This window comes from Gymnogyps californianus, chromosome 2, assembly GCF_018139145.2.
Source record: "Gymnogyps californianus isolate 813 chromosome 2, ASM1813914v2, whole genome shotgun sequence".
NCBI classification, from domain to species: domain Eukaryota; kingdom Metazoa; phylum Chordata; class Aves; order Accipitriformes; family Cathartidae; genus Gymnogyps; species Gymnogyps californianus.
Genome location: NC_059472.1, coordinates 101,963,155 through 102,080,229, shown reverse-complemented (window position 1 = coordinate 102,080,229; position 117,075 = coordinate 101,963,155). Strand labels below are relative to the sequence as shown.

The 117,075-nt window shown below is 41.0% G+C and overlaps 3 protein-coding genes across 3 annotated transcripts; 1 reads left to right on the top strand and 2 right to left on the bottom strand.

Annotated features, from left to right (window-relative positions):
- Window positions 1–1,089: 1,089 nt before the first annotated feature.
- On the bottom strand, window positions 1,090–15,631 carry MRS2 (magnesium transporter MRS2). Its single transcript, XM_050890899.1, has 12 exons — window positions 15,574–15,631; window positions 14,194–14,247; window positions 13,700–13,773; window positions 12,155–12,191; window positions 11,423–11,535; window positions 10,787–10,960; window positions 9,979–10,109; window positions 9,166–9,282; window positions 6,243–6,395; window positions 5,004–5,121; window positions 4,080–4,193; window positions 1,090–2,957 (listed from the first exon to the last, which is right to left on the bottom strand). The coding sequence occupies exons 1-12, from the start codon at window positions 15,629–15,631 to the stop codon at window positions 2,847–2,849; spliced, it is 1,254 nt and encodes a 417-aa protein (XP_050746856.1). The 3' UTR covers window positions 1,090–2,846.
- Window positions 15,632–22,645: 7,014 nt separating this feature from the next.
- DCDC2 (doublecortin domain containing 2) lies at window positions 22,646–92,903 on the top strand. Its single transcript, XM_050892381.1, has 12 exons — window positions 22,646–22,938; window positions 27,721–27,772; window positions 28,517–28,519; window positions 40,908–40,922; window positions 46,415–46,491; window positions 46,613–46,744; window positions 51,955–52,101; window positions 53,187–53,241; window positions 55,759–55,960; window positions 78,820–78,920; window positions 91,165–91,506; window positions 92,796–92,903. The coding sequence occupies exons 1-12, from the start codon at window positions 22,646–22,648 to the stop codon at window positions 92,901–92,903; spliced, it is 1,527 nt and encodes a 508-aa protein (XP_050748338.1).
- Window positions 92,904–107,679: 14,776 nt separating this feature from the next.
- Window positions 107,680–115,883, bottom strand: NRSN1 (neurensin 1). The gene is made up of 3 exons (XM_050892050.1): window positions 115,728–115,883; window positions 110,279–110,476; window positions 107,680–109,244 (listed from the first exon to the last, which is right to left on the bottom strand). Exons 2-3 carry the CDS (start codon window positions 110,465–110,467, stop codon window positions 108,846–108,848), a joined length of 588 nt encoding a protein of 195 aa, XP_050748007.1. The 5' UTR covers window positions 110,468–110,476; window positions 115,728–115,883; the 3' UTR covers window positions 107,680–108,845.
- Between the last annotated feature and the right edge of the window lie 1,192 nt (window positions 115,884–117,075).

The following is a 117,075-nucleotide window of genomic DNA, read 5'->3' as shown; positions in this document are numbered from 1 at the left end:
CCAGGAAAGAATAGTACATAATTCACAATTCCTTGTACACTGTGATACAGACAGGGATTCTAAGATATCAAAGTTGCTGTCAAAATAAGAAGCATGGAGGAGGGGCAGCTCTAAGCCAGAAAGGTGGGTGCCAATCAAAAGGACTGCCTCTGTCTCCAGCACGTCTTGAGGCTTGCATTCAGGGTGTAGAACAGGGAGAAAAGCGCAAGTAAGACTGATTAAGTTTTAGGAAATGCTTTTGCTTTCGCACTCGTCGCTGAGACTACTCTGACACCCTTTCTTTGTGTTTTCATGTAAAATTCCATGAACATGGTAACTTAGAATTGTTAACAGCTTTTATTGTTAACAGTATTGTCTTCAACTAATTAACACTAACTTTGTATGGTACAGGTTTAACAGTGTGCGTCAACTATCTATTAAACGACTTGAGCAGCAAGATGTGATGCTATTATTACCAACTCTAGCCCACAGACACATATGTATATGTATTTTTCTCTCTCTCTTGCCTCCTTCACAGACATAAAGCATTATTTTTATTTTACATAACACAAGTCAGTGGAATAGCAAAGAATTCTAAAGGTCATACTCCAAGATGACACACCTCAACTTACCTTCTTAGGAACTATCTCTCAGGGAGGCAGTTTAAAAAAAAAAAAAAAGAGGCAAGGTGAACATTAGCTTGATGTATAACGTGTTCTGACATCTATTTTGGGGACTTTACTTGCCCAAATAGCAGAACACTTAAAAAAAAGTTTAACATCTGAACTTTATGAAAGAAGTAACTGGATGGAACTGGGAGCACAGTACTTACCTTACAAATCTGTGAACTGTGGTGTGAGACAAAACAAGCAGTGTATTTATAAGGGTAGAATAAAGAGTTCTCCTTTTTAAATGAAAACTGGTGAAACCAGTATGTTCTGTAGCAATTCCGTTCAGAACATACACCCTCCACTGGCTTTATTTTTTTCTACATACGATCTGAGAGTAATTTGATTGCACATTAATGCATTTTGATTACTTGAATTGTAAGAAAACCATTAAACATTTGAGTATGTCTGTAGAGAGAAAGACAGTCTTGTAAAAGATGTGTCTTTGTCTCAGTGCTTTTATTGTGCTTTAAGCCAGTTATGTACAGGAAAAGGAGTCAATACATTCACAGAAGCCTCTCTGCACAAAAGACCTAGCTTGGAAAGTTTACGTGAAAGCTTCCCAAAGAGCTGCACCAACACATTTCAGTCCTGGCCTAATGCAACTACAACTTGGTTGAAAACATCAGCATCCATATCTCTTCACACACTGGGCTTTCCTGGGGTTTATCAGCCAAGGTACGCGAGCCATTGTTTTTTCCACTGGATTGCTCAGTTTAGAGTTTTTTTACATCTCTACCTCCTAAGCAAAAAGGCTGCAAAAAAATTCAGCTAAAAACCAAAAACATTACAAACCCCACTAATTTTCTCACCTTCTCATGCCTTTTACATCTGTAGTTGAAGTCACATACATAGCAAGAACAACTGTTTGAAAATAATTACGTACAACTGATTTTAACCAAACTAGGATCACAGGCCTGCATAATTTTATGTACCTTTTTATTTCCATTTTTGACTTGTTAGTCCTGAGTAAAAATGTTCACAGCTACAGTTACTGTCTTTTCAACCCCTGCCAGTAGAGTGATTTATCTGGTGGCACCTAAGGAGCTACTCACTGTATGTTACAGAGAGGTTAAAAAACCCCAAACAAGAAACAGACAGTTTGTGACCTGATTTAGAAGGATTTCATGCTCCCTCTACAGACTGAGAGAAACCAGTGGAGAACTACGCCCTCACAGTTCAGAACTAAGTCCTAAGAAAAAACACAAATTGCAGGCATAAGAATTTTACTCCTTCCTTCAGTCCATCACAGGACACCAGGCCTCCACACCCTTTACTAACCTGACTACTTGCTGTGGTGCAGGCTAGTCCAGGCTTTGTCTTGTCTTCTTGGAGAGAAAAGAGAGAAAGCAGAGCCCAGCTTAAGAGAAACTAACAACCGGTCTGTTGATTTCTACCAGCATTTGAACCAGTCCTTATGACAACATGAGGAGCTGTTAAACTGCAGCTGTATCAACGCACATTGAAATAGTGGCAGATGGCAAGCACAAGTGTGCATTATCAGTAGGCCTGCCTTTCCTGTTACTACAACTGCATACATTTTGGGCCTAAATTAATTGTTAAGGAATACCCAAGATAAGTAGCTACATTTCAAAGCCTGTTATTGCTCACTTAAAATAAGGGAAACTATTATTTCTGGTTACTGCCAATTTAGAGGTGATGCTTCACAAGAGAAGCAGGTATGCTTTTTGCTTTGGAAAATCTGTTCTCTGCAATTAATAGGGCCTTAAAAAAAATCCATTAAAAAGGCCACTTTTGGGGTGGATTTTGCTTTGACATTTGAAGTCAGATTCCTAAATCTGCAGCTCAGAACCAGAATTATCGATGAATGCTGACTGCTGTCATCCTTTAAGCTGAAAATACTGTTCTCTTTAAGAAAGGCCATTACGTGAAGTATTTGACAGAAACACTTGAAATGAGAATGCCCAAAAAATAAGAACATGTAAGTGATACAGAAAACTCATGGAACATACGTGGGGTGGAGGTGAGACTACTGTGGAAAGCATGCCGCTGTTTTCCCTTGTGTTTCTCTCCTTTTGTGTGTGAGCATTAAAATCTCACCATAGGTTTTTGGCACAAAATATATATTAAATTAGCAAGTTTAGAAATTCCTGCAGTTTTCAGTAAGGAAGAACAAATGCAAGGAAAGGGTCCAAAGTCCACCCTGTAACAATAAAAGTCTCTTCATTCCTGCTGTTCCTATTGGTTTGTTAATGTGCTTCTGCTCAGCCCAAATGTTTCTGCTTTAAGGTTGTTCTTTATTTCCACTCTTCCAGCTGCTGGTTGGGATTTTTTCAAAACTGCAGGAACCTAGGCAAGAAACAAAATACCCTGTGATTACATGAGAAGCTGCTCTATATGCAGCAAAAGGAAATAAAGCTTCACAGGGGCCTAAACCCTGATTTTTCTCCTCTTATTTTCAGGACACTGTCTCTGGCTTCTCCCTCCCTAATCCCTTTCAGTACATTTCTCCAAGCCAGAGTCAGTATGAGCTGGAGTTGGTTTTGAGCAACACTTGAGGATAATCCAGTTAGTTGTAGCCATAGTCAACAATCCACAATGAACTATTCCCATCTGCCTCTTAGTGGCAAGGGAGGGGAGGGAAGAAGGCAATTTTATCTGGGTCTCCCTTTCTTTTGTCACTTGTAGCAACTTTTAACTTTTGAATTCACTGATAACTTCCCTGTTATAACTATTAGAGTGCAGAATAGAGGTAGACAATACAGTCCCACAAGCTTTGGCAGGAAAGGGTAGCCAACAGGGAAAATGACCCATACAAAATCTTGCTAGTCTGAAGATGGTCTCCTTGGAAATCTTCATACAGCTTGGTACAATAGGGCTCTACGATGCCATCACCATCACTGGCAAAGATAGATGATGTGCATGTGAGGCTCTATGACAAACTTTGGATTGGGAGTCAGGACATCACAACCATGGCAGCATTCTCCAGAGAGATGTTACAGCTAGTACCTGTCCTCATCGTCCTTTTATCTTTACCTTCTCTTACAAGACAGGGACTACAGATCCAGAGTTACTATGTGGATGGGAGGAGGAGCATCCATTATGTCCCTCACTATGAACAGACTGCTGCAGCAGCTGACAAGGCAAATGAGGGTGGCTTCTACCATTAGCCTTGGCTTCCCTTGGGCTGCCAGGTGAAAGTAAATACACCATGTCTCAAGGAACAGCCTGCAGCTTCACTTCTGGCAACAGTGAGCGGTATCTTACTGCTCAAGTCTATCTTTGCCAGAGCTGGGGCTTCCCACCTCATTCAATCCAGCCAGGGAGAACCTTCTCCTTTGTCAAGGAGCAGACACTGAGCTGAATTCTACCATGCTCTGTGGCCCACCCTCTACAACAGCTTATTTCCTGCTTTAGAAATGGACTGTACATGCAGAGTCTGAAGTGGAAACGCTAGCCAGCCATACGTACGTGAGGAGGTAGTGGAAGTTCTAGGTGCCGCCCAAGGAAGGAAAGCAAGCGTCGCCATATCAGACCGCTTCCCAGAAACATAATCCCCGTCACCAGCCAAAATATTCTGGGGTCCTACCGAAAGAACATTCCCATTAGTCATGCAACTCTCTCTTCAGAAAAGGGATTATTCAAAGATAATCTCTCTCTCCCCCACCAGTGTTCTCCTGCTTTATGGAAGGAAGCAGTAAACTCTCTACCATCAACAGTCAAGCCCTACCTTGGGAAAAGGGCTGTTTCATAGCAAAGCATTTTATTTAGGAATAACCCTAGCGTATTCTGTTACTGTCTCATGCAGTTTTCCTTCCTTCATTGGGAAGTCTGGAAATTCAACCGTTCTATTTAATGGATTTGGAAAGGAAGAAGTCTTTGCTTTGGGTTTTTTTGTTTGTTTGTTTTAAAGATAGCATGTGCAATTGTAAATTTGTACCCTCCAGTCTGTACACCCCCCCCAATCTAGGTATAAACATGTAATTGACAGTATTTCCTCTGGTGTACTGGAAATGCCCTGGCTGCTTGCCAGATACCCTTGTATCTGGAAGACAAAGCTGGTCTTTTCAGAAGACTAGATGATCATTAAAGAAATCTTAATACTGCTTTATAGTCAGTCCTTACACAACCATAGATTTGTCTTCCTGTTTCTTTTCCATGGACATGATATAGAAAAAAGGCTGCAATACTGTGCAGTTAGCCATACAGTAATTGGCTTACAAAAAAGTGACTGCATGAACACATCAATCACTGGACTAAATTATGTTCACAGACTAATATATATCTGGAGCTTTACCTATGGAAAGAATGAAGTTGTACTGAATATAAAATGCACTATAAGAGTAGGGCCCATGTTTTATGTCACTGATAAAAGCAGCACCACTTGTTCCTTACCTCTTCAAGAGATGACTCCAAGTTCATACCAAAGGCAACTCCTATGAGTCCAAAGAGAGAGAGAGAGAAAGTCCCCATAGTCAGCTGCAAGTTCAGTCTCATCATCACATTACGGTGGCTAAAGAAGGGAGAAACATCTGTAAGGGGAACCCAAAAATTGATTTGCTGCCTAAATTCTCGAATTCCATACAGCATGCGCTAAAACCAAATAGCAAGAGAGAGGAAGTCATGCTGGAATTAGGCAACCCAGTGACAACACTCATGAAACAACAGTATGAAGAGGCTATTGTTCTGAAATTGCTGCATCAGGATACCTCTAAGGCAGCAGGTTCTGCTTAATCATCAGCAGACTTTCCAGCATTGCTCACTTCTTAGAGGTGTATATACACAGAGTAACAGTAAATTTCCACGGAAATTTGTGCTCTCGCACCACTAACTGGCTGGAATTTATATGTCCATATTCACAAGAAACAAAAATTTACTGTTACCTTGCAAATGAATATACTTACAAAGAAGTAGAGTTGGTAAATGCTGCAGACTATGAACTTGAGCCTGTTTTGGAGAATTCCACATTCAAGTCTTCCCCAAAAGGATTTTTGTGGTTTCCTGATGCAGCATCCACCAATGCCTTCTACAGATAACTCCCCAGTAAAGAGGAGAAAGAATATTAAACACTGACCAAAAAGACAGAGTGGCATGTGCTTGCAAATGCAAGCTACAATTATTTTTCAGTAAGAAAGCTGGCTAGTAGTGAAAACTGTAGCATACAGAGAGAAAATACTCACTCCAAAGTTACTCATTCTTGTATCACTCCATAGTGAGAATGCAATTTGTGCTGAACACCTGAGTAGCCTAGCCAGACTCTTAAATAATTCAGTTTTGCTGAACTAAGAGTAAACTTTGAGTAGAATTTCGTTTTGTCCCTAAATTTGCAGACATTTCCTTTAGTGAATAGCTCCCCAGAAGGATCTAGGAGAAGCTTGGTTTCTCCTGCTAGGGAAAACTGATGCCTAGGTAGAGAGGTTTTTACACATACTAATTAGGGTGTCTTGTTGCTTTGCTTTATCCAGTTCACTGATAAGAAAAGTGCAGTGCAGCTTCTTGTGCTGTGACTGCAAGTCCATTTAAACTCTCATGAAGATGGATTTCCCCAGCTTTCCTTATAGGCAGATTTGAGAAAGACTAGGCAGCATTAAATTCTGCTCAGCTTTTGGCAGTCCAACAGCTAGGGTAGCTAACCTGTCCAGGTTGATAAAGATTATGCTTTCTGAGTCGTCAATCAGTACTCTGAGTTCACGAGCTTCATTTGCAAGATCTTCTGCTTGTCTGTAATAGTTCTCCAGTAGCAGCTCCATTTCCTCTGCATGGTCAATCCCAGATGTACTCTCCTCACTGTGAGCAACAATTTATATTTTTCTGGTTAGCTACATGTTGTACAGAAGTGTATTTTTGATGTGTTAAGACAAGGCACATAAGAGTTGTGGGGAACAGTCAACAAGAACGCTGTTAGACACTAGATCTCAAAATCCAATCTCTTCAGTGAGCAACTTCCATCAATACCAACAGCTTAAAATAAAAGGCATATTTTTATATCTATCAGCTGATGAGCATAGGCAGTCAATTATTTTGAGCAGAGCAGTTAGCATTTCATGTGCTCAATGCACGCACAACACCACAAATCCTACTTTTTCAGATATTAAACAGTTATAAAGTTATATAAATATTATTTATAAAGTTTATATTACTATAAATCTTTATATTATTATTATGTTATTATAAAGTGCTGACAATTTTGAAAGGAGAGGCTTTTTTTTTTGGTGCCCTCAAGTGGTGGAAGCTGGTAACAGTGCAGTCAAAAACTCCAAGAATAAAACATAACCAAAAGTCAACACACAATTACACGGTGAGGGAAATGTTTTAGGTGTATATTAAAATAGTTTAGTTGTAAGGTGTTTCAGCTATACACAGTAATTACTGCAAAACGTTTTGGGAGCATGAAGCAGCCGAAGAGCGAGCATCAAATGGAAGATGCTGCTCTCCTCAGTGAAGTCTGTCTGAGAGACTTTCGTCTTACTTCACGGTCCGACTGCTGGCACAGCAGCCTTCTCTGGAACAGGTATGTACGCTTCTGGCAGTGTACTGGATTGTTCACCTTGTAGATGAAAGCTGAGGCACCTGAGATCCACAAGAGCTTGCAAACTAGCAGCAAAGACAGGAAGATTCTTCGTATTTTCTTATTTTGACCTCATTTCTCTAGAGAGACTAAACTTTTTAAAGAATCTCCTTCTGGCATTGCTGACTGTTAAAGGAACCTCTCTGAAATGGTCTTCCAAGAAAATAAGTGATAGGTCTTAAGAATCAAACCATGTAAGCTCTCCGAGGACCTTTAGCAGAGCCCCTAGTTTCTCTTTTATGGGGCAGAAACTTTTGAGTTAGCTAGGCTGATTTTAAAGCCCTTTGGACCTTGAGGGTTTTATTGCATGCAGATGAGAGGAGTTGCAGACTTGAAAGCCTTAAAGCACTATCTATGTGCTGTATTACGGATTCAGCTCAAGGTTTTATCTGATGAGTATCTTTACATCGGCTCCCCTGTGGATATACAAAGGGAAACAACAGGCATACAGACTTGAAACTAACTGCCACCTGATTTGCTTTCATTAACTAGCCGCCATCTGTCTCATGAGTCTTCGACAGTCTGCCATCCCTTCACACAAAGATGCGATGTCTGCCTCATCTTGTCATTCTAGGCTCAGCTCACCATTCCTGCTGCATATCATCTATGATGGTACCTATATGCCTAACTGGGTTCCTCCACACCTTCTCAGGCTTCTTGAGTTTGTCAAATACCACACATCACCTGCATCAATCCTGGAGCCAAAAGAGCTGTCCACACACTGCCAGCCTGCCTGCAAACGTGCTGTACTGGCTAGTGTTTCCTGGCATGCCTCGTGCACAGACTGCCTCACTGCATCCTGCAGCATGGCTCCAGCACTCTTGACATGACCTCCCACCACCTCTCCTACCCTTGTGCAATGGTGTCTGAAAGAAGGGATGACTTCAGGTTTCTCCTGACATGAGAACGTAAGGTGACCCTGGTATCTTTCCTAGTCGTTCCCTACACATTGTCTACCATGAGGCAAGAAGAGATTTGCCAGCAGCTTGTATTAAGTCCAAAGGAAGGCTGTGAGCAAAACCGCAACGAAGACCAGCTGCTGGCTCAGGAGCAGCTTGGAGTTCAGAGCCCTCCCAATACTGCTCCAGCAGATGCATTAGAAATGCAAACCACATCCCACTTCTGGAATAGTGAGTTTCTGCTGCACATTTAGGCTAAGCTCTGCAGGGCAAGAAACTATCTCCTGATTTCAAACCCATGCTACTGTGTGAACAGTATTAGTATCCACATGCAATGTGGTTAGGCAAAAGTATTATTCAGCAACTTCGCAAAGGACCCTGAAAGGTAGTTTCTGTTATCTGCTTAAACAAAAAACATGTCTGTATGCCCAAGATTTAAATACAATTCAGCCCAAAACATATTGGCATCTGATATACGTTATCTTTTTGCTTTTTAGTTTTTGTTAAAACAAACGGTGCTGCTGCTGCTGTGTGCTGTCTTTCACCAGAATTTGAGAGTGCAATTTCTGCATGTACATTTTTCCTGAAATGCTGCTCTTCAGGTGCACAACAAGTTTGCTCCAGGGCCTCTTTCCTTCAGGTTCTGCTGCTGAGCAAAAAGCTAGAAGCAAGGTGTTCAAAACACTTCTAACAAAGGAAGTGTGATGTCTTACCTATTCAAGACAAGCTTTAAAACCTGCCTCTTCATTTTTTTCAGTGAAACTGAGGAAAATTCTCCCAGAAAGTGTTAATTTGTATTGAAAAATAACATTTGCTTTTTCTCCTCCTGCCATCCTGCTCCCACCCCATTACATACTAGATGAGCTGGCCTGTTATGCCAAGAACTATTTGAAACTGCATACTATGACTACGCTAGCGGAGTCCCCTCCAAAATGACAAATACAATGATTTCTGAAGTGGCAAGCATTAATTTAAAAAAATAATGTCTTTTTCCCTCTGCTTTTTGGCAGGGAACACCCAGTTTAGTGTTCAAGTTCTCCTTAAACAAAACACACTGTTAAAAAAGTATGTGGTTTCAAAACATACATACAATACTTGTGGATCAGTCCATTTAGATAGACAGAGCTCTTCTATTAATTCTTCTTCATCTAAGATCTCCAGAATTGTTTCTTTGAAAACTTTAAGATCTGTTTCCAGTTCTGACAAGCTGAAGAAAGAACAGGCAAAAGGTCAAGTAATCCCCACTGGCACCAGTGCACAAAGGTAATCTCTAAATAAGTTTGCCAGCCAGCACCCTCGCCAGACAGAGTGGTGAGGGAAGACTTCCTTGCAGGGGTCTAAGAGCTCCTTCAAAAAATTCTCTACAGGCCACACACTTAGCAGTGGCAGTCATCTGTCTGGGGACCAGCAAGCTACAGACACACACTAAAAGGGACTCGGATGTATTTTCTGGATACATTTGTAAGTCAGAAAAAACAAGCACTGCGTGAGCATGTAGCAAGCGCGTATTTGCACTGTCGTATCAGAGGGGCTAATACATGAAGGTACCAGTGTATTAGTACTAGCAACCTTAAAGCACAGATCCAAAGGCTAATCTTGTTTTACATTATGGGGAACATTTTCATGATGTTATTTTGTTCTCTTAGGTATTATTTTGTTCTGCCAGAGTCTATTTAAGAAGCTCGACTGTACTTCTGACAACTCGGAATAGATCTCCCTTTTTCTGTTTTTCCCCATATCACTAGGTATTTCATATACCGATTTTTACATTTACAAACAAGATGCACAACCCAGCATTACAGTAATCTACGAAATTAATATTAGATACCATTTTTCTAACATTTCATCACACATAATTTTCTATGGTCATCTTCTAGTCTCTTCACGGCTTACTCTTATTTACCTCTTGCCATTTTGCAGGAGAATGTGTAGTTTACTCCTATCCACAGACAAAAGCTTGGGGTCCACTAGAGCTTCCAGTGTCTCAAGGATCTGAGGCTGCAAAGTGTTAAGTCTCCCCTGCAGTTTGCTGATCTAGATAACAACATGATCCTTCATAAGAATTAAAGCAATCCCTTTAGAATGACTTGGGCAACTGACTCCTGTCTCTGAACACAGAATTCACAGTAATAGGCAGTTAACACAATCTGCTTTCCAACGCCCGGGAAATACTTGCTATAGGGATACCACTTACGAGATAAAGCCAGCGCAAAATACAGTATTTTATAAAAGCGATTTGCACTGAACTGAAACACAGTGACAACCACACCAATAAGGCTGATAAAGCTAAAACACTAGTTGTCTAGAAATGTCATATTAGCATTAGCCAGCATAGGTTTTTAAGGATAGCTAGAAATCATTATCTGACTCCTGCCCAAGAGGCCAAAAACCTCAGCGCTTTTGTGTGACTTCCATTTCAGCTACAGCACCTCTCTAGAAAGGTACTCTGACTTGTTTTATAATTGTCCAAATGATGGTGAAGCCATCGCATCCAATTAGCACTTTCTTGGGAAGGGAATGGAAACACACAACACACAAAACCATAAAAACTAAAGCAACAAAAGCCAAAACCAAAAAAGAGCTCCTACAGTAAGTGCAGAATACATATACAAATGTGTATGTATAAATATTAACAAAAGAATAAAATCATACTGTCCTTTCTACGAAGCAACAACTTCCAAAACAATTTAAATAAAAATGAGATAGCTCACCCGGTACTGCAGGATTGCTTCTATGGCTCGGAATTCAAAGGGCAGGGAATATGTAACTAGTTGACCTTCCCCAGCCAGCTGAGATGCTAGTTCATTGAAGAGCCAGTGTTCCAGATTTAAATTACGATAATCTAGTATCAGAAGAAACTCTGGTGTTATGACAGCCTTCAAGAACTGAAAAAGACAGTACATGTAGGAGTCTGAAAAAGAACTCTCTGAAGATTTCTCATAACTCTGCAGTGCATTTGATAATTTAGGCTTTGATAAAGCCACTCTTCAAATGTCTTTTCAGGCAGGAAAGTAACAGAATCTCATGCTAACTGCAAACTAGGGGATTCCCCATGGTTCAGACACGGCACTGTGCTAGTGGTGGTATGATTGAGAAGAGCCTCCTCGTAAGCCTTTACTTCTATGACAATGTTAGTAATGTTTCTCCTGTGCTTAACTATGAAAATGGTCATTAATATGTACTGTTGGTAAACCCATACCTCTGATTGCTAGGTAGAGCTCCAAAGACACATTTACTGCTGGATTGCACGTCATAGAAGCCTGGTATTAAAAGAACTGTGCAAGAAAATGCAAGTGCAAGGATAACACACGGTTCAAGTTTACACTCAGCTACAGGGAAACCATTACCTCCATTCTCATGATGATCCTGTTGTTCCTAGTTGCAATGCTCATTAGGTGTTGGAATCTTAGATCTCGAGCTTGAAGACCCAATTCCTGGTACAATTCTGTTTTCTTCTTTTCTATCATAAAAATATTTTTAGATGAAGACATTTAGGGGACAAGCATATATGTTCTGAAATTACATTTTAGAGTGTTACTAAGTCCCGCAAAAGAAAAAAAAGCTGTGCTATCTTTACAACAGTTTTCCTCCCATTCATTCCTCAACGTAATTTATTTTTTACGAAGTTCAGAAGACTGTATCTTGAGTGGAAAGAGAAAAATTCTAGATATAAGTGAAAAAGTTGGCCATGACAATTAATTTCATGTCAGAAACCAAGTGACTCGTTTGAGAAAGCACATGTAATCCTACAGGATGGGAAATACAAGGCAGGGAAAGTAGCATGCTGGTCAAAAAGGGAAAAGACAAAGTAAAAATGACCTTCCTGTGAGAGATGGTATACATTATTTTCAAAATATTACTTAAAAATATAAAAAAATTGTAACAATAAAGATGCTATGAAGACCAATAGAAGGGAGCAAAACAGAGGAAACGTTGTAACATCCTGAAAAAACACAGTGAAGTATCCCAAATATAATTTTTTACCCCATGTAGATTCCCAATTGGGCTTTTCTGTATTGGACAAGGAAAAAGGACAAACAAAAACCAAACAAACAAACCAACCTACAATGAAAACTCACCAAAATAGGTAGTATTTCCCTCTTTGTCAAGCTTCATCTAAAGGAGTAGAAAAAAGAAAATATTTTTTTCACAGAACTACTATAAAACAAGAAATCAATTTCTAAAATTGTTTGCACTTGCCTAGAAGTCAAATGGAAAACATGTTATGAAGAAAAAGCAACTTTTTATGCCCTCTCTCACAGTTCATCCCAATTAAGAAAAATATTGCACCAAACTGCTATATTTCACTGTGTTTGTATACACACCAAACAAAACCAGCATCATCTGCATGACCATGTTCTTACGTAAACCTTGGGAAGGAGGTGATTTACAGAGGATCAGACTTAGAAGAGAATAGAATAGGACTATTTCAGTTGGAAGGGACCTACAGTCATCGTCTACTCCTGCCTGACCACTTCAGGGCTGACCAAAAGTTAAAGCACGTTAATAAGGGCATTGTCCAAATGCCTCCTCAACACTGACGGGCATGGGGCATTGACCACCTCTATAGGAAGCCTGTTCCAGGGTTTGAGCACCCTCTCGGTAAAGAAATGTTTCCTCATGTCCAGTCTAAACCTCCCCTGGAGCAGCTTTGAACTATTCCCACGCGTCCTGGCACAGGATACCAGGGAGAAGAGACCAGCAGGGCATCTTACATTTCAGATTACAAATTCTGCTATTTCCTCTGAGGCAATCTGAAAAATTTACAAATAAAATTTAAAAAGTAAGAGTACCACAAATTGGGTAGTTAGGCCTTGTGCCCATGTCAAATATTGCATTAACATGCTATTCAGCGAGTAAACTGCATCTAAATCCTTCTTGTCTTAGCACTTGTCATTCAGATTATTCATTTAACACTTGTATCTCCTAGTAAAATTATTTTATTGGAAAAACTGCAATGTCTAGTTTCACCAGAAAGTTTGCTATTTTGCTCATAAACCATGTAGCTTAATTCCATATTACTGGCTTTAAAAATAACTTTCTGTGAATTAAACATACCTAAGCATACAGTAAAGCTGCAACAGGCCACAAGGACCTAGCTGCATGCACCTCGCTGCAGACTGACTGCTTTTCATTCTCAACAAGGAGGCCTTACCTTCTCTCACATGCACTAATAACGTCAATCAAGCAGTTTGCAAATGGCTTTCAGACTCATTTTAAAAAACAGAGAGCGAGCTTGTTTTTCCCCAAATCCTACCGTTTGCTTAGAACTGCAGCTACCAAAACACAGCAATAATATTTCTAAAGGCATTAGCAAGCCTTGACAAGCTTAACAAGAAACCACCTGACTGCAGCACTTCTAAGAGCTGGCCTGCCTTCACAAGCAGAGAGAGGCAAGAGAACTTCCAGCAGATGCAGGATCTTGGAAAAACATCTTGATGAACGCTGTATACCATAACTGGTCCTCAAGCCAGAATATCTTAAACCAACAACTTAGAACCAGGGATGTTCTCTGAGAAATTAATCCATCTGCTTTTATGATGCTTTAAGAAAAAAAAAAAAGGAAGAGCACCATCATCTTGCACAAGCTGCCCTTGTTGGTGGAAACGCCTGCATGTACTTACCACTGCAAAAACAGGAGACACGCTAGCTAAGGTGGCTTGGGAGGCCTCTGTTGTGGCATGTTGATAAAATTTACCTGAAGAAAGACAAGACATTTCTACTTCCAGCACACTGCACTTTGCCTTTAATTATGCGGTGCCCCGCTATAAGCCATCTGCATAATGCACTGGCAGAGAAACTAAGCAGCATCGGTCATGAGAAGGCCCCTACGAACTTGACACCCGCCCAGCAGAGCCCGGGCAGGAGGCCAACACCGCACCGAGCGCAGCTACTGCCGGTTTGCTTTCCCAGTCCCGGGCCGGCGTGTCACCCTCCTTCCCTCCCTCTCTCCCCGCCCGCGGGCCCGCACAGCGAGGCCTGCCGAGGCGCACCAGGGGACCACCGTCGCCGCGCGGGACCAGGGCCCAGCGAGGCCTGGCCGCAGGGGCCGGCCGGCGGCAAGCTCGGCCCGGCCCGACCCGCCCCAGCCCAGCCCTGCCTCAGCCCCGCCGCTTACCGGCCCAGCGCAGCCCTTGGGCGCAGGGCGGCACCGGCACCCCGCGGGCCGGCCCTGGCCCGGCGGCAGCCCCAGGGCGGCCCGCTGACGGGAGGCGCCGGCCGCCGCGCCCGCCCAGCCGCGGGGCGCGCAGCAGCAGCCCCGCACGGCCCCGCGGGGGCGGCCCAGGGCCCGGGGGAGCAGCCCGGCGCGCAGCATAGGCGCGCACGCCCCGCGCAGCCCGCCCCGGCCCGGCCCGGCTCCCAGCGCGCAGCCGCGGCGAAGGAGGAGCCCGGGCGGCTGAGGAGTTACCGCTGCGCAGCCTGGGAGGAGCGCGGCCGACGGCGGCTCCGCGGTGGGGGCCGGGCCGGGCTAGCCAGCCGGCGCGGTTTAGGGCCGCAGCTGCCCGCCGGGCTGGAGCTCGCCCCTGGCGGGCGCTGGGTGCCGGCGGAGCCGGTAACGGAGCGGCGGCCGCAGCCTGCAGCACCCAACGTGTCCCCGCCAGCCGCCGTCACCGCGGCGTGTGCGGGTGTGGAGCCGCGGAGGTGTCCCCGCGAGGCGCGGGCAGCCCCGGGCCCTGACCTGCAGAAGTGTTCCGTAACGCACGTAAACCTCGTGGTGGCTGGCGTTTGCCCTACCACGTTCGGCCACTTGATGAAGAACTTACTTTTAAAATGGGGGGGGGGGGAGTCCAAGTGTAGAACAATTCTGCCCCCAGTAAAGGCCTTGCGATTTAATTTCCTTGCCCTATTTGTCTATCTAAAATAGAGAGACAAGCTGGTTGGTTGAGATTTAAAAGTTTAATTAGTAACATACCAGCTTCCACTATTGTATATTATTTTTAAACGGCAGCTTTCATCCGCAAAAGGATAATGCACGATAGCAGGAGTATCCTTCCTTTGGTTGGTTCTGCTGAAGCATGTACATCGGCATGAAGGCAAAGCCTGTGTTCAAAGCCCTGCAGCAGGACGTATTATCAAAATGTACTTACAGCACTCATGACTACTTAGTGGGGAAATAAAAAAGGAAGTGATTATGCTGCTAATGAAATGATTGGTACAGTGTGGCTGCCCCAACAGGAGTGCACAAATCTAAACACTGTCCTGAACGTGGATCTGAGTTTTGAAGACAAGGGGGTCAGGGCCAAATTCGGCTCTCGGCTGTGCTGTAAGTTAAAGGCAAGTCACCTGAGGACAGACACTGTCCCCTCCTTTCCTACACCACATCACCTGTGCATTTGTGTGTGTGTTTGTATGTACATACATTAACACGCACAGAGGAGTGTTTGTTCTAAGTGGATCGACACGTTCAGAATCAGAAGGACGGTTTACGTACACTTTGCGCATAAGATAAATGACTTCACAAGAAAGTAATTAAATAAAAAAGTTCCTTAGTAATTACCTACAGCATGTATGTGTAGACTGAAGCCATCAGAGGTTTTCAGTTTCAGGGTAAGCATGCCTGAATGCAAATGTTGGCCCCCTTTATACTTGATAAAAAGCTGAAATCTACTTGCATGGAGTATTTTAGCTCTAGTTTTGGTTAATCACAGCAGGTGGCAGTATGTACAAGACTAATTTAATACTCTTCGATGTCAGAGATACTTAAAATTTGGAAATACCAGACAGCACAGAAAATACCACAGGAGAGCAGGAAACAAACACGCACGGTTGCTGGCAACTAATGGCAGCTTATGTTGACTCTGCATGCTTGGAATGCAAAAGCTTGGGAAGCATCTGAAGAATATCTGCCAGAAATTTACATTTAATGAATTTGCAGTAAGTCTCACACAGCTGACATTTCACACTCTTCAATAAAAAAGGGAAAAGATACTGGGTTGATCTATTTGTTTTCCTTTGTCCATCTGTTATTCTGGCTGCTTACACAACAGAAGTGTTGGAAATATGACATAACTTCACACCGAATATATATTGATACGAACTTTGTTATGTACGATATAATAGGCCAGTATACCAGTAAGTGCCGGTATTGTATCTCATTATAGCTGCATTATCAGTCATTGTTGTAATTGTCTGGAAGGGCAGACATTAACCAAATATCCCTCTGTCTTTAGAGGTGAAGGCAGCACATTGGTGTGAACTGGCAGCCAGGGATAAGTTATGAAGCACAGACAGAATGGCTAATTTTATACTGCTGCTGACAAAAGAGAACAGGATCTAGAACTGCCTTCTATTTATTGCAGCTCTAAATACCGACGAGCTGCTTGTTGCTTCTGCTGTACACATGTGTCAGGTATCCTGTCTGTCCTGCAGTGCCAGTCTTTGGGAGCAGTTTGCTGTATTTCATCCAAAAAATAGTGGGTCAAGCTCATCTGCTGTTTGTTGAAGAAGCTCATTGACACAAACGGGCATGACGGCTGTTCTCCATTCAGCCAAAATGAGAGGACAGCTCCTGCACAGGCTTGCTTAGCCATGAAATTGTCATCCAAAACACAAGCTATTTGTGAGGTTGAATTACATGAGCTGAATTACATGAGCAACTAGTTCCACTGCCAGCTGAACGTCAGTGCAGACATGAGGGACTGGTCCGATTGCAGCTGGGGTATGTGGAAGAGAAAGAGCAGAAACACCAAAGAAAAACACACAGAAAGAGAAGGAAATCGTGGGTATCATCAGAGGAGTCCTAAATCTCTACTGAAGAAAAGCTCAGAGAACTTTTTGGTAGAATTATGGTAGAAAGGCATATAGATGTCTGTCTACAGAGAAATTATCTCCCAGTGTATGATTTGTATATTTAATCAATCCTGTTTATATACAAAGATGTGCCCGAACCTGTTACCTGTTTCTTCTCCTAAAAGCAATGCTCACAGGAGCCCCATTTTATTCACGTTGAGGAAAAAAACCCAAGAAACCACAAACAAAAAACCAGATTAACCAAAAAAACGTAAGTTTGCTTCCAGACAGTAGATGAGTGTCTAGTGGATGATGAGTGCAGCTGAGTAAGAACAGAGAGAGAGAAAAGGATAGACCCCATGGAAAACTTTAAAAATATAACAATTCATATTTAGAATAATTTCTCTTATGTGAATGAATCAGGAATACTCAATTGATAATCTCAGGTGCCTTGATTAAAGGTACCTACAGTAACACACTGAGAAATCTTTGCCTAGAGAGGATGACTTCACTTTCATTACTCTATACAAAGACCACATGGAAGATATTTTTCAACTTTTTCCCTACTTAAGCTAACCCCCTGCAATTTGTTTCTCCATGGAGAACCATTTCCTCACGTGCCTCTAAGGGTCTGCCAAAGCCTTTTCCCTATGTAACCCTTTATCATCTCAGCTGTTTCAAGAATACTCTTAGAAAAGACCTGTGTCATCAAAAGCTGTAGCTTAAATTGTGGTTGTCTAATGCTTTTTTTAAAGCAAAAATAATTGATCCTGGTATTCTAGGGAGTTTTTGATCTAGCAATTGTATAAGTAAGTGAAATTGCTATGACATGGGTTTTAAAATTTACAACTGCATCAGTGCATCAGTATTTTGTTTCTTCTGGTTAGTGTGTGTGTGTGTGAGCTGAACCACCCGGTATTTAGGTACTTTAAACTGTCAGTGCAGACAGTCCAATTACCCCGGAATTACAACTGGGAATAAAGTGGCTGCTATTGCTCAGTCTGATTTTTAGATAAGCTACACAAAGGTGTAGTTATTAAGTGTGATTCTCAGCACTGTGTGCAATAGAACAAGCTGAATTTCATTCTCTGTGTTTAGAAACTTTATCCGTTTCCATCCTGTCCATTCTGTCGGTCTTTTCTTCAGCACTAGGACATGTTCCTGTCTTCGTGACCTCATGTTTTGCTGTCACTGAGCCTTGTTGTCAGGGACCTGCAACAAGCTGCAAAATCTTTCGTGGTCCTGAAATGGCAGAGGCCTCACAGCATTTTGCTGCAGAAAAAGTGACCCTATTTGATGCTATGTCGCTATGCCATGGCTCTGTTCTCATCACATCCCCCCGTGTGTGCTCATTACGTGACCTCCGGTCCATCATGTGATCCTGACACATGACCTGACTGACATGGTCTCATGCATCAACCTCAAGTAAGATGAGAGGTCTGACATTACTCCATCACAGATTATGTGTCTCTGCAGTTATCTTAATCATGTCAGCAGGTTCAGCAGCTTGTCTCGTTACTGTGAGAATGTGATAGGAGATTGCTTAGAAACAAACAATAGTGGGGATATGAGCTCAGGCCCTGGAAAGGCTGGAAGGAGCAGATTCTCACGGATGAAGGCCCTGCTATCATGGGCTGAAGTGTTTGAGCTTTTCTTAGCTTTTGGGCAGTGGTTGTACTTAGGCAAGATGGAAAACATGCTGACTTTATGCTGCATTGGAAACACTCTGGTTTTGTTTTGTTTTGTTCCATTACTGAAGAAAATAAAATGTTTTGTTCTGAAAAGGCTGGTGTGAAATAGTGGGCTCTGTAGCCCACGGTGGGCTGGAGAGCCATGGTTGCTTTTCAGGGGCTGAATTTGAAGGTGTTGCCTTAAGAGTAAGAAAATGGTGAGATTCCACTGCAGCACAAGTAAAGGGATAGAGGGCACTAGCAGCTGAATTTGAAAGATTAAGTCTTTAGAGGCACAGCTATTAGCTATATAAAGGTTAAACTATGGGCAAAATTCTGCATTGCAATTCTTCAAAGGATTCGTAATGTGCTTCCAGTTTTGGACAAAGATTTTGCCCACCCGTTCTAGGCTGCTTTAAGGCTAGCAGTGCTCTGGTACCATTTAAGGGATATTTTATTGCAATCCACAAAAGTGATTGTAACTAGCATGGCCATAGGTAAAGACCAATAGCATTTTGGAGTAGCACAAGCGTCGAAACGGGTGCACAAGTCAAATATTCAGTGGCTTATTCCTATGCCAAAGATGTTGTGTGATTGCAAATTAGGCCTAAGACCACCAGAAGTTGTAGAATCTGGCACAAAATAGCAGATAGTTGACATATCACTACTTGACTGCAGAATGGTGTGAAGGTCATCAGCATTTTTGGTTTTTACACATAAGCATATTTTTAATACAAATTTTCATTTCAGGTTGCAACAGATCAATGTTAAACAGTATTAATTCGAGGATGGTAAATGCTTGGTTCTGCCCTTTATTAGTTAGAAGAAAACCAGCAGCAAGTAGAGAAATTTAACTGTTAACCAATAACAGTAGCATATTTGACTTCCCTCACCCTGAAATTGCTCTTTTTGTAATGGTTAACTGCCCTGTTGTAACTCACAGCAGGGGGGGTAATTTTCCCATCAAAGGAGGTAAGATAAAAGGAAAGAAAAATTCCTTCCATCACATGTGTTGAAATCCATTTGGAAGAATAATCATTACTGTACACTAAACAATTCCAGGTAGGAAGGTCTAGACCAGTTTGTCTTGCGACAATCAGTGGGGAAAAGGGGCTGTCAAAGGAATGCAGTTTGAATTTAAGGCATTTTCTGTTTATTTTCTCTCAGGTTTTATGGCTTCTTGTACCCAAGGTGTGGCAAAAATCCAGTGGAATCAAAGTCTCTGTATTTATTATGCAGCTTCCTGGAAAGAGCAAAGCAGATAGCAATAAAAAGTGTAGCCAAAAGTCATGTCCCAAGCATGCCTAAAGTGTTTTCAAGTAGAGAAAACTTATCTGTAGTCAGAATTTGTTTGGACACATCAGAGACTCATCTGTTCATTGAATAAGCCCATAAGATGCACGCTTGATTGATTTTTTACAATTTTTAATAGTGTGAGATTAAAAAAAAATCTACTATTCTGATAATGCAATATCCAAAGTTACTTCCCAAACACAGGACAGTCTGGAGATGTTTGGCTGAGAATTAGCACGGAAAATGCAGCTTCAAGTGGGTCATTTGTTTACAAAGTTTTTTAAATAGTTGAAGATGAAAATGGTATCAGGATGATTTCATGATCTGATATATTTATCTGTGAAATCTAAGGCAGTCTTTTGATGATAATAGAGGTTGGATCTGGTCCTTAATATGTATATTAATATATTTTTTACATATGCTATATCATATCTACTATGTGGAATTATAGCAATTGACTTAGGAAAGAATGCAACATTAACCCAATTTGACTTTACGTTATGTTCTTTGAACCACAAATGGGTTATTTTACATTTTTTGTCTATTGTTTTTCTGTTTTATTCTGTTGATGTATTTTTGTTAAAAATAAATTGTGCCCAAGGATATTCTTCTGATTTATCAGGCTACTGTTCATGGTGTATTTTGAATTTGAGCTTGGTTTAGTGGGGCAAGTCACCTCTGAGTCTGATTAACTGAAATTATCCAGACAGAATTGCAGGTTTGGGCCAGCTCAGCAGAAGTTATATTAGCTCTTGTGATAGATCCCGGATTCTTAAAAGAACAAATTATAACAGACTCACTCAATCAAAGAATGATAGGAGTACTGAAAAGCTTTTAAATATTTCAGGAATGCAAATAACTAAATAAACATCCAAATACTGGGGGAGTGCAGTTTAGTTTTGTGTTACTAGCAAATTTTGCCCGTTCAGATGGTAGGATGGGGGAAAAGCACCCAGCGTCCATAACATTTATGTATCATCTCAAAAAGACATTCATGTTAGTAGGCACATTAAAAAAAAAAAAATCATTGCCCGTACATATATGCAGTTAATTTGTGTAGTCCAAGAGCCTAATTTCAACCTCACTGATAATTTTTTTTCCCTGCAACATCACGGCCCAGCTTTATTTCTGAATTGCAGCAAATGTAGACAGCAAATGGCAACAGGCAACCTGGAGCAAAGATCCAGTTTTCAGGTGGGATTTTTAATAACTGACAAGAAGGAAAGTAAGAATGGAATAAATAATGGTAGGTATGATTTTTCAGTGGTTCGTTTGCTTTGTACATGGACCATCCTGCACACACTAGTGGTGATCGTTAGATGTTAACAATGAACCAAAGGCAAAATCAGGCACCAAATAACTAAATCTCCAAGGGAGAAAGCATATATCAGAATCACTACAGGAATACGGAAAAGAAGCCAGGGCAGAGAGCCTGAAGCAGTCACTCATGTTGTAGAAACTGCTTTTTGGTGACGGCTGTGGCTTGCCCTTGCCTCCACGCTGGGCCAGCTGCCTCGCATTTTCATGACCTTGACCTGGAAGGTCTAGGAAAAGTCTGTTTGATTCTTGAGAGGGGAAAAACTGACCCCTTTAGTAAGACATCCCAAGAAGAGCTGGCCAGATGTGAATGAAATACGTGTGTTTCAGCCACCCTTCGCCTCGGCCCGCGCCGGCGGGGCCAAACGCGGCACAGCGGCGGGGCAGGCGCCAGGCCGCAGCCTGCCACCGCCTCAAACTCCCGGCCCTTTACGGCGAGGCCAGAGCCCGTCAGGGGACACCGTCCCGTACTCACCGACACCCGTGTGAAGGGCGGCACCTCCGCGGCGGCGCGGGGGACCGTTACCGGCGGGTAACGGCCGCTCGCCGGCAGCCCGCCTCGTGCGGAGCCGCCGTGTCACCGCAGCTCCGCCTCGCCCTGCCCGCCCCGTCCCGGCCGCCGCCTTCTCCCCGCCCCGCCGCCGGTGCTCGCTGTGGGAGCACTGAGCCGGCTCCACGTCTCGCCGCCGCCGCCGCTCCCTCCTCAGGGCAGCTCAGCCGGCCGGCCCTTCTTGTGGCGGGGAGCCCCGGCGCGCTGCAGGGGAGAGGCGGCGGTAGGCAGCGCCTCGGCCGCCGGGGAGGAGGAGGCAGAGCGGGGACTTCCCTCCCTCGCTCAGGTGCGGGGCCCTTGGTCCGGTTCCCTCTGCCCCCGTTGCCCCCGCGTCTCCCTGCCTCTGGGCACGACGCCTCCTCCTCCTCCTTCCCCCAGCCATCGCCTGGTGAATAATTCAGCCGCGTTTTGTGCTGGCCCCTGCACTGTCCTGCCCCCGGCGTGGCCGGTGGCTCTGGGTCTGGCAGGCTCCTGGCAGGCTCTCGCCTGGCTGGGCAGGGGGGAGGGCGAGCACACGCGGGATAAAGTTTCCCGAGGAAACCAGGGTGGTAGCGGGAAGCCGCTTTCCGTGATGGCATAGCCGGAGGATAAAGACCCTGGGAGGCTATGGGTCCCCTGCAGTCCATTTTCCTGCTGTGTCGGATCTACTTCCATGCGATAGTTTTTTTTGCCTCGGTTAGCGTGATCCGCGTTAACCTCCCCAGGCGCCAGGGAGCAGCAAGAGCTGGTTGCCTAGCAGGAGCTGCTCTTGAAAGGCTGAGCAGAGCCGTGCCGCAAGCCCCGGGGAGGCCGTAATCCCTCCCCGCGGCGCCGGGCTCCCTCCTCTGCCTCCCCGGAGGTGGGCCCTGGTGCCCAGGCCCCGGCGTGGGTGTGGGCGCTTCACCCCTGGCAGGGAGTTGTCAAGGCAGAGGTGAGAGGGGTGCTCAAGCGGGAACCCTCTCCTGAGTAAACAGGTGCAGGCAGCGCATCCGGGTGGCTTGGGCTGCACAGGAGGTCCGAAGCCACCGAGCATGACTAGTCCCGGCACGAAGGGGTCGTGGCTCTCGCAGCCGATGGTGAAGAGTGTGCTGGTGTATCGCAACGGGGACCCTTTCTTCCCAGGGCGCCGTATTGTCGTCAATGAGAAGAAAGTTTCCAACTTTGAGGTATTCCTGAAAGAGGTGACAGGCAGGGTGAAGGCACCCTTTGGAGCTGTGCGTAACATCTATACCCCCCGGGGTGGGCATCGTGTCCGGCAGCTGGAGGAGCTTCAGAGTGGAGAGCAGTATGTGGCTGGTGGCAGGGAAGCCTTCAAGAAACTCAAGTGAGTGGCTAAAAAGTAATGTTAGATTTATATGGAACCTGCATATCAGCATTTGGGGTTTGGCACTGTGGCAATACTTCAGAGGACCCCCCCACCTCACCCCTTTTATTAGGCACTGCAGAAAGAGGACTTAAAGGCTGTGACCCAAGGCAAAAAGAAAGGTACCTGTAACAGATAAAACTGCAAAAGAGCTTTAGAGGCGAGCCACAGAAAGGCTGCTGTTACCATCAGTCGCATAGTGCCATCTCCTTGACATGATGGTAGAAAAGGAGAAACAGCCCTTTAACCCGAAGGACATGCAGCAATGGCATGTTGTTGTGATGTCTGTGCTTAACTGAGGGGTGAGTGTCAGTATTCACGCTCAGTGGTAACAGGGAGAAAGCTGTAGAAAGGTGGAGTGTTGACAGTCCTGCCGTGAAGTTGATGAGCCTGGGAATTTAATTCCCAACACTTCCTTTCTTGCTTATTTTTAAAAAGTCTAAAATATTCTACCCAGCTATCCACCTCTCCATCACTTCTGTTGATTTTGGGTAGGTATGTAGTCTTTTTACGACCAGAATAGCTGAGTCCCTCCTGTTATTTAAAAGATGACTGTTTGCTTTCTTTTCCCTGCCTGGACACCAAGAATTAAGCTGGCAGTTCCTCTGTTTTCTAGTGAGTGACCGGGAGAATATCGTGGAGGAGATCTGGGCTTTTAGGTGTGTTTCCCGAGTGGCTCTGCATGTAATCAGTAATCGTTCTTAATTCTGGCAGTGAATTTCATGGTCTCAATTGCCTAATTGTATGTTTTGTTCAGTCTTTGTGGACATTTGTCCTACAGGTGAATTAAAAAAAAAAATCTCAAAATTAACAATCCCTTTGTGGAGGTGGTTGGGAATTTATATGCTAAACTACCAGCTTTACAGGACCTCGCTCATCTTGGTTTTGTAGAGTTGAGGACACTACATTTTTCAGGAGAGCTCATTATGTTTCAGGACAAAACTCTCTGTGTAATGAGCAGGATCTCTACCAGCACTCTTACTGTTTTTGTCACTGGCTGCTTCTGAAGATTTATTGAAGCTTCTTGCGCTTCAGTGGCAAAGCTAGAGAGAAAGATGTATGACAGGCTAAATATAAGCCCCTTTCCCTCTGTACTCTCTTCCACGTCAAATGCAGTGCTCAACTCTCAAGAAAGATCTACCATATCTTTTTGGTATTAAATCCTGTGATTCTGTGGATGGCTTAAAGTTGTTAGTTGTCAGCACATCATGTTTCACCTCCCTAAATGTGTTTTATGTACAACAGGCAGGCTAAAAGTAGGCGTTTGGCATTAGCATGCACTGTGTAGAGAATTGGGTACTCTGGATTTATTTTGAGTGGGAAAAAGCATTTCTTTTTGTCATTTTGTATTTTATGGTCAGAGTTTTATGGTGAGAGCTTTTCAGACTTATGGTTGCAACATGCAACACGATACCGAAGTATTTAAGGTGAACGAAGAGAATACTTTAAGAAAAGCTAACCTAAAGGACTTGGTAAAAGCAGGCTGTTTTATATATCCCTTGATAGTATGCCATAGTCCTGTGCCATAGGGAGGATAAACGGGATGACTTGAGTTCTTTTCCATTTCTGCGTTCAGAGTTGGAGTTCTTCACTACTAGTATTTATTTATATAGTGCTGTAAATGATGGCAGTGCTTTTACAAGCATTATTTAAGACAGGCTGAGGGGCTTAATGTTGATCTTGTTCTTAGCTGGATTGTAGACAGAATGATAGTTAGGGAGACATCTTAGCCAGAGAAGTCAGAAGAGAGGAGGGGTTAATTGAAAGGGACGGTTTTCTGAAAGGAATTGAAGGAATTAAAGAAAAGAGCATACGTTTGTGTATGTGTCACAGACAAAGATAAAGCAGTTGCAGCTGTGGGACACCAAAGCATCTGCCCTAAAGAATCTGAGTCTGGTCTGATAACAGCAAGAAGTTTGTACCTTTTTTACAATTTTTTTTGCAGTGATGCTTGTTGGACGCATTTATTGCTGTGATAGACTATGCAGGGCTGAACTTTGAGATGGAGGCTTGTGGCACTGATGTGTGGGAGCATAATGGAAAGGAGAGAGTATCCAAGGAGGAGCAGAAGCTGAAAGTGTCATTGCTCCACTTCAGGCAGTGCATTTGTTTCTTCTCAGATGCCTTATACTGAGAACTGAATGTTTTTCTTTCCTGTCTGCAGTGAATTCTAGACTGAACTGCGCTCACCTTTAGCACATGAACCTCTGTCATTCCAAGCCCTGAATCTTAACATCTTGAGATAGATACCTCTGAGGGTATACAGTTGATATAAACTGCTGATATGTTTCATTTTTTAAAAAAATAAATAATCAGCATTTAAAAATTCTGCCTTCAGAAAAATATGTAGAAATTTTCTTTAAAGGAAGAATTATTAGCCAATGTTGGGAATTTTCATAATATATAACAAGTTTCCCAGCTTATTTTGTCATTTACAGGTGTGCTAAGTGAATACATGCTTTTTTGGTATATATGTGGTGAGGTGTGTTGGTATATTGTAGTTGTTGCAGCGGTGAGTGAGAATGCACATTCAGGCCTGCACCCCTGTGGGGTTCTTCCCTGACTCCCAGCTTCCTGAAAGAAAACTGCCTATGCTGGAGCTGGTTTCTATTTTTAGCTTTTTTCCAGCATGCTACTCTACCCTCCTCCTTCCTTTGCCCATTTACTTGTAACTGTGCTCATTAATTAATGGACACTCTCCAGCAGTGTCTCTTTAAACAACACTGTAGTTTCATCTCTGGCTTGGATAGCCATTGAGTGGAAGTATTTCTGCTTTCTTAGCAAGCGGGAATACTTTTGTAAAGTTTTTGGTCTGGGATTTTTTTGAGCGCCATTATCCCAAGAAAAGCCTTTGGCCCTATTTAGACCTTTTCAGATTTGTAGATCCCTGAAATTTGACAGCTGAATGCCCAGACCTCTGCACAGTGAATTTAAGCCTTTGGCTATATATTTGCTTTTCTTTGTCACTTTTCTCAGTTCTCCTCGAAGTAATTCACAGATGTCCAGAAAACAAGAACCACAGTCAGCAGCTGTTGTTATAGGCTGTTGGAACTATTTTGTCTGAGGCATTTATTTCTTTTCAGTCTTGTAGGCTTTAAGACTTCTTTTTTTTTTGGTCTCAAGAGAACTCGTTCCTTTTTATATGGAGAAGCTTGCAACAGTTGTTTTTGTTTGTTTTTAAACATAAGGCTTAGACACTTTGTTTTCAAACATTGTCCTACATTGCTACATTTACCTTTTCCAAAGCATTGGCCTGCACTTTCAAGCATTGCCTGGAAGCCTTGCTGTGTCTTACTGTCCCTGCACACTGAAGCCTTGAAATCCTTGTGACCATTCTGTGGTATCTTGATAAATGATTGCCGTTCCTTCAAAGCATAAACGATGCTTTTTCTTTCTCTTTTTCTTTTCTTTCTTGCTTCTACACCTTCATTCAGGTGCCATGAACTCTCAACTTTGGCCAGGCAGGAAAGTTTCCTCTGGCAAACAAATCTTATCCCAGTCATTAACTACAGAGCACAACATTACTGGAGGGTTGCAGATGCGTTGCGAGCTCTGAGGTCTTTTGGTGAGCCTGCACTGATGCTTGCCATCAGGTATACCTGACATTCTCAGATAGGGTCTTCTAGTCTTAAAAGCCTGGCAAAGCACATGTAGTTTCCCACTGAAAGTGGGAATAGGGAGAACCTGTAACAAATGCCTGTCACGTCATGTTGGGTTAGATGCTCCCAGCACAGAATAGATGCTCCAGCCATTATTGTTCTCATGTTTAGCTCTTGGCAGAAGGTGCTGAAATGTGCGGCTGTACTGAGTTATAACTGCCCACGAAGGAATCTCTTCCTACAGCGCTGAGAACTAGAAACATCTTGCAGTACCGGCAGCTACTGAGAGCTGCATTCATGAGAAGAACCGCTCTCATGGCTCTCGGAGTGCTGACAAGGGAAAGGAGTTAGTGCAGTCTGGGTACCTGGACAGTTGCCTCTTTGTCAGTCTATGGGTTACTCATGCTTGAAGGCTTATTTAATTCTCTTTCTTTGGAAAGGCAACGTACAGCTAATCCATCACTGTGTGTTTTAACTAACACTTTTGTGTTAATGCAATGTTTTTGTGGGAATATGTACTCTGATGGAGAGCAGTATTGTTCAAATAGATGTATTTTGTTTTCTTGTCCAGTTGAGGCTTGTATTTTTGTCTATTCATAAAATAATTGTGAAGATGCTATTGGTTCATCACAAGCACGAGAAACCAGGATATACAGTGTTCAGATGTGTCCACATCCTGTTGAAACACAACTGGTGTAGATCCTTTTAAACTTTACCTGATGCCCTGGGTTAAACTTGGTCATGGAGGAAGGCTTTAAATCTATCAGAGACTTACTGTGAGAAAATAAGAGGCAAGATGGTGACTTTGAAAACTCTGGTAAGTTGATAATGTGCTGAAATTTATTGATCCAGCTCACAGTAGTATGTGAGCTTCTTTCTGACAAGGATGTTATTGATGGTCTGTTCTAATCACCAGTGACTTGAAGGTAGATGGTTGGCTCGCCCGTCTTTTGTATTAGCCCAGAGGGCTAGCCTGCAGATTTATATTAACACTCATTTATTAAAATCTTGAATTAGTTACTTTTTATGTTATTTTGAGGCATGATAAATTTTAAAAGCTTCATGTATGAAAAAAGTGTAGAAATATTTGTATTGTGTAAGTTAGATGCTTCTGTAAATAATCAAAACTATTTTCCTTCCACAGCTATTTGGACATTGGAGAAACAAAGAAAAAACCTGCCGAAGTCAATAACGAGGTAGGATGTCTGAAATATTTAAGAAGTAAACCTGCAGTTAATGTTAGTGACATGCTTGAATTTATGCGTGCTTTTTTAATATGTATTTATTATGTTTAATGATAATACAATTATCTACCATTCTGAACATATTATTTCAGTGATTATTACTCTGATTGCTCTGAGTATGATGCACTGATTGTCTTCCGTTCAGCTTTCTGAATTGCCACATCCAGTTAAAAACTTTAAGTAAAGAAAATCTCCTGTTGTCTTCATTGTATCTGGTCATAAACCTAAGGGAGCTTTTTTCCGTGCAGAAAAAGATGGTGGGAGTGAGAATTTGGGGAGTTTTGGACCAGCAAATTTTCTTCAAAACTTGGTATTTTCTCTGGAGAAGGGACATTTTTGTTTGAAAAAATCTCACTTAGTTGAAATGCTTTTCCCAGTCACTGCCAGTGTCAGTTGTAAACTTCTAACTAGTTCTAGTCCATAATTCTCCAGGCTCGCCTGTTTCTCTTGAACAGTGTTATGCTATAGCCTGAGGAGATAACTGCAGGCTTCAAAAAACTCTGTATGTGGATTTTTGTGAGATGCATGACTCTGCATTATTTTTATTGTTTTAATGTGTATGGAGATAGCAATGATTCCCAACAAACATTTGAATTACAGCTGCTGCCTGACAAGAAGCATCAGCTCACTTGTTTTTCAGTTTCTTTTACCTTGTGCTCTCATGCCACGTTTCCAGCAATTTAATAGTTTGTGTAGCAGGTGTCTTCAGACAGTAGGACACCTCGTACTAGAAGACGCTCAAAATTGAGGCCTTAGTGCCCTAATGACATTTACTGTGATACTTGGATACTTCTTATCCAGAGGCTATGAAATACGACACCTGCAGTTTATAATTGATTGTAACTTTGTAACCTGTATTTTTTTCTTTCAAATGAGCACAATCAACAGGAAGATCAAATTCAAGTCGGAGATTTGATATACTACTACAAGTACCATATAAATTTACTCTAAGTTGGATTTTTTCCCAGTTTGTTTATTTATGCAATCGACCAGGACATTGTAGAGATAGTTTTGTTGGTTTTGTGTAGCCATTCAAGTCTCCGTGTTGTTTGGGTCTTTTTTACAACGGAAAAAGAACAATTTTAAAAAACAGGAAAAGTTAATTAAACACTGATGAGGCAGCAGGGTTATACTCTGTTGCTGATGTGTATATAAAACTGAGCAACACACCTTCACATATGCACTATCTAAGCTTTCCCATATCTTTTATTCATAAATTCCATTTTTGACCTCCAGCATTTTCTTATTCCAGTCCTGAGTCTCCTCTGATCAAGTTTTGTGAATCTTGCTGAAACTAGTTACAGGGTACACAGACAGAGAATCAAGTAATTCATCTCACTTTTAATTGTGATCTAAGTAAGAGATTATAATTTCGGGGGGGAGGTAAAATGTTTGTACAGTAGCAGTATTGCACTTACCTGAGCCTTCAACACATAAAACATAGTTCTGAACCAAAAACCCCACCTTTGGATGTATGACCAGTCTTTGCTATTTTTTCTGAATACCTGAATGTGTGGATAGCATCATATTTTATGCTAAAACAGTATCTGGGTGAAAAAGAAAATTATTCTTACATATCCAGGACATGAAAAAGAACTTGAGGAAATTGCTTCTAATTATTTCTGAAAATGCAGTGGTTTGCATTCACTATTATGTGTGACTCCCATTAATAGTGTGTGGTGTGACTAATTCCATGTGCCCTTTGCTGAGAAGGTAGTTGTCTTCATGGAAGACTCTTAACCAAATCTCCTGATACTACCAGTTATCAGGACAACCACAGGCTTGCTACTTTAAGGCTAGTTTTAAGGCTGATTATTTTGCTGCAAATCCTTAGAAGAGTCTCGATATAATAGAAGTTCTGTGCAGTTTTTTACTTACAGTTGCATGTTTGGTAAGAGAGGCTTCTATTATTTCTTCTGGAATCAGTGCTAATTGTATATTATCTTAACACTTTCAGCTGTCTCTCAGGGCTTTGAAGTAAACCAGTATAAACCATCCATTATCTCAGCTTTCTTTCTTCCTATTTGACTTATGTTTGCAATCTCCACAGTCTCTGTGGACAGCTTAACTCCCCATGTTGAGTTTAACTTCATGTGATTGATTTATTTGGGGAGAGGAGTCATAAAAATGAGATGAAACCTAGTGATAGTCTACAGATTTTTATCTGGGCTTATGAATAGCACAATTGTTTTCATGCCCTAATCATTTAGTCCTAGGAATGAACTTTCAGGGGGCTAGTAACAGAAGTTTTAATGCCTAAATATATTTATGTTAAAACAATGTGAGGAAGCAAGTTCTGTTTTTACTTTTTTTCAGGCATTCACTCAGAAATCAAAAACCTAGATGTGTTTTAGGACCAGGAGGGGCAGCAGTATTCCCTTTGATTCTGCCGGATTTGCATCAGCAAACAAAAAATCATATTTTTCCATGAAGCCTTGTAGCAGTCTTTAATGCTAGCCCACAAAGGTATTTTGGCATTATTTTAGATTGAATTTCAGAAATAAAATTCTCCCTGTTTGTTTCATTAGAAGAAGAAAAAAAAAATCAGTGTATGTGTGAATGACAACACTGACAAAGAAAGAATTTTATGACTCAGTCCTGCAAGGTGTAATTTGTGAATCGTCTCAGTGACTTCAGTAGGAAGGTTACCATGGAGTTATGCATGTACAGAGAAATTTGTGGGTCAGATCTGAGTTTCTAGTGTTCTGGTGGGCTGGGGTCGGGGCAGGAGGAAAGAAATGAATAACATTATTTGGTTGATTATTTGGCTCACAGCAGCTTTGTGGACTCCTCGCAGATCAAGGACCAGTGTGCTAGGTGTTGAGTAAAAAGCTCACTGATGGCCTCATAGACAACTCCAGGCTAACATTAGGGTGTATTTTCAGACTGATCTTTGTCAGGGCAATTCCTGCTCTCTTTGTGCTGGTGCTGAAGTATTAACCTGCTTTCCTTCATTAGCTCCACCTCTTTTTTCTTTCCTTCCTTCCCTTGCTTCCCTTCTTCCTTCCCTTCCTTTCCTTCTTCTCCTCCCCCAAACCGCGAAATGTTTTTAGAACACAGTATAATTTGTCAAGGCTCCCACATTAATGCTCTGGACACCAGCTCATTCTCATGACCTCAGTAGTACTGCTGTTACCCGGAGCCTGGAGACAGCAAAGACTGTTCTTCAAGCGTGCTCCTGGGCATTGCCTCCCACCTTTCTCACGTGGCAGCTGGCCTTGCTCTGACCATGGCCTCGAGGGTGAGCAGTCACAGCAATAAATGGCCTTGTGCCACAGTACTCCTCAATGCTGGTAATGCATTCAGAATTGGTGCAGGATTTTTTGTTGCCCATGGAAGCAGATGGTCTTGGAGCTATTAGAGCTGGCTTGGTCTAGACCAAGTTTTGGAAGCATGTTGATGCTGGTCTGGTGGTGATGACAGTTTTTCTGTACCTGCATAGTGCCATATATCAAGGATCTGAAAGCTTTAAAAAGGTAGCACAGAAACAGTGTTTGAGAAATTCGTGTTCAGTGATTAAGGATATCATCATGCTTAGGTACAAGGGTATCGATTCTGCTTGTATGAAGCACATTTAATTTGGCATTTCCTACCTGATGTGTGTTTCTCGGTGCAGGTTTTTCTTCAGTAAAACAATTACAAATATCTATTTCTGATTCTAGTTAGTGAGCAGGGAGGCAAAAGGAAGAAAACTTTAGGCAGCAGCTGCACATTGTGTATTTGTATGCAGCTGTAGGTTATCTTTTGTGTTAGTTAAACTGCCAAATGTTTGACATCTGCTTTTGGGAGTACTTTAATGTTGTTCTTTGAAGGCAGCATCTCAATTACTTTAAATTTGCGTATAACTGAAAATGTGTGTCAAACTAGAATTAAACAAGAAAAAATTCATGTTCAAGATATGGTATAAATACGGTGACCTACATTCAGAAAGAAGAATAAATGGGAAGTATAAAGCATTAATTTCTTACTAAAATCTCTTCTCACTTTTCTCGTGGAGTGACAAGACGGAATAAGTAGTCCATCAGAAATAGGTTTATATTTAGTGAAATCTGTGAATCTGATTTTGTAAGGAGGGTGTTCTGGGGCAGGGGGGGAAGAAAAAAAAAATTAAGGAAAGTTCTCCATCTCATGGATTCTGAGAACTCATCTAATGAAATCCTTTAGTGTCTGTTCTTGTAAGGTGCTGAGATTTACCATTTGGGAACGGGTTCTGTCCCTGACAAGAGCAGCATTATTTCTCTCTGTTATGCCCTAGCTCAGTTTTAGCTGGAGCTTCTCAAATACCATGGTCCTGTTGGCCTGTAAGGTACACCTTGCCTTGCCTGACACATTTGGAGCTAACAAGGGTTTACAGCTAGTAAGCGCCTGTGTTCTCTGTGTGTCCTCTACAACTGACAACAGGAGCTCTGGGGAAGGTTTGGTCAAGGTCTTAATGTAGATGTGTTGTTACAACACAGCAATGAACCAACTATGTAATGTTGTGTAATTCATTAAGCACTATCCATCTGTTTAATGTGAGAAGTGGAACATGCAAATAGATGTGATTGTCTGTAAGATGGGTCAGTGTTGGAATAGTTTGGGAGGATACATTTTTTTTTGTCTAAACAGATTTATAGATGAGAGTCTATACCACCAAATACCTTATTAATCAGTAGCTGATTTTGCCACAGGCTGTCTTTGGTGAAAGATGGATGAGATGGAAAGAATGTATTACATGTCCCCCATCAGTAGTGTCAGTATCCAAAAGCGCATAAGCAGAGCAACGCAAGAAAGCTGGTATTTCTACTTTTTCTAGTGTAACAACTGCACATAGCAGTTTAATTTTGAGGGCTTTTCTTTGAAAAATAAGCATTGTTTTAAAAATAGTTGAAGTATAACAGTAATAATAATGCTCTTAAAATCTTGCAAAATAACTGTAGTCTTGGTCTGTGAGGCCCAACCATCAATCAGAGTTGGGTCTTTTAAAAAATATTATTTAAAAAGCCCTTAGTCATGCTACTACTGATACAAATCAGGTTTCAAGGTGGTCTGCAATGAAATAATCTCATTATCTGTTAATATTTCTGATATCAATGATAGATTTCTTTAATCCAGTGTCTAGTTTCTTAAAATCTAGCTGTTTACCAGTCTAAGGCTTCCAAACGACTGAAATAAATGGGCCAAATCCTCAGCTGTTGGAAAACAGCTATTTTTTTTCACCAATCTACCCCAGATATGGACTTGAACTTATAGCCCTGTTCTTCTGGGTGAAGTATTGTGTATAGACGAGTGTCAGTATAGGATGATGAACAAGGGAGGGCCACTCTGACATCTTATTGCAGGATGATATAATTTATGACAGAAGTGCATGAAAATGATACTGAACATTTATTAAATATTTCTAAGCAGCAGGAGTTCCAGTAGTGTCAGTTCATGTGATGTCTGTAGTTCAGTGATCATTGACTTCAGTAGACTTTGAGACATGGCCAGGGCCAGGAAGGAGATGGGATGCTGTTGGTTATGCAAAAATACCAGTGGTAGTTGTGGTACTTTAACAGTCACTGGATTTCAAGGATAGTTAGATGCCTTGATACCATTTTTGCTTTTGGAAATCATCCTCAGATTGTTGTACTTATGCATGTGATAAAGGGAATAGTTCAAGAGAAAATTGATAACTGTGCGGAAGAAAGGAAGGAGTTTGTAATGGGAGAGGCCTGCAAGATCCTTTTCACTTCAGAATGTCAGTCTGCAATTTGTTTAGTTTCACATTAACATCCAATTTCAGTTCCCTGGCTTCTGAGATAATCTTGATGCAGTAACATTTGAGCAATTATCAAGCACATCCTCACAAGTTATCCCCTGCTGCACGCTGCTAGTTATCCCCTGCTGCATGCTGCTAGAGCTGGTGGGATTTTAGAGCCACATCTCTGTCTCTTCTCACTTCATCCGCTGTTACGTGTATTGGGCACTTCCTTGCCTATTTGTACTTTGCTCTTCTTAGCAATAGCAGCAGCGCAGCAGTTTAGGAAAAGCCCCTTAGTTCTCATGCTGCTGTAACACCAGATCGGTGTGCCACTCAGCTGATTTTCACAGTGCCGCAAATTCCCTTGACTAGGAGTGTGCATGATGGTCAGAAGGGTGAGCTGCGGGTTATGAAGAGGGAGAAAGAAGAGATCAAATCAGAGCTAAAGGCAGCGAGCAGCAGTGGTGAAGAGAGAGAGACAGCCTGTATGAGCAAATTTGTATCTGGCTCAAGAATTCTCCTGACATGGCAATACTCTTTCCCTTCTGTTTTGCCATTTGTCCCAGCAGATAAGTGATGACTTGTCTCTTGCACTGTAGCATTGTGGTAGTTGTTCTGTATGGAAGGCTGGAGCAAGTTTCCTAGGAAAAGCCTGATTTTTCAATTCCCATTTGATGGCCTGTGCCACAAGCTGGTCCCCTAGAATTGTCACATCCCATCTTAGTTTAGACTTTTGGGGGAGAGAGGAGGGGAAGGGAGTAAGTTCAGATTTATGCCTTCTCCCTCTTTCAACCAGGGACAGCAGTAAGGGTGAAAGAAGACCCTTGTCCCAGAAGCATGGGAAAATTGTGTGTCAGTCTCAGCAGATGGCAGCCAGGCTCTTGGCTATTTTAAATCCTCTGGCAGAGCCCTCATGCTGTAATAATATGTCTCAGAACTTTTTACAGTTATGTTACTGGTAGGGAAAGTAATAAAAAGATTTCATCCTGACCCAAGCTAAAACTTTGATACAAACTATTCCTCAGGTATGTTTCCATCCATCACTTCTTTTGGCAACTGAGCTTCTTGTTTTGCAAGAGAGATCCCTTTTGTACTGAAGGTGATCTGCAAGTACAAATACATTTTAAATTATGTGCTTGAGGAATCTAACAATTAATCTCTTGCGGAAGTATGGACCAACAGAGTTACCATTTGTTTATTATAAGCTTAATTGTTTCTAAAGGGTACTGAACGTTATTTTCCAATTATAATATGTAACATATGGACATTTAAATTTCTTTAGGCACTATCTCTGATCTAGATGGTCTCTCCCTGTGCACTCAAAAAGTTGAATTTTACTTGTCATTGGGGCTGGGTAAGCTGCTGAAGAATTAACTGAGTTTTTGTATTTGCAAATCCTGTAGGCAACTATTTGTTTTAAATTCTCTTTGTTTCACAAAAATGTGTTCAGCTGAAACCTCCTTTCTTCTTTGACTTCTTATGACCAACAGTTTTTTGAACACACTGGAGTAAACAGACTTTGCAATGTGTCATTGTAAAAGCAAAGAATTGCAAGCACCTAAGAAAAGCAGATGTATTTTGATATTGAAGAACCAGTCTCTTGCAACCGAAAGAAAAAAGGAAGATTATAGTGTCTGTATGAAACAGTATCCATTATCAAAAGTTCATAGTAGGCCTGCATTAATCTGCTTTACTGACCATATAGATTTGCCCTTGGTTGATAGCAGACAGCTTTTCTTAGGTAGTAAAAACATTGAGGTTTTTTGTCTGCCCTTCACTTTTTCTCCTGGGCTTCTAGGACAAGGTGATTGTGTGGCAAGCTCTGACACAAGTATTTTTTGTGCTGCTCAGCATTCGTTGTCATTTGTGTTCCATTTGGATTTTTTTACTGACATATTCTAGAAAAGCTTTTATAAAGTTATTTAAGAAAACTCTACTTATATGTCTTACTCTACAGAAGGCACATCAAGAGTTAGCTCTATACTATAGAGATATAAGGATGATGTAGACTCCTTTCCTTAGGTTTACCACTGTTTTCTATGATGTTTAAGCAATAAAAACATCCTGGTCCACAATTTTATAACATTTGCCTACTTACTGTGTGTTTTTAACATTAGTACCCATCATCTGGGAACTGCTGTAGGGCAGTAAGTATGAAAACAGACGTTGTAAGAGCTGGTTGGTTGTAGGCCAAGGTTGTGACTGGTTGAGGAAGGGTCACTTTACCCAGTTCTTTGAGTGGTGGGTTCATTCCAGAGTGCTGTCATTTAGCATTACAAGTGGCTGTGTATGGCTCTTGGACTGTCAGATTCAGTGATGTGTGTCAGGGGCCCTGGTGCGAGGGATGCACTAGGGACTCTCTGCCTGCCACCCACCAGGTCTTGTCCTACCTTTCCAGCTCCAGGTTCTTCCCATATTCAGCCTGGCTACCCTTCTGCAGTTCTGCTGCCTCACATGTAGTAGTTGTGTCCTGGTTACATTTTTCCAGTGATTCATCACTTCTTTCCACTGTTTTACATAAACTTATTTTATTGTTCTATAACTCTATTTCAATTGCAGCTTCTTCTTTTATCACGTGGTTTAGGTGTGGTCATATTTGGAGGAGTATTTGTAGAATGGAATAATCAATATTTTTACTAATGATTCTTCAGAGGATTAATAAAGATTCCTCAAAGCTTTCATACATGTATGACCGGAATATTTGTATCTGCATGCAACCCTAGAACATCTCTCTCTAGTGAAAACACTTGATAATTACAAGGATTTGAACGAGTGTTTGAACATTTTGAAACTTTTAATTTCTTTTTCCGATCCAGTGCCTGTCAGTCCTCACATTGGTCACATGCTGGATGACACAGACATGTGCTAGGACATGGAGTAGAGCACATTTGCTTGCTAGGGAACTTCACAGAGTGTGTCTGTTCCTGTGATGAAGTGTGACTGCAGAATGAAACTGTGACTGGCAGAACGTGCCTTCTGCTGGTGGTCTCCAGCTGCACCACATCAGCTTAGTACCACTCCTGCTGTGGGGTCTTGTGGGCCGGACATAGTTAATTGGCAGATCACAGCCTAGGTCAGTTGGCCACTGCATTCTTGGTGAGATCCTGGGCCAGAAAAGGTTCCTTAGTTGTCCAGTGCTGACAGAAGAGTCGGGCACCATGACAGGGGGAAGGGAGGTGGAAAATACAATGTTTGAGACTTGGTAGATCTGAACTTACCATCAGAATTTTCCAAAAAAGCATCTGAGATGTTGCTATAAAAGTATTCTGAGGATCTGCCATTTCTCTGTTGCCCTCTGGTCCTCCATATTTTAAAATTCAATTCTTTTAGTATCATTTATGGCAATTGTTTTTTCTACATCCTTTAAGTGCATCTTTGTTGCTAGACAGTGGAGTCACCACTCATCTGTCAGCAGTGACATGATTGGATTAATTTGTAAAAATTGAATTTTGGAAGTTTATAATGTTGTCTTGATTTCACAAATTATTTTGGTATATTTATGCTGGATATACCTTGTCCCTAACATACTTGCATATTTTTTCCAAGTACATTCACATGAAAAATCCCAGTATTTATAATTATTGTTTATTTCAAACCTAGCATTTATCATATCTGACAAATAATGTACATGTCTAATCATAAGAAAAAAATTGTCATTTTCCAATGAGTGGACTCTTGATTCACTTTAACTTTTAACTGTCAATTAGAAATGGTTCATTGATATTTTCTCTGTACAAGAGAGAGTTTTGTGAGGGTAAGAGAGTGCCTGAATATATATCAGAAATGATCCCAGCATGTGCAAATTACAGCCATTTGATGTCAAAATCTATCTTCACAGGATATTCTTTCCTAGTTCTTTCCTAAGAATTAGAAAGAAACAAACATGATTTGTGCTACCCAAAATCAATGTACACAAAATACTTGTATGTCTGGAACGAATTGTGTATAAAAGTCCACTTCATATTCCTGTGCCAATACGCAAAAGTAAACCCTCTTGCTACTCCATATCTGACCAGTTTGATTTCTTCTACTGCTGGTGTCACAGACTAAGGAATTTCTCATTTTTTGATGCTGAATTAATTAGGAATTCTACTGTAGGTGTAGTTTAGGGAATAAGACTATCAAAATGCAAAGATTAAAAAAAATGTGATACACATGTTTAATCTCCTGAGCAACATCTTTAATAGTTAAATTTTATATGTCATTGTTTGGTATTTAGTATCCTGGTAACATAATTAGCACAACAAAACATACAAAACAGATACTCTTCCTGAGTGTTCATAATCTAATACCAGGAGGAATCAGAGAAGAACTGACCAGACATCCAGTTAAAACATAAGCTGTGTCCTTTTTTCTGATTCGGCCTAAGTATTCATAAAATTTCTCTTTATGTAGTTCTGTATACCTGAATTGTGCAATTTTGAGTATTTGAATTAACAGCTTGCTTACAGATGGATTTAGTGGATTTTGGCGGAACAGAAAGACTTGTAGAGGCTTTGGTTCATGCCACTGGAGAATTTCATGGTCTGTATTGAGTTTGATATGAAACTTGAAAGTTGGTCTCTTCCTTGATTAACATGTCTGCCTTGTTCTGTAGGATAACTACTCTTTCTGGTCTGTGAGGAGGCTGGGAGGGAGGGAATAGATGCCAGTACTGAAGCTTTTAATGAGGCATGTTAGTCTCATTAAAAACTTGTTGCTGCATACTAAATTGACTTACTGGAAACATTAACAACTTTTACCTTTGATTAAAAATGATGAAAAAACCATTATTTTTGGGGGGTTGCTTTTTGTTCTTCAGCTGTCACTGTTCACAGGTTCAGGCCCTTCTAATAAGCCACAAAGGCCAGGGACTTCCTTTTGGTTTAAATGAGTCTAAGGAAGGAATTTGGGGAAAATACGCAAATCGTGAGAGGCAAAAATGGTCAGGATTGGCAGTATTATGTCAGTGACAGAAATGAGTATCAGGATCTATTTTGCTTGAACAAAATCTGCATTATTGATGCCGTCATTGTGTGTGTTGTAAGCAGTGTAGGGTATAGCATCATGCAGCTCAGAGAAGAAAGAAGCTGTTCTTGGGATCCAGAAGCAACACAGGTGTGATCTATTTTGGAGCACTGCACAGGCTAAGTGCCTGGGCAGATAAGGCCCTGCTATTGTCTGATTTATCCCAGCTGAAGATCTGGCCCCTAGTCCAATGCCCCAAAACTATGGTAGATCCCGAGTGAAACATTTTTCTTTCCAGGGCTCAGCTAGATGGGGTGAGACTTACCCCCAGGTGCACAGGGGATATGAACTCCATTTCACTTACCATGGCTGAAAGGGAGGGTGATTTACCTTGGAGGTGAACAGAGTGGCTTTAAACACTTTGGGAATTTTGTAGGAGCTTTGCGGTCTGGAAGGCTCCCTGAATCAATACATGACTGTTAGTTCTGGCATAGTTCGTTTCCGGCTTATCTATGCTTTATGTGGGCTGAGAAGTTTGTGTACTGCCGTGGTGTTGTGACCTATTTATGTAAGCTTGGAAATATGCTCAGTTAATAGCAGTTTGAGTGGTGCTTCGTGTCCACACCAGTAGAAAGGCTAGTAGTCTCTTGCTCAAGGCTGTTTTGTACTATCCAGTGTACCATCTAGCAATGCAAAGTAGCCAGGGAAATGTAGATTATCCAGGTTAGTTACTGTGTAGGATAGCTGAAATGGTTTTATACTGACCAAACACCTCAGTGAGTTTGACTCTGCATCTTTTGTCAAAGTGTATAAAAATGCCTATTTAAAAAAAGTCATGTTTCTATGAAATAGATAAGATGTTTCCTATGCTGTAATAGCTTTAGAAAACTTATTGTTCTAATTTGCTTTTGATCACTGAACCCTGAACATTCCTTTCTTTCACATCATAGGGTGATGATGGTGTGTATAAATGGGGTTTTGGTTCTTTTGACCCCAGTTCTACCCTAGGGGAATGCAAATATTTGTTCTCAATTTTCCTGGGCACATTGATTAACAAACAGGTCATTGTAACAAACTGGCAAAGCCATGGCTCATTGCATGAGCTGATAAATTTGGAATGTGACATTGTGTTGAAATATTTAAAACTTCAAAAGGTTAGTTATAAAGTGATGTGAGTAATGAGTGAGATGTTCGTAGCACCCAAGACTATATTAATACAGCAATAAGAAAGGCCAGCTCTTAAACCTGTATAAATCAAACCAGCACAGAGCATCTGGTTCAGGGAGGTTACGTTTTTTGACTGTTCTGCTGCCGTCCATTAAGGCTTTATAAATATGTGTAAACCTGTAAATCTTGCAGTTGTTCAGTTGCCCCCTTTGATGGGGGGCACTTCTGGTAAGAAAAGGAAATAAATCAGATAGTCATACCATTTCTTAGCTATGGATAACTAGCCTGTGTCTTCATGGCAGCCTGTGGAAGTGCTGCCGGACCTCTGTATTTAGCACATTGCTAATTATTTAATATACACTGAAGGGAAAAGAAAAGCTAAGAATGGCATGTTTCTATTTGAAATTATTCTCAAGTACATAAAAGTCACCTTTTTAGAAACTAAATATGCAGCATGGTATGTTCAGAGGACAATTAAAATACTATTTAATGAACCGTATACTTTTCCGATATACAAGGATTGATTCTCTGAAGTATCATACACCTCTTGCAAGTCCCGAGTAGCCAACAGGAAGTTGGGCAGTTTGCTGGGTCTGTCCCACTTTCCAGTCTGTATTTGAATAATAAGTGTGAAAAGTATAATGTAGCATTCATAGAAGCAAAAACTTTATGCATGGGGACCAGCAAATAGGTTCACACCAACCAAAACAAGTACACATCATGTTGCTACATCTCCATTTTAGGGATTTTTTTTTTTTTTACCTTTTACTGGTTAACACATTTCTGAAGAAAGAAGTGAAAACCATTCTTTTTTGTCTGTGTATTTCAAACCAAATGTGTGGGTTGCTCAGAGTCCTTACATGAATAGCCATTCTCAATGATTGTTTCCCTGTAATGCCATATATGTAACGTTCTCTTCCCAGTGTAACACTTATTTGAGTTGGTAGCATTATATGAGCAAGCCCATCCATCTAAAAAGGAGTAACATGTTTTTAGATGATCTCTAGTCTTTCATGTGGTCAGCTGAACATAAACATAATAGAAATTTTTGTATGAAAATTATATTAAATTGGTGTGTGTGTATATATATGCGTACACACACATTATATACATGTATGCACATGCAGATATGCACACACTAATTCAAAATGGTTTTCTTAAAAAAACTATTTTTGATATGTATACATGTGATAGTATACCTGAGGTAATGGTTTGGCTGCTGATCATTTTGTTTTGTTTTTTTTCCAACAGTCAACAGTGGAAGATGTAAGTACCTAAAGTAGATTATGCAATGTGTTGTATATGTTTGCTAAGTGTTTTGTCTGTGTTTGTTAAATTTTGTGAATATTTAGCATATTTTTTAGTATAAGGGAAAAAGGTGTAGAATGTTGTTATAAAGCAGCTGTGAGGGTGTGGATTTTTTTACCATGTTTCAGTTAGATGCTGATCTGCATCTTGGCTTTGTGTTTTCAAAGGGATGTTAGGAGGCACTCAGCTGCAGCTAACATTCAGCAACACAAATTCAACCACAGTGAATTACGACTGAAGATGAAAGCTGGGCTCTAAGACACTCTTTGTAGAATGTATTCTGAACTTCGAGTGTTTACAGAGATCTCAAACACTGCAGATCGATCCCCACTGCCAGAACCTAGCCTGTGTTGAGTTTAGCTGCTTTGTTTTTCCAAGACTCTGCAAGGTGCTTTGCAAACTTATTTCACAGGTGGTAACTCCTCTCTGAAGCAAGAAAGATCCACACTGCTGTTGGTGTAAGAGGCGCTGTGGGAGATAACTAATTCTTTGTAGAATGGAAAGGTAAAAATTATGGTGGTTTTGCGTATCTGTGATCCCATGGAATATTTCCAACTGTGTTTAGCTCTTGTTGCCTTGCAAATTCTCACTTGATTGATTGTCTCCAGCTTACTTAAAGTTCCCTCTGAGTTTCAACTGATATAATGCTTTCTCCTTCCTCCTCTAAATACTTTGTGTTGCTGCTGTATGTTGTTGTGTAATACCTCAGATGAGTATCTCATCACAAATTATGAAATGTTGGCAACATTTGTCAGTAGGATATGGAAGCTGCCCCTGAATGGGTCTTTTCAAACAAACTGAAAATATACGAAATTTAAAGATAAAATCATAATGGGGCCAGACCATTGATTAATGTAAATCTGCTTACAATTGCTGACGTAAATGGGAAAGTGCTGATTTACATCAGCTGAGAATGTGGCTGGTGAAATTAAAAGAAAATAAAGGGTTTAGGGGGCTAGTGATGCTGGTCTCTTAATGTAAGCACAAACTTTCAGCCAAGACCACATCGTTCTTAATATGTAACTCTGCAGTGCCAGAGGGGTCAGGCTATTCCAGACACTGCGGCACTGTGGTACCTCCTACAAACATAATAGGAGCAGAAACATGTATTCTTTAATTAAATCCTGGATCGGGTCTTCCGGTGGGGTGGTTTGGCATAACTCCATATACTTCAAAGGAACTAGATTGATTTACAGTGACTGAGCACTTGGTCTTTTACTAAAGTATACTTCTGTATATTGAAATTATGTGGCTTGCTTTTCATAACCATAAATAGTTTAACATTGGTCAGACAGAAGTTGTTCTAAACTCTATGAGGTAGTAGCTTGAAGACTGTGCCAAAAAAAAAAAAAAATGAACAGGACAGTCAGGTTAATTAGAAGAATGGTGTATAGCGTGGGGATTTTTTGGTTTTTTTTTTTTCCTTTTTTTTTAAATCACAGTGCAGTGTAGATCTAGCCAAACTGTTTTTTAAAAAGGTGGCTTCAGAGCAGGCTAGGGTTGCTTGTGCTGAGTTTTTGCACTGTTGTACTTGGAGAGCTTGATATACTATGCTGTAGTCAGAACATACATTGGGCAGCTGTAAGAGTTATCTCTTGTGCATTGTGGAATACTATATTATACTATATTGTAGTTGCTTGCATGCCTGCATGCTTGCCAGCTTCAAAATTAAAGGTGTTGCACACAGTTCATTTGCAGCACCCCTGTACAGGCACTTCCCTCTGTTTTTGTAAACTTTCTTATAATTTATATATTTATTTTCTCTTTTCCTCTTTCTTATTTGCAGCATCAGAGTGTCCCTGTGTCCTGGATGAATATAAAGTGTTTATCTTTCTTTTGGCCCCTCAAGCAGATCAGGTGTAAAACATGGCTTCAGGAGGCAAGCTGTCCCAAAGACATTAGTTATCCCTCCTCTTCCAGACAAACAACGATAGCCTAAACATCTGCCTAAGAGCATGTGGACCCCAAGAAAAGGTGCAGTATGCTTGCCCCCGCTGTTCATGTGAGGTGTTGCAAAAGACTCTTCAGAGAGTTCTGTGACACCGTGCGTGGTCCAGCATCTGCTTAATTTAGTCTGGGCTACTCTGTTCCAAGCTCCCAGAAACTGAGGTCTTGTCTATGCACTGTGCTAAATACTTGTGCATGTTTCAATAGTGTCATAGTCATCTTAGTGTTTCCATGCACTGATTTTTGTGGTGTTATGTTAGCAAATGTAATATTGAGCTAATGTATTCTTTTCGCCTTTTAATATGGGAGGTACATTTGATTTAAACATGCTTAGCAAAACAACACAAGATTATATTTTTTTCTGATTTAGGCCATGTTTAGGTAGAAAAGACAAATATTAAGTCTCTGCCCAAGCTGGTCCCACCATACAGTCCCCTGCAGTTTGCTTGTTTAAGAGCAAGGCTGACTTCTTAGGCCACAGAAGGCTGCCAGAAATATTAATGACTCTTGGAGAGAGTAACCCAAAAGACAGACTTGCAAGCTGATGCCGCAGTATCTATTACTGGCAGAAATACAATCCTTCAAATAATAAGGGAGCTCTTAACATCTGTCAGGTTGCTTGTTTTCTCAGGGGCCCAGTGACTGGGCTGCATGCAATAACATGATGGCCTTCTGAGGAGCCTACATCTAAATCAATGGTTTCATCAGCTTGCAGGAACAACTGAATAACTGGGCACACCTGGGACTATCCTAAAGGGCTCCTTTATGCTTAGCGAATGCTTTCTAACTAGTTCCAGTAACATGTGGATCATTGAAACCTGAGTGTTGCAGACTGGATCAGAGAACTTAGTTTGATGGACTGTTTGGAGTGTGTGAGATCTTGAGCATAGGTATCAACAGCATAAGTGAGCATCAGGAATGGATGAAGAATCAACTTTTAGAAAAAGTGATATAAGGCTTTACTAGTTATATATTGAATACTTTATAGGGGATTAGCCTGGCAACCTAGCAGCTATGCAGAAGGGTGTAAGGGCAGCCAAAGTTAAGTCATTCCCATTTTGGATGCAACCTGTGTTTGGAGCCTAAATATTAGGACCTGATGCTATGGAAGTATATCAGTATTGCCTCAGCCTTCAGTAGCATACTCTTTAGAAAGTTACCTTATTTCTTCTGTATTCTGAAGCTCTCTATTAGGTTGCTTACATTGGGCAAATAACCCTTAATGGCTGACAACAGCAATAGAAATGTTTTCAGATGTTGCAGTTTAAGGTGTGTTTTCCTTTTCTTCCTAGAGACTCAGTAAATTTTCATCTCAAATTTTGATAACATAAATGACCAGTTATGCTCTGAAAAATGTGCTTTAAATGTTTCTGCAAGAATGGCTGAGCTCCTAAATTATTTGGCAGTCTCCAAAAATTTCTTTGCCTCCCCTAATGAGCTGTATAATAACAACCTCTTAATCTGTTTTCAAGCCTGTAGTAGTAGGTGCGAATCTTCCACCTAATTCAGAGCATACTGGAATTAACAGCAAGTCTGTGAATTGCAATTACCTTAGGCATTAAGGCATAGCTTATGTACAGTCTGCTACAAAATTTCTCATTGTATGAGGCCAAGACAAACATATATCTACGAAGTAGATCTTAAGGAGTAAATACACTGCCTAGTAAATTGCTTGAGTAAAGGGAAGGTCCCCAGCCATTCCAGGAGCCTGCTTCCTAGTCTGGTCCACAAGCACTGCTGGCACAATGCGGCAGTAACGTCTTTCGTGCTGTCTCTCCTCTTGTGGAAGTCTCTGGCCAAAATATCGCTTTGTACTGAGCTTCAGATCACCATGCCCCTACTGCTGCTGATTGCTTCTGTTTAGTCACTTTGCTGTGCAAAGGCTAACTCTGCCTTCCTCCGTCCATGACCACTGTAGGCTTCCATGTCCTCTGAGTCTCAGAAAAAGGAAAATTGGGAGGGCTACACTGCCCACAAGGGCCTTTGAGAAAGGCAAGAAGCTGAAGTGAGTTGAATTCAGAATAGATACGCTTCTTTTTTAGCAGACATTGAGAACAGATTTTGTTCAACAGACTTACCTGTTGCTGTCTTTCATTTGAAGTGATTGTACATCAAGGAATGCCAGTTTTGCTTTTGTTTTGTTGGTTACTTTTTCCCTAAGATAGCTATCTTAGCTCCAGAATTTATGTGCTTGGTGCAGAATTTGCTGTGTGAGGTTCTTTGGGTTATGTGGGAAGTCAGATTTGTTTATTTTAATAATAATTTTTAGCCAGTTTGGAATATCTAGTAGGTTAAGCACCTCTCTTACTTTTTTCAGTGTATACAAGAGAAAGATCTGGAAAGCAGTCCTGTCAGTACTAAATGAATTTGTGTGAAAATCCAAGCAAGGAATTAAAGCACTGGAGCCCATACCATTTTCCATGAATTAAATGAGAAGTATTGGTTAAGTTAGCACAGAATGTGATAAAGCTGCAAACCATTACATCATTAGACTGCTTTACATAGTGACTGGAACATTGCCAGTTTAAATAAACTTTGTACATCTATTTGAAAGCAAGTCTCTCTGCATGCCGGCTATTTAATCCTTTAAGCTTTTACAGTCTTTTTTAGAAAGGTAGCCAACTTGTTAATGCATGTACTATGACTTTTGAATGTTTGTTTGGGTTTGATACCTTATTTTGATTTGCTAATTATGGAGAATTAAAAAAATCTTCCTAATGATTTTGGAGTTTGGGTTTATCCTTTTTTTTTTTTTTTTTTTTTAATTTGAAAGGGTGTGTATAAATGCAATAGGGAATCCTAGCTAGGTGGTATTGCTTAACTTTCTGTTCAGTATAATGACAATATTGAGCCACCTGATTGATCTCAATACAGTGTCTGTTCAAAAGAGTACAGGGAATAATGCTGGGAATTAAGTAGCCTGTGTTTTATTCTGAGCGCTATAAATCTGCAGTTCACCTCACTTGTGAGTCATTGCCCTAAAATGAGCATAGTATTCAGCAACATTTATAAATCACTGATGGATTTGGATGTAAAGACCTGTACAAGAGTAAAAGTACTTATTGCATAATAGCAGAGAGACCTAGAGATGGCATTTATTGTTAAAAAGAGGAGACGGTTTAATTGGCTGGGCCATGGTTATGAGCAGTAAAGACTAAGAAAGCAAGAACAGCATTTGAGAGTGTTGCTTTGGGTCTCTAGGAACAACAGCTGAGAAGTCACCAAAGATGTCTATACAATTCTGACCTCTCAGTGGAAACCGTACATTGTGCCATGCTGCACTGTGGTATACTATGCTGTGGTTGTTATTCAACATGTATATAAAACTGCAGCAGTAATTATGTATGCTTTGTAGAAGGTGAAGCTGGAATGGAATAGAATGCATGTTTTTAAAACAGGAACTTCTTTCTGCAGATACGCTGCCCCCCTTGCTGGTGGTGGTCAGGGCAAACTCTCTCCCAATGTGAAGACTGAGCAATTTCTAATTCTTTTTGTCCTTGCAGGTCAAGCCGGTTACTCACAGTAGAATCACTGTGTCAGCACGGTTTCGAAAACCACTCCAGGAACCCTACACTATTTTGTAAGTAGAATTTTCGGTTAGTGAAGTGCCATTTTGGGGGGGATGGGGTGGTGGTGTCTTAACTTCAGATGAGTTTTGTTTAAAATGCTCCTCCAAATTATTTTACTTTGCTTTATTTCAGCCTGATTGCTAACGGAGACCTTATTAGCCCTGTAGTGCGCCTCCTCATTCCCAGGAAAACACTGAATCACTGGGATCATATTCTTGAAATGGTTACAGGAAAAGTTACCCTCAGAAGTGGAGCTGTTCACAGGTATCAGGAAGCTGAATATTTGCAAGATACATTTCATGTGCACAGATATGTTTTTAAAACTCCATAGGTAGATATAATGGATCATTCCTGCTTCATTGGAAATTCCACTAGAAGAAAATTAAAATACATCAAACAGCCACAAAATGGAAATACACTGACTCCTTCATTTCAACTGCTATTTAAAAAAAAGACAGACCTCAATTTGTTTCAAATGTTATTTCTTGATTAAATATTTAGTTAGCAGGCATGTAATAATACAATAATAATGCAATATATTTAGTATTAATAATTAAGTTACATGTCAGAATAAAATAAATGAGCATGGTAAAGTTGGTGAACATGTTTGGAATGTGCAATAATCGATGCGATCCGTGTTACCTTTTAATTTTGGTAGTTCTTTAAATTCGTTGGGGCAAATAATTTCAAGGAAAATATTATAGATTCTTTGGTTTTTTGAAGACCTGTGCTATGACTAGGATGTGCTTTATACTCAGCCAGCTGAGCCTTCTAGTAAGAGCCAAGGCCAAAGTTGTAGTCGGGGGTTTGCCAGTTCCAGTATCTCAGCTGGTCTGAGTTGTTGTGGTATCCCAGGAATAGGAGGTGACCTCTTGGATAGGTAATTTTCAGTCCCTTAAGGCTTTTACAATGTAAAATAAGCTCTCTAAAATAGGATTTGGTAGTCGATGGAAGTTTTAGAGCAAAATGATATATGCAGTTTCCATGAGAAACATTGCAGTGTAAGCAGGCTGCCAAGGTGTGTACAGGCAAATTACTGACATTCCAGTGTTGCCCCATGCAGAGCACATTACAGAAATCCGTTCCTCAGATGGGAAAGGGCCTTTTGTGGAAAATCATTCTTCACAGCTTACGCAATGTCTGAGGCTAAGCTTGCAAAATCTTTCTCAAATCAGTGAAGATAAGGTAGTCTTTCAGTTCTGACTGCTTTCCCAGAGCTGATACAGACGATAAAAGATTAAGGTAATGCTATCTGTTGACTATTAACTCTCATCTAATTTTTCCTCTCAGCCCTGCATTTTTTTGCTCCTATTATCTGGCTACTTAGCACTTTTACTTGCAGTAAAGTAAACCTCGACACGTGTTGCAGCTTTCTGGATCTGATTCTCAGCTAGTGTAACTCAGAAGTGAGCAAAGTAACAGCTGTTTACAGCATACCAATTCTTTCTGCTCTCAGGTTGTTCAGCAATTTAAAAACCTTTCACATTTTATTCTCATTACTTGGTGTCACTCCCTGGTGAAACTGAATGATGTACACGAAAGCATAAATCATTCTGTACATAGCTAGGCTTGCTTTTGAGAAGTTCCCTTCAGTGCTCAGTTTTAATCCTTTAAAAAATAAGATCATGTACATGACATTTTGAATTATTTAATGTTTTCCTTTTTCTGGTTTTCTATTAACCCAGTTTTCATTTTCTTTTCCTTAAAATGCTAGGAATACATATTAAATACGTTAGTAAAGTGATCATTGTTCTTTAATAAGTTACACATTAATTGCTGGGGTTTACTGAAACTATGTTAGCATTAGGGGAGGTCCTGTAAGACCACTGATGCTGGGAAGATATAATTTCTCCTTAAAGAAGGGTAAGTGCAATTACGAGAACCTGCATTATGTATATGGCAGTTTTTCTTTTCCATGTTATTAAGACACACAAAGCTGCCAAGTCTTATGCAGTTTCACATGTGGCTTTTTAAAAAAAAATTATTGATCATCCCCATCAGAATAGGGATGTAAGTAAGAAATATGAGAGAGGAGACAATGAGAAAGTAGCTTTTCTGCTTGCCAGATTGTGCATGAGGATGGGGTACAGCAACCTGATGGGCAGGTACCTGGTGCATCAGCAACTGGGAATTTGGGGATATTGGTCCCGCAAGTTGTGTCTTTGCTGTCTCCTTTGTCAGCCTTTATGCTTGCTTTGTTTTGCCTGCCACTTTTTGGCTTGGATTCAGGAGGGAAAATGGAAGTCTACCGACATCCTACAGGGCAAGCCCTAGGTCATCCCCCAGTGACCAGAAGAAGTGACCACAAGGACATCTTTGTTGCATAATACTTGCCAGAGGGAACCCAGCTGGTCTGTGAATGGTTGTGGCCAGGTGGGTGGGTAGAAGGCTTCAGAAGTAAGTGTTACAAAACTTGTGTGATGCTCGTTAAGTGGATAGTTATTTATTTGTTTGAAGTTCCGTTTTTTTAAAATGCATTTTTAATTTCACTTTCATCTTCAGTGATTGATTATGTTTGATTCAGTTATTGTGATTATTCTTTTCAGGGTGAAAAATACAACTAGAGATTGCCAGATAATCCATAACATTTTCGGGAGTTATATTAAGCAAACAAATTTTGTGCATTAAATATAACATTAAAACACAAGCAAAGTGAGGATCAGGAACAAAAACCCACAGTCATGTTTGTATGTACCCTTATATACCTGCAGCACCATACAAATATATAAAACAGTTCTTAAACTGTGGTACACTGATTTGCTGTTTTTTCCCCTGAGTTCCTCAAAGCAGAACATAATGTAGCAGAACGCAGTGAGATTAATTCAGAAATAGGCTTCTTGCTGATTTTTAGATTGCTTATTTTATTTTCATTGTTTGTGTGTAATTGATGTTGTCTGTGTGGTAGTGAAACATAAATTGCTCTTTGAATTGCTGGCATGCCTGTGAAATGTTTGCACTAAAAAGTAAATATGAGTAAGACAAAGGGGATGCTTCAGAGTTAGCGTACCTCTTCACAAAGGATTGGCAATGTGATCAAGATTTTAAAAACCTGCAATTTCACCTTTGAGAACTTTCAGTCTTTGCACTTAGAAAACCAAGGTACTTCTATATGGCAGGAGGCACCTAGAAAATCAAGGTACTTTCATGAGGGGAATATAAGAAAGACATGGACACACTGGAGGAAGCGCAGCAAAGGGCCACGAAGATGAAGGGCTTGAAGATACCTGTCATGTGAGGAGGGCTGGGAGAGCTGGGACTTTGCAGCCTGGGGAAGAGAAGGCTCAGGGGGATCTTTTTCATGTGTGTAAATACCTGGTGGGAATGAGTGAAGAAGTCGGAGCCAGGCTCTTCTCAGTGGTGCCCAGTGACAGGACAAGAGGCAATGGGCACAAACTGAAATACAGGAAATTCCACTTGAACAGAAGGAAAAAAACCTTTTACTGTAAGGGTCATCAAACACTGGAACAGGTTGCCCAGAGAGGTTGTGGAGTCTCCATCCTTGCAGTTATTCAAAACACACCTGGACACAGCCCCGAGCAACCTACTCTAGTTGTTCTTGCTCTGCACAGGGTGGTTGGACTGCACGGTCTCCAGAGATCATGTCCAACCTCGGCTATTCTGTGATTCCTGGTTCTATAAGCTGCATCTTTTTTTTCTGTGTTTATTCAAGGTTGTGCCACCGTGTGTATGAACTTAAGCAGCTTTTTTCTATTAAACTGAAAATTATTGCACTTTATAAGTCAGGGGTGTTCTCAAGGCAGGCTCTTGATATTCTTCCCAAAAGGTTCATTGTATAGGTGTATATATCATTTTATATTTCCTTGCATTGTGATGAAATTTATGAATAACAGATATGGTAGCTCCTGTACATATAGTAGCTCCTGTAGAAGGCTTCTAGAAAGGCAATTAAGATAGCCATTCAACATTCCTGCATTTAAGAGTGTCGTGGTTTAACCCCAGCTGGCAACTAAGCACCACACAGCCGCTCACTCACTCCCCCCTGGTGGGATGGGGGAGAGAACCAGAATGGTAAAAGTGAGAAAACTCGTGGGTTGAGATAAAGACAGTTTAATAAGTAAAGCAAAAGACACACACACAGGCGAAGCAAAAGAAGGAATTCATTCACCACTTCCCACCGGCAGGCAGGTGTTCAGTCATCTCCAGGAAAGCAGGGCTCCATCATGCGTAACGGTTACTTGGGAAGACAAACATCATCACTCTGAACGTCCCCCCTTTCCTTCTTCTTTCCCCAGCTTTATATGCTGAGCATAATGTCATAAGGTATGGAATATCCCTTTGGTCAGTTGGGGTCAGCTGTCCTGGCTGTGTCCCCTCCCAGCTTCTTGCACACCCCCAGCCTACTTGCTGGTGGGGCAGTGTGAGAAGCAGAAAAGGCCTTGACTCTGTGTAAGCACTGCTCAGCAACAACCAAAACATCCCTGTATTATCACCACTGTTTCCAGCACAAATCCAAAACATAGCCCCATACTAGCTACTATGAAGAAAATTAACTCTATCCCAGCCAAAACCAGCACAAAGACTTAAATGCAGAACTGACTTTTTAATTAAGTATAAATATTGTTCAGTTTTGGAATATGCTTCATAGCAAAGAGCTTATTTATTATCGAATGTTTCCTCCTTCCTCATTGTTTTGACCATCCTTAAATAAAATTGCAAACTCGACAATGAATTAATTGGGATAGTGTAGAAATAATGTGTTGACTGCCCTCCCTGCCCCTCCCCGCCCCCAGTCCCTAATGCATTTCTTCCTTCTTGGTAAAGTGTACAAACAGAAATTATTGTGGTAAAAATCTACCTGGTGTAATAGACATATTAATTATTGGTATTGTAGGTGCCTAAGATACACAGCTTCTTGTTATAATGTTTTATTGTATTTCCTGCTACTCCCAGACTTACCCCACCAGGTACAGCCATGTTCCAACCTTCTGATCTATATAATATAACAATATAAGTGCAATATTATCAACTTGGTCTGTGTTAGGTGGACAGGTCCTGGGTTTTCAGTTGTGGGGCCATGAATGCCCTGTTCTTCCCAGGTTACTGCATAGTGCCCAGAGCACAGATGGGAGGTGGAACTTGGTATGAGAGGGGTCAGGAACTCATGGAATAGATCCCTTCCAAGGTAGCAGGGGAAAGGCATTAAAGGCCTTCTAAGTACAATGTAATTTATTTCATTTTAGAAATTATGAGAGTATTTCATTTGTCATAGTGCTTCATACTTCATTAGTTTTATATAAAATGTGATTTAGATTATTATTTTGCTCTGTCTTTCCTTGTCTTTTGTTTTTTATGTAGCGACTGATGATTGTATGGCATCCACTGTACTGTATTGGGTTTCATATCTGGAAATTCAACATGATTTAGTGAGTTTAGGTTAACATAGCTTTCAATGCTCTTAATACACCTAACTGAATGTTAAGGTTTTTCATTTTAAGCATTTTCATATTTTTCAGACTTTACACTTTAGGTGGAAAACTTGTTCAGAATGGGTCAGACTTGGAGAATGGGCAAATTTATGTTGCAGTGGGTAGAGAAAAGTTTAAGAAGTTGCCGTATGGTGATCTGCTGTTTAGCAAATCTACAATGAGAAGGCCACAGGGGTAAGTTCTGTAGGGGTGTGATATACTTCTCACATGCTTGTGTGTGTCAATTTGTTTACAAAGTACCACCAGTGAAGTACAAAATCATCATTCCAAGAACAAGGGAGGGAGGGAGGGATGGATGGATGGGTTAGTATGGATGCAAAACTTTATTGACAACTTCTGAGAAAGTTGAGATAACAAAAACAAAAGAGAAAATGGAAATTCAGAAGACTATTTCACCTGATAAACATGCCATTGATCATGTATCACAAAATTAATGTCAGAGAAAGGATTATTTTGACTTGGCTTAATTTTCTTTTTTCCTGGGATACAAATGTGTACAGCTGAATGAGATTAGGTGCAGCTACACCAGTCTAGATCTACTCTTGCTTGGTAATGTTTTGTGGAATAGTACTCCCTTAAGAATACTTTATGTTTGGGCCTATTTTTTGTAGGCTAGAATTATCACATAAGAGAGTCCTAAACCGGGTGTCTGTAAGGAGAAACTTGGGCTTTTAGTATCTTTGGAAAACATGAAAATTGGGAGCCATTTCATTGAAATAAATAGAAAGAAATGGAAATTTGTCCCACAAAATGGTGTCATTTAGAGAATTTGTCCCATATTCTGCATATAAACTGGGGTGTAATTTATATTTTTTTTTTTAGTGAGCAACTGTAGACTGTGAATAACTTGAAAGTATTTTGGGAAACCGCATTTGCAACAAATGAATTTAAGGACAGTGAAAAGCTATGTTGACCAATTGATGTAAACAGAGTTTTGTTGAAATTGCTGAAACTTTTCATTATAATAGTTGTAAGGATCTTTCACATAGTAATTCACTGAATACTGCTCTGCAAATTTTTGGTATATAAAGTATGCATTGTGGGGAAATGTAATGCATTTGTTTGAATAAGTTAGTGATTATGCATTTAAATATAGTCTAGTGAACAGAAATGCATGATTCTTAGTAAAAACACACAATGAATAAAACAATTAACTCTGTTGCCATAGCCGACTTGGTGTTATCCGACTTGGTTATGGATACATAGTGTCTATGACAGTGACAGTGTACACAATTCTAAGATATGGCTTATTTCTGCAGTTCCAAAGCCTCTGTACTACCTCCGATTGTGGGATCTCAAAAGTCTAAAGGCAGTGTAAGTATCGAGTGCCATAATAAAGTTTGTTTCTAATTTCACTTAATTCTGGCAGACGGAAAGTCCCTGTCCTTTGGGTTTTAATTAAATCTGAAGAGAAAAAAATCCACAGTCACCTGGTGGTATGCTTATTAAAGCTTGATGAATCTGTAGCTATTTGCAGTGTCAATTAGACAACAGAAATCTGAGAAAATATTATTGCAATAATGGCTGCTTTATTTTTTATAAAACCTTCCATAGCAAAGATCAACTGCTGCCTTGAGGTCTTTCCCATAAACCTTGTCAGCTATCTTTGTGTATTTGTTTATTTATTTATTCAAATGATACACCTAAAGGAAAAACACAGAACCTTTTACAAAACATCTTGCAGAAAATGGTATTTCTGCATGCCGAGTCTGAACAAAGCCCTAATACAGTTTCCTGTCGGATGTGTTTTGTTCTAGCTAACCATTAAATTCAGAGCTTGAGCCTCCACTGCTTTGTATCCTGTATAGCTATTTATATGTGTACAAACTAAGTCCACTGTGGATTTAAAACAGTGCCAAATCAGAATATAAGTATCTGTTTGCACCGATTCTGTACAAGTGCAGTTTACTGTACAAGTACAAGACAGGGGAGAGTCAGATTCACAGTCTGTCATTATAATTGTGGTAGTTGATCATGTCCATTCACTGGTTACAAAACAAACCCTGGAGCCACTAAACAAAATAGGCAATAAAATATACATGTGTCTGTTCCATTCTGTTGAAATTCAGTAGAAGATAAAACCTCAGTAAAAAACATACTTTCAAGTGGTGTTTGTTTTTAAAATGTGAGCTTTGCAATTCTAGCATTTGTAAAAATAACTCATGAACAGTTTTAATTTCTTACCTCTTCTACTATTACATAACAACATGTACAGAAAATTATTTGATATTCACTTTTATTCCATTGGGATTGTAACACACACTGATAACAAGTGTCAAAACTGAAGGAGGCAGGAATATGCACAAACGCTCTTGAATATCTAATACAACACCTGAACTGGTATAAATCATGCAATTGTTTGCTTCAATTTGATATCTACACTTTTTTACTATTATTGCTTGGGAGTAACAGTCTCCAGTCTGAATTAGAAGAGACTGAAATATTGCGGTGCCCTCATTTCTCTTTATAGAGAAAGGGTAAGTGGTAGATTTGATGGTATTGGTAGATAAATGGTAGATTAGATGGTAAAAGCTAGATGGTATTTAAGTGAGGTATTTTAAACAGAACTGATTTCTACTGATTATGTGAAAACTAGAAGAATCACATAACAATGTAATAACATATGCAGGATTTTTTAAAGAGATGCAGGATTTTGTTCAGGACTTATTTTTCTGAAAGATGTTGATTTTATATAGTATTACCTTTTAACTTTAGCAGTGAGGTGAAAAGAATTGTCCATGACCATTGCAGAAGGAAAGGCCTTTCTGGTGGGCAACTTCTAAATTGGCATGAATTGTTCATGCAGCTACACTAAGCAAAACAATGAAGTAGAATATATTAGTCTTCTGTGATTCAGCTAAGTCTGTGATAAGGTGAACAGTTCCAGATACTGATAAGGTTTTCTGCCCTATATCTGCTTGAGTGTTTTGTTGTTATATGGAGTGTTTTGACAGAACTGGATTAGGAAGAAACTACACATGCTGTTACACTGGCAAAAGTAGCAGGCTGACAGCCTCTAATGAGAGGCAACGATGAGAGTGTTCAGTTGATAAAGTCTTTACACAGCCTAGAACGATATAAACAGCACCCTAAAGGGTGGCTATATACAGTTCAGGTTTTTACGATGTTCATTGTGAACAGATTTAGACTGAAGAAAAATGTTTATAAATAATAAAATCTCTGGCTAGTACACCCAGGATCATACATACATCAAAGCTGTAAAAATAAGGACAAGGTTTCTGGTTCTGTTTCTAGATACACCACAAAGCAAGCAGAGCAACTGGCTGATGTCCTTGGAGGTGATTCAGAGGTGATGTGTGGGCAAACCCCTTTCTTAGTGTCCACTTGGCAGTCAGTGTTACTGCCACATGAAGACTGTCATCCTCTTCCAGCTGCTTTTGACACTTTGATTAATGCCCATGTCTCATTTACATGGGCAATGAATTATTCACAAGTTATATATGTCACATCTTGTGACTTTCCACACACATGCATAGATGAGATATAGCTGTATATGATATACATGCATGTATAGATTCACCTAGCCATTCTTTTCACCAAATGAAGCATTATTTCTTTATAATAAATGTGTTATTTTCTTCTGGGAGTTGTTGAGGAGCATTTAATCAGTTGGATCATATAGTAAGTTAATGAGATAGTTACAGTTTTCTGGATAGTTTAAGAGGTCACTTAACTGTACTGATTGTAAATTAATATGCTTCTTTAACACGTGATACCAATCCTTAGTATTAAAAGGTTGAAATAATATTGAAATTGAAAAAATAAACTTTGTCATTTTCATCAGTGATAATTACGTACACTTCTTTTCAGGGAAATGATCGGCAATCTAAATCCACTGTTGGATCCAATGACCTGGGAGAAAACAGTTCCTCACCTCAGCTTCTCAAAGGGAAAGACAAAAAAAGCCAGAATCCAGGGGATTCTGTGTCCAGACGACACTTTTCTAACAACTCTACAAAAGTAAAACAGACAGTAAGAGTAACAGCTTCCACAGGAGTCCTTCAAGATAATGGTCAGTACTGAGACAAACACTATCGTAGCACAGTGGCTTTTGATCTTCAGTTAAAACAGTGAAATAGTGGAACAATATGCTTGTGTAGTTCTTGAATTGTCCATTTACTCTGGCTAACTGAATTTACAAAAGTTCTTTCTGTTTAGGAAATGTACCTATGCATAACCATTACATTCCTGGCTTCATTTACATACCACAGGAGGCTGTATATGATTTTTAGTATACCTTGGAAGTTAAACTAATATGGTCCTATCTTTATGCTTTTGATAAAAACATAATAGAAAACGTATTTTGACCATTTTCCCACTGTTCTGCCCTGCAAAAAAAGTGAAGAAAAGGACCTGGTCTGCTCAAAGGACACCTCGCTGTCCCTGAGGATCCCTGGTTAGCTGCCTGGTTCTGTATAACAAAATGACTAGACCCTGGGGGAGTAACACAAACACGAGCTCCAGTTAGCTGATAGCTGCTGAGACTAATCATACAGCAGAGCTGCTGGAGGCACTTTCAGAATTTCTCCCCCGCTGTGCTGTGGCAGCAATTTAGAAATTTAGTTGTAAACATCCTCTTTGAGAAACTGTTTTTCTTATCTTATGGTGTGATATTCCCCCTCACCCCCGTTTTTTTTTAATGGCTAGAAGACTGTCCCCTCACTACAGATATTGCTGCCATGCTGGGATGGCTATTTTTCCTCATTAGTAATAGTTCCAAACATCATTAATACAGGCCAATTAATATCTGCCAGGGGAAATAACTTATACTTTTCATAGCATTTGACATTTCTTCTCACTGCTGTTCAAGCATTAATAATTAAGTGTGCAATAACAAATTGTGGTCTAAAACATCAGTATATGTCATCGAACAGCACAGGTTTGTACCTCTGTCTAGAATCATGAGTTGTAAATTTACTTTGAGTCAGGAGCAGGTTTGTAAATTTGAGTTTTAAAAGATCAGTGAAATATAATCTTTTGTAATATAATTGTCTTTTCAAGAGTTAGCTTGTTGAATTTCAGGTTTATTTTAGTCTTGATTCAAATACCATTCTATCCTTTTGCTGGTAAGTGGACATAATTTTAGCCAGCTCTTCTTCGGTCAAGTTTTTTTTCTTACTGAAGAATGACGATTATATTATAATGAAAGTGACTGGAAACATTTGTCCTTTATAACTCATGAAATGACTGACTATATTCTTCTCCTTGAAATCATCATGGCGTAGCCCCACTTTTTACAGGTTGAGTGGTGCATGATAAAAACATATGACGGAGAGACTACCAGAGCTGACCTCTCAGAGGGTGCCTTGCATGCTTGGCTTACTATTTTTAAAGGCTCAGAATCATTGTGTAAGACAGAGAGAATGCAGGGAAAGGCTTTTACATTTAGGCTGTTGTCCACCTTGGATATCTTCAATCATTGCTATGTTTTCTTTTTTTTTTGAAACAGATGCATTGACTTCTGTTGGGAAATGCCAGTACACAATTCTTTATACAGAGCTCAAAATCCACGTGTTCTGATCTAGTCTCCTGTTCAGAGTACTGAACTGCTCTGAACCTCTACTTATGACTAGATAGATCTCAGTCAGACCTCTTACATTAAGAACAGCCAAGCCACATAACTTTTTCTGATAGGTATAGGGCCATTATGGTGATTTTCTATATGCTATTTTTTCTGGCCTGAGGATTTTTGTAAGTAAAGTTTCTACAGATGTTTCCTGGAAGCAAACAGACCCTTCTTGCCACGGTGAGAGAAATTTGTTCTTTGCCTTTGTCTGCCTTGCATTAGGTTATCAGAGGTTTCCGATTGCTTTCTTTCATTTCCCAGTGGAGGGAAGAGTACTAGAAGCTGCAATAGTTTCTCTGTCCTTTCAGCAGGCAGTGACTAAGAGACAAACCTTACTTTGCTAGATAGCAGACAAATATAGGGAGATATTTACCTCTCCTTATTTAGCACTATTGCTGCTCCACCTGATGACGGAAATGGTTGGAAATCCACTAAGTTTTTTGAAGAAGTGACTGCTGCTCACTTCAGCTTTTCCATGCTTTGTGAGTCTTGCGTAACTAGGAGAAGCTGTTCAAGGCAGTCAATTCTCTGCTTTGAGCTAAAGTGTATGTTGGGAGAAGCTCTCTGTGCTCCTCTATTTATCCTCCATGTATGAAGACCTGCTAGCAGAAGTGGGAATGGGCAGTTTGATGTGTGTGCTGTTCTGCAAGTCTAGATAGACCTAGCTGGTCATGCAGGCAGTTGCTGAGGGAGATGAAGTCTCTAGGTTAAATTCAGACAACAGTATGGGATGAGAAATCCAGAGCCCTGTAATGGATTTCTGGTGGGGTGCAATCCCTGCTCTCAGTGGATCTCTGTTTATGAGGAGATGTATACTAAGCCAGTGAGAACTGTTTTCTTTTGCCGAACACAAAAAGCAAACCATCTCATGCGCCTGTAAGTCTTTAGGCCAGCCACAGTGATAACTGCAGACTTGTGAACATCTACAGACTTACCTTTCCCCAGTTAAATTCCCTAACATTTGTTCAGCCAGATCAAGTGGAAAATATTCCAGGAAGCAGTTGCCTTAAGCTTCTCATCACAAGGCTACTATTCAAAGTGATTTTCAGCCCTGCTTGTATTTTAACAAGAGGTGCATCCTTATTATTACATTATTCTAGTTCAGCTTACATGTATTTCTTTGCCACGTGATTCAAACTAAATTTAATGATGTTTTATTTATGTATTTATTTTCTCCTTCCCTTTCTGGTTCCATTTTTTTTCTGGTACTTTGCAGTAAGTATGACAAAATTTCTTCTGTTATCAAGAGCAAAATTAGGATGTCCCATTTCCTGCATTTTGCTTTATAAGCCCTCGATAATATTAGCTAATACCCTATATTCACCATTTCACGTGAGAAACCATGTGCAGTTGTTCTGAGTCTGTTAGCTCTTAGTGGAACGCTTTTTTGCTATTGCATTTTTCTAAATAAGTGTTTTATCATTGCGTGGAAAACATTTGAAGGGTGCATGGAGCACTGGAGAGAGATCCCACTTGACTCTTTTCTTTCCCTTTAGTCATTTTGGCTGGAAATTTGTAAGGAAATGCTCCAAGTCCCTTAAAATCCACAGAGGTTTTTTTGTTTGTTTTCGATTTTTTCCCCTCTCTGGAAGAGGTACAGCTGTGCTTGCTGCAATAGTTTTTGTCATAGTAGCCAGGCAATATATCTGAACCACGTTCTGAAATAGGTGTGTCTCATCATAAGAGAGGGTAATTCAGCCTCTGTACCCAGTTTATTTTCTGAATTGTCTGAGGTCTAACAGACTGATAGAGGTACCCAACGTTTTGACAAGAGATGATGCTGTTGGCAAAACATGTGCGGTTTCTTTTGACCCACTGAGGCAAGTGGCATGTGTCACCATTTAAAGAGAAGCAGAAATGTCCTTTTGGAAGTGGATGGCATTTAAGTTTGTCGTGGTTTAACCCCAGCCAGCAACTAAGCACCACACAGGGTTGGGGGAGAGAATCAGAAGAATAAAAGTGAGAAAACTCGTGGGTTGAGATAAAGACAGTTTAATAGGTAAAGCAAAAGCCGTGCATGCAAGCAAAACAACACAAGGAATTCATTCACCACTTCCCATCGGCAGGCAGGTGTTCAGCCATCTCCAGGAAAGCAGGGCTCCATCATGCGTAACAGTTACTTGGGAAGACAAACACCATCACTCTGAACGTCCCCCCTTTCCTTCTTCTTCCCCCAGCTTTATATGCTGAGCATGACATCATATGGTATGGAATATCCCTTTGGTCAGTTGGGGTCAGCTGTCCTGGCCGTGTCCCCTCCCAGCTTCTTGCACACCCCCAGCCTACTTGCTGGTGGGGCAGTGTGAGAAGCAGAAAAGGCCTTGACTCTGTGTAAGCACTGCTCAGCAACAACCAAAACATCCCTGTATTATCACCACTGTTTCCAGCACAAATCCAAAACATAGCCCATACTAGCTACTATAATTAACTCTATCCCAGCCAAAACCAGCACAGAGATGCACTGTTGGAGAGGAGGCCGAGCAGGACTAAGGAAGAGTGCTAATAGCTGTTGCTGCTTCTACTGCAGGAAGCAGGCAAGGCATTCATATCAAATGATACGTTTTTTCATAATCACCCTGTTAACCCAGCCAAACCTGAAGACTCTACACTGATTGCAGTTTCTTTTTGTTTTGTTCTGAAGCATGGTGAATTGGGTAACTTACCTATAGAGTGGCAAAATCTAAAAATTCAGTGTTTAATCCAGTGATGACTGTATATAAGAACTTTTTAATGTGCTATTGTTGTGAATGTGGCACAAAAATATAGGAAATTATTTCATACTGAAATAATTAATGTGCCAGAAAAAAATTCATGTATTTCATCATTAACATTAAGCACTAAAATGCACCATAAGATTGTTAGTGGTACCTAACACCGCTCAATTACTTTGAAATTGAGTGCTTCAATGTACTTAGTATACATTTCCTTAGGATGCAATAATGCCTTTCAGAGACATAGGAAATGTCTAGACTTACAGCTACAGTTGTTTAAATTTACCCTTATCTTTGAGAATCTCTGGAGACAGCATTTCTTTTCTAAAATATTTTTTAAAAATTTTTAGTGTGATGGTAGTTTTACATCTGAAACTATTCTTGAGCAATATACTAATAGTAGGTTGTGTGTTACTCAGATAATAACTTCTCTAGGTTTTAGGCATGCAGGCAGATATTTTATTTTATTTGTTTTCTATTGAATCCTGTGAATGTAAAAGAGAAGTTAACACACCATGCCATGTTTGGTAACCAAAGTCTATCACTGTATGTTCCTTTTCATTGTTCTTTCCCATGTAAATGAACAGCAGGCTTCTCTCTGGAGAGTCAAAAGCACTAGGGAATAAACATCTCCATGTGGGATGCGAAGGATTCTTAGATTGCTCTTGCACTTTTTTGCCCATATTTGTCTGCCTGTGAGAGACTGCAGCACTTTGCAGGGTGAATTTGGGGAAGGAGGTCAACTCTTGAAAAATCAGAGCAAAGGTCTTTTCACTCAGGTCTGACCCTGTGTGGGAGCTCCACTGTAGTCAGAACTTAGGTAGCTTGTAGTGAAGTAGTTCAAAGAAAATGTACTATGCTGATCCCAAAGGGTCATCTTCTATGCAGTTGTTGTCTCCCGAGCATTTTCTCTGGTCACACCTCAAGACGGAGTGACCTGAAGCACAGGCCAGGCAGGTGGTAGGAGCTGTGAGCTGTTAGTGTGGAGTGCTGCAACTTCAGTATCCTCCTGCCCAGCCAACCCTCCATGTCAAATACTGCCCTTGAGGGAAAGCCAGTTGGACTGGCTTTCCTGTAACCCTAAAAATATAGGGTTACAGAGGTCAACATTACACCATATTTCTGTCCTTTATTATTTGAAGGGACTGAACTGCTGTGTGATTTGTGATGATGATAAACTTACTGCCAAAGGCAGCATATTATTTTGTGACTTGATAACCTGGTTTGCTATCAAGTTTGTTTCTTTTTCTGATTAGCTGAATATTTTTCACTCATGGGACTATCTGTTGAGTTAAATATAGCACAGGAGCTTGATTAAGTATTTCCACCAAATTATCTATCTGCAGGTGGGAAGTGGAAGTTCTTAGCTGGTTGATGTACATTTTGGAACAGAGGTAGGCGGCGGAGTAGTCTGCTTCAAAAGCTTTCCCTAGAGAGCCTCATCAGTCAAATCAGCTTTATGAGCCCACTGACTACAACTCTGTCAGTGGGGGATCTGAGAAACAAGTAGATGTGTTGAAGTAAGCAAAGCCTGAAACATTCTGCCCTCATCAGCATTGGCATTGTTTTTATTGCGCATCATAGGAGAGTCACCTGGCTCAGTTTTGACCTGTGCAGCCCTTTCTCTACCAGAAAAAAAGCTCACAGTGGGGAAGTCTCACTACCATGTTTCCTTGCTAACGAAAGAAACAAACTAGTTTGCCTCTTTCAGGTAGACCAGGTTGTGGCTGGCTTCTCTGCCTTCTTCTTTTGACATATTAAGGTGACCTTTAGCATACCAATGAAGCAGAAAAGAAAGAAGTGTTAGAAACATGCAAACACTGAAAATATTTTCATACCCAGATGACTTAACGTATCTGTATCCTACAGCTTGTTGTTCATGGCTCAGTAGGCTGCTTGGGTTTAACCTGCCTGCCCATCTCTTGTTCCCATGGAGTACATCTGAATGTACTTATCACCTTCTTGAAATAAGAACAGAAAGCGTGAGGATCATCATTAGCAGTGTTCTTTGGAAAACGTGTTATGGTACGTCATCTGAGGCACCAGATTCACCAGGCGGCCCGTCTGGTGCTGTTTCCAACTTTCTGTATGTCAAGCAACAGTGTTGTCATTGTTCTTGTCTAAGTGTTCCCAAACATAGCTGCTACTGAAGTTGGATTTCAGCCCGTTGTTATAAACTTCATTTCTGCGCTTTGCAGAAATCAGTATCCTGAGTGGGTGGGTCTTCAAGCAAATCTGTAAGCTAAGCTCACTTCTTGTACCTGTGTCCTGCAGTGGTCATGGTCCTTCTGCAGGGAAAGCTTTCTCACCCAAGCCAGACTGTCTTTGACAACCTTTGTTCTGATTAACCCCATGGAGAGCTCCTAGTAGAGAAGATGATCTGCAAGAGAAGTTCCCAACTCCGTTTCTCCTTGTTTTTTTTTATCCCTGGGGGACATCTTGTAGGGAATCACTGCTGTCTGCTATGCTTTCCATACTGTTGATGTGGTGCATCAGGGAGAGGCTTACTTCTTGCTGATGACTGAACCAGTTGACCTTCAGCAGCTTTCTAGTTTATACTGTAGGCTGCTGTGACACTTTCATACCTGTGTCATTGCTGATTGCTCATCTGTGAAGCTGAAGCTGTTAGTAGCATATGTATACATTTATCTGTCTTTTTTAAAGAAAATTCATAGTCAATAATCTTTTTTTGAAGCCTTTCAGATTCTCTTGTTATTGTAGATTTCATTAAGCATGAGGGGGGCAATAGGTAGAGAGCATCTAACTTCTTTCTAAGGAAATAAACCTATTTCTGAGGAAATTTTTTTTTTTCTCATTGCTAGAATTGTTTGAATGTATCAATATGGCAAAGACAAATAACAAAGTGCTGAATAAAAGGTGGGGTTGAAAGATTTACTGATGAAGAATTCATTGTATATTCATAGTTTGTAAAAAAGTCAAAGTTTCTATGCAGAAAGCTAAGTGACCATCTAGATGATGTGATATCAAGTTGATGTTGGTAAAGCAAAAGTAATGCAGAATGGTAGATAAATGGTGAATTGAAATACTTTACAGGGTGTTACTTTAGTGATAAAGGTTTAGAAAAACATTGACGAAGCCAGTTTTGTGAAAAATCTCTTCTGACACTACAGCAGAGGTCATTAAAAAGTCAGTAAGGTGTTGTTTTATGTAGAGATAAAGAATAGTGAATATCCCATGTTACATAAAATCAATGGTTTAAGCTTATCTGTGATTCTTTAAAATCACATCTCAGAAAGGGGCATTGTAGATTTAGGAAAACCTCATGGAAAGAAAAAAATGGTTAGGGATCTGAAAAAATACACATGAAACAAAAGAACCTGGGATTTTTTATTGCATCAAAAAGGAAGTCTTTTTATTTAAAAATACTATGTTGGAGAAGAATAATATCCAGCATTCTGATAGATATTCCTAACAAACTGTGGATGTGATGTAAAAATTCACATATCAAGTTCTAAACCAGTTGCTAATTAGAGGGAGTATTTCAGATCAAAGCATAGATTAGCCATCGTCTGGATACTGTTGGGTTTTGGGGTTGTTTGTTTTTGGTTTTCGGGTTGGGGGTTTTTTTTGTCTTTTTTTTCTCCTAAAGCATCCCATGCTGGCATTGTCAGACATAGGGTACTGGTGTGGATGAACCACAGATCTGATCTGGTACAACATTTTCTACAGTGCTACATTCTGTTTCTTAGAAAATCAGACCTTTCTTTTAAATAGTCGTCAGTGGAGGCTTAAAACTGGCTAAAACCACATAGTGGTTAGAGCATTTATTTTTATTTTTCCGCAAAGAGTGTGACAGTTTGCACGTGGCACAGATGGGAATGAATTGTCTTTTCTTCCTTTCCCGTCCATCCTTCTAGCTCTCTGAAATGAGGCTTTTAGTGTCTACCATATAATAACTTTCTGTTTCCATATGAATGAAGTGGTAGTCTGGTTTCCCACAGAAAGATTTTCATAATACCTTTTCAGATCTCTGATGTTGTTTTATCCTTATGGTAGCTGGTAAGTGTTTTTATGAAGGGTAAATCATAGGAAATTAATTTAAGGAATTCTGGCAATAAATTAGGATGACTGGCATTAAGTGTACCATGCATTTAGTAATGAAGAATACTGGTAAATCAATAGGCTTTTTAAGGCAGAGTAGAGATGTGAAGTAGAAAATACTCTTTCTTACCCTCTTGATTTGTTTCAGGTCAATTATTTAAATAGTGTTAGTCTCTATAATTTTTGCTACTAGAGTCTAAATATGCTGCTGTCTGAATATATTAATGAGTATAAGTTTTATAAATTTTGGTTAATCTGGGCACAAATGTGAATATATTTATTTATATCATAAGACACATAGCCTTCTAAATTTCCAAATAAGTTGAGTCAATTTCTTCTGCAAGTGTATCTAAAGAGGTGGATGATACTGTGATGTGAGTCAGTACATCAAGATCTCTATTCCTCTGTTTGTCTCACTTTATTTGGCTTGTGTTTTGAATTAATCCCCGAGTCCCACAGCATGGCTTTCTTCTGTTAACTCATGGCTCAGATAAAGGTTTTATAACTATCATCAGGTCTGAATTTTGAGATCTCAGTGGTGAAGGGCGCTCCGTATGAAAGGTTCTTGCAAGAAGAGGTGTGGGATTCTGCAGGAGATGACATGGAGTCTGAAGTCAAGATGAACCACTATCAAAATAGCCAAATTTCAGAATGTGCTTAAGTGTGTATTTATATATTTTTTTTCACCAAGTTGCACTAACATGCATGCTTAACCTTTTTAAGCATACAGTCTAGGTTTCATTTCTTTTACTGAGACTCTGGCACCTGCTTGCTTAAAAGTAAAAGAGTGTGTTCCTGGAGAGACCCAATCTGTCAGTCACATACTCACTTAACTGTGTCTTTGTTAGGCTCACTCATGTGCTTAAATTTAAGCATGGACATGTGGATTTGGAAGCTCAAGGCTTTACACATAATTACTCTGAAGGAGGAGCTATTATCCTAAACCTAAAATATATAAATCACCACAAAAATCATTGGGAAAACATAGGATTTTGTTCAGTGCTATTATTTAATATTTAATGGCAGTTTTCACACACATGGTGTTCTCAGTATCATAGTTAAACAATATGTGGATAAAACAGTTCATATTTCATATGACACAATTTATAGTCTCTGTTGCAAGAACAGAGCTAAAAGCTAATGATAAAACCTCAGAGAAGTATATCATTCCTAACTATATGGATTACTAGTGGCTGATATATGTTTCACGGAGACATATTCTGGACCAAAAAAATTATTCAGCATATATGTGATCATATGAGTGTATCTGCATTACTATATTAAGTGAAATAATCTATTAATGTCAGTGATATTGATAAAACAGATTTTAAAAGTAATATATAAGCCAAGCCGTATAAAAGCCTCTGATCTCTACAGTGGTCGAGTATAAACATGTGCCCATTGCACCTTTGTGTTTTATTCTCTTCTTCATTTACCAAGTAACGATGTTGTTAAGGATGCTTCTGTCCATCGTAAACTGTGCAGTTTGAAATAATAGAAAATGTACACACAGCTCAAATGAAACGGCTGTGGAAAAATTTGAATATCCTATCATTTTAATAGGGCGGTGTGAGTGTTCCATTGGTTCAGTAGGAGGCTTATTGCATTTATTTTTTTCTTTTGATGGAAATATTTGTAAAGGACTTTTGGTTAAAATATTGGCATTTAAATAGTTCCTAGCTAATGTTTGAAGACTCTCAGGCTGATTCAGACTTAATGGAGAGGATCAGATTAGTCCAGAGCCAGGATCCTGCTTTTTTGTGGAAAGAGGAAGAACATATAATGGGTGTTAGTACTTAGCATTACTTGTAGCATACTTACATAATTAAGGTAAGGAATGTAACCAAGCTAGTATAGGTCAATTTACTCCTTAATGGGACTATCAGTATTTTCTGAGTGCAGCAAAATTGTCAGGTGACCCCAAGTTTGTGACAGATGCATTTCATACCTGCAGTTTTCTCCATTCCTGATACTATTATGGCAGAAAGCTTTATGTGTCTGTGAAACTTTGTTTCTGTTTGTTTTAATTTATCCTGTGGCACCCCTGATAGCTGTGGCGAGCTTACCCTAACAACTCTTTCACTGCTAATCGGTCTGGCCTCCCTGCGCACTCTCCACCTCCTTTGCTTTACTCCCTTCCTCTTCCCTCCCATCCCTCCTCACCTTTCACTGTTCTTCCCTCTGCTCTTTACACTACTTTCTTTTCCAGTTATTCTCTGATGCTTTTCCTTGGGTCCACGTGGCACTTTGTTCATTTTATCTGACTTCATCTGTTTACTTTCCATGCCATTTGTTGGTCTTTCCTCAAGTAATCCTTTCTGTCTGGCACTGATTCACCAGGATCTGGAGGTCTGGGTTCAACCCCTGTTTCTGTCTTAGTCTTCCTGTTTGAATTTGGGCAATTGCTTGGGCCTAGATACATTCTGCAGTCAGTGAAGCATCTACATGGAGAGAAATGTGTGTAACAGGAGGCAGTTCAGCCCTCATAAGCTGTTCCCACCTCTCTGAAACTTCCTCCATGTGGCTAAATGGTCTGTCAGAGAGCAGCTGTGGCAATGCTTGGTTTGCCAAGGCTCTTGTGGAGTCGCTGCATAGGGCCAGAGGTGGTGAATGGGAAGACAAAAGCTCTCCTAGCTTCCGTCTCCACCTGCTTATCACAAGCCTTTTCCTTTAATCAGCTTGGGAGCAGAGAGGACCTGCCATTCTCGTTTGACTATTTTTCTCCTCCTTTTGTACTCAGCTATGTGTACACGTGCTGTGGTTTTGAAGAGTGGGCTTGTCAAGAGGCTGCATCAGCTGTATAACAGGCATCTCTATAAAGTAACTTCATAACTTGAAAAGTTTTCTTTAGACCTTATTCAAGTCATAATTCATATCTTTGTAGCTTTCTTTGGAGTGCTTTGTAGCTCCAAGTCATTATGTGAGTGTGAAATATAAGTTTTTTCTGACTAATACAAAGTTATTCTTTTGAACGTATCTATTAAATTTATGTCCTGATGTTCTTTAAAAAGTTCTTGTGTGTACTTTTGATGGTTGATTTATGGGCTATGACTTTTTAAAGCAAAAGTAGTTTTCTGTGCAATTGCAGTGTACTTTGTATTAAAATAATGGAAGTGTGACAAGAACTCAACAGAGCAAAGAATATTGGTTTTTTGCATTTTAAATATTCATTACAAGTTAATGTGAATGCTGTGCTACAACTGTGGAACAAGAATCTTTAATTCAGTTAAAAGGAAAGAAAACCAACAGGCAAACTCTGGACAAATTTTATTAAAAACTAAAGAACCGTTGTTTAATTTTTAACAAAAAAGCTTCAATGAAGTTAATGTTTAAAGATACTGAGCCTCTGGGTTTCAGAATACAAATAAGTGACCATGGCTTACACTGGCACCCAGACATGCTGTGTGCATATTTGTACTTATCCTGTGCTTACGTGCTTTATTTACATGCATGCTGAGGACCCATCGTGCTCCCCTTTGGGTATGAAAGGAGCTTATACTGCTGGGATAGTATGTTAGGATCCAGAGGGCAGATGAAGGGCACATGCCCTTTTCTAAGGATACTGCTTTTCTTCACCTGTTGTTTTCAGTACTTCTTCATATACCGAAGACCTCCGTTAACATCCACTCCATCTTGAAAGGGTAGAATATAGGCTCTTGCTCTGTGTATTAGTGCAAGCTCTTGCCCTTCTCCTAACGTGTATGCTTTTAGTGCTTTGAAATGTCTCCCTGTCAATAGGATCTCTCCCTCATTCTGTCCTGGTTTGTCGCCTTGTCTCTGGGTGAGATGGACTCCTGCAGTGGTTATGTGACTAGTGGGACTGAAGTGGATAATGAAAGTACCTTAAAAACTGGTAATGGGGGTGGTTTATTCTGTATTAAGGCCCTTCTGTTTTACCTGGAGATGACTGTATGAGATGCAGCTTCCCTCTTAGGCAGGCAACTAGTACCATACAGTCAATTAGCTGTAGTATTTCCGCTAGATTCAGTTAGTGGAAAGGAGCATTGCAGCTTTTTTCCCAGTTTGCTTGTGCCTTTTGAAGACTGCTTCAACCATATGTTTGAGGAACAGAAATTGAGGGAAGTGTGCAAGTGGTGCTTTTGTTCTCTTCCTACCTTTGCCCACAAATGCCAAGCTGTAAGTGCTGCCCATGCAGGGTGAAGAGGAAAAGTAAGAGCAAGCATGAGCACACCAGACTTCTCAGCACATCCGTTGTCTGTCTGCGTTACTGGCTGTTCGCCAAAGTGCTGCTCAGGCTAATAGCATTCAAACTCCACATAGCAAAAACTGAAAGAGGATTATTTGCAAAGACTCCAGCTGTAGTGTACTTGGCCTCACCTTTGCCTTGTCCATTCAGGAGGCATGAACAGAAGTTCAGAAAAGGCTGTTTATTTGGAGAGGCTGTTTGTTTCAATCTGTTTCCCCATGGCAACAAGAAAGATGCAGTAAATCCTAAAGTCTTCTTGACCGTGGTACACTTTCAGATCCCAGCTGCTCCTGGAAACTTGTTGAGGGCAAGATGCATCTTGTCTACCTCCCACTGCATGAGGGTTAGAGGATTAGCTCAAGCTAAGCTTCTAGACTCCAGCTGTCAAGGAGAGACAAGTGTGTCTGGAGATGCCCATTCTCTCAGTTGACAGTGAAATTAGAAATCTAGCTTAGACCAGATGCTGAAGTATTGGATGTATCATGTATGTAATTCCTGCCTTGAATTATGACATTTTCAGTTTCATTTTATAGTGAGGAGTCTTATTCTGAAATGGAGATGTATTTTTGATGGAGAGCTAGAAGCCAGCTCCAGGAACACAGTGATAATGATTGCTCCCAAGTACTGTTTTGATCACTATAGCTCCACTGTCTACTCTGAAGGCTTATTGCAGTTCCTCAGTTGGCTTTGCAGGTTTATTCCAAAAAATTCTTTCAAATTCAAAGTCTTTGGATTGGGTAAAGGAAGCACTTATCACCATCTTGCAATTTTTATTTTATTTTTTCCTGGTGGACAGTGAAAAAGGCTCTTGGCCTGTCAGTTGGCTGCATTTGGCTGTCACTGATGTGGGATTAATTTATTTTAATCTGAAACCAATAAACTGCACAGTGAGTTTACACATGCACATTTTGGAGTGTACGGAAATAGATGAAAAGAGCATATTCATAGTAGAAAACGTACCCCATATTCTTTACTGTCCTTTTCCCTGCCAGTTTAGCATTTATGTGGAATCTTCTCTCTTTTGAGTGCCAGACTGTTTGAAAGTGATTGTTTCCTGGGACTTAACATCTGAAGAATTATGCTCATAGCGTATTTAAAGCTTAACCTAATCTTTCAACAGAGTTTAGTTGGGCTAGCTGTGTATTTACTTTGAATATTTATTTTTTTAAACACACTGAGAATTTCACCAGTATGCCATTCATATTACAGCTGATCCATGTCATAATCCTCTCAAATCAAGATGATTAAATAATTTCTTAGTGTTGAAAGCTCTTTGTGCAAGATTTAAATTCACCACTTAGAGCAAATCCAGTAGACTGTGAGCTGGTGCTTTGGTTTTTGTAACCCATAAGGCATGCTATTAATGTTATGATTGGACTCTTATTGCACTGGTAGAAACCTAAATAATATTGAATATATTATATGTAAGAGTAATTGCAATTGGAAATGTGAGGTTTAGAGCTTAGACTAGTGCAGCTGGTTCAGCAGAAATTGGGCTTATGAAAGTGACACCAAAGGCACATTTAATTGTCAGCATCTTGGTTTGAGGTGTTAAAAAAACCAAAAAACCAACCTACTTACTTTTTGGTTTGCACCACATTCTGTAAAGAGTATACTGTAGGAAGTTGAACAGGAAAGTAGCAAATTCAGAAGTGTAGTAGAAAATTCTTGTAAGGGAGCCCCCTCACTTTAAAGCCTATTCCATTCAAATACAGTAGTTTAATTCTGGTCGCACAGCTTGCAAAGTAACCCCCCACCCAAACTATAAAACAAGTTCTAGAGATAATAGAATGTGAAGTTTAAGTTCTTGCTATGATTTGGAAAAGTGCTATACTGGAGATGGGCTGAGCCACTCCACAGTTTTTCAGATCTAGTTTTGAGTATTATGATGTCTTAGAAGTTAGCAATCATTTCAATTTCCTGGTTTTGCTGTTGGCTAAAAAAAGGAAGAAAAAGGCCAACCCTTAATTAAAGGGAGAGCTGCACAGAACATCAGGTATGACAGCCGCTTCTGCTATCGTGCTCTGAATTGCTTTCAATAAATTTATGAACTTGCCAAAGAGAATAAACCTGGACTGCTGAATATCAGCTGTGCATTGTGAGCTAAAACTGTTGTTGTCCATGTTTTCCTACTGACAACTTTTAGGATTAAAAGACTCTCTGTAGTTAAAACATAGACACATAGACCATATCACTGCTGTGTGGTCAAAGCAGGCAAAAACTGTGCTGAAGAGAGAGAGATCATCTTGTTTCTTATTTGCAGAGATTTTACAGGACCTGTAGGTTTATTCCTCGCATAATAGGAGGTAAAATCGCAATCTATAGTGAGAAATGAGAACCCTTGCTCCTGTTAGTGTGTATTGTTACAGTGCTGAATCATGGTAGCCAGAATATACTAACGCCAGTAGGGAACTAAGATGATGGTAAACCTTGCAGCCTCTTTCTTTGAGCACATGGTGAGTTTCTTTGGGTTTGCTTTTAGTAAAACGAATATATTACAAAACATAAAACGGGCAAATAGTACTTGGCAGCAGGAAAGCTGCTTAACTTGCTATAGGATGGAGTGTAGGTGTACTGATGCTCAGTTTGGAATGACTGGACCAGGACAGACGTTTCAGGGCTTTTGCATTTGCTTTGTGACAGTTTAGCCCTTAGGACCCATCTGTACTCAAGAGAAGGCTGAGTTTTGGAACAGGCATGGAATTAAAAAAGATGTAGCTGAACGGGAGCTGCTTTATTAATTTCAAAATGCAAATGGTCTTAATGATCTGTCATTTAAATAAATTAATAAATTAGATGCTTAGAAACATGGAGAATAAATGAGGTGAATGACCAAAGTAGGGAGAAGGAAGAAAAAACCTCGTATTATGACACACAGTCCTTTGGTTTTGTAGTTGTTTATATGTAAAGATGACTGAGCTATTGCAGCTGGCTAAGGCAGCTTTTCCTTTGCTCTAGCATTATTACATTTCCTGTCAGCAAAGGAGACTGCTGCATACGAGGTCAACCTCTAGAAGCACCTTTTGCAGTTTCTGCTGAGGTAGTCAGATGTCAGCAATCTATAATGGTGTGAAATCTTATTAGAAATTCAATATTTTCTGAAGAGAGGAACTACTTGCTTAGAAGCTTGAGGCTGCAATAGTATCAGGTGAAGAAAAATACATGTTTTTTAATATTCCCAACAGTTTCATATGTAAATTGCTACCAGTTTCTTTTTAATTCCATTACTTTTTTATGACAGAAGTCACAGGCATGCACACACATGCAAACCTATCACCAAGGCAGTGGCTTTTTATTGGAAATGGGCCTTGTACAACAGTGATACTTTGAAATAAAAAAAAAAACCCAACCAAAAAAAAAACCAGAAAAGAAAAAGATGTTGTAGACAGGCATAAACGCACATGTCCTCCCTATTCCTCATATCAATCTATTCAATTTAATGAGCCACAGATTTTTTACATTTTGTTTTTAATTTGACTTAACGTTTTTATGAGGCAGCCTCTGTGGTAAGTCACATTAATTTTTTTTTATGGTCACATTAACTTCCTTGCTTACATACAGAGCTTGCAGTTAGTAAATGCCTTTGATTTCCATAAAATATTCAGGGCAGGCTATTATTACAATGTTTTTTTTTATCCCTACTGCTAAACTTCAATCAGTTTAAAATTTGAAATGCATTAATGACTGTATAATGTTGTAATTTGTGCTGCAATAAATGTTTTACAGTTAATGCTGGTTAGGAAAGGAGCTTATACAAGAGCGATTAATTGCTACACTTAATTATTTAAAATATATAGATTTCTTATGAGTTAGTTCAATGTGTAACTCAATTACTATTTAATAAAGTTGTATAACTTTCTTGTTTATCAAAGTGTACAAAAGGATTCCAGCTGAAATACTAAACAGCATCAGACAGAAAATGATCTTTGCATTTTAGCCAAGGTTTGCTCAGCTATACATACATCAATTCATTGCTTCTTTCTGTACATACTGAACTGACTGCACAATACACTGAACATCTGTGTATTGAGACAACCGGTAACATGTATCAGGTGAAATGTTGTTAGTCAAAATGTTTTGGGCATTTATAAATTTGCTATTGCTGATAATTAATCTGTTCTGTACCTGTCAGGAGATTAGCCAGAAGTATAAAATATCTAGAAAATTCCCCTGAATGGTCAGTGGACTCCCTTTCACACAAATGAATTCTCAGGGGCTGCAAAGACAACATAGCTGGCATGGGTAAGGGGACAGGACAGAGTGGGTAACTCTGAAGATGAAGATCCTTGGCTATTAAGAGCCATTATGCAAGAAGCATAATTTACAGCAGTCTTAACATTGTCTTAAATTGTATTGGTTTTATTTGTCCATTTGCAACAAAGTCACAGAGGTGAAAAAGTACTGTAGAAATACAGTACCACCTTTTCTTATCTTTGGTGAAACCAGCTGAGGACTGAGCTGCTTACTTTATGAAATAGACCTTGGCCAAGTACAAAATCAGAAACCCCACACTCTATTTATCAGTCATCCTTTCTAAGATTCTGATCCAAACCTGACCACTCTGCCTTTCTCCTACCCATACTCTCTGGACCTGATTTCCAAAGAGCTGAGCCTTCTGAGAATATCCTCCCTCATGTAATTTCACCATGAAATTTTTTCTGCTGAAAATGTTCTCTTGTCCTTAGTATTTGTGTGGCTCCATTGCTGCTAGCTGTAGAGGTTAGCCATAAAGTAGGTGCCAGTGTTTCAACAGCTGTATCATTTGACTTTGCTTAGGGCAGATTGAGTTGGTTCACCGCTTTTTTGAGACACTAGCTACCTCTCTTCAGTAGAGCTGTTATCAGGCTCCAAGTGTTCCCTTTCCTGGTAACCCTCACAAGGCTTTGGGGAATTCAGAGCTTGAAGCAGTCTGGATCCTCCTGAGATTTCATCAGTCTTTCTTTCTGTGGGATTATGGAGCTGGAGAAGAGGTGAGACAGAGCATAACTCTTGAAGAAGCTCCATAGGAAAGCACTTGCCGTTGCAGTTTTCATTCATCCCTTCAGTCTGAAGCCAAAAAATGCTGTAAGAATTCTTTCCCCGGACTGTAGAGCCACTATCCAGCGTCTTACTAAATATTGTTTGTTGTAGGAATAAATAAGAATAAGAAATCAAGAAAAATACTCACCTGACAACAATGAACATTTTTTCATTGTTGCTTTTTGCTGCACCTCTGTCACAAATGAGTATGTATGGGAGCATCTGAACATAGAAATTCAATTGCAGATAGGTACTACTAAAACAACATTCCTCTTCTCAGGCTTTCCTGAAGGAAGATTCCTTTAAGAAGCTTAAATTGGCATGGGTACCTGCTGGCTTATTCTTTCCGCCCCTCTCATTCTTTCAAGCTTCTACTCTTCCGCTGCACGTAACCCATTTTTCTGCCTTCCTGCTAGTGTGCTGAACCCTGTTTCTTCCCTTAATTTCCGCCCATGTTTCCGCTTCTTTCTATTTGCTCTTGTACAGTTCCTCATTCCCCATATTCCTTCTAACATTACTGTGCCCTCATCATCTCCCTCTGTGTCTATATCCTCCAGCCTCTGCATATCCTCTCTCTCCAGTTGGCTGTTCCTCTTGAATGCCTTTTCCCTCTTGTGATCTGTTCTTTGCCCTTCTGCGGGTTCTTTGTTCCCCTTCCTGCCTGAATTACTGAACATGACCCTGCTTTAAAATAATCAGAAATAACGGGAGATGTTTGTTTAGGTTACCTCACTTCTCTCTCTTTAGGGTATAAAAAATAGTGGTGATTTTTAGCTCAAGACAGTCTGTTTTCACACAGTGACTGGCAAAACTTGAAAAATTCCAATCTCTTCTGGTTGTCTGGACACCGTGGAAAAGTATCCTCACAGAAGATCAGGAGACTCTCACTAATATTTTGCTTGGCCTGTTGACAGAAGCAGCACTTACTGTGGCATGGAGAACTGAGAACCTAACTGAAATAAATCCTCTGATTTATACTTGTCAGCAAAGCTGTAGGGAGACATTTTGGAGCTCAAAGTGCCCTTGAATCCTTTGCTGCCATCGTATTCTACTCAGCTTGGAGCTAATGGGTAGAGTATGCCACAGTTTGACTGTAAGGCTTGGACTTACCTTCCTTTCTTACCCCCTTTTAGAGCTCTTCTGCCCCAACGTTGCCATGACCCTGACTGTGGCCAATTCTCAATTAGTTTGAGGCACAGAAAGTCAGAACTAGCTCTTGTATGAGAAGCATGTTTAATCTACAATAGTTTATGAACCATTTGGAGTCGGCGTAAATGTTCCATCTAATGGAAGTGCTGGGAATTCTCTTTTCAGTAAGATACACTACTTATTTCTAACTTCAGTAGAGATTGCAATATAAGCCCATAACAATATAGAATGAAGACTTGCAAAAATGTTTTTTCGTGTAATTTATAGCATTTTCTAAACTGCCTTCTTGTTTTTCCCTCCCTTAGAGACATGTGTAGAAACTGACTAATGATTCAGAGACAAAGATGTGAAATATTGCATCAATAAGATTTTTTTTGTACTTTTTTTTCCTAAACCAAGCAGCATTTCTGAAATATTACCTATAAAATATGAGGCAAAACTATCCAAACTAACACATTTGCTGGGGAGGTGCTGAATACTCACAGCACTGATAATAGTGATTAATGTGGTCTGCAAGCTCCTGCTGACAAGATCTTGACACAGAATCACATAAACAAGTCATATGTTGGCCTTTCACTCAGCTGCCCTCCTCCAGATATTTGTAAATTCACATGCAAAAAGTGTAAATACTTCTGGCTGAAGTAGAGTAGCAACACCAATAATGTTTACATTTTAAGCTATTTTCTTAATGCTCCATTTAAGCAAGTTATTTTTTTGTAAATTATTTTACAATTTTTGTATTTCTTTTCACTTTTGGTACTGAAGGACAAGAGTACGTGTCCTAATGTAAGACTAATTTCTTTCCTTGCCATTTTCTTTGGAATTTTTTATTTGTTCAAGTGTTACAACTTTCCCATTTTTCAGTTAGTGTCATTTTTTTCTTCACCTGTTTTGGCACATTTCAGACCTAAGTGTTTTTCTTCCTTGCCTGATTATTAATGGTACATGTGTTTTGGACATTTGTCTTCCATACTCTTATGTTTGTGCAGAGGTAAATAATTCATTTCCCTTTTGTTGTCAATTTTCTTATTTCCTTAAATAATTTTTTCTTTTCATTTTCTGACAACAAATCTTTTCTGCCATCCTTTCAGAAACCAACTAACGATCTTTTGTGTTGTATGCATTTGAAATATGCTATTCTTTAACTACTTGTTTTCTTCAAAGAATACAGCTGTTCTGAAAATGGGATAATTTCCCATTTTGTGTGAAAACACTGTCCTTGAAGTTTTTTTTGGTGACTTCTGTGGTCGCTATTCTTTCCCATTGCAGCCTGCCATCTAGTTTTGGCATCTTCCACTCTGTGGAAGAGCAGGAATGCTATTTCACTTTAGAGTGCTTTACATGCAAGACAATGAACAGTGATATCCTTGAGAGATGCTGGAAGAGCTCTTTTGTGCAGAGCTCTTTTAAACTAATCTCTTTTCATTTATGACCAGCTTTCTGAGCAGACACCTGTTAGAAAGTGTTTGGAGGAAATCCCATGGGGATTTCAGTCTTTGCTTATTGAAATCCCCGTTACTAGCTTTTTGGGTACATGGTTTTGAATGGGAATGTTGGTTGCATGACCTGGGTAGAAACCTATTGTCTTCTTCCCTCTCCCTCACTCCCTCCTGGTTTCATGATTAAGGTTTTTGAAAATACTGCACGTCTGTCTCCTTGTGCTGGATTATTCAGCATAGCCCTGAGGCTGATCTACTCTTCTAAGGAGAGGTGCTTTAAAATTGAAAATCCTCAACTCTTGAGATGAATTTTGTGGATTTGGCCTCCAGGGCCAACACATATTCATCTGCCTTGAATTTCTTCTTTTGCCCTGCCAGAGAAAAACCTGATGAGAATTACCTCTGCACCAAAATCCTTTTACCTCTAGAGGCTAGACAATCCCCTTTTTGTTGAAAGACTTGGGGATCTTGAAGGCAAAGGTGTTGTTACAGAGTCTAAGTGGAATGATGGTGATATTAAATGCAGTTCTCTCAGACACTGATTTGAATTTTTATAGTTCAGATTCCAAGGAATCTAGGATAAGGTTATTTTCTTAGGTACTTAAGGGAAGGCCTTGAATTAGGAGAGTCATCATGGTGACTTTCAAGGAACACATTACATTTTCCTCTCAGAATATGGTGGCGATCTATATCTCAATTGAATGTCTATGATGAGACACAATGACGATAATATCAGGTAAGAGAAACAGAACCTTCTGTCCCTTAGAGAGCTCAGAAAAATGGGAAATGTGAAGTGTATTGATTATTTGAAAAAGTACAAGTAGCACCCATTCAGATGCATTTTGTTGCTACTCTCAGCTGCTCCATGTTTTTATTGCTGAATTTGTCAAAAAAACCTGTCTTGGCAAAGGGGGTCTATAATGAGATATGTACACGTAGATTGTCCAAGATTTACCATACTGCCAGCAAATACTGGATGTCCTTAGTTGGTTTCAGTGGAACATACTACAACACATGCATTATATTTAATAATCTACAAAAAAAGGAAATTAGGGAAAGAAAATTATTATTTCCATGCTAAGTGTGAAGATGGGACCTTTTTCAAGATGTATGAGATGTTTAGGATAAGAATGCAACCAATGATGCTAAGAACCCTGTGGTATTTCCAACATGAGTACTTCCAGAGGACGAGTAGTATAGGTCTTTTGGCGGAGTGGGGAGGTTCCAGCAGGATTGATGCTCAGGTACTCAAGCAGCTATGTCCGTCAGATAATATCTCTCGTAAGATGCAGCCAGCAGTAGCACTCTGGAATATCATTGTGATGTTCCATAGACTTCCCCATTTCTGCCTCTTCATTTCAAACTGTGAGAACAGCTTTAATTTCTGGTGCTCTGGTCAGTGGCCTGTCAGTAGACATCTAAGGCCATCTGGATGAGCTGGCACCTCCCCTCCAGTTAGCCATTTGCAGTGGTATGGTATGCCTCAGAATTTTGTTCCCAGGGTAAACTCTTTCCTTGGCTCTTGTAGTGATGAGAAAGTAACTGGAAAAGTAACTTCCAGAGTAGTCAATGCTGACTTTTTATGCAGGTGGACTCTGGATTTCTCTAAGTCTTGGGTTTTTATCCATTATTTTTCCTCCTTCTCAATGGTTCTGTGAATGGTTCAGTGCTACACTAGGGCTGTTTATTTAACAGTATCCAGCAATGTAGATCAATTTGCATAGTCAATTGATATTATCAAGTTCATATCCTTTTATGAAGAATTAAGAGGCAGTCCAAAACAGCAAAAATATTTTTTCCTCTTTCTTATTGTAGTTACTTATCATGTTGGGTATGAACACATCAGCATAGGACCATCTGTCTTTCCTAGAGAGAGGGAGATGATTTGGAGTAACCTATGCTTTTAATTTCTGGGCTGTTTTCAGTTTGGGGGGAAGGGAGAGAGGAATGTATGTCACTTGGAAATGGTTTGTTTTCTGTAGGTACCTGTCTTCACTTTCCTAGTTAGCTGATACTGAAAGACTTGTATTAGAAACTTCGAAGACCCCTAGTTTTTACTTACACTTGGGGGAAGAAAATTACTCAAACTAAATGGTGTAAAATCTTTGCAAAATTGACCATTAACCTTGTTAGCTAGGAGTATGTGCTTTTTGATGTGAACGTGGAGTTTCAGCTACAATTCTACTTGCACGTGCCCAAGGGTGGGGAGTAGCATTAAACCCAACTGTTTCTGTTAATCTTTTACTCCTGTCCTGGTTCACTATGTTTGTTATTGATTCAGAGCCTGATATTTTTGCTAGATGTGTGTTATAATGCTAATTACTAGAGGGTACTGTCATTGACAGTAGAAATAGAAGTAATATATTGTAATGTATTAAGTTCAGATTCACTCCTGACCTTTGCCAGAAGTGAAGGAAATTCAGATCCAAGGCTTTGTTTAGTCTCTGTTTCCTTCCCTTTCCCTTTCCCTTTCCCCTTCCCCTTCCCCTTCCCTTCCCCAAATGGTGTAGCATGTAAGTATTTGTTATTAAAAAGGAAAGGAGAACAAATTGACAATAATGGGAGACTGAAAACTTCATTAAAAGAACTGTATAGGGAATGGTGGGTCAGCTCAGAAACCTGCTCTCAGAAACAAAATTGAATGCAGTTCAGTAGTTGTGCCACACAGTGTCACAGTTGGACTTCACTTCCTTCCACTCTGTATCTTTCCCATTGTAGGTGAAGATATTTACAAAGCCAGAGAAGAGGGGTCTGAAATGTGGGGGGCAGCTGAAGTGCAGGAAGATGAAGATACTCGTGTAGAAGTTCCGCTGGACCAGGTATTGATCGAGCTTTAAATAAATGGCTTTCTTTTTAGGATCACAGGTTGTATGTTGTTTTTCTTTCCCCAATTTCTTGGGGAAAGTGCACAGCATAATTCTGTGGGGATGATTGTAACAGCTCAATGACATGGCTTCTTTTATGGGAGCTTTAGCAAATCTTCGTTTCTCTGTTAATGTGTCAAATATCAGTTACCTTTTCATCAGCTTCAGAACTGCTCTGAGAGCCCTTATAGGGCCTTAGAGAATCAGGACTCCCTACTGTCACAACCTACCAAATAGATCCACCCGGATCGCAGTCCCTTTATACTGGTGGAGCAGTGGAAAGGGACTATAGCACAGAATCAAGGTCAGAATTCCTGCAGTCCTGAACCACACACAGGCGTGGATTTATCTGATTTTTATTAAAGCTGCCAGCTTTCTTCAGTTGGAACAACATGGTACTTAGTTGGCCAACTTTTTAATCATAAGACTTATGTGCAATAAATAGGTCTTGATAACTAAACATAAGATTCTATCCCCTTTGTTTTACTTTGATTTGTTTTTAAAAGAAACTCCTGTGAACTGAAATAATACAGGGAATAGGTAGGTTGAAGTTTATTCCAATGAAGTGGAGAGTAGGCTGCTTAAATTATTTGCTGAAAAATTACCTTTTTTTTTCCTGCTAGTGAATTGCTCACAAGACAGTCCTCTTTTTCATCTTACGTGTTTGTAGGGATTTGCCAACTTGTTCAACTTTGTGTCCGGTCCATAATGCAAGATGTTGCATTGTGCTTTTGGTGTCTGTTGATAGTGGCTTGGGGCCAGCCACCTAGGCCACAAGATAATATTTCCGATCCATGCTGCAGTGTAAGGAATCACAGTATACCCAATAGATTTCTCAGGCTAAAAATCATCCCAACAACATAAGGGATTCTTGGACATTTTTCTGACTTCCTGGTGGTCAGCTCAGTGCTGAGGAACTGTTGTTAATGTGAGATTGTAAACAAATAGGAGGGAGGGAGTTAGAAATATTTGTTTGTAAATACACTTTAATTACCAGGGCAACATGATGGAGCACAAACAATCCAGGAGATTTCTGGAGTGTGTTGGAGACAATTTTTTGATGTAGGTAGTGAGATACATGATTAGGCATTCTGCTGGATTTTCTACTCATGAATAAAGAGGAAGTGGTTGGGGATGTGATAGTGGCAGCCTTAGTTGCAGTGGCTGTGAGATGATAGGGTTTAAGACCCTGAAGAAAGTGGGGATGGCAAATAACAAAATAAAAATCCTGGAATTCAGGAGAGTGGACTTTGGCTTGTTTGGGAAACTGGCAGGCAGGATCCTGTGCGAGGCTGCCCTGAAGTGCAGAGGAACACAGGAGATCTGGTTGATCTCCAAGGGCATCTTCCTCAAAGCACAAGAACTATCTCCGTGTGCAAGAAAACAAGCAGGCACAGCAGGAGGCTGGTTTGAACAGAGGACTCCTGACCTCATACTAAAAGAGGTAGTGTATGGTAGGTAGAAGAGGGGATGGACTGCTAAGAAGCAGTATAGAGACATTGCCTGCACATGCAGGGATGGAATTGGGAAAGCCAAAGCTTGTCGAGAAATGGAAACTGATGCATGTGATTGGGAATAACCAACATGGATTTATTATGGGCAAATCATACTTAACCAACCTCTTTGCCTCAGTGATGAAATAACTGGCTCTGTGGATGAAGGGAAAGCAGTTATTGTCATTTATCTTGCTTTCAGCATAGACTTCCATATTTGTAGGAGAAATTGGAAGAAGTGTGGTAGATATGAGGAGGAAGCTATCCCTAAGGAAGCTAGGGACTGGATTTGTGGGCTACAAGGTGGATGAAAAACTGGCTGGTTTGGTGGGACTTTAAAGGTCAGTTGGTTGAAATTTAACTGGCACCTATTTATGGATGGTGGTCCTCAGGGTTTGATACTGGATCTGATACTTTTTAACACATTAATCAGTAACATGGATGATGGCATGGGATGCAGCCTTATCCAGGCCCAGTAGTAAAGCCAAACTGTCATTATCAGCTGATATGCAGGGCTGCCTTTCAGAGCAATCTCAACAGCTTGAAGGAATGGGCTGACTCAAGCCTCATGAAGTTCAACAAAGAGAAATATGAAGCTGGGCACCTGGAATGCAGTAACTGTGTATTGGTACAGTCTTGGCACAGGTAGACTAGGGAGTAACTGCAGAAAGGGCCATGCAGCTCCTGTGGCTAGCAAGTTGACGATGAGTCAGCGGTGCTCCCTTTTGGTGATGAGGTTGACTGTGCAGGCTGGGCTAGTAAAAGCACAGCCAGCACATCAAGGGAACTGATTATCTTCCTTGACTTGGCACCTCTGAGGTTGTATCTAGAATATTTTGTCCAGTTTTGAGTCCTTCCCAGTACAAGAGAGATATTTACAAACAAGAGAGAGTCCAGCACAGCAACACACTAAGAAGTTTAGGAGGCTAGAGCTTATGACACAAGGAGAAGCTTAGGGAACTGGGTTTGTTTCTCCTTAAAGGTTAAGCAAGAGAAGGCCAATCACACTGCTCTCTTCAGCCACAGGTGGAGTAACAGAGAAGATGGAGCCAGACTTTTCTCTGTGTTGCACAGCAAAAGGATGAGGCAATGGTCAAAAGGTGCAGCAAGGGAAATTGTAATTGGACATAAGAAAAATGTTTTCAACAGTGAGAACTGTATGCACTTTCCTGTCCAGAGAGGGTGGGGAATCTTTGTCTTTGGTGATATTTAAAATTAAACCAGACAGGGCCTCAAACAACTTATTTTTACTTTGAAGTTAGTGCAGCGGGGCACTGGCCTAGATGATCTCTAGAGCAGTAGTCTTCAAAGTGGACTGTGCACAGCCCAGGCGGTGTGCAAGACGACCCATTGGGGTGCAGGAAGAAAATGTTAGAACTTCAGTAGTACATGTATATAATTTATAAATAAATAAATATACATATATTGGGGATTCGTGCTCAAGAAGTTTTTACTGATAGAAGTGTGCAGTCAAAAAAGTTTGGAGACCACTGCCCTAGAGATCTCTTCTAACATAACTTTTCTGTGATTCTGTATTTATCCATCTTTGATTATTTCAGTCCTATAATCAACTTTTTTTTAGTAAGCTTCAGTTTTTTGTGCTTACTATTTAGTTGGCTGATTTTTTTCAATTTATTTGTATTGGGTAAAAGAATACTAGACATATATACATTTTGCTTGTCTTCTGCTTTTAAAAAATGCCTGAGGGGAAAATAGAAGTTTTATGACCTTATACTTTGTATATCAATTTCTGCCTGCATTACTAACCTGTACATTAACAAAAGCCACATATGAAGTTGCTGCTGTAGCCATTTTGAAGAATGGCACCATACCATCTGAAAAAAAATCTGGATCTCTCCATTTTATTTTAGGCTGCTGTTTCTAAGAAGGATCATTCTCAGTGATTGATTCACTTTAATGGGAATGAGTGTTCCTCAGCTATTTTGTAGACATTGTTCTTGAAGACGCGTGAATCAGGTGATTGAAAGAGGCAAGAGCATGACTGTCCTGGTCCCTGATATAAGGAATGCTACAGCTGTGTCTTTTCACAGCAAATACCTGCCCCGGCCTCAGAGACTTATGTGCTAAACACCATTGGGCTCATCAGCCCTGTTAATTGCAGTTGTCCTAGTGAGGTGGTGTGATAATTAGGATGTGTTGGGTTGTACTGGTAGTACTGACATTGGGGAAGAACATGCTGCCTGTCATCTTAATCTTTGTTTCTTATGACATCCTGAAGTATATCCTGCCCTGGTCTTGACAGTGTAATAATCAAATTGAGAAATTATTTGTCTGTTTATTGGCCTCTGAAGATGCGTAAAGAATTCCTCTGGGTAGCATTTGACAGTGTAAATTGGGTTGTCAAGTCTTAGTTTTTAGGTTGACTGCAATTCATATGAAATCCAAGAGCCCTGGAGGCGGCCGCCTTCTTCACGGAGATCCTACAGTGCAGGCAACAGTTCTGCCCATTCTGCCATGTGTCTCACCAGTTTGCCTCAGCCAGAGGATGGTGACCATCACTAGGGAGGGGAGAGTAGTTAACTCTCCACTACCACTTCTGTACTTGGCAGTGGTAGCTGTGGTTGTTGATACAGTTGCCAGTGAGCATTGGATGTGCTGGCAAGCTTGCAATGCTAGGAACTTGCTTGATACCTCCAAGCTCATGTACCGAGGCCCATGCATCGTCCTCAGATGGAAATATTTTTCAGTTGCTACCAACTGTTTTTGCCACCTGGACAAGGAACTGGAAGCAGGTGTGTTTGAGAAGGAAAAAAAAATTAAAAAATCAGTCATGCACACTATTAATAATCTGATTTTCATATTTTCAGAAAAGCCAAACAAAGCATCAAAATTTATTGCAATTCAAGCCATGGTTTATTTATCATTTTATAACTTCATGTATAGTTTCCTAGGTAATCTGGCAAGAAGCCAGGTCCTTCTGAGTAGCACTGAGTACTTTTTATTCCCAGATAACTGAGGTTACTCAGACCTTGGAAGCATTTAGCATTTTACATGTTCAAGTTCTTATTAATGACCATTTAAAATCATTTTAAATTCTGTGATGTAAAGCTTCATAGCTTTTTCTTATCTGAACTGCAGTTTCTGTTATTGCTAGAAATACGGAAAAGGACAGCCAGCCAGGGCTTGACTATCTTGCATAATGCATAAATATTTACATGCCAGCTTTCACTAGAATGCTGACACTTCTGATATGCTATCATTTCCATCAGCCATATAAATGAGGTGGTGAAGATAGAGCTTAGTCTTTTTTCTTTTTATGTACCTTCTTTGTCTTGCCATTTGAAGTACATGGTTGAACAAATGCCAGATTAGCCATTAACTAAACTTAGTGTAATACTAGCTAGACACCCACTTATGTCCTATTCTGTACAATGCTGTCTGCCAGCTGAGAACACATTAAAAGAACAGGATTTGCTTTACTCCAGACTAGCTGACAGTTGTAATTGAACATCAAGGAGGAAAAAATCAGTGTTTTGCCTAAAACCAAACCAGACCCTTCTGTTCTATATTCTCTACCGAGACTTCAGCTTCCAAATACAAAATGGATAGTTTCTTCTTTTGACATGCAGACTTACTCCAGCTTGGTTTTTCACATCACTGTCAACATCCGCGGGAACTGATAACAGACTATGAAATCAATTGTGCAAATAGCAAGGGAACAAGGTGGTTTTATCGCAGTTCTTGGTAGGGAGGCAGCAAAACAATACAAGTTTCTTATTTGAGATGGTAATTAAGTGTGTTACTTTGAGTTTGCTGATAATAATATAAATATATTCAAAGTAACTCTTTCTGAGATAGAAAATTTTCTAACTTGTAAAGCTTTCAGAACAAGCTACTACTTTTCCTTTAATTTTATATAGTTTGTGAAATACAAAAGCAGCAGTGGGTAATAATAGTATTGAAATAACACTGCAAGTTTGCATTGGTTTATCCATTTCCATAAGCATGGCTGTTATTCTCCCACGCTGAGCCCTAGGGAGGTGGGGTAAGTGTGAGGGTTATGAGATACGAAGTTGTCCAGTGCATGACCCCTACAAGGAATTCAGGCATGTTGTTGTGCCAGCCTACTTTGCCGTGGGGTATATGATACTGGCTATTAAGATGTAAGTGATGTAGAATGAATCTGTTGGGTTTTTTCCCCCCTCCAGATTCATCATCCCCATCTCCTTCTCTCTTTCTGTGTTTATTTGTAAAAATCATTGGATGATAAATTTGTCTAACAGGCACTGATTTGGGTTTTTTTGCAGATGTTCACACTCTTGGTTCTTTCACTAGCCACTTGCTTTCCATTATTACAGACACATCCACTGATTAATGCAGTCCTGATGCCACTCATTATTCCCCATTTCCTGGGCTGTGATGTGATGTGAGATTGTGTAGCTCCCCTAGGTGCTCTCTCTGTAGCTGGAGTGTATCATCAGTAGCAGAAAATTTGCACCTTTCATTTGCAGTTTTCATTATGGAGTATACATTTTGCTTTAGAGACCCAAGATTCACCTCAGTGAACAGAATAAAATGTTTACCATCTTCCCTATTGCTGAAGGCAAAATGTTAAAGTTTACATTCATTCAACGTTAAAACAGGCTGACTACTTGAAGAGACATTCCTTGATTAAAAAGGCTAGAACTTTCCATGGGGAAACATTTTGCACTACGTCAGTAAGGATTTCAAAATGGCATTTGGAAAGAATACATGCAGAACTTTTTATGCTCAAATTTTGCTACAACTGATGCAGCTGTAAATTAAGCCTTCTGGATTTTGAGTGCTGGCAAGCCAGCAGATAAGATTTTTCCCTGCATGTTCTTCTTTCAGCTCCACTGATTTACATTTAATTTTTTTATTGTTTGTCTGTTTGAGATAGGGAAACGTACTCTGGTTGGTTCCTTGCAGCTCAGAATGAGAAGAGAGATCTTCCTTCCGTTTCTGCATTGGATGACTGTGATTTCTGAAGCTGTAGCAGCAAGGTCTGATCTTTCCTTTAAAGGCCTGTGTGGCCAACTGTTGGAAGGCCTTCACTTCTGAGTGAAGCCTGCAAACGCAGTTCTAGTGTTGATACCACTAGTGTTGATACCACTTTGAAAAAAGTTTCCGCTCTCTGTGTGCACCTGTCTTGAAAAAAATCTAGCAATGCTAGAGCAAACAATTTCTGAAATTGCTTAACTTCTAGGGCATTTTTCATTCACTGTAGAAGAGTCTGTTTCTGGAAAAAAAACATTTCTGTATTTTTGCAACCTCAGTAGGGCTTCTTTTTAAATGTGTATCAATCTTCTCATTGTCTACAGGGATGCTCAACAGGTCATACTGTATTGTAGGGTGTGAAGTTTAGGCAAATTTTAATGTACACATGGAAAATCTTATGGAAAAACTATACATGCTTGTCAGTGAAATAGATGGAGAAAAATATTGTTGACTTAGGTACATATTAGAAAAGTAAAGATCTGATCAGATGTTTTCTTCTCTGCCATGGCCATCTTGTGATTAAGGAATTATGCATGCTTCCAATTACCACACAATGAAACTGAGGAATGGAGTTTGAAAGGCTGTTTTTTCTACACTTCAAGTTACATAGTTTCCATTCATTCCAGTTAGACTTCTGGGTGCTATGAACTTCTGAAAAACTAGACTCTGTGGACTCAGGTGCTGCATTTGTTGTAAAAAAATAAAATAATGCATCCAACTCATAAAAAGGTTGGAGTTTAAATGTTGTGGTATAAAGACTTTTTTGCCTTCAGGAACAACAGCGCATTTACTATGTGGGAAGTGTAAGACTGATAAACCCTTAACTATTCATTTGCTTGTTTTTAAGAGCCTGGGTTTTGTAAATGATGTGGAAGAGAAGAGGGCTGCTGTCACTTAGCAACCCTATCTGGTTCGGGAACAAAATGTTTTGCTGTTGGAATCTATGCAGTGCTGCTACAAAGCATTCCTGACAGTAGGAGCAGGGGCAGCTCTGTTCTGGAGTGGTTTGGTGCAATCAAAGTTAAGTGTTCCTGGTGCTGCATTTGTGAGATGTATTCATGCCCGTATTTGTGACCATTAAGATTTTTGTTGTCTACCTCATTGTTTGTCTGTTGTGACCATTAGCCAAGTAAACATTTCCAAATGGCTTCAATAAAGCAAAATTATGTTTTACATTAATGGTCCAAAATAATTTCCTCCTTAAACGATTTGTGATACTGCACTTCTCAATATTCTAGTATCAGTCATGTACAAACCTTCTGAGAGGTTACATTGGCATCCCTAGAGGAAAAGAAGCCAAATGCTTCAATGTCTGAAGATTTCCTGACTTATTGCTTTTGAATGATGATGGCATTTGGTAATGTAGCTCTTAATGAGTGATAGCATGATGAGTGTAATTAGAATACATCTTTCTTTTTTTAACACTCTGTTTTTGCTGAGATTAAAAATACCATCAAGCAATCATACTTCTTGAATGCAAAATGAAATTCACTCTGTTCCTCATCAACCTGCTAGTAAGTCAGGAGGTTTCCAGAAGGCAAGCTGGGTCCATGTTTCCAACATGAAGTTGAGAATGACTTCAGTTGTTCTACGTGCTTTTGGTTGAATATGCCTTTCAATATACATATACAAGTCTTCTGTCAGTGAGTCTTTATTGCTAGTCCATGACAAGCAAAGAATTGTGCTCACATTCATGAAGGTATGGTTTGAAAACTAGTTATTTTAACTACTGTACTTTCAACTGGGAAACTGCAAAAGCATCATCTTTGCTTAAAAGATGCAGCCAGCAATACAAGAAAGCAGATTACTTCCTATTGTCTTGCAACCATACAAAAGGCAAAATTACAAACCTTACTATGAGTAGTTCTGACTATAGGAGGAATGAGGATAATCCATCACAGTCACCGGAAGAGTCCCCTGTCCTAGAAGTCGCTTACTTGTCAGTGAAAATTACCTCAAGGATTAAGAATGTAATCACCTCATGCTTCTCCTGTCCTGAATTTATTGCTGTCAGGTTCAAGTTGTGCTGTTGTTTTTTGTGATGTGGACACAGGACTAAAGTAACACAGGAACACTTATTCTATAGTTTGTTACAGTATAGATGTTTAGTTACCCTGGGCTACAACTGGCTGGATGCTTCCAACAGGAATTTTTGAAGTGCCTCTTGTTCTGTTATGATCCTGGAATCTCTCATGTCGACATGTTGATATTAATATTTGATGCTCATGTTCATTTAGTTGTGTTACAAAGTGGTGATGGACCTCAGTCACTCAGGCCTGGAGATATAGCTGGTTCTCTGGGTTTGAGATGCCCTGAGCTTTTACAGGAATCCCAAATGTAATGTACTTGTACAACTTCCTGTGAGCCAACACACTGGCTGAAAGCTGAACTTGACTTCTCGGGTGCAAAGAGGAGCAGCAGAGTCCCACATCTGTCTTGACTACCCGGCCAATGCATTCCCTATAAGGAGCTCTTACTGGGAATATTCTGGTTATTTAAAAGATGGCTGATGAAAAACTAAAAACTATGATGTGAAATGTCACTGCTTTTCCTTAAGTATACAAGACCATTGCTGACTTCTAGAAATGAGTCTGATAGTTTCTGCAAGGACATGTAGGTCTGAATCAGCATATCTGTTTTGTTTTCAGTACGCCCATCCTGATTTATTCTGACTGAGAGAACACAGTTTGCAGTAACTTTGATGTATACATAATAGGCATTTTGTACAGTTGTAGGTGGAGGGATGGCTGGAGTGTATCGAATTCATTGAAAAGGTTCCCATTGACTCCAGGGGACTTTGAATTATACCCTGACCCAGCAAGCACTTTGTCCTGTAATGTAGGCTTTAGATAGCTATTTCAGGTTCACTGAAATCACTGGAACTGTTCAAGAAGGTAAAGTTAAGCATGTACAGGCTTTGGACCATAAAACCCCCTCTATTTTTCTCCCTTTTTCTGTTTTCCTCCCTGCATGTGTATATGCACAAAAACATTCTCTTTCCCTAAATATGAATAATCTAACTTTTGCTAAGTATATCTCTTTCTCAGTGAAGAAGGCATACTTAAAATAGAGAATGCTAATTTATGCATAGCTAGTAGATCAATAAGTTCTCGGTAGAAAGTATCACACTTTTTATGTAGAGAGCAATGTATGATTTGGTGGGTGATTTTGGCCTTCAATTTCCTCCCTACAGTCCTGTCTTAGGTCTGCTGTGCATTCTGAAATGCATCGTTTGTGGTCATATTCACATTTCAAAGCTTACCTATGACTCTGCATGCAGTGGGAACCATACTGCATCTTAGATTACCTTGCGGAAGGTCTTTTCCTCTGGATGAATGTTGATTTTAACTTGTTTGAAATGTCCATTCTAATGTAGTGCAGCTTGAAAGGAGATTAAATGAAGAACGCATTTTGCTTTCCAATTACTAGCTGTAAACATGACTTTTTATTTTTGTCTGTAGTAGTAATAACCGTTGTAGTAATATGCTCAGCTCTCTTGAAATTTTCAGTTACTATAAAAACATTCACTTGCACTGATGGGATTTGTTTTACTGATCTTGTTTTGTACTATTATTTTTCAGGTGAGTTAGCTTGACTGGTCAAGTTAAATTAGTTGAAATTTGAATGTTATTTCATGCCAGTTCCCTGTGAGCTTCCAGTGAGTTTCTGGGTACAGTTCAATAACACTGTGTTTATCTTCTATGTTACTCAGTTTTAACTCTTAAAAAAATTTGCATCCACACCTATTTTAGACAGATAAGGTCTAATGAGTCTAGCTAGCGTAGCACCTTAGGAAGTTACTGCCCCTCAAACGTCCATTGTGCTTCTATGCCAAAGACTGCTTCCACAGCAATGAAACCAGTAAAAGCATATGCATTAGGATACATATGTTTACACTATGATGTAAAGTCTACACACCTTCTTCTGCAGTCCAAAAAGAGCCACCATACTAAAGCAGTTCAGACAAGGGTAGATATTCTCTTCTGCTGGTGGGTGCAATCAGTGGGAAATAATAGTATCTCGGATGACTACAACAGTTAACTAAGAAAGCCTGGTTTTACTTTTCTTCTTTTCTTACCCTCTCTTCATTTGGTGTTTGTGACGTCATAGCAAGCAGGTGTCATTAAGCAAAACCAAAACCGCTTACTTTTAGCTAGCAATGTCTGGTGCATTTAATTTGTCCTGCCCTCCCCTGTTTCTGGTCAGAATCCAGAGCTGCTAATTTCGTTAGCAGATTGAAAACAAATTAGTAGGTCACATGTGTAAGACTAGCAGGTAACTTCTGAGAATTTATGGATCTACAGATTTTTTGCTGTCTTTATGTGCTGGAGGTTACCAAAGTTGGCTCAAGTTTGCTTTGGATGGTGCCTTCTTTGAAGGTGTCTGTAAAGACTTGGCTTTTTATTTTAGTGGTAATAAGGCCAGTTTGATGTTACCAGATGAAAGTGAGTCAGGAAGGCTTGAATAAAAAACACACAGAGACTACTGTACTTCAAAAATTACTTAGGGAGCCATTATTTATCTGGTCAGGTGAGCATATAATATTTCTAGTAATTTGTCATTCTATGGATTATTACAACACAATAACTTGCCCTTTTTCAGCTGTGTCAATGCAGTATTGTGCACTGGCATAATAAAGTTGCCTTGTGTTGCTACTTAGATATCAAAGCAAAAGCAAGGTGTTTCATCAGGAGGCTTCAATCAGTTGTTGGTATTGCTGAACTGGCTTTTACTAATATGTTGAAGGTGATGAGAGACTCCTTTTGAAATGTTAGTATTAGTGAGGAAAAGAGATTTTTAGAAGACATAACTTATAGGTCTGTAGCAGATAGCTGCCTGCATAAAGGAGCTGCTAATGATAGTAAAATTCCAAACGCTTTTGATTAAGAGATAATCTATTGCTCTCAGCTTGTTTGCTTTAGATTTAGAGTCTGATGAGGCTGTGTGGGAGGCAGACACCCTGTCACTCCTGTGGGATTTTTTTTCTCTTTATTTTCATTAAAACCTTAGCACAAGTACATAAGTCATCTTGGCAGCGGGGGCATTGGTTCACTGAATAGTCGGGTGAATCTTCAAAGCTGAAAGTAGAAGACAAATGACAAAAACTAGATAGTATGTGCATCAGCCTTCCAGGTTGTCATGAAATGGTGCTGCTAGCAGCTTTATCTATAGTGAGTTTCTGCTTACTCTTCTTCAATATGGGACAAGATCCTGTTCCTCCTGTCTGTTGGTCCGACTCTGTGTAGGAAAAATTAGTTGCTGGTCCTTCTCTTTAATTTACCTGCATGGCCTGGTCCATAGGTAAAATGCTTCTTGGGGAACAGTTTGTGGGCTAATGATGCATGATATTTTATTGTGACAGCATTTTATAAACAAGTACATACTAAATGCTAGAATGTCGGAGAACCTGGAATAGCTGGAACAAAATAGCTGTTGCTGTATTAATTAAATCTAGCTCATTTCAGTTGTTTTGAGTATGGTCAAATGGATTTACCCAGTGTAATACATTTAAATCTCACTAACACCTTTTTTATGTAGAATAAGGGTGCATTATGGGGTGTTAGTACAGGAGCATCATTTTCTGTCCATGTAGACAAACCTCAAATTAGCATACTTACTCCCCAGTAATGATGTAATTGTGATTTTGATGTCTGTCACGTTTCAGAATTGCTTGGAGCATTCTGATTAAAAACGCCTCATAATGCTGCTGCTTTTCCTTTCACCAGAGGCCAGCAGAAACTGTAGATGAAGAAGAAAATGCAGAAGAGGAAAATGACAGGGGAGAGGAGGCATATAGAGGAGAGGAAGAATATCCAGAAGTGAATGGAGAGCAAAGTGGGGAAACTGTTAAAGAAAGAAGTGAAGTGGAAAAGAAGAAATTAAATGAGAATTATGAAGATGAAGCAGAAGAAACAGAGAATGTTGACCAAGCAGAGGAAGAGGAACTTATCCATTTAAATGGCAAGAAAAATGAAGAAAATGGTGAGGGAATGGAGCACTTGAACTACCAAGGTGATCTTCAGCCTGAAGAAGAAATAAAAGAAGAGGATTCTGACAGTCAGAACCAGGTGAGTGTTTATTCGTTCAGTTTGTTGTTCTTAAGTTATTGTTCCTCATTCATCTCAGCCTCAGGCTTCTCAGCTAGTTTCTAAGTAGCTCACTCCTGATAAGGTCCTGAGAGCATTTATGAGAACTTCAGTTTGTGGAAAAGCTGTTTTCCATCTGTATAGATCAGTTACATCAGTAATTACATTATATGCTTTCCAACTGAGAAAGCAGATGTTTCTCGCTATTTGATGAATCTGCATCTCCTGCTTTCCTGAGTATGCTAAATTTTGAAAAAAAGTAATAAAAACAATTCTTGCAATTTCCAGAAAAGCATAATCATTGTGTATTTCCACACTACATTGTCCTTTAGGACAGAGCAGAAAGATGTGCTCATGAAACCACAGTGCCTCATTATTTTGATGAGTTGACTTTCACAGAAGTTGCATCTCATAAAGGGCTCTTGCCACTGCTTTGTGGAAGTTTCATCTCCTTTTCTTAGAAATTGGAAAAGAAAGTGGAGATGAACAAGATCCTCAAAGCAAAGGGCTTTAGTTGGTTTAAAAGCAAATATCCTATTACTTTAGGAGACACAGTAACACGCTGTTGGCTTAGATGGAGGCATGCAGCCCAGAAAAATAAAGTGGACTACCCTGGCTGTCAGATGAACTGACCAGCGAACAGAATGTGGGAAACGAAGTGTTTTGTTTGATGCGGAGAATCCAGATCTGGGATGTGGAGAATCCAGATCTGGGAAGAGTGGTATTCTTGAGCGTCAGAAGCAGAACAACTTGCTGCATATTGCCTGCCTATAGGCTGCTGAAAAACAGACTCTTTCTCTGCTTCTTGTGACACTGGGAATGGTTTCTTGCACCTTACAGCTGGGCTTTCTTGTGTTTCTGTATGACACACAAGAACATTTTTCAGTTAAGAGAGCTGAGTAACGTGACATTTTCTTGGGCCCTGAATTTATTCTATGCTTGATTTATTGATTTCTTTGTTTGTTTTTAGAAAAGTTGAAGTTATTTATGCAAGTGGAGAAAGTGAGTGAGCATTCACTTTATATGGATATGTGGGTAACTGGATGTTTGATGAAAGCACTGGGGGGAACCTCTAATTTGAGTACTTTCTCCTTTGGAAGGTATATAAGTATGAGGTAAAGGAAAATGTTAATGTGATCACTCTTGGAAAACATTTTTTCACATTAAGAATACCTTGTGGAAATTTTAGTATGAAGTGCTAACATTGTATTGAAATGAAGTGAAATCTTTGTTACCCGATGAAGTTAACAGTACCTGTCCTTTTTCTCTAGGTTGATTCCCATCTTGAAAAAACATCCACAAATCCAAGGGTGACAATCACCAGCCCACAGGAAAGTGAAAAAAATGACCAGAGCAATGACTATGCTGCAGTTGCATAGATAGAAAAAATGTAATGAGCAGAAAATGAAAGATTATAATACTTTAAATATAAAGCATGTTATTTTTTGTGATTGATAACTTATAATGGGAAGATAGGTTGAGTACCCACATATTGAGTCTTGAGATGATAATGCCATATGGACTGATATAGAAAACAAACACTAATAGCTACTAGAAGAACATAGAATTATTTTTACAAGGTGAGATTTTCCAATAGAATTTGAGGGGGGAAATACAAGAGTACTGTATAGTAGTATTAGAAATAAATGAACTATTCTGTGGTATAATATGGTTAGCAATAATAATCACAAAAATTACACTGTTCCAGAAAAAGGAAAAAAAAACCCACCCAAATTCAATGTCAAAACTTCTTTGCAGATTTGTTCAGAAAAGATAAACAATTTTTGCCTTTTAATGAGGACATATGTAGTTTTTCCTTTAAAATTCCACATGATATATATGATTTCCAGGCATAACATTAAGATATAATTAGAATATGTTCCTCACTTAGTGGACTTATGCTCACAAAAAATGGTGTACTATAATAAGGTGTCAGTCCTAATGTTACTAAATAGTGGATTTTCAATATATTAATTAGAATCATTAGTTTTTACATTCATAAATAGCACTTATTTAGCACTATGAATGTATGTAGACAGCCTAAAATACTGCAGCTTGTTCCCATTTACAGCAAGAACTTTTGCTGATTGTCCTGCACCGATTCACTAAACAGTGAATTGTTATCATAGTGAAAAAAAAGTAAAGGAAGAACATGTAGCAGATTAGTTTCAAAAGTTGAGTGTGGATGGATTTGTAATTCAGTGTATGTGAAATTTAATTTATTAATGAAAAAAATTAATAGTCCTGGATTCAGACTGAAATTGCCATGAAACCATTGCTGTCAATGAAGCCATTTTAATATGAAACACGTTAGGATGAGCCCGCCAGTTTTCTGTAAAAGTCAGCAACAATTGCTGCATTTATGAATCCTTTACGTAGCCTTAATGGTTGGAAGTGTGTCATCATCTTTTTGAGCAAGCGGGCTCCTGACAGGCTGTGGCTTAATTTGCATTACTAAATAAGGCATTGATCCACAGTATTAGTTCTCTTAATGACACCAATTCCATTGCTCTTATCGTTTCTCTGTTAGTAATGGGAATAATTTGTAGTTCATAGAAATACAGCCCTGAGCATAATTTCATTAATTATACAAAAGAAATAGTGGGTTTTCTTATCATCAATGCTGGTAAATTATTACTATGAGAAACTAAATGTCATTTTTGTTGATTTCATGCCATTAAGACAAAAATTACTTTTATGAACAAATAGAACTTGAAGCACCGTTTGAGGAATATGAAGAACCACTTGTCATGAGTGAAACTCATACAATCATCTTCACTTTTTCCACTAACTATTAAATATATTTTTCCAATGGAGTAGAAATACATAGAGATCCTTCAGCATGTTTCTGAGTATTGGCAATTTAAGTATAAAGAACATAATGTTAAAAACCATAGGAACAAGGTTAGAACAGTTTGCCCTGCAGCATCTCTGAATTGTCTATGATTCGTGTGTCCTTTGTTGAACTGTCTGACAAAGATCTGAGGGAATGTTACATTTGTGATCAGTTCAAAATAAGCTCCAAATTTAGGCAAGCTCTTAAGCAAGTATGTATACTTCTTTTATTTGATACAGCAATTAAGCCTATGCTCAAATATCTTTGATTTCACTGGGATTTAAGAAGACATTTAAAATTAAGCGGAAATAAAAAACAAGAACCTTTGCCCCCCCGCCCCCAACCGGAATGAATAAAATAACTGTATGTGCTAGTGAGGAAAAATGACACACAGAAATCCTCTAGGTACCTTTATAGTTAATCCTGCACTGGAACAATATATGCAGTAGCATTAAAAGCCCTCAAACAATACTTAACCAGCCAGAGAAGGCAGCTCTCTCTCCTCGGGTTGCTTAGGGGAACCTACCCACTGAACCTTCTGTGCAAAGCTGACCAAGGAAAATGGCCAACGCTGCATCTTTGCTCACTTAGAGCTGAATAGTTCATATGCTTACCAGTAAGCATGGGCTTAAATGTGTTGCTGAATCCAGACAAATGACGGTAATCTTGTATTGACATTATGATGAATGGGCTCTTCGCTAGAAGTTAATGGTGTACCAAATACAGGACTGTACTTGCTGTCATTTTATTGCGGATTAAGACTTGAACAACCTCTGAGATGTTCCTCATCCTCAAAAGTTTAAAGTTAAATCGACACCCAAAAATGTCTGATGGCAATACTTAGTTTAGAGAACGTTTGCCTCAAAATGTTGTACCTAGAAACAATATTTAGAAGAAACTGAGGGATTTGCATGGTGATACTTTTCTCCCTTTGGTTTCTATTTATAGCTTCTGTCTGCCAACAGTTTCTATCATTTCTTTGCTTTTCCCCAAACGTTTGGTGTCTTCCATGCTTAAAAGACTTACAGATATCAATAAGAGTAATTTAAAAGCTTAAACTAAATTCTAGGGAAGTGTAATATGATCATTTTCTTTCATGGGAACATGAAGTCCCTATGAGTGTTATTCAGCCTTTAAAATGTTTTCCCCTCTGTTTTCTTGTAAGAAAGACAGGATATATTTCTTCAGAATAGCAAATCAGACTTTTTTGGAAATAGAGGTATAACCGTTTTATCATTCACCTTACAACACTGACAACATGAATTTTATATCAGGTTCTTTTATATAGAGAAATTAGTTTATGCGTAAGAAATAATTCTGATGTTAAAGTAGAAATTAAACAAGAAGCATACAGGTGGTCTTGCTAATAGTTTTTCTGTCTGGATTTGCTGGGTGTGATGGCTTAACTCAGTTTTACATGAGAAAAACATTATTTTGTTAAGCTTATATAATGTTATTTTATTAAGCTTATATGCAACAGTTGTGAGGTTTTTTTAAGACTTGTGTCCTTATTTTGGTTTTATTTTTAAAAACAGTTTGCTATTAAAGAGAACTAGCATACAGATATTCCGTCTTTTGTCTCTTATCAAGGCCTGTTCAATGTTAAGTTGTCGTGGTTTAACCCCAGCCGGCAGCTAAGCACCACGCAGCCGCTCGCTCACTGCCCCCCCACCCCTGGGATGGGGGAGAGAATCAGGAAAAAAAAACTCGTGAGTTGAGATAAAGACAGTTTAATAGGACAGAAAGGAATGAAAAACAATGATAATGATAATAATAATATGACAATAGCAATACTAAAAGAATTAAACTATACAAAGCAAGTGGTGCACAATGCAATTGCTCACCACTTGTTGACCGATGCCCAGTTAGTTCCCGAGCCGCGATCCCCCCTCCCAGTTAACTCCCCCCAGTTTATATACTGGGCATGATGTCATATGGTATGGAATATTCCTTTGGCCAGTTTGGGTCAGCTGTCCTGGCTGTGTCCCCTCCCAACTTCTTGTGCCCCCTCCAGCCTTCTTGCTGGCTGGGCACGAGAAGCTGAGAAATCCTTGACTTAGTATAAACACTACTTAGCAACAACTAAAACCATCAGTGTGTTATCAACATTATTTTCCTACTAAATCCAAAACACAGCACTATACCAGCTACTAGGAAGAAAATTAACTCTGTCCTAGCCGAAACCAGGACATAAGTCTATCTTTGGGTGACTGACTTTATAAACCTGGTGATTTTGCAGCTGATAGGATTCTCCCATAAGCAGAACTTAAAAAAAAAATCAGATTTGGTAGTTTTTGTATTGCAACTGTGAAAGAAAATATGCTGACAATTTAGCTGTTACATAGTTGTAAATTTAAGTTAGAAATCTAAGAATAACAGCACAGTTAAACTGGCCACTGGTTTTTAATGTCATCGTTCAGGTTAGGACTGGATTATCGGCACGTGTATACTGTTCAGCTGAGACTCAGCAAATAACATGAGTTTTATCTGTTCACTGGCAATACTTGAGAAAACTACCAAAACTTCTAGATGTCTCCCTGCTGAAATTCCTAATTTCAGCAAAGCATAAAAGGGTATGCTTAAATCCCATAGGACTGCAATTTTCATTAAATTTTATCTAATGCTCCGGTGCTTTGACATATCAGAGCCAAAATAAAGTTAGTTTCCGGAAAGAAATGGGTCAAAATAAGGAAAATATAATCCCTGCTCAGTCTTATCTGAAGTAAAACGAAATAAACCTGCGTGCAGAAGAAAAAAAGAATAAGTGTAAGTATTCTGATTACTTGAAAATATGGGGAAAGGATTGTTGCTTGGGTATTTTGATTGATTATCCCAAAGGTACGTTAGAACAACCGTTAGATAATAAATGTAAGTATAAAATGAAGTATCTCGAGGAAGGGTGTATTTATTAAGTAGTAGCAATCAGAATGATATAATGGGATGCAGCTCAAGGATGTATTGTTTTGGGTGGCTGATAGCCTTCAATCTAAGTTCTAATCAAAAGAAGTGCTTTAGATATGGCACTAGACGGTGAAGCTGTGCACTATCTTTAGATTATTGTGCATGTGCATATTTGTATGCATTAACTTATAGGCATGTGTGTGAACACTGTAACTGAATGCATTTGCTGTGTGTTCACACATACTGCACACATATATAATGTGCATATACAATAATCTAATCTTGTTATATTGTTAGTGATGGGAAAAAATATTATTGATTGTAGCTGAAATTTACTATAATTATACAAGAAAATATAGCTAAATCTAGTAATAACTAACCTCATAAAAAGGGTGACATATCGTGTTTAGTTATGTGTATACTTTGGTGCTTTGCTGAGCCAAGCTCAGAGTGCTTGAAGCCCTAAACTAAAATGGAAATAGCAGCCTAAAACCGATGGGGAGCTACGTAGGTCATAAGGAAGTGGACAGGATTTGGAAAATTCAAGAAAGAAAGTACAAGTCTTTACTACAACACGTGATACCAAAACTTTCAAAGGTCTTTAGTACTAGCTACAGTGCAGGGAACATCTGATTTAAACAAAGGGGTATTTTGAAACAGTAGGCAGACTTTCAACAACCTATGCAGTTACTAGGAATGCCTTTAAATGGTCATATTTTTCTTGCAGTCACCTACAGCTATGATGATACTTAACTCTAATATTTGTGATTTTATAAATGAATCCCTAATTCAATTATACTTTTCCCTTGTCCTCAGTGGGACCGAAATTTAATTCAAAATACAGGTTTTATTAGTTGAGATCTTCTACTCTCTAATACTAAAAAGGTTTCACAATCTCGTTTGATATAAACTAGAAGGAATCTAATTCTCTATAAAATGATTCACAGTTCTGTATATCAAGAACATGTAGATTCATGATTATGATTAATAGATTTTCAAAGGCACAGGTTTTATGCATACTGTTTATACTGTGAAGTCTCTGATTAGTGTCCATGCATTTCAACGTAAAAAACAATGTCACGTGTCTCTTCTGTAAGAATTGTTTGCCTGGATGCTCACTCTCATATTCTGGACCCCAGCCTTTGTGCTGGCACTGATACGCCTGTGCAGCAGGTGAAGTCAAGCTCCTAATCCAAGCTCCCTCTGTAGAATCATTTTTGAAGGCATTTACTTTTTCCATACTCCAAAGTAAAACATGAAAAAGTTTTTTCCAAGGCTACATTCCTCTCCTGAACACCCAAGTTACAGCCTCAACACTGGTGATTTCCAGGGGAGTGGTCCTGCCCTGTTCCAGGCTTCCAGGTGTGCAAAAAAGCACCAGCCAGGCCTTCAAACCACCACACTTAACACATTTGGCCTCGGTGGTTATACTGGCTCCAGTCCTCTAGGCTCTCCAGGTCGTGACTGGAGAAAAATTGCGCTCCAGAGGATGATACAAAATATCTGAGATCCTGGCTGAGTCACCCTTAATGGAAGAGGTAGCTTAAGAATTAGCCTAACATGGGATGATGTGGAAGGATAATGTCTGCTTGGGATCTACTTCAAAATCCTTCCCCTTCCTCTCTGACTGAAGAAGCTGACTTTCACAAGAAGGAGAAACTTTGGCTGGCGCTTGCAAAAGGCAATAATAGCATACAATAAAGCATAAATAACATAATACCAAAGCACTGTTGACCCTGTAACAACTTCCAGTGGTGTTGGTTGAATGGTGGGTTGTGTCCAAAATGTTGTTCCCTCTTCAGCACCGTCTGATTTCCTCCTGTTTGTTCAGTGAGGAAGAAAAGGACACTAAGAGTTATTCTGTAGCTGCCCTTGCCACAAAGTTAGGCACTTATTTTTTTTAAACAAGCGTGAAATAAAGTATAGCTTGCAAAGGTGGTATGTAAATCAAAACCTGTACTGTAAAGTGGCAGGATGCTTTTGTTAACAAAAGGCTTGTATCTATAAAGAGAGTTGTGCACTTTTCTTCACTGTGGTACTTGCGGTTTGGGGTTTTCTTCTCCTTCAGCCTGTTCCCAGAGGAACACTGGGCGTGTGAGGCTCCCTGAGGGGTGTGGGCAAAAGTCAGGCACGGAATGGGAGGTAATCAGATTGTAGCAGCTCAAATAAAGGGGAAGGTGCCAAAACACAGAGGAGGGCCCTAGCACCACCAACCCAAACTTTTCTACAGTCAGTGGATCGGCCTTCGGGTGTCAGGGCTGCGGAGGCTGTAGTGGTACGAGGAGCATCCTCTGGCAGGCTGCACGCAGGAAGGGAGGCAGAGTCAACATGGGTGCTACAGATCAAATTGGAGCTTGCATTGTAAACTGACAATGAGAGTGACTTTTGCCCCTAAGTCTAAAACACTTCAAGCCTCACCATTCGGAGTAAAATCACATTTTCCCCATAGTGGGAGACTGTGTTGAGACGTTGAACAAAAGGTTTTATAAGAAGAGTCTAAGGGAAACTACATTTCTTAAGACTCACTGCATTGCTTTCAAGTCTTGCCAGTTTAGGGCCATTTCTTCTCTCTTCTTTCGCATCCTATCTATATCAGAAACAAAAAAAAACAGTTCAGATTTTCAGCTTTCAAATGTGAAAACATTTGAGTTTCCTCCTCCTTCAAAAACAGTTCAACTCTGCAGAATGAAAAGGCATTGCTAGAAGTGCATATTCCAAGTCCAATGCATCATCTGGTAGGATAGATCCTGTCAAAATGCTGGAAAAAACTAAGATTACATCATTTATTTTTAAGCAAGTTTTTTTTTCTTTAAAAAGAGATTATTCTTAAAGAAATTAGTCATTAAGAAAACCGCTCCCAACCCCCTTTTCTCCTGTAGCCGAGCAAGACTTGCCCACACTGTAAGTACCCCTGCTGCGCACTGGTGACCGATCCACCTGCTTCCCAGGTGAAACTGGTGATGTGGAGACTCTGGCTCTCAGGGGCGTGGGGTCAGATTTGGCTCTGGCAGTGTGGCTGGTACAGCTGGCTGCTGGCTGCCCTGCTTCTCTCCCTTCCCTTCCAGGGGAGAAGCAGCCTCCTTCACTCTGCAGACTTCAACCCTGCTGCAGCCGTAGCCGTACCTCTTGTGGAGCTGTGCTGGCTGGCTGTGCCCCTCACCCCCCCCACCTTGGCTCACTTTCCTGGCGCAGGTGAATTGTGTGAGCGAGGCCCAGACGCGCTGTTTCTCACAGCCACAGCCCGGGAACTGCAGCTGCTTGGGAGGAGATCAGCTGGTGGGAGTCTTTGGGACTCCTGCGTGAGAGGCTGGGAACAGCCAGCCCTGGGGGGGATAAGTACCCCAGCCTTCAGCTGAAGCAGTTTTGTGGAAGAACCAGTTGAATGTCATAGAAGCAAGGAGCTGGGAATTAGGAGACCACAAAGTCAATGCTTGAGGTAGGAGGGAACGGCTATTTTATTAGCAAGTCCTTAGGGGGTGGGTACCATCCCATTGCCTTTGCGCTCAAATGGGTGAGTGGGTTCTGCTCTTGAGGGAAGAAAATACCTTCAGACCTCAGTGATATGTAGATTTTCCTGCTTATCTTAGTTGGGAAGGACTTCTGATTTGACTAGAGATTTGACTAATTTAAATTCCTCTGCCTCAGTGATGAAGTGGTGGTGTCAGAGATGAGCAGTCACACTGCCACCGCACTTTGGATACCCAGCTTGGTATCCTCGTGCAGAAGTTGCCCATGTTTCCTCTACTGCCACGGGTTGTGGTTTCATTACTGTACACCATCTCTGCATCCTTCTATTTCTCTGCTGTGTTTGCTTCTTCCAGTTTGGTTGTGAGAAAAGATATTTCTAAAAATAATGCCTGGGCTCCACGTTATTTCTCCCTTAGAAATTGTTGGTGCAAGGCTGGCATCCTCAGAGAAACCTGAGCTTTACACCTTCCCCTGCCATTCTTTTATTGCTCGCACTGCCCCCTCAGAGTTAGCACCAAACAGGAATTAGCTTGGTAAGCCAAGGGCTAGGATTTGCATCCACTGTTTAAAAGTAGTCTCCTTCTGCAGAGAAAGAGAAGCGGATGAAGGCTGTTTCTCCTTTTCATGCAACACAAGGCCTAGTTCAAGATAACCGAAGGGTTCGTTGTTCAAAGCATCCTGACCTCATGGTTTTAAGTGGCTTATCCCAGGACAAGGAAGGTAGGGTAGCTAAACCTCTTGGGTGCTTCTGGCTGGGGACCTCACCCTCAAGCACATCTGATGCTTGCAGATGGTCCTGTGTGTGCGAAGGGAGGCAGCCATCTGCTGCGGTAGCATCGCACCCACTTATGGGGATTAGAGCCTTTCCCTGGCACAGCCTTCTCAAGTGCAAGTTTCTGTGGGCAAACTGAAGCAGAGTGTTTTTTGCATAAAAGGTGTGGGGGTTTTTTTTGGGGGGAGGGATGGGTGGTTCATCTCAAAGGTCTTAATATTGGTGTCAGGCTTTTTTCACTTACTAACACCTATCCACACTCAGATATACCGCTGCAGCTCCACAGCAGGGAGAGCCACGGTGCTGCAAAGGGCGCCTGACCTTGGCTGCTGGGGGGTGGGCAGGAGCCTGGCTGGTGTGCAAGGGAAGGAGATCGTGGCGTGGTGACTGACCTAGTAGTGTTTGCCACTGCTTTCAGACAAATGCCTACTTCTCTGGAAGTCTGTTGCTTCCACCAGCAAATGAAAAGGACTGCCCGTAACGCTTCCCTATCAGGGCTCCTGAAAGGAGTGATGTATGTGTCAGGTGCTCAGCAGCCCGTGTATCCGTGGGTATTCAGCTCCATCCACCCATGGCCCATTTCCCTGGCACGTGGTGCTCCCAGCAGCTCTGCCCCCTTTACTCCTTACCCCTGCTTACAAGCAACAAGCCTGTGCTATATTAATTCCCTTACACGTGGGATGCAGATTGTAGTCTTTGACACCTCTGGTTTCTGCGCTTTGCTGTGTGCATGCCTGAACGCAGGTGAGACGTGCAGGAGACACAGCCAGTGGCCTCCTTGCAGAGCAGATCTGGAGCTACTTTGGTGTATGTTTTGGGGATCTTCTAAACCAACATCTGTGTGATCCACAGCTGGGTGTTTCGAAGGTGAGGACTCAGTGGCCTGGTCTACACTGCTCTTGGAGAATGGTTTGGGAACTGCCTTCTGTGTGCCTGCCTGCTGGGTTGCTTGCAGACAACCTGTATGAATGGACTTGGCAGACTACCAGACAACTTAGGGGCCAGAGCCCTCTCAACATGGATGCCATGAATGCACCTGCAGAGAGAAAATCATCTGGCTATCGGCTCTGGAGCTGCTTTTGAGCTGAGGCCTTCGGTTTATGCCATTGGTTCAGGCAGGTGAACTTCTGCGTGATCTGGAGGATGCTTTCCTGTCATACCTTAGGCTAAGCATGTGTGGTGTCTGGAGAAAGAGTAGTTTGGTTCAGACGGCAATGCTGGGGCACTCCTCAGAGGGCAGTCCCTGCTGCTGGAGGGACGGTGGTAGGGCAGAGGACCCAGAAAATGCTCCATGTCAGGGCAAAGGTTTGATGGCAGCTCATGTAGAGGTACGGTTAAACACAAGACACGTTTAAACCAACTAACTCAACCTATCACTTTCCACAGTTACATGATCACCTGGAGGTCAGCACAAGCTAGTTACAGTACATTATTTTGTGATTTTGAGCTACACAGGGGCTGGTTACACGTGCTGCAATCATCTCTCCCTAACGGGTGTTCACTCCGAGGGACCAAGCTCCTACCACAGCCCATGTCATAAGCACTCCAAGAGATGGTGATGTCTTACCCCAGGGAAATCTGAGACCTTGGCTCTGAGGGCATGTGGAAGTTCACGTGGCTCCTGTGGTGGTTTTGGAAAAATGCTGGAGCTGCCCCTGCCCCCAGAGCTGAGCTACAGGACAGAGCCAAAAGGAAGTGGCACTGGCTCCTGTGGCTATCCTGGGTCTCAGTGACTGCCTCTGCTCTGCTTTGCATTGATGGTGTGCCTTGCTCTGGGCCAGCTCAGTCACCTCTGCTTTGCAATGGGAGATGCAGATGAGCCCAGTTGGTTGTGGCCTTACAAACCAGTGAGCCAGAGACCCAGCCAGCCTGTGTGTGATGGATACTGGGGGACTCTCTGATACACGCTTCTCGGAGATAGTGGCAGTGTTCAGCAGTCTTTGAAGTGAGGGTTTTTGTCTTGGCACAAACTTGCTCCATTTTCAGGAGAAATGCCTTTGCAAGGGGTCAGGTGAGAGCTGAACCCAGTCTGAGCAAGAGCTATCAGAAGAGATTTCTTTGTTATAGTATATTAAAAGAAAAAATGTGTCCTCACACTGGAGACAATGCATTTGTCCAACAATAAGGCCCTCATGCTTGTCTAGCCATCTGTGGTGGACAGAATATTGATGTTAAAAGTTGATTTTTTTTTTTTTTTTTAAATGTCTACTTCCATGAAGATTGTAGCCACTGTATTTATGTTGTTCTGGTCACAGGTTTTAGACCTGCAGCAAGTTTTTCTGTGCTTTCAATATTCACTGACTGTCTCTTCTGATATTCATTGACAGATGACCAATATTGATGCTTGAAATGCTGCGTTTCACCAGCTCTCCCCTGGGGATTCCTTCCCGCTTGCTTCTCTCCCCCTTTGTCTCCCTCCTGCCTGTGCTGCAGACCTGCCTCCCCTGTGCCACTGTTTCAGGCAGGCACGTTTTGCACCCCCTCCAAGACGTGCCTGGGGCAGGGGTCCCTCTCGCCTCACCCCTGCTGCTGTCCCGAAAATAGGTGCAGAGGCTTAGGAAGGAAATGTCAGGGCTCCAGGTTTCTGAAGGAGGCAGGGAGAGAAAGGGCAGTAAATGCTGAAGTCATTAGGTGAGCAGACGCAGGGAAATAATGACATTCCAGAAAGCCTTCTCGTCCGCCGCAAAACTCATCCTCCTAGCCTCAGACTGGGGGGTGCCTTGAGCTAGGCAACGGCCTGAAGCTGTGAGTCTTGAGGCTGGAATTGCTAGAGCAGCATATCTAGTACATTGTTAAATTGACTAGCTTATTAGCAGTGTTTAAATATTATCTCCCATCTTTATTTGCAAAAGCCATGAATGGTAAACTATGGAAAAACTGGGCCTTCAAAAAATAGCTGCAAAAGATTAGACAAAACAATAAAAGAAGTTACTTGATGCTGTCTCTTCTGTCTGCAGGGCTGTTAGAAGTGTTTGCCTGACCTACTGTTAATATGCAGAGATTATTTCCATACCAATCCCTCTGTAAATTATCTGACAGCAAAACTGAGCTTTGCCCTGCTTAATGTATATAAAGTGAGCTGATGCAGGAAATGCGCACTGTGTGGTCTGCCACACGTCCAGATAAGAGCTGAAGAAAAACCAGGGTGTGGATCAATTGTTTGCCCAGAGATCAGCAGGCTCCAGAAGGAGCATGCACAGTCTCTAAATATCGGAAATAGGAGGAGAGTACGTGGGTCTCCCCATTCGCAATGATGTTCCTCGAGGACAAAATATGCCATGGGGATGATCTGGCAAAACTCAAACATCATTTCTCTAAGTGGTGCATGGGCATTAACCCCCAATGACCGGTGCAGGGTAATGCTCTGTAGAGATGCTGCTTCTCTCAGCCGTGGAAGTGGCAGGACGAGGAGGGAGCGAGGCTGTGCCTCCAGAGCCTGCTCAGGGAGCATCGTATTGTCTTGCTACCCCTGACATGCAGTGAGCTGAGAGGGCAGCCTGCTGCATAATGGCAGGATGACCGGTCAGTGCTGAACGAGCCGAAGTGCTAATTCCTTTATTTCACCAAAATTGTTGTTCTGCTATTAGCCCTTTGATAGAAAGCTGCTGGCAAAGTGCATCCAACTAAGGTTCTTGCAGTCTTTTGCTGTCTCCCTTGGATTTCATGTCCTCAGGGGCTGAACAGCCTCCCCAGTGTGCAGGTTCTGCTGCTGCAGTCCCCCCGCCAAACCTCTCTCTCTGCTGGCCGCTGGTCAGGACGCTGCAGCCTCCCCACTCTGCAGCTGCTGCCGCTGCTTTCGTGAAGAGCTGTTTGCTTGCACTTGCACATGATTAAAAATCTCATACTTGGAAATGGCAGGCTGAGGCTGTAGCAGAAACGGGGAATTAAATCTGCTTACAGGCAGCTCGGGAGGAGGGGACATTTCTGCGTCTCTGCCTTTGCCTGTGATTCACTGTGCACTGGGAACAAATGGAAAAATAAAGGGGTCAAGACAGCCTGGAGGAGGGAGGACAGAACAGATGCTAAAGAGAAGCCTTTTCTGCACAGTGTGGTAGGGGAAGCAGACCTAACCTTCAGGAGAGCATGTATTAACCAAAATGAAGTCAGTGATTACCGCTCAGACTGAAAAATGTGATTTCTTTCACCACAATTGCCGAGAAAATGGTGTTGGGCTAAGAGGGGTTGCATTGCAATTTTAAGCCAAATGAGGCTAGAAGAACAAGAAATAAGGTGAACATGAAGAAACTGAAAGAAGCCTCTTGAGAGGGGAGGTCAGAGGGTTGGAAAAAAAGAGCTTGGCTGCTTAAGCCGTATTTTATTTGCACCAGGGTGTCCATTAACATGGACCCTTTGGAAAGGTGATGGCAGCCAGTGCCAGGAGGTGAAGTCCCAGGCAGTCCTGGAGTGGAGCGTGTGCTGCAATTTGGTGGGGATGGGAAAAGGGAAAAAGATATATGGTAGGGAAAAGATATGTGCAGGGACAGATTGCCCTCAGCCTCACTGGAAAGTTCCCGGGGAGCTTGGCTGCCCCTCACTGCTCCCCAGCTGGAGATCATATCACAGGCATTTTCCATGAGAACAGCAAAAAGCACATCTCCACTGCTCTTTTGCTGATGCTTCAGTTCCTGCACCAAAGGATGAAAGTGTTAAAACATTATAAGGAAATGGATCTTGAAAATGTTTCTAACATGTCTTACCTTTCCAGTATGTGGCTTCTTAGTAGTAACAGAGCAATTTTCTGCTCAGTATTTCTACAAAAACCCTGTGTGGCACTGATTCTCTGCTGTGAAGGATTGCAGCTTCTGGAGGTCTCAATTCTGGAAAAGCTCTAAGCAACTGAAATAAGGGTTTAATGAGATGAAATGTGTGTGGAAACGTTAGCCATGACAGTGTTACCAGCTTTGCTGCTGCTGCTAAATCCCAAACGTACTTCCTATCCCAGCAAGCTTCAGTAAAATCCTCAAGGGTTTTTCTTTTTCCCTAACACCTGGGTAATGCCATGCATGACTCATCCTCTCTCATACTGTCAAAGCATGTTCAGTTCTGCAGGAGCGATGCACAGTGTGACCAAGCGCCTGGTGCTTGGATCAGCTCTATTCATTATCTGTGTGGTAAACAAGCCCAACCTGTGCTTTCTTTTCCAGCTGGATTTTCAGTCAAACTTCCAGTACAATGTTAACAAAAGGTAAGTGGAGAGAAGGGACTCAGTAATAGCTACAGGAGCCCTCAATCTCATCTCCTTTGGTGAACTTCACTGTAAAACTTAAAATGTCACATTTCCTCCATGCACAATTTTTAATTAAAAACTCTCAATTGAAAAGGTCAGGACAGTTTGACTCTCTGCTGCCCACACACCGATAGCCCGACAGCAGTGAAAGCTAATAGCAGTAAACAAAATTCCTCCCAGCCTGAAAAGAAAGTGCTGAGGACCCTCTCTACCTGGAATAACTAACGAACAGCAGCGGTGACAGCCCGTCCCTGTGTCCCAGTCCTGCCACGTCCCTCATGAGTAATCACTACCCATCACCCCTGTTCTTGCTTTCTTTATAACACACAGCTCCTCACCTTACCAGTCTTCTCATCTTTTCCTCTTTAGCACTGCTTCATCTACTTCTGCCCCAAGATTACAATCTTATTTTTAAGCATTGGGTGCAATGTGCTTTTGCACTTCTAATATATGGGTGCCAGTGAATTGTCAGATGCACCAAAACCTACTTCATTTCATTCTCTGTGACAGTGTGCATGTGACAAGCTCTTGATTGTCGATCTTTTCAGTGCTAATGCTTGGACATTGCAATTGCGTTGCTAAGATAGGCACTTTCTTTGCAGAAGAAAATTTTACTTCCAATGCTGTTGTCAGGCACAATATTTATTGCAGCTTCAGCTGAAACTTCCAAACATGTATGTTCTGGTTTATTTAAGTCGTGAAAGTATGAACCGAGTCCACAGAATGTTTTATCAGCGAGGGAAAGAGCACAGCTGTTACCATGTACCTGTTGTTAGCGTGCTGGAATCTTTTTGATTCAGCACCAAAGTGATCTCCTCACCTATGAAAGCTGAAAACACAGACTGCATTAAGAGACTGGTGAGTTTCAACTGCTGATTTCTCCTTTCAAATTGAAATATTAAATTTATAGAGAAACCTGTTTGACTAGAAAGAGACTTTTCACAAAATGCATGGTTGGCTCACGCCTAGAATTTTATTCAATCCATTCAAAAAATAGACAGAACTATAAGATGGCACATATTGTCAGAGAGTACAAATGTCACATCTTTCTTTATACAGTTTAATTTAAATCCATAGATTAAGACAGTGAAATAATTGCCCTGGGTGGGAAAATAATTAAGGGTCTTCCATGAAAGGACAAGTCTTCAGGTAAGCATTTACACAAACGTATCTGGTTAAGCATAACTTTTTCTATCCTCTATAAAAATATAAACAGCATTTCAAAACATGTTAAGGTCATCTAACATGGCATTAATGTACTGACAGAATATGGGGCCTGGGCACATCAAACCACATTTAGTAATCCATACCCAGCCAAAACTAAAACATCTTGTATGAGCATCAAACATAATACAATATAATGAAAGAAACAGTATCAAACCAAAGATACACAAGTATGATATTCCTCCTCCCATAGGAATTCCTTATCTTTATTTTGTATTTTTTGTTAATATGGCAATGACTCAGACAAAAGTGGCAGTTTTGCACAGATTAATTGTAACTCAGGATCAAGTACAATTTGCCTTTCCCAGAAAGTAACATTGCTGGGAAGTGACATACGCCAGGATCAAATTAAGGGCACTCACTGTCATGTGTGTTTTACCTGTGCAGTATTACTTTGATACTGACTGTAGCATGTGACAGGAGGACAAGTGCAAATTACAAGGGCAGAATCTTGGCTTCCCAGACAGCAGAACCAGCCAGTAGAAGTAAGACTAAACAGTATTTTAAAGGCAAGAAGAAACTTAAACAAAAAGCCAACGCATCTAAACTTTAAATAGTGGGATGTACAGTGTTCCTGGTACAGCTGTCATAAACGCACCCTATGTTTTCCAGGGATGCAATCTGATAAGCTCAACATCTAATTGTTGTTGCAAGGACTTATTGGTTCAACACAGATTAAAATGTTCGAGTACACTGAATATATCAGTCACAGGTCTAATCACATAATTTCCCTTTTCCCAATCCTAAATTTGTATTGGAGCAGCTTCCCCATCAGCTGTGTGTTTGCACGGCAGAGCACTCCATGTTGTAATTGACTACCACATATGCCAACAACAGCTGATATTTTCCAGTTAAAGTGATCTACAAGTGAGAAACAAAACCTAAGGAAAGGGTCAGGTTTCAGATAAAGGTTGGACATTTTGAACTTTGGACAAAGTGACAGGTATCTTTGATTCTCCCGGTGCCGGAGCTTTTGTGACTGGGTTTGCATGGGCTTTCATATCAGCTATTCTCTCTTTAAATCTTTGCTGGAGGTACTTTTCTTCTTTGGAGTAACTTTTAGCAACAGCAGACATCAGCAGACACGCTGCCACGGTGGACCCTCCAACACAAAACAAGATTGCTCCTGCCAGCTTGCATATATCAAGGGACCCATTAAACTGAATGGCACGGGTATCCACCACAACAAAATCATCTTTCCCAAGAGCTTCGATTTTCGGTGGCACAAGAAAACCCACTACAAGAACCGTTAAACCTATCAGCATAAAAGCCGTCCCAGAGATGAGTCCGACCTGGAAAACAAACAAAGAAACAAAAAAAACCAATTAATATGCCTTTCCAGTTTTTAGTTGGTAAGTGGTCCTAGGAGGCATTTAGCTTTCACAGTGTCTTGCAGGTACAGTTCTCTCTTCTAGGAGAAGGCTGATATTTTTCTTTTAGGTCATATGTGGCCCTACTAGAACACATGGAGAAACTGTCTTTTTACAACTCATATTTATATAATTCAGTATTGACATTTCTGGAAACAATGGAATACACATCTATATGTCTAAATAGCATTTCATGTCCAAAGGCCCCATCACAGAGAGGATCGCAGTTTAAGCCCAGTGCTGTGTGACTGATTATTTCTTTAGCTTTAGGTGGTGGTTAGCACCAACAGTTCAGTCCCTGCTGATGGTCTGCGTCATATCCACCGCTTGCTTTTACTCCATGAAATGTCATTCCTTTGCAGGGATTAGAAGGAAGTTGCTATTGCCGTGAACAGATCACAGAATATTTCTAGCATATTTCAAGTGTAAGTGCAAAATTTGGCTCACACAGAATGGCCCTACCATCAAAGCAGAGGGGTTGGATTAGATGGCCTCACAGGCCCCTTCCAACCTCTGGTGTTCTCCAATTCTGTCAAGTTCCCTGACCTTAATGGAGATCTTGCTGTTCTCTTGCTCCCTAGATCACACAGTCCCAGAGTTACTGCTGTTAACCTACCAGTCCTACTCCCAGTAATCTGGCAGGACTACTGTGGCTGCAGAGCAAAGGTAAACTATGCTTTCAAGCTATGGGTGGGGTTTCCCAGATAAGACTTTGATGTTTCAGTGACATGGCTCCTTGTGACAGAGAAACTAGAGGATCCAAAGACCCCAGAACTCCCTTGGAAGCTGATGTATCTTGGTAAGAGCACCCTGCTTTCAGACAGATGGTTATTCAGTCATCTCAGGGAAAACTGAGCAACAGAAGGCCTTTCTGGATGAATACCTAAAACTGTTAGTTACATGGGAAAGTCTTGAAATGGGAGTTTCTCTCTCCGGTAAACAGCAACAGGCAGTACCTTCCAGAACGTAGAGCTCCACCTGCTAGGCGATCTCTGGATCTGAAAATCATCCTCATACTCCCAAATTGAAGCTGTGCAGTCCTCATAAAACTGATGCAGGTAGGACCGAACTCCGTAGCGTTGGTACCCTCCCTCGGTGCTGCCCTGCGCATGCTTGGACCCGCAGATGTCAGCATAGGAGCTCATCCTTCCTACCTGCAATGAGAGGTTCCATGCAAAGCTGACCGTTATCGATGTGGCGGGAGAGCAAAGCTGGCTACAGACTCTCCAGATGACATGAAGAAAAGCAGCCCAGGAGGGACCTTTCCTTCACTTTTTTCCAAACCAAGAAATGAGCCTGGTAGAGTTGCATGCGGCAACTCAGCTCAAGCGAACCTAAGGTACTCAGCATCTTGGTGCAGCACAGCCTAAAGGTGCTGCAGGGAACATCCCTCCCATACGCAGGGTGCCCGCTCCCCATCTTTTGCACTAGCATGCTACTGCATTTCCATGGAGACTTAAAAAAGCGGAATATATCAGGTAACAAAAGCCAGCATCCCTCAAGGGCTCATGTTGCCTCTCATCCAGACCGCTTCTATCAGTTAACTAGAGTTTGCAACCTTAGGAACTTTCCAAACCGCTAGGTAAGGTTTTTTTAATGTTTTTGCCTGAGCTTTTGAAGTGCCGGACAAAGCATTGATGTAACATTCATAGCCATGAGAAACAGAGGCAAAATAAGTCCTAGACAGATTGAAACTGTATATATATCCTGTACTTAAATACGGATAATTAAAAATGAAAAATATGGAATGCCATAACAGCACCAATCTGCTCACTGAAGAGAGTGAAACAGAAGTATTAAACTTGTGGCAAACCACTGCTCCCTTGGAGAAGGCAATGCCCAAGCTCCTGCTGACTTCAATAAAATCAGAATCTGCCTGCTATGAAAACTACCAACAATGTTCCCTACTCTTTCCACTTTACGGAAGTTCTCCTAACACACAAAATTTGTATTTAACTATGCAGGTCCCAGGCCTGAACTTGCTTGCACATGTGTGATGCTACTGAATTCATTGAAGTAATACTAGCCCCTAAAAAACTTGAGCAACAGGTCAATGTTACTTAAGCTGACTGACTTCTCTTTAAAGAAGTTCAAAAAGTCTTAGTCCAAAGGGAACTGTTAATCAGTACTTGCATCTGAATGTCACAGCTCAATTTATATCAGCTTCAAGCAGTTCATCTGATTGCCACAGCAATTTTACTTAGAGGGAAGGTTTGACATATTCATGGCAGCTAGGACCTCCCAATTTTGCAGACCTACAGCCCTTCGCCCTTCAGGAATGGGTGATCTTGCTGCGTACGAAATACCCAAGCATGGAAGAAAAACAAACACTGCTGCATTTAAATTAAGCAGAAGCCAGAAATTATTGATGGGGAATGGCAACAGGCTGAATAAAGCTCTTGGCTGGCTCCAAAATCACCGCTGGTACAACAGTGATCTTCCAGCCTTTTGGAATCTGGGTGTGTTCTTGGCTCAGGGACAAAAAGGGGTTTGCTTTTTCCTCTTGATAAGAAACAGTAATCTTGTTTTTTATTTATTTTGTATATCTAATATGTATTTAGTTTGGGATTTCATGATCTCAGCATCTTATAATTGCAAATATCTCTCTTGCAACTCATGATGAGGTTTCAAGGCTCTCACAGAAGTCATGACCGAGTGGAGGAGGAGGCCCGCATGATGCTGGGGGCCCTAGCAAGGGCCAGAGCTCCCTCCAGGAGAGCAGAGGGGACAGTGCTGGTGGCTGAGTTTTGCAGAGCAGCAGGGGTAGTGCCAGGCACAGCTTCTGGCAGAAGCCCCTTCTTTGAACCCAGAACTGCCTTTGCATCCCCTGCAGGTTTCCCTTTTCCACTTCAGCCACCGTGAAGTGTTAGGAAATCAGAAAAGTGCTCTCTGACTCTATGGATGGGCTTGCTCTCTGCCGATGGTACAGCATCAGTGCCCTCCGGAGTGTGCTCAAGGTGCTGGCCTTCCCAGGCAAGGCAGAGAAACAGGCAGGGTGGACGGAGACCTTGAGGCAGCAGGAAACTCCTGGGCAGCACCAGCTGCTCACCAGGTGAGCAGGGAGAGCCTGGCACCCAGGCCACCCCGTGTCAAGTTGTATGTTGCTAATGCTGACGTTTCCCGCTACAGTTAATCTATTGAAAAAAATGTTTGTTGTGTTCTTTTACCATGCTATGAGCTTTTGAACACTATTACTTTTTGAGGTACAAAAAAAATAGTGGTATGGATATAAGTATAGGATCTGAACTCTTGTGGGGAAATACTGAAAGTTATTCTACTTTGGGAGCCCGTTTGTTCTATTGCAAAAGAGCTCTTTTTGTTTCCCTTGCGAGTCCCTCCCTCTGCTGTTTATTCCCTACTTGAAAAGAGAGGAGAAGAAGTCCCGTTTTCTCACTGCCACCACTTCTTCAACAGCTATCTGCCATCTTCCACAGGACAAGCACTGAAGAGTTCTCATAAAACCGGAGTTCTGCCCACCTCATAAAAATACCTTAGGGTGAAAGGAGAGGATGAAGCAATGGTGTGGTTTACCACAGCTGCCCCAGCTCTCACACACAGGGTCACACAGCCTATACCTCAAGGACAGGAAAAGTTTATGTCCATATCCCTCAACACGTCTTTTGGTTATGAGTAAGCAAGCACTCCATCTCCCACAACAGAAGGAGAAGAAAGTAAAGAGGCCAACCAAAGCTCTGCGGAGACTCATTCTCTCGGGTCCTTACTTAGATCTTTATTCTCACATCAACTCTTATCTCCTTAAATAAATTATGCTTAACTCCTTGCCAGCTTAAGTCACCCAGGTAAGCATATTTAGCATCACATAATGAGCAGAAAGGGAGGTATTTTCCCCAGGTGTAAGTGACTCCATAAGGTCAACACAGGGAAGGACCAGACCTAACATGACCAGATAACGTGTGTCTCCAGCTGCCACCAGGAGACAATTTTAGAGGTTCTTTGGTTTCTCCAGAATTCAGAAAGCAGGTGAAGCACATTGCTGAGTCTGAATCAGCAACTGTAGTTATTGCAATTAATTTAAGAAAACTCAATGTAATGTGACAGAAAGCCGTATAAACACTATCTTGCATTCACTGCACTATCTGTAGGTTTAGTCAAGAGAGAGAAAGGAGGGTGTAGTGTTTCTAACAGCTTGATGAAGAATTGCATACAAGAACCACACAGCCTGGAATCACTTATATTACACGTAGGTTCTTTTTATTTAGCAATCTAAAATGCTAATAGGTGGTTTTGGTCAGGCATATGAGCAAAATGATAAGAGCTGGGAGGTGGAATAGAAAACAAAAGAATGATCTTTTGCTTGAAAGAGTTGTGATAGCATCAAATAGTATGACCTTTTAAAATGGAAGGGAAAAAAAGCCAGCATTATTAATTCTTTTCAAGCACTGCATAATATTAGTCCTACTGAACATCTTTATGCTCAGACTCTTCCACTTATAATTAATCTCCTATCTTTTGCAAAATATCTTGGGGAGAGAGGGGAGAGAGGGGAGGCTTCCCAGCCCTATTTGACTCATTGAAGCAGCCTGGCAATTTGGCCTAAAATGGTCTCTTTTCTCGGCTGCAATGTAAACATAATGATGTTGTTCTTGCTACTTACAGATGGGGCAGAGGAACTGAAACAGTCAGAGTATGGTGGGAGAAAACAGTTCTCCATAAATAAGAAGGAAACGTGTCACAGCATCAATTTACATTGGATGAATAAATACTGCAGTAGCTATGATCTCTTGAGTGTTGATGTGTATTTGCATGTCTCGCCTTCATGGCTGAGAAACTAAATGCTGAAATGTTGGGAAACTTTTGCTAAAAAGAGAGTCACTGTTACCCAAATCTGTGTTACGCACGAGCTTAGAACATGCATCTAGGCCACAGGAAGTGGTTTAATCATTAAGTTTTTCAGTGCCTAAACCCGAGGTGCCTAGGAACATGTGGGATGTATGATCACAGCTTCAGAGCACACCACTGCTTAGTAGCAATCCATCCCCTAGCAACTTTTGTTTCCATGGCAAAAGCTGTCCTGTTTACTTTGAGCTTTACTATTCTCCACTGATCTGGGGAGATGTGACTGGATCAGTGAACAGGCAGATTAAAAGATGAGCAAGCTCCAAGAAAAATTACCCAATAAATTTTCCAATATTTCAATATTTCTTATTGAAGGGTTGGACACATTTAAAAAAATGTAAAGAATTGGCATCTGAAAGGCAGGACAAAGCAAATAAGGATGCGCCATTGCTCCGTGACACTACACAGCCACCAAACGTAAGCCACAAATGCCAATAGGTTCGCACAGGTGAAGTCCCCCTCTCCCTTCTCCAGATTTACACACTTTAACCCTTCTGTTCAGCGGGCCATGTTTCCAGCCTTCACCTACAGAAAGCGAGACCCCCGTGAAGGGTGACTACTGGAAGAGATAACCTGTCCTTGACAGCAGTCTCTGAGATGGCCTTTTTGATGCCTCAGCTACTTGTCACGCCAGTGTCCAGCACTTTCCCAGGCCAGTGGCTGGGCCAAGCCGTCCTCGGCCTGACCCAGTCCACCAAAGTCGACGCGAGCCCTCACGCAGCCACAGCTCCCTCCCAGCGCCCTGCCCTCACAGGGTGCTGGGGGAGCGGGACGGGCAGCCCCCGTTCCCCCGAGGACGTCTGGGGTGCCCAGCTGCTTTCCGGGGTGACGCCTGCACCCCTGCCCTGCACGGGGGAGCGAGCACGGCCTTCTCCTATGCTGGGGGGGGGGGGGGGGGGCGGCAAGGCCCCGCGGGGGGCACAGGCCGGGGCCTCCCCTCCCGGGGGCGGCGGCCCCGCCCACTTCCCAGCCGCCAGGTCGCGGCCCCTCCGGCCAACGGCCGCACAGGCCAGAGGGGGATGCCCCGCCGGCCGGGCGGGACACACGCTCGGTCGCCCGTTTCCCGGGCGAAGCGGAAGAACTCCGCAGCGCCCGCACCCCGGCGGAGATCTCGGCCCCCGCGACCGACTGGCGCCCCTCACCCCTCCCGGCCCGGCGCCGGCAGCCCCGCGTACCGCAGCCCCGAGGACAGAAGAGAGCCCGGCCCGGCCGCCCCCCGCCCCGCGGCGCCCCCTAGCGCAGCGCGGCGGCGCAGCCCCCTCCCGGCGGCGGCGGCGGGGCAGCGCGGCACCAGCCTCCCCCGGGAGGGCCGCCCCCTCCCCCGGGCCGGGAGGCGAAGCCTCGGGGCCCCGCTGTACCCGCCCCTCCCCCCCCCCCCTCCACCGCCGCCGGGCGGCCGGTGGCCCCATCGCCACCTCCCCCGCGGGAAGCTCCGCGCCGTACGCCCCCCGTGAGGGCGCCGACGGTCACAGGAGGCTCCGCCGCCAAACTGCGGAGCCCAAGTTTGCCGAGAGGCCAGGAGCGGCGGCCCCGCGGCGGCGGGGTTACCTGTCCCTCCTGCCGCTCCCCTCGGCCGGCTGAGCAACCGCGGCGGCGCTAGCTGCGGCTCTCCCGCCCCGGTCCCATCTCCGCTCTGCGCCGCGCCGGCCCCAGACACCACGTATTATGTACGGCCCGGAGCGCCGCTCGCTCCCGCTCCGTGCCTGCGCACTGAGCCGTCGCCGCCGCCGCCGGGAGCGGAGGGGCGCCGGGCCGCGCTCGCCCCGCCGCCCCCGCCCGGAGGTGGCTCCCCGGGGCGGCGGCTTAGGTGGGGGCGATGCCTGGCCCGCGGGGCCGGGCTCTCCCCGGCAGCCGGCGGCGGTGAGGAGGGTTCCTCCGGCCGCGGCAGCGGCGGGGCCGTCCCCTGGGCTGGGCAGGCTCGCAGGTGCCCGGAGCGGCTGCCCAGGTGCCCACCAAGGTCACCGAGGTGTCCTCCCTGGGTGGCGGGAGCAGGAGGGGCCTTGGGCCAGGTCTCTAATCGCCACCCCCACCCTCCTCCCTTTTAATCAGCGTTGAAAAATGCGGAGACTCACCGCTCTGTTATTCGTCCAGTCGAGTGGATAGACATCACAAAAAAAGTGATATATGAGCTACAAAGAATAAGGCACTGAGATCTGCGGGTTGGGGAAACAAATCGGTCAGCAGGAGACCCAACTGGACTTTTAAGAGAAACAGAGCGAGGCTGAGGGCCAAGCATTTGTGTCTTGGGTCTGCCCTGATAACAACAGGTTGGTGGTTCAGTGGGAAAAGATTTCAAGTAAGCAAGTTTGGGGAATTAAGGAAGCTGGTGAGGGAAGAGTTAGAGAGCACAACAAGGCACTAAGAGCTGGAGATGCTAAAATGTGTCCCACAAAAAGACAATAGGTAATTCCTCTGAAAAAATAATGAGAACGTAAAGGGCAAGAATGCTAAAGGGTCATTTCAATGCTCTGTACTGAAATACGCGCAAAAATAGAGTATCGTTGCACGCAGAAAAAACTGCAGTGCATTAAAGCAAAATGGGCTAGTATTAGACAAAGGAAAAACAAGGTCTTTTCAAAGTGCTTAAATCACTATAGTACATGAAGAAGGTGGTGAGATTAATGGTGGTTTCATTAATAGCAATGCCCAAGCTCCTTTGAAAAAACCCTGCATTTGATGACAACAGTAAGTTTGGGCAATTGCAAACTAGGAATCATAAAAATAGCTGTTAAAAAAGAGCAAGTAAGAGATTACATTTGGAGGAAGAAACGCTGGTTTCAGTGGATTTCATCCTGTCCTTCCAAAGCTGTTACGTCTTTCTTGTTTCGAGTAATGAGTAATGCCAAAAGTGGTTTCCCTGACCTAAGCAGAGCTACTTCCCCAGCAGTATGCTATT

Excerpts from the sequence above, each read along its gene's own strand:
- MRS2 (XM_050890899.1), bottom strand. The coding sequence starts at position 15,631 with ATGCTTACCCTGAAACTGAAAACCTCTGATGGCTTCAGTCTACACATA. Across the intron at positions 13,774-14,193 it reads CCAAGGGCTGCGCTGGGCCG|GTAAATTTTATCAACATGCC; the intron begins GTAAGCGGCGGG and ends GTCTTTCTTCAG. Across the intron at positions 6,396-9,165 it reads TGGACTGATCCACAAGTATT|TGAGGAGAGTACATCTGGGA; the intron begins GTATGTATGTTT and ends TGTTGCTCACAG.
- DCDC2 (XM_050892381.1), top strand. The coding sequence starts at position 22,646 with ATGACTAGTCCCGGCACGAAGGGGTCGTGGCTCTCGCAGCCGATGGTG. Across the intron at positions 46,492-46,612 it reads CAGGAACCCTACACTATTTT|CCTGATTGCTAACGGAGACC; the intron begins GTAAGTAGAATT and ends GCTTTATTTCAG. Across the intron at positions 78,921-91,164 it reads TAGAAGTTCCGCTGGACCAG|AGGCCAGCAGAAACTGTAGA; the intron begins GTATTGATCGAG and ends TCCTTTCACCAG.
- NRSN1 (XM_050892050.1), bottom strand. The coding sequence starts at position 110,467 with ATGAGCTCCTATGCTGACATCTGCGGGTCCAAGCATGCGCAGGGCAGC. Across the intron at positions 109,245-110,278 it reads GGAGCTCTACGTTCTGGAAG|GTCGGACTCATCTCTGGGAC; the intron begins GTACTGCCTGTT and ends TTTGTTTTCCAG.